This window comes from Camelus bactrianus, chromosome 7 (genome assembly GCF_048773025.1).
Source record: "Camelus bactrianus isolate YW-2024 breed Bactrian camel chromosome 7, ASM4877302v1, whole genome shotgun sequence".
Taxonomy (NCBI): domain Eukaryota; kingdom Metazoa; phylum Chordata; class Mammalia; order Artiodactyla; family Camelidae; genus Camelus; species Camelus bactrianus.
Genome location: NC_133545.1, coordinates 93,470,843 through 93,615,021, shown reverse-complemented (window position 1 = coordinate 93,615,021; position 144,179 = coordinate 93,470,843). Strand labels below are relative to the sequence as shown.

Here is a 144,179-nt window from a genome sequence, read left to right as displayed (position 1 = left end):
TTGTGTGAGAAAGTGGAAGATGCCTAGTGTCTGTGGCACTGGCAGTTGGAAATTTGCAGTAGCAGATTTGTGCAGTCTGGTGTCAGCAGTCGTCTGATGTCCCGGGGCTCTGCTTGGGCCTGGTGTCACTTTGCCAGAGGGCTTTCCTGACTTTCATTCTGAACTGTAATCTGGATATCAGTGGGTGCGGCACATGAACATTTGGAGGATGATTTTGTGTTCTGTGACAATCCTCTGGAGAGGATTTGTTTCTTGCTTTTTAAAAATTTTTTAAGAGCCAAGAAGGAGAGATTGTTCACCTTGACTTGTAGGATGCTCTGCAATGTCACTTTTTGGTTTTAATTTTCAAAATATAACAGAAGTGATTTCTAATTCAGGCTTCAAGAGACTATATATATATATATATATATATATATATATATATATATATATACATACACATTTGGTACAATGGACTAGTTAAATGAATTATTTAAAGTTTTTTTTTTTTTTAATAAATTGAAGCTATCTGGAGGGGGTTACATTGGGAATTCAGACCTGCCTTTCCTTCTCCACGTCCCTTCTTGGAGGCAACCCCTGATACTAATGTTTGTTATTTTGTGTATTACAAGTATCTTTTGTGCAAATATAGGTTTGTGTGTTTATGTGCTAAGCTCCTTTTAAAAATGCAATAAATGAATCACTATGCTATACACTGGAAACTAACAGAATTTTGTAAATCAACTAAGACAAATTTAAAAAATGCAAACTAGTTTTTTTTAAAAAACAATTCATTTATTTCATTTAAAAATAGTCACTGTTTTATTTCAGGACATTGCAGAGATGATGTACTAATATGCTGGTGCTTTAATACCTCAAAGTTCAGAAATCACTGCAGGGGGAGGCTGATGTGTCTACAGTCAGGAGGAAAAAGCCAAATCTTTCCCCTCTGTCATTGCACCCTGCCAGTGTCCCCTTTGCCCGGGGTTGAGGAGAGGCAGGAGGCCTGCAGAGCATGCTCTGTGCTCGCAGCCCCTTCATCCAGTCTCGGAACACTGCCCCCTCCTGGGTGTGAGGTGTTTAGGTGCCACTTGCTGTGTGGTACTGCCTGGCTCCTCTCTGAGGTCACGTCCTCAGAGGTCAGTGCAGGCCAAGGTCAGGGCCTGTGCCTGTGGGTCTGCTTCCTGGCCTCCCCTGTGCATCTGAAACAAGTTTCACACTACGTGCAGGCCCACAGAGAAAGTTGTTGTTCAAATTTTTCTCTGTTTCTTAATGCAGTTTTTTCCCCCTATTTATAAAAATTACATTTACTGTACAAAATTTAGGTAAAATGGAGAAATGTAAAGAAGAAAATAGAATGACCCACAAACCTGCCCAGAGGACTGTGCCACACTTTTTTGGTATAGTCTACTGAGCTCTTTTTCTTAGACAAACAACACACATTTTAAGCACAGTTGGGATACCCTCCATCTGATTTCATGTGCTAATTGTACAATGTGCTCCTGAGGTTGTATTTTGCATATTGACTTATCCCTGATGTATCTTTATGGTTAAATACTCTGTGGAAAGATATTTAGTAACTACCTGACAGCCCATCATGTGGGTGTAGCACAACTCACTTACTTGTTTTCCTACCATTGGCTGTGGTTTGTTTTAATATATTTAATCTGTGATGAAGCTGATACTCAACATGGGTTGAATTAATTTTAGAAAATGTTATATGTAATGTATTGAGTATAGAAATTGTGAATAGTTTCTGTTTGTGAGAGCTACTGTTCTTATGATTTTTTTATTTTAATAATGTGTACATATCTTTTATCTTGATCTTAAATATTTTACAATTGGCTTGGGCTCATGAGAAAGGCTACACACTCTCTCACTTCTAGAAGTTGGGCACCTCAGAAGACATAAGAGGAATTCAGTCACCTGTTCTTGCAACTTCAGTGGTAACTGTGCTTGTACATAGTGGAACTGATCCATCTGTCAGATGGATGAGGATTTGCTCCAGCCTTCTGTCTCCATGAGTGTGTGACAAGCAGCCAGTGACATCAGGGAGCTCAGAGTGCCTCCTCTACCTGGTGCAGGTGGGGACATTGTCCACTCTGCACAGCTACTCCCACCAGCATGAGCTGGACCTTCCCAGCCTGTGGCCTGCATGTTGAGTGGCACCCCAGGGGGCTGGTGAGGACCTGGGACCACACAGCAGCTCCTGGCCCTCTCCTGCTGGTGATGGCTGACAGCCTGGTCACTGGTCCGGGAGGGCAGCTGGGTGAGTGGATCCAAACTCCCCCCAGCATGGATCTCACATAGCATAGGGTTGAGGGGTACCTGCCAGACTGTTCCTTCCTACCAAGTGCAGCTCTTACTAGAGTGAGCAGATCGGTTATTGAGTCTTTAATGCATGCCTAAACCATGCTGTGTACTTGACCCGCTGTCTGTCACTGGGTCTCTTCTGTGCACCCACTCACCGCATATGATGGGTGAAGGTGCCAAGGCTGAAACATATGTGTTAACAGATGTGGCCATGGTTACTCTGCCCACAGATGTGGAACCAGGATCTGAGTCCAGGTTGTCACACTCTAAGTCCTGCATGCTAACCAGGTGGTTGACTTTTAAGTGCAAGCCAATTTGTAGTTGGTTTAAAAATTAATAGTTAAACAGCAAAAAAAAAATGTGACAATGAATATATATATGTTCATGTATAACTGAAAAATTGTGCTCTACACTGGAATTTGACAAAACATTGTAAAATGCCTATAACTCAATAAAAATGTTTATAAAATTAATAGTTAAAACTTTTTCCTTTTTGTTAGAGGAACAATAAAATGACCCATTGTTCGGACAGACAGCAGCATTTTGGAAATTAACTGCCTTCTGTGGTTTTCTCTTCACATTCCTAATGGAAAGGCCACTTTGCTTACAGAGCATCTCAGGTTCTCCTAATGGAATTGCATGCATGGTCATTTTATTCCCCCTCCCCCAGTCCTGAGCTTTGCACAGAGTGGAGATTCAGTAAATGCTTGCATTGCCAGGGCAGGTGGGGGCAGGAGTCTAACTTACAGTCCAGGGAGGGCTTTCCTCCTGGAGTTACTCACATGGTGTTTTGCCTCTCTGTCTCCCCAGGTGGAAGGTTAGGTAATTGGAAGCTGCATCAAACACATCCCTATTGCAGATAGAGATATGTATTTCATTCAACAGCTGCCAAGGGAGAGGGAGGTGGGAATCCCTCCTGAGCAACCACTGGAGACCACAAAGGCCATTAAGGTAAAAACAGATGGGAAATGGGCCAGTTTGGTGGTGAGAGAGAAATAGTGTTTGCACACTTCCCCTTGTGGCCACCACCCCTGCTCCCACTGTGCCTTCCCTCCCCTCCCCATGAATGTGGGTCTCCATCTGTTTACCACTTGAATTAAGGGGCTGAAAACTTAGCCTCTTCTCTGAACATGGATGCTTGTGGAGTTCTCCAGCTGTAAATGAGAGCAGCTTGATAACTGGTATTGAGCATCCTGCCTAGTACGATGTCATTTAATTGGAGCCTGATTAGACAGAACCTTCAATTAGCCAATGTGTCTTGCACCTCTCCCTCCAGGCTTCATTTCCCGAGTAAGGAGCAGACAGCAGCAGCAGTGACTGTGAGGAATCCTGTGCAGTCAGCCAGAATTCAAACTCATTTCCAGCTCTTGCTGTGTGTGGTTCTGTACCCTGAGAATTACCATTCAGAGTGATGCTGTTCTAGGGTGAATCATTGAACAGAGTCCACCTGTGTTTTCTAGACTCTGTTACCATGCTGGAGGAGTTACAGGAAGCTCTAAAATTAAATCAGTAAGATTCGGAGGAAAATGGCTCATTGGTCCTTATTTAAAATGCCCACTTGACTGATCCATCGGTTTGGTCTTTGTGTCACTCTGTAGGTAGCAGTTGACAGACCCCTTTCAAAGCAATTTTCTCTTCAGGTTGCAAAATCAGGACAAATTACTGTTTTGTTTTTGTTTTGTTTTAGTCAAAATGAAGAGATTCTTAGTAATACAAGGATAATTATTATATAAAGAGCAAAGATTTTGTTTTTGGAGAAAAATTTAAGCATGGAAGTGACATGTGACCTTGAACACACAGTTTCTGAGCTGCAGGGGAGTTTAAGGGAGGTTAGCCTCCTCCCTTCCCTCCCACTTTTGCACCCAGTAACAAGCTGGTTGAAGGAAAGTTAGTGCCTGGGGGATTCCCACATTTTGCATGACACTCTTGGTGGACGGAGAGGTATTTTTAGGACAGGGTGCACAGGTGCGAGTCAGAGCCCGTGTGAGTAGGGTGGCTGGGTGCCCGGGTGTGCCCAGGACTAGAGTTTCCAGGGATGGGTCACTTCACAGCTTGGGTGTGTGGTCCTGGGCAGCCCATGGGAGTCAATCCTTTCCCCCTGGAGGAAGGTTTACAGAAGTAGCATGACTTTCTTTTTATGTTAAAATATTTCCTAGAATTTCCCCTAGTCCTTTCCTTGTGTTTCTTCAAGGAAATAAATTTGGATAGTTGACCCAAGTTCCCTCACCTCCCCATTCCTGTTACCAATATGTCTCACAGCCTCTGGCTCCTGACTGTCGGGGTGGCCATGCAGGTGAGAAGGGCCCTGACTATGCTGACTGTGACAGAGGCTGCTCTCCTAGTCCTCGTGGTGGGCTTTACCTTCCTCACTGGCTCTCTGGGGTCCATCTCTGACCCTGAACCAGGTTTGGCCCATTTGGGCAGTGACAATGTATCACTCAGCCATGAAGGTAGGCAGTGGAAGAGCTCCTTGTGTTCCCTGCAGGTCAGCCACCCCATCCCTGCTGTCAGTTAGTTCTTGCCCCACTTCCCTCTGTGGGAGTGGGTCAGAGTTACCCTGTGTCTTGTTGCCCCTGTGGGCAGGAGTGGGCCTGTGGATGCGTGGATTCTGTTGGTGGGGACAGTGGTGGTCCAGGACTTGGGGCTGACACACTGCACACCATCAACACTGTGGAGGCACTTCCTGCCTTCAGTTAAGCCTCTGAGTTGCTGCGAGACATTGACCTGGTGTCTTAGGACAACTTACTGTTTCTGCCCTCAGCCTGGTAGATTTGAAGTTGTATGGGGTGACCCACTCACTCAGTTATCAGTGAGCACAGGGGTGTGTAGCAAGTCTGGCCCATCAGTCTTACAGTTGTGCAGAGTATACCAAGGATGGTATTAGGTTTCATTTCAGGGATTCTAAGAAATTTTGAACTTAGTATCATGAAAATGCCTTCAGAGGTCCTCCTGAGCACCAGCTTTGGGCCTGACAAAGTGCAGGCATTGAACAAAGCCCACCTGGCCCACAGGAAGCTGACTTTCAGAATCCGGTACCCAGGGGCCAACTGCTGTTCTTGTGAGGCTAGCTCTAAGGACAGATGATCAACCCAGAGACCCCCAGTCAGGCATCACCAGCTGAGGAAACACTTTGCACAGCACAGGCTGGGGCTGGCACTGAGCGGGTTCTCATGCCCCAATGTGTGGCAGCTCCATCCTGTCAAAGTCGGGCTTTCCTTTGGTTCATGGTCCCAGCACCTTATAAAGTGCTCTGCCATTTACTTATTTATCACTGTCACTTGTTACTCTGACTCTCAGCCAGTGTATGGGCCAGTGGGCAGGGGTCTGTGTGTGTTTTATTCACTTGTGCATCCCACGTGCCTAGGCACTCACTAACTCTCTGTCATGGAGCCACTGAGTGTGCTGTGTCAGACCGCAGAGCAGGTTAACCACCTGCCAATCGGATGTGGTGACCACAGGGCCAGATCTGCTGCCCTCAGATCTGGGTTGTTCTGCAATGCGAGTCTGCTTGTCCCAGTAGGTGGCAGCGAGTGCCTGGGCAGGTGCCACGTGGGGGCATACAAGGAGTAAGAAGAGAGGAGATGGAGACTAGGGACTTGATAGGCACCGTCAGACATCATCTCAGATAGTAGGCAGCAACATGTGACACAGTGAGGCTGGGACTAATAGCAGAGCTGGAAAGAAAGCAGAGTACGTGGCCAGAGCATAGCTGTTAGACATCGCTGAGCCCAGTAAATGTCCCTTGGAGCTGTGGCATTGGGCAGGACTGATGTCGGGGGTTTGTGGTGCTGGAGTTACTGGGTGTTTGCCGGAGGGCAGACTGGGTGGCCGCTAATGCCTGGTGACATCTCTGTGTGTGTGTCTGCAGGAGAAGTACTGTCACATTTGCCCCAATATAGTCAAGAAGTTTGCCAAGTATGACGTGGATCAGCGGAAGTGGATCAAACAGCAAATAGGGAACAATGCCATAAGCCAGAAGAAATTCATTATCGATGTTGGCTAGGAAAGTTTCCCAGGCCCTGAAATTTTCTTTCACCCAGAGGTAAGACGTTTGCTTTCTGAGTGTGCAGAGAATGACGTGTGTGGAGCAATGCTGTCACCTCGTGTGTGCAAGAGTGGCTCCCCGTTGCGCTCCCAAGTGAGGTGGCCACCTTTCAGGGAGAACCTTGGGAGTGTAGGCTGCAGCTTCAGTGGCTGCTCTGGCTCCTGCATGGTCCACGCACTTGACTGTGTGTTTCATCATGCTCCTCTTTGGGTCTGGCTATCTGTAAAACAGTTAATGGTTAGTTAAACCAATAGTGGTTAGGAAGAAGCTTTAAGAGCAATAGAAGAGAATGGATTTGAAATTCATCTCCTACTGATATGAAAACTAGTTAATCTCTAGGATTGATTGGAATTTGCCTCTGTATAAGAGTACGATAGCGTACATATAACCTTCCCATCACACATGACGATCCATCCCCAGTCCAACATTTAACCCAGTACAGCTGGTCCTGCTGTGTTCCCTGATGCAAGTTAGATAAAGCTTCTGTCTGAGGACAGCCTTGGAAAGAAGAATTAAAGATATCATCAGTTTAGCAAGTAGTCACAAAGAATTATTACTGCTTTTGTAAAAGCAGTAACTAAGAGGCAATATTTTAAGGTTTAAGTAAAATGGACTTTATTTGTATTTTGGTATATTTTTCTGCCTCATTCAGTTTACATTTAATAGGTAAATACAAACCACTGCCTGTTCTTCGATGTGTATGACTGTTCAGGGAAATGGCACACAATGTATGTCTGACAGTACCTGATATCACGGCACTCATTCGCTCGTGTTAGTCTTCAGTTAAAATAGACATAAACCAGCAAAGTCCAGTGAACAGCTGCATGGCGCCTTCTTCTTCCCTCGAGCACATTGACACTTTTCATGATTTTTAAAGCATTTTTAAGAATTTTGTAATTGAATTACTTATACTTTAGCTTATTTCACTTATGGAATTGAATGTAAGATTTTTTAGTTAATAACATGGTTATTACCATATTGATTGTTTCACCTAGAAGCCACCACCATCCCCCATTCCCAGTCTTCTAGCTCAGATTTACAGTGTGAGTCACTGACTAGGTTTTTTCTTATATCCTGGCTAACTTTTTCATGACATTAGTGTCTATACATCACATGCTCATTATCTACAATATTTTTCATTACATGCCACATACACTGAGCACTTGCTTTTTACAATCTCATATAAAGTTTGAGTCACTGTGTATCCTAACGCAGGGCTGGTCTGTCTTTGTTACTGTTTGATTTCTTTTCCCTCTCTAAACCCACACATTTCATCTCTTGAAGGGACATGTCACCATCACTCCATGCACAGAGTCACTTGGATTAATTTGACACATTCATTCCAATGTGATGGTTTAAAAGGCATAGTGAATTCTGTATTTGTTAAAGTTACATTTTAAAAAAGTTGTTGAGAGAAATGTGTATTGTTTCTTTTATATCTGTACAAAATTCTGTTCACCAACCTGGATTTTATGCAATCCATCTCAGATGTTGTTGACAAAGTAACACAGAACTGTCCCATTGATGTCCACCATCTGCTATATAAGGTATAAGCTGCTTGGGTAACATGCTTGGATTTCATTCTGAAATTAAAGGCCCAGCATTCTGAGAATAATAGACCCTTACCATCAGTCTGCAGATAGTCCTATTTGACTTCTGTTTTATAGGATTTGTTAAGGGCCTGATTCCTGGTAAAATATTTTTCTTGGAGTGAGGGTGACTTAAATGCTTGGCAATATAACTCAGTTAGCCAGAAGTATTTGATTTAAATATTCTAGTATCTCTTATTCTTATCTGCCCAGCTGTATTTTTAAATTGGACAATTTTAACCCTCCATGTTGACTGAAAGATCAAGGGGGTCCTTCCCCTCTTGCTTTCTGTGAGTTTGCTGGTCTTGCTTCATGAGTATTTAGATTAGTGCCAGATGTGTTGTTGTCAGAGAGAAGGAGGAATCTGAAATGAACAATCAGAAAATGTTCATGTAATGTTTCTCCAAAATTCTTTGAGTGCAGGGAATTTTGAAACTTGAAAGGAGAAAAAGGCAGTTCATGTAACTGTAGGATGAAGGAAGTGTTGCTGAAAGCCAGAGGGGAGGGGCAGAAAGTGGCAGTCAGCTGGCCCTGCTTCTCTGCCTGCTCACCTCTGTCTGCACATCCTGCTCTTCCCCCAAGACCACGTCTCCCCTTCACAGATGCAGGGGCCTGCACCTTAGGGGGGAGAGGACCAGGCTCAGTAGGGAGGGCTTAATACAGTTTATTTCATCTGGACAGTAGAATACTATTCAGCCTTTAAAAAGAATGAGGTAAAGCAATGTAAATTCAAATGAAAAGATGTCTACAGTATATATTGTCAAATGAAAAACAAGTTGTAAAATTTACACATAGTATTAATACATTTTATTTAAAATATACTTTATGTATATATATATATAAGAAAAGGTATTGAATGATATGTGTTAAACTCCTTAAAGGAAATAAAATATATCTGGGCAAGAGATGGATAACTCTTACTTTCTACTCTTTGTGTTTTAAAATTATTTGAAATTTTATGGTTAATAAATGTTATTTTTATTATTTGAAAACATTTTCTATATAGACAAATTTGATGGGTAAAAGCAAATAATAATTTGGTTTTTATTGGTATATAACCTTAAACACTTCTCACCTCCAGTAAGTGTGCAAGGAAGGGAAAGCAAAGGCAGATGAGAGCATTAAGTATAGTGCAGTATGTGGCTTGTTCTCCCTACTTCTTAAATCTCACATAACATCAGCTGTGTCTTCCTGCCTATGAAAGCAAGGAACAAGTGTGCACTATCTAGTCCTCATTTCATCATGGTGGAGATGGAACTTCTGCCAGCAGTAAGGATTGCTCATGCTGGGATTGAGTTTTCTCATTTGATCATTTAGTTTGCTTTCAATAGATTTACAGGATTCTTGAAGTAGAGCTGGCCTTCTAGCCTGAGTACCTTATTTAACAGATGATGACACTGAGCCCTACAGATAGGAAAAGGAGGCAAAACTGGAGGGACCTCGGTCACATGGGGCAAACTGGTCTTCGACGTTTTTCTAATTGAGGTAGGGTTGATGTACAATATTATATAAGTTCCAGGTTGCAGTTTTTAAACGTTATACTCCATTTATAGTTATTATAAGATATCAGCTATATTCCCTGTGCTGTATAACATATCCTTGTAGCTTATTTATTGTATAAGTAGTAGTTTGTACCTCTTAATTCCCTATCCCAGTCTTGCCCTCCCCTCTTCCCTGTCTCCATGGATACCCATTAGTTTGTTCTCCATACCTGTGGGTCTGTTTTTTGTTGTTGTTGTTGTTGTTGTTGTTATGTTCACTAGTTTTCTTCTTCAGAGTTCATATATAAGTGATATTCTACAGTATTTGTTTTTTCTGTCTGACTTATTTCACTCAGCATAATACTCCCCAAGTCCATCTATATTGTTGCAGATGGCAACATTTCATTCTTTTTTATGGCTCAGTAATATTCCATTTTATATATACCACAACTTCTTTATCCAGTCATCTGTTGATGGACACTTAGTTTGCTTCCATATCTTGGCAATTGTAAATAAGGTTACCATGAACATTGGGGTTCATATATATTTTTAGGTTAATGTTTTCATTTTCGTTGGATGAATACCCAGAAGTGGAATTGCTAGATCATATATTAGTTCTATTTTTAGTTTTTTGAGAAGCCACCATCCTGTTTTCCATTGTGGTTGTAATAGTTTGCATTTCTATTGTTCCTTCTTTTCCTAGTTTGGGTGTATAAATTATACTGACTAAACCCAGAGTGAACTAGTTGCTCACAGTGTCTCTCAATGTGACTACACATTGAATCAAGTGGGAAGCTTTTCAAATCAGGATGCCGGGGCCAATTATATCAGAATCTCTGGGTGGGAGTTTGTGATTTTGGGGGACTCAGCTCCTGAGGAGACTGATGCGCATGGACAGCCAGGGCTGAAAACTGGCTTCAAGCAGCACATGCTGCCTGCAATGACTTGACCTCCTGGATAAATCACAGGCCTCCAGGACTCAGCTCTCACACACTAGTCTCTGTATAAACTATACACCTACAGTGTATATGGGTTCAATTTTCTCCACATTGTTGCTGAATGTTTGTGGTTTTGTGGTCTTTTTGATGATAGCCATCCTGGTAGACACGAGGTAATATCTCACTGTGGTTTTAATTTGCATTTCTCTGATGATTAACAACACTGAATGTGTTTTCACTGCCTGTTTTCTTGGCTCAGTGGCAGGAACTATAGGTCGATTTTCTTTTGATGAAGCAAGTAGAAGGAGGCTTGCTTTAGGTCCTGCTGACAACACCTGAGATCTTCTTGGTCACTGAGTGAACACCTTACTCAGGCTCATTGACAAGAAAAAGGTGGTGGAGAATATAAAATGTGGCTTTGAAAATTCAGACATTTTAGAAAACTAAAACTTTTTTTAAGAAGTAGTCATAATCTAATTTTTATTTCAGTCTGTTCTGTAGATAAGAATGTTCACATGCTGCCTTTTTTTAATTTATTTTTTGTTCAGTTTCCAAGTGTGTTGGAGGTTGGGTCTGGGAATGGTTCTTCTTTTTCATTTTATTATAGCTCTCTATCTTTATGGGTTAAAGATTGTCAGTTATCTGTTGTAGACTTGAAGGGCTTTTTTTAAGTGGAAGTTTTCCTATGTTGGCTGCACACATTTCCATGATATTGCTGTGAGATCTGTTTTTGGTATAGTGTGGTGCCATGTCATTCTTGTGAGTGCATTGCCTGTTGTTTCTATGATTGCCAATGTGGTTTTTGTTGTGGTGAACACAATCTACTTTTGTTGTTTAACAGAACCTCATTTTGATTAGGTGTTTATCACAGATTGGAGAGTGGCTAGGGCTTCTCCTTTTATTGGAATTGAGACTTCCAAACCATTTCTGGGGTGCAGGCTGTGGTATGTGGTGTTGGAATGTTTCCAATACACACTCATAACAGTTCCTTTGCCCTTTCTATTGCCATGGGAATGTCCAAATTCTACACAGAAACACCAGTGGAAACAAATCTAAAGATGTCATGCACTAGGGCCTTCTGTAATGATCCTTCAGTCCCCCAGCTGGGTCCTCAGTGCAGTATCAGGTCAGTGCCATCCCTATTGTCACATTTTCATGTAGTAGACAAGGCTGATGGAAAGGCTTCAACTTCCCCTTCTGTGCACCCAGATCTCTGCTCTTGGCTCTCTCTTCCTTGTGGCATGGGACCATCAAGACAACAACAGAGCATATCCACACCCTCTGCCTTGGACCCAATAAAAATCACAGTTGTGCCTATGAAATATGCAGGTTCTTTGGCCATGGATTCTGATTTCAACCCGAACTTCCCCTGGGTCTCTCAGACCAAAATTATGATGATTCTGATAGAACTGTGCTTCTCTTCTATTGCAAAAATGCCAAATTGGGCCCTGGACCTGCAGAGATAGTGAATATGTCCATGAGATACCTAGATAATCCACAACATGTGCATCAGCAATGTTGCCTTTTGAATTCAGGTCCCAGGCACTTCTGTTCCATAGACACTACCAATCACAGAAAACAACACACTCCAACCCCATGAGACTCAGTCTGTGCCATCAGCCTCAGCTCTCTCCCTCAGCTTCAGCACACATTCCTAGCTCAGCATCAACAGCTCAAGTCAAGGTCTGGGGATTGATTACAGGGATATTTTGTGCTGGTTTCTTTCAGTTCTGTCAGCCAGGCATCTGCTGTGCACTCCTCTCACCCTCATTGGATCTCCTTCAATCCCAACTGATGTCTCTGTGTGTGTCCCAGTAAAAGAGTGTTTTCCCCTTTTTAGCTCCCTCACCAAAAGTCAGGTCCTGCACTGATTTCCTTTTCTACTTTTCTTTTTCCTCCTTCCCAATTTTATGAGGACCTTTTCTGTCTCTTGAAGTAAGAGACAGAAAAGTTGAAATTGATGTTCAACCAATGTCCAGCAGGTGTCCTGAGCCAAGGGGTGGGTGTACATGGATGAGAGTGAGCTAAGAATGCACTTGTAATCAAGAAAATATATCAAACACAAGAATGTTATATGGGGATTATGTTTTATAGGAGAAGAGGAATGAAATGAGTTCTGCAAGGGAAACAACTATGTAAAATTCCTGGCTTTTCTAGAACAGTTTGTTTATAATGTGTGTTTTTTTTTTTTATATGGATGACATGATAGATACAAAATCACTTTGGTATTTAATTTAGCTTCCATTGTGTACATTAAAAAGAGTGGTTTTTGTAAATCAATATTTATAATGTAAGAAGCACCATCTTTCATAATGATTTAAAGTCAAGATAAAATTTTTACATATTATCTTTTTAAATGGATGAGGAAAGGACACAGTGTTTCAAAATCCTTTAAGAGGGTAGTGGATGAAAAAACATTCAGGCACTATGTTCTAAACTGCCTGGAATCTGAGAACCTGTGCTGACCATTTAACATTTTGACCCAGTGAAATGATAAAGCCAGAGTCATTTCAGAAATGTCCAAAAGCTATTTCAAGCATCCCCTGCAATTGGCCACATCCAGAACTCTGAACACAGTAAATGTTCAGTTAACACTAGCTCATTGACAAAATATTTTGGCCATTCAACTGATATCTATTAACAGCATAAATACAATATCCCTTCTTCCTAACTCTAACCTTCAAGGAGATCTTTCAATTTTTCAAATATCAGTCAAAAGTATGTTATTGAATGAAGCCCTCTACTAGATAATAAGTACACTGAATTTGGTTGTTTTGTTCTTTTCCAGATACTGATTAACATGCCAAGTATAATGCCTGGCCCAGGAAGCTCAGGAGATGAATCAAATAACTTGACCATGAAAGAGCACTGAGGAGGAGGCAGAGATGATCTCTGGCATGGGTATTATTATAGGCATACTACAAGGCTCAGAGGCAGTGCAGAGGAAGAAATGAGGAGCTCTTGGAAGTGGTGGGCAGAGGGCAAGTGTTTGGAATGTTCTTTAAGAATAGGTACACTTGAACTGACTCTTAAAAGATGAGCAGGTGTTTGACAAGGCAATGTGAACACCACAGATAGAGGGGAGTGAAGCCACCTGGAATCCTTCCTCTCTGCACTGCAAACAGTTTGGATGGTTGGTGCATATGGCACGTGACTGTGCACATTCTGTCCATGTTGTGTGCACTGATGATTTAGAAATGACAGAAGGGCAAGTGGTGAAGCTGGAGAGTTGCAGAAGCACACAGAGGAAGACTGCCTTACATGGTTCTTCAAGGTATTTGGACATGATCCTGTGGCAAAACAAGTCATTACATGATTATTAAACTAAGCAGTATTGGTGTGGAATTTGCCTTCCACAACAATTATTTTCCTGCAGTGTGGATGACAAATTTGGGAGGTGGAAGAGGGGAAAGAATACAAACTGAACTGCTGGTTGGAAGACAATTATCAGTGGTCCTGGAAAGACTCAAGGCAATCAAGAAGCTGTGAAGGAAGGGTGCTGAAGGGAGGGACCTTAAGGATATGGCCTCTGGACAAACTGATTACTATTGTTTAAGGAGTAGTTTAGTGGGGAGCAAAGCAAAGACAAGCACAAAATGTGTTCTAAGACTTTTGGGGTTATGTAATTGGGTAAATGGTATTGATATTTGCAATATATATATATATATATATATATGGAATCAAAAAATTAGTCACAAGTTTCTGGGAGAGAAAGTATCTTCGGGACCCTAACTCCAGGTCCTCAGTTTTTCTATGAGGCAGGAAGCACAGGTGATGTTATCCCTATTTTATGTCCAAAGGGGTAAACTTTTTGCCTACTATCACATGCAGCAGGTTGGGAAGTTTACTCTCTACCAGGCTTAAGAACAGGTAAACAAGGGAGACAAGAACCATGCTTTCACAGAACTTATATTCTTGTGTTTGTGTTGGGGGGAACAGAATATGAACAAGTCAGCAAGCAATGAACCCAGGTCTGAAGGACTATGATGGTAGCAGGCAGTGGTACTTTATCTAGATATTAGGGAAAGTATCCCTGAGGTCACTCTGGAGCTGACCTTCCATTGAGAAGGAAGCAGTCATTCAGATTCTTAGGGGAAGAATTTTCTAGGCAGAGAACAGCAATTGAGAAGTCCCTGAGGTCGAAACAAGTTTGCTGCACCCTGAGGGAGGAATTCCAATTACAGAGCAATTGAAGAGCTGGGGAAATTCCTAGTTCCAATGGCATTCCTGGGAAGGTAAAAGTGAAAGGCTTGTGACACCTTAGGGTAAATACCTAGCACAAATACTCTTGGGGAGGGATGGGAACCTGCCCACCGTGCACAACACTATGCCTCTAGAAACTGCATCATGACTCACAAATGCTTTTGGAAGACAAGCCCTTGCTCAGTTGCCTATTTTGATACCTCATTTAACTAAAACTCATTTAGGTTTGCCTACAGAGATGAACTTAAAAATCTTTAGATGAATGGAATTCATCTTAAATTTATCAGCTCAGAACAAGAAACCACCTACAGTCCAATGGCAGGCAGCTCTTCCCCCGAGGATCAGTCATGCCCTAACATGTTACATGGGAACAGAGCCTCCCAGCCAACTTCCAAACCCCTAAAAGAGACCAGAGAGGCAACATTTTCCCCAAAGGATGCCCCGTTAGCTGAGCTGGACAGGACAAGGAGAAATGGTACCCCACTGCCAAGGTGCCAAGCTGGGTTCTTGTCTATGTGAACCTGGAATGCCTTGGAGAGATGGGACATTGGGGCTGCCTGCTGGCTCTGAGATGGGCCATCACAAGCACAGTCCTGCCTGCTCTCTGGAACACACTGCTCACACCTCTCATCCTGTGGTCATCCTCCACTGCTACTTTGTGGGCTACCTATTCTTCTGCCAACAGTGTTTCTTATGCCACCCCATTCAGCCAAATGGCTTCAAATTCAAATTCTCACTACAGGTAATGCAGATCAACACTCTGACCCTCTCTGAAAAGATCCTACTTTACAGCCAATTTTCTCAGATATCTCTGCTTGGTGTATCAAAAAAAAAGTATGTGAATTTAATATTTATCAATATAGCATGAATACATTATGAAATAATTAGATTATTCCTAAGTTATGTAGCCCCTTTCAGAATATAAAATTGAGAAGTTATATATCACGGGCACTTATTTTAAATACAGCCCCAAACCATGAAATGCATTCTTTGGAGTGGTGCTGGAGACTGTGGCATGTTTTGGTCCATGCCAAGGGCAGGCTCACCTTGTGTCTGAGCTCATTTCAAACCATATGCTCATAACATCTCTTTACTTCAACTGACTGGTCAATTTTTTGTTCCTAAAATCACCATTCAACCTTGGATCATAAGATGTTCACACATACTTTCACAGCACCGGTATGTCTCCTTCCTAACAACTTTAATAATGGCAATTTTTCATTTATTTTCAGTGATTGATTCACCTGTCTCCCTCAGTAACTGCGACTTCCACAGCAGCAGGGACCATGTGCATTTCTGCTTACCAATATGTCCCCAGAAACTAGCACAGCTTCTGGGACACAGTAGGGACTTAACAACTAGCCACTGGGGGAAAGATGCTATGAAATATACTCATTGGTGGAAATGTTTCTGCTTCTAAGAGTGGATCTGCCAAAAATCATTCAAATCAAGGCTAAATAAGGTTAAGGCTCAGCTATGCTGTTTTTTTCTTTAAAAAAAATACAAGAAAGACTTTGCTGCTATTTGGGTTTAAACTGATTTTGGAGACAATTATCAAAAGGTTTGACTAACAATTTAACAACACTCATTTGTATATGTATGGAGATGACCAATTTTAAAACTTTTTTTTTTAATGGAATAAGAGTTCATTTTCAAAAAGGTTCACCCAGATTAGGCCAAATTTAAAAAGATAAGAAAAACTACCACTTACTTTGTCAGGCGCTCTCTCTCTATTATTTTCATTTAATCCTCATATCTGAATCTTACCCCAGGTCACAGATGAGGAAATGGAGGGAGCAAGAGGCTGGGGTTAGACAGTGACTAAGTGGCAGAACCAGGATTCACATCTAGGTCTATTTGATTCCAAGAGCTTTGTCTTAAATCTAAGCCAAACTTTAAGCTAAAAAATTAATGCTGACATTGAATAATAATGTATTTGTTGTTCCCTCTTATGAAAAGGTACAAGACTACAGCTTAGTACCATCAACTGGGGCAAGTATTTAAAATAGAATTTGGATGCCAATGATGGGGTATCAGGGAAATGAGAAAATTCACAAAAAAGGAATAAGGAGGGATATTAACTAACATTAACCGAAAGCTTGTTTTATGCTAGATACTGTATTAGATGCTTTCATAGTAACATTTATTTTAATCCTAAGACTCCTGTGAGATGGATAATAACAGTCAAGAAAAAAGTGGTATAGAGTAACTGGTATTTGGCTACTCCAATGCTCCTTTCCCCCTTTCTTTCTAACGATGTGAACCACCCACATTTCAGCTGAGTATTGTCTGGAATAAGGACAACATTCCCCAGTCTCTATTCCAGCTTAGTGAGGTCACAATACTAAATTCTGGTCAATGAAATGTAACAGGAAGTGTATGACAGCCTCTGGGAAATTTCCTTAAGAGATCATAGATGCTTGCCTTCCTCTGTCTCCTTCCCTTCCTTCCTTCCTCCTTTCTACATTGCATGTGATGGATAAAGCTCCATCTAGGGCTATGAGATTGAGGACCTCATCTGATGTTTAGCAAACCTAAAAAGTGGAACCAGCCTAAGCCTCAGGAGATTTTTGAAATCATAATACCAGTTCTGGATTGTCTCTCTAGAAATTTTTTTAATGTGAAAGAGAAACAAACATCACTTTGTTTATGCCACTGTTCTTTGCAGTCTCTGTAACTGGCAGCTAATTTTAACTAATCCAGAAACTTATCCAAAGTGATCATGTAAGGTTCAAACCCAGGCCCACCAGTCTGCAAAGTCCACCCTCTTAGGCAGAAGCCTGAAGAACTCCTGATTATAATCTGCAAAAGATTGGTGGTGGGGGAAGAGTGTGTGTGTGTGTAAAACTGCTGACAAGAATTTGACAGAAGGAAAGAAGGAAAGTTCGAATATGCTCACAATTCTGCATACCTAAGAGACAATCAAAGGGAATATGCTACTGGACAGTAAAGAATATAGTCTCCATCAGAGGTGGACAGAGAAAGATCTGTCACCTCCATGGATCTGGAAAGAGAAAGGAAAGAGAAGCTGTGTCTCTGAAAGATGCTGCTGTATTTTATTTCCCATCTATATTTTATAAATTTCCTATATACATTTATTATTCTGTTCATAGAAAATTCTAAAAGACTCAGTCACTATTTCCACAGCCAAATTTGTCAAAGTGTAAAATTGTGTTTAGAAGTCTCATCATAATTATTAAGCACTCATTCTGTGCCCATCAGTATGCTAGATATCAAGAACAATATCAAAAAGCATCAATATTGGTTTCTGACCTCAAGCAGCTCAGAACTTAGGTGAACACATAGAAAACAACCAAGTACTACTTACATGAAGAGATGGATCAGTGCAGGTGTTAATAATCAGAAAGAGACTCATGAAAAAGAAGTAAAATTTAGAAAGACCTAAATTCTATATGTTTGCCTTATCTGCCCCAAATATTGTCTTAAAATGACCAATCCACCCTCAGGGCTCAGTCAATCTCTTTCTGGTAACCTGAGAAAATCCAGAAGAAAAAGACATAGAAATACTCTGTTTTCTACAGCATCCCATTAGTTTGGGGACATATCTAGTGGTAGGCTCCTCACATTCATATGATAAAGGAGATGACTGTGAGCAGCAATGTGGCCGTTTCCTCTGCCCAATGGCACAAGCAGAGTCACAAATAACAGAAATGAAAGGATCACTACAAATTGTGTTATTGAACTGCATGACCTACATGGAGCAATCAACTCACTCCTAGGTTTGGCAGGGCCTTTCTGAGTTGATTCCCTGAAAAACAAAACAAAACAATAAAACCCAAACCAAACCAAAAAATAAAAAAAAAAATTAAAAAAAGAGAGACTCTGAGTGTCATCATCTCTGCTCCATGTGGCTGCCTTGATAAGAGTTCAGATTTCTCTGTGTCATGAGAAAATTTTTATGATTAATGGAAGACAGAATATTATCCATTATTAACAGTTATTTTCCAATTCTGTATTATAAAATTATTCCTGATAATGGAAAATTCTCTATTTCTTTCAATTAATTAAAACATTGAAATTCTACAGTGTATAAAAGAAAGCACTGGAGTTCTGGAGAGGTGAGGCAGAATACGAAGGTAAACAGGAATCATTATTCCTTTTCTCAGAGGTATGTAATCTACAGGGGAAGCATGCAGCACCTGAAAGGGGAGGAGAGGTTGGTGGGCCACGCAGGGTTGAAGGAGGAGCATAGGAACATGGGTCTGGGAAAGTTTGGCTAGCTTTACAGTGCTCAATTGAAATACTACTTTGCAATATTTTCTCAACACCAGGGTTCAAGTTTGTTAGTCCTACTGAGACATCAAGTCAGAAGAAAAGAACAAAAGTGAGAAGGCATTCATGGCTTTGCATTCTCAGAAAGTCTTCCTGCTGGTTCAACTCTGTATGATTGAGCATATTGTTATTGATGAAGAATTTTTATTTATTTTTGATCAAATACTTCACCATGTTTTCCTGACCTTTTCAATCTCCTGGTTGCAGAGTTTTAACGTGAGCTCTCCTCGGGCCTGGGAGAAATTCTGAGAATGACCCCTGAGAATGAGCTCAGTGGTAAGAAGTCCAAGGACAGGATGAGGTCGACATTGCAAGTGTTTTTGGAATAAGGTAGGTTGACTAGAAACTGTAATTGTGCAAGGCCAGCTGTGCACTTCTGTGTGAACTGATCCCTTATCATGGTCCCAGTCTTAAATATTCACGACCAATTACTCTGTGTTCTCAGCCCACTATGCTGATTGACCCTCTGCCTTAACTATATGGCATCCCTTCCTTTTATGACAAGTGTTAGGAAGGTGATCTTCCAGGCTCTCCTTCAAGGGAAAAACACGATTTCCTGCAGCAGGATGCCCGCCATCTCCAGCTAATCTGTCTTCTTGGAAGATGTCCAAATATTTCTTTGAAAGTTTCCCATGCATCCCATTTAAAGAATATGTACTGTCATCTGGGTCCCATATTGGAATCTGCCACACAGGAGCCAGCCAGTTATTGACTATTGTCTCTTTCCCATCCATAAAATGAAGACTTCTAAGAAAATATTTGCAAGTGAAGCCAGGCTGAAAGCTTAGAATTAAAGCAGAGTTAGTGCTCCTTAGCTCCTGTGAAGTGATATATAAAAAGCCCTGATGGGTTCTGCTAGTGACTGAGACAGTGCTTGCTGGGATCCCTGTAAGAATTCAATCTGTGTTCCCTGGACCATGTTGAAATCTGGGCAAAAGTTTTCCTGATACTGTGAAAACAGCTGGTTTCTGAGGTTCCTCATAGTCAACTTTTTCATTTCTTTGATTTGAAGTAACCCAGGTCTAATACCAGCTAGGCCTTGATTCCATGCCCCTCCCATCTTTTTTCCTCAATGACTGTGTGTGTATGTATTTGTGCATATGTGTTTCTTGGCCTAATATTAGGCTATCTGTTAATTGTAATACACATTTAATACTGAACTTCAATTCTAACCTTAACTGATTCTCTAAGACTAGGACATAATATGTATGCATATGTATGTGTGTGTGTGTGTGTATGTATGTATATATACACACATATATATAGTTTGTTAAGAATTTTTAAGAATCAATATAAATTGTAAAAGAACAAGATTCAGAACATTTTAGAAATAGAGGAAAAGAGATATGAGTCAGAAAGTGTATGAGAATTGGTATCTTGGCTTCTGCTGGTGGCTCTTCTGGCAGTGAGATCTGGCGTAAGCCACTAACAGTCCAGGCAGGAGTTTCTGTTTTCTATGTGTTTAATGTAACTATCCTGGACTATATCAGAAAAGAAGATAGGAATATTTCATGTTCCAGATATCTCAGACTACGTTTCATCTTACCACTCATTTATCATCCAACAAATGTTTATTCTATGCCTACTGTGTGCAAAACACTGGACTGGTTTCTGAGGATACATTGGTCCATTTGATGGATCTGGTCTTTGCCCTCCTGGGGTCCACAAGTCTCCAAGCATTCCTCCAGGGACCGTTAGGCTGGACATGATAAATCAGTGGGGACTAACTAACCAAACCCCAGTGTGTCCCCACACCAGAGTTCTCTTTGTCTTTGTCTCCTGAATCCTATGTATCCAAATGCAGGCACACCTTCCAATTATCCACTTATTCTACTAATTTATCTCTGCTAACTTCTTTATCTCCAATTCAGTCTCTCCACCAAATTGTTTTTGGAGGATTTAAAAACAAATAAACATGTGCCCTCAAGAAACTTATAGTTTAAAAAAAAAATAGAGGCAAATATGTAGCTGGATATATGAGCAAATTCAGGGCTGAGTAAAATCTCCTAGTACAGGATATTGACATGGTTCAGAGCCTATGACTCAAATATGCTTTATAACAGCTGAATGTAACCAGGTCACCTTATGAAAAAGAGCAGTATGGTTATAAATCAGGCGTCCTTTATCTCATTACAAAATTGAAGGGCAAAAGTAGTTGGGTCTTACATTGGTAGATGAAAGAGTGGGCTAAAGTGGAGAGGACTTCCCAGATTTCCCAGAGAAATTGAGACCTAAAGGGCAAATTAAAAAAAAAAAACTTAAGGCTTAAGGAAGCCTGTTGTTTTTGTGAGCAGAATAGCTTTTTGTGTCTGGTAAAGGCCTCTGTGTAACTGGGGGAGTTACAGACAGATTGATTACAAGTAAAAATGAGGGGAGAAGCATACTAAAGGATGAAACAAATATGTAAGTGGGTGTAAATTTTATAATTTTACCTTCATCTTTGAGTGAACTTGATTATCAAATAAAATGCCTGGATTTGCTTAATTTACTTAACCAATTCAATAATCAGATACAAAATTTTGTTTTTCAGGGTCCTCAAGGACACAAACACACAAAAAATATGTGTGCATTCTGACAAAACATAATCATAATGCAAATAATTTCTATTTATAAACTATTTTATAGTTCATGCATATCACTCAAACAGTGTATTACTGTCATTTCAAAATAACATGCTCTCTCCTCTGTAGTCTGCACACCTGAGAGTGACAGCATCTCTTAGCAGTCCCCAGTCTTGCTGAGTCATTCTGTTCATCCTCCTGTAGCTCAGGCATCATTCAGAGGCCCAACAGGTTGAGAATTGACAAGTGCTTAACTATGGATCCCTAACTTACTCTGGAGGAATGCTGTAAGACTGTGGACCTCAGGAGGGTAAAGGTCACATCCATCACATAGACTAGCACATCCCCAGAACCCAGTGCATTGTTGTGCATATGGCAGGCACCCAATAAATATTTGTTAGATAATAAGTGAATGGGTGAAGTGAAGTCTGAGGCTTCTGAAATGCACATTTTCTCTATCTTGTATAGTGCAGGGTCCTCTCAAGATTTAATCCCTAGCTCTGTCTACATTAACATGTTCTTATTTGATTGAAGAATCAACACACTTAAAGACTGGGATTTGGAAGTGAGAAGGAGTACATGGAAGTGATTCAGGAAGACAAGGAAATGAGACACAAGTGGCAACATTTGTCAAAGTAAGATAAAAGAATACTTATTACAAGATAACTTATTATATTTCTCATGTCTGTGCATGTCTTCATCTTCACCTTCTGGTAACATATACATCCACGTTGAATTGAGCCATTTTCCCCAAATCGAGGATCTTGTGACTTTGAAGTACCATAATATCTTGAGATTTCTTTGATAATTTTTGACCAATGGGTTCTAGAGATGCTGGAAACCCTGACAGTATAAAATAACAAGACAGTGTAAAAACATGAGTCAGAAAATCATGACTGCCTTTAGACATAGCTACTTAAATATAGCATGGTGACTAAAAGTATGGATTCTGGAGCAAGACTACTTAGATTCAAATCCTGACTTTGCCCTTGTGAGCTGTTTGATTTTTGTTGTTAATTAATTTCTCTGTGCCTTAGGTTTGTATTTCAAAAATGAGTTGTGGTGAGGATTAAATAAACAATACTGTTAGAGCAGTTCTAGGCATATAGGAAGTGCCATATTAATCTTAGCTCTTGTCGTGATCATAGGTAAGTCACTTATCCAATCTGGGTTTAAAGTTTCCAGGTATAAAATGAGAGATTTTGACTAGATTTTCTCTAAGGCCCTCCTGAACCTACTGTTTGCAAATGCTTACAGTCCATGTGCTTTTCTACATATATGTATGTAGTTTGTGATAAGAAAGTGCATGATTAGTAAATGCTTTCCTTGATTGATGCAAGGAGATGTTATTAGGGGATTGAGACTGTCTTCTTCACTAGGCCAAATTCCTTGAGGGTAAGAGTGTATCTTTTCCTCCTCAGGATCCCAAGGCCTAATGTGGTGCCTGGGGACAGTGGGTGCTCTGTAAACTGTTAATAGATATGGAATAAATGCCTATGTCTTGTGTACCCAGATATATGGGAATGGGAAATGGTTGTAACTCCTTCCTAGGCCTTATCTCAATTAAAGCTACTTACACCGAATATTCAAAAAACATTAGTGCTCTCTACTGGAGACATTCCTAGTACAGGAATTCAAGTTTGAGTTTTTGATGGCAAATTCTGATTTGAGTTCATAAGTCCTGGATTTGAGAAGTAGGGTATAGCAGATACACATAGTTTACTGTGTTGCAAGCACAGATTTGGTGTTATGGCACTGAGGATGGCATGATCAGCATTAAAATGCCAAGTCTCATTTCTTTGCCATGTATTTATGCATTTTTTCCAGAGCAGCTTTATCTATAGATTTGTACACATGTTGTGTTTGCTCTGATTCATTTTAAGTAAAAAAAAAAAAAAGAGAGAGAGACATAGCATTAATTGAAAAAGTAATGTTAAGAAAATGAAAAGACAACCCACAAAATGGTAGAAAATATTCACAAATAATATATCTGATAAGGGACTTGTATCCAGAGTTCATAAAAACAAAACTAAGCAAAACAATAGGATTTACATTTCTCATTTATGTTATTATTTTCTCTACACCTCAAGTCTTTTTTTTTGTCATTACTGTTTTCTTTTTCATTAATTGAATATTTTCTAATATTACTTTTTAACTTCTTTAATGATTTTCTTGCTATATATTTTTAGTTATTTACTTAGTGATTGCTTTAGGCCTTACCATATATGTCTTATCAAAAACAGTTTCACAATTACACCAGCAATTTCAGAGAATTTAGAAACAGCATTCCCATATAGCTCTACTCTCTTTTCTTTCTTACTGTGGTATTCTTGTCATAGGTATTATCTCTATGCATGTTATAAGCCCGACAGTACATCATTATAATTATTATTCCTTTATGTAATTTTCTGTCTTTTAAAGAATCTGAGAGGAGAAAAGAGAGCAAGTTTATACGTATAACTTTTTTCTTTTTTTTTAATTGAGTTATAGTCAGTTTCCAGTGTTGTGTCAGTTTCCAGTGTAGAACACAATTTTTATGTTATATGTATAATTTTTCTCATATTAGCCTTCTTTCCATTTCAGGTTCTATGCATTTGTTCCTTTGGATTCAAGTGAAACATCTGGAGTCAATTCTTAACCCAATGTTGGTTTGTTGTCACCAACCTCTTTGCCCTGCTATTGGTAAATATATTACATTTCTGAATGTTATATGCCCACAAATACAATTAAATGTATACTGCTTTATGATATTTAAACAAGATAAGAAAGGATAAGAAATAGGCAATTATACTCCTTTATAATTGCATAATTACCTTTATCAGTGTTCTTTGTTTTGTGTGTGTGTGTATTCAAATTACTGTCTTGGGTCACTTGCTTTCAGCCTGAAGAACTAACTTTAGTATGTCTTGTAAGGTAGGTCTACTGGCAGCAGATTCCTTCAGATTTTGTTTTCCAAATGTCTTTTTATTTCATCTTCATTTTTAAATGATAATTTTGCTGGATATATGATTCTTGATTAAGAACTTTTAAAATTTGAGGGCTGAGAATAGGTTATCCTATTGCCTTCAGCCCTCTATTGTTTCTGATGATAAGTCAACTGTTAATCTTATAGGAGTTTCCTTAAGCAAGATGTCATTTTCCTCTTGCTGCCTTCAAGATTTTCTTTGGCATTTTTACTATGTGTCTATTCATGGGTCTTTTTGAGTTTATCCTACTTGCAGTTTGTTGAACTTCCTGGATATGTAGATTTACATTTTTTAGGAAATGGGAATTTTTTAGCCACTAATTTTTCAAATATTTTTCTGCTCCTTTCCTTCTCTGTTCTTCTGGTGCTGCTTTTACATGTCTGTTGGTATACATTAGTGTCCCACATTTCTCTGAGACTTTGCTCATTTTTTCTTCATTCTTTTTTCACTCTGTTCTTGGATTGCATAATTTCTATTGATCTATTCTTAAGTACTTTTACTTTCTGCCCGTTTAAGTGTATTATTGATTCCATCTAGTGAATTTTTAAATTTCAGTTTTTGCTCCTTTCAGTTCCAAAATTTCCATTTGGTTATTTTTAATAATTTCTGTCTCTTTATTAATGTTCTCTATGTGATGTGACACTGTCATCATGCTTTACTTCTAAAATCATGGTTTTCTTTGTTTCTTTGAACATATTTATAATGGCTTCTTTTCTCACATCTGTTCTCTCCTGCAGGTGGCTTTATTGCCTGCTATTCTTCTGGTATCTAGGCCATAATTTCCTGCTTATTTTGCATGTCTCATATTTTTTGGAAAATGAACATTTTAGATATTGCAGCAACTTTGGGTACTGGCTTCATCTCTCCCCTCTTTCAGTGCTTGTCATTGTTGTTAGCTTGTTTACTTGTTTAAAGACTAACTGGATTATTTTAGTGTTGTCCATTCCCTTCTCTTCCTCCTCTATCCCCTAAACAGACACAGGGTAAAGCCTCTGATGTTTTTCCTCAGGGATTCATCCTTGGACATGCCCAGCCACTTTGGGATAACAAGGTTTTAGCAGGACTTAGGCAGTGTTTGTCTAGTTACCTGACCACACTAACCTATGAAACTCCACTAAGTGCTGGTTAAAAGCTCTACTGTTCATAACAATGCCCTGGAGAATAAATTATTTACACCCTAATCCAGTCAAATTCAGGCTGCTATGAAGGGACAGTTCCTGATGGTCAAAGTTTGAAATTTATTCAGACTCTAGTTCTTGCAGCTGGTTTCTTATTTTTCTCCAGGAACTAGTTGGCTTATCATTTAGCCTGTATCTTCAATGAATTTATCAGTCTCCTCCCCATTGCCTCTCACCAACACTTCTACTGTTTTTGAAAGCACACTTAGATTTGAACTTCATATGCTGTTGCAAATAAAGTTGGCTCCTTTGGGGAGATAATTTGAACTCTCTGTTCTATGGTCTGCCTTTCCTCCGAGGGAAAATCTCTGAGCCACAACTCTGGTGCTGTAGTAAGGAACAATAGGTCAATTCTAAGTGACAGCCCAGTTTGAAGAAGTAAGTGCTCAGTGGATATATGGGCAAGAGCCCCAGGTGTCCTTGGCTTGTCTCCCTTGGCACAAGCCCATGTCCTATGAGCTGAGTCAATAGCAATTGGGACCTCAATGTCCTACCATGCCCAAGGTAGAATCTTTGTCTCATGAGAGGAAATGTGGTGGAAGAATGGGGCCCCCACCTGTTGGCTGCAGTAGTACAGAACTTTGCCTCAGCAACAAGTATCTAGGGGCAGTATGAGAAATGCTAATGTCATGTCTTTCCCAGGAAGACAACCCTCCAACCATGACCTGGGGGGAGTCAAAAACTTGTGTTCTTGGTTGTACAAGTCTGGGTGGAGTTCCCAGCTCAATGAGTGGAGAGGGGAAAAGTACGGATTTTCAAATACTAAAGACTCATCATTTTATGGAGCTTTAGTAAATATTCTTGAGTAAATGTGTCCTCATTTGCTGTATATCTGTAGCGGCATTTCCATTTGTGTATGCTCATAAGGCCAACTATTTTTAAATGTGTTTTAAAAATAGTTTTCATCAGTTTTTTTGAGGAGTGATTCTGAGTTGCACACCATCGTGCCAGAAGTGGAGCCAGGAAGGGGAAACTGATACAGTATAGATTAGCATTCTCTTTAACTGAGGGCTTGCTGTATCTTTGGTTGATAGTGGAAGGCCTAAGATATATTTGTAGTATTAAAAATAAAAATTAAAAAATAATTTTCTAATGTTAGTATGTTAGAAGCAAAGCCTAAGATGGCAATTCCTGTAGATGATTTGTTGCTTGAATCCTCTGAGAAGAAATCTTTAGAGAAGTGGAGACATAGGAGGATGCAAGTTCCCAGGCATTTCTCAAGGGAGATCATGTAAGCATTTCTAGAAGCCAGCACTCAAAGCATCTTGGGATGGATACTCTGCTGTAAAGAGACTAAGAGAGTTCAATATCAGCTATCAAAATCAACCTCATAAAAATAATCATATTAAAGAGTATGTAGAGTAAAGAAACTCAGTGTAGAGTTTACTAACAGCTGCTCCAAGAACCCAAATCAACCACATAAACAAAATTGTAGCAACAGTAATAAAAACAATATAACAGCCACTCTTATTGGACACTTTCTACCTTTAAGGAATTACACTTACTATCTCTAATCCTCATGATCACACAGTAAATTAGATATTATTCCTACATTTATGCAAGTGAAGAGATTAGACTTAACATCTTCTAGGTCACTTAGCTTGGTTCTAGAGCTTAGTCTCAGATGCAAGCTCTCTGACTCCAAGGCCTGTCCTCTGTCCATTACTTACACAAAACTGTCCAAAAAGGGGTGAAGAAATGAGAAAAGAAAGAAAAACAAAGGGTAAAAATAGATAAGAGAATAAAGTGGTAAGGAAAAATGTATGAAAGTATAGTCATGCATGGGAGTGCCAGGGCAGGATCAACAGGTTCCCCTGTAGCTCTTCATTAGCACAAATACCCTCCAATTTGGTCTAAGCCTTCTGAGGCGAACTTCATCAAGGCTCAGCAATGCTGAACCCACAAATCCTTTCAATGTAGCCCTATTTCTACGTTGGGTTTTTGCTGAGAAGTCTGAGGAAAAACTCCCTTAAACTTTCCAGAAGCCCAATTGTTTGAGAGCATCTATGATACATACTGTATCTCCTCAGAGAGTCTTTTTCTGATTATGTCATACTCCAAGGATGCAACTGTAATGATTCTGAGGTTTAAGGAAAAGAATCTTCAGTCATGTCCTTCATTTCATATTTGACCCCTCCATCTTTTTTCTTTTCTTTTCTGGCAACAGCCTGTATTTGTTCTTTGATTGGAAACCATTTATGAATATAATTTTAGGATCATTTACCTTCCTGGGAACTGCTGCTTTGTGTCTTCCTATTCCCCTTACCAAAATTGAGTTTATGGTCTCCATAAGATTATATATCATGCCAAAAGTATCTTACAAGTCTCCTTCAACTTTCACTGCATTTTGCAAATTTTGATGAGTTGTATTTTTATTTTTATTTCATTGAATACATTTTAAAATCCCTCTTGAGACTTATTTGACCTATGTATAAGGTAGAAGTGTGTTGTTTACTATCCAGGTATTTTAGGACTTTCCAGCTATCTTTCCATTGTTGATTTCTAGTTTAATTTCACTCTAGTCTGAGACATACATTATAACATTTCTGTTCCTTTCAATTTTTAAGGTGTGTTTAATGATACATAATGAGGTCTAGCTTGGTGAATGTTTCATGTTAGCTTGAGGAAAATATGTATTCTGATGTTTTTGGTATTCTATAAATGTTGATTACATCCTGTAGATTCCAAATAGAAAAATCAATCAATATAATATACCACATTAAGAGAGCAAAGAAAAAAAATGGTCATCCAATTGATTCACAAAAATCCTTTGATCAAATTTAATAATTTTTCTGTTAAAAAAATACTAAAAAATTAGGAATAGAAGAAAACTTCCTCAACATGATAAAAACCATGCATGAAAAATCCACAGCTACATCCTACTCAATGATGAAAGACTGAAATCTTCTCCCCTAAGATAACAAAATAGACAGTAATGCCCATTTTTCCCTCCTCTATTTAACATAGTATTAGAGGTACTAGCCAGTGTAATAAAACAAGGGAAAGAAATAAAGAGATTTAAAATTGGAAATGAAGAAATAAATTCTCTCAACACACGACAAGATATTAAATATAGAAATATCAAAGATTTCACCAAAAAATAGAAAAAATAAACGAATTCAGCAAATTTGGAGGATACAAAATCAACAATTAAAAATCAGTTGCATTTCTATACACTAACATGACAATTCAAAAAATTAAGAAAGCAATCCCATTTAAAATAGGATCATAGTGATTAATTAAAAATAAATTTAGCCTAGAAGAAGAAAGATTTGCATACTGAAAACATTGCCAAAAGACATTAAATAAGACATAAAGAAATAGACATCCATGTTCATAGGTGGGAAGTTTTAATATTGTTAAACTGTCAGTACTACTCAACAGATTCTACAGATCTCATGCAATTCTTATCAACATTCCAATATTTTTTCCAGAAAATAAAAAGTTCTAAAATTCATAGGGAATTTCAAGAGATCCCAAATAAACAAATAAAAAATCTTGAAACAGAAAAACAAAGTGGGAGATATCATACTTCCTGATTTCAAAACTTAGTACAAACTATTGTAATCCAAATAGACATATAGACGAATACAGTAAATAAATCTTCTCATATGCGTTCAAATGATTTGGTAAAGGTGTCAAGACCATTCAGTGGGAAAAGCACAATATTTTCAACAAGTGATACTGAGGAAATTCGATATTCACATGCAAAAGAATGAAGTTATACCCTTACCTTCCTCCATAAACAAAGTTTACTCAAAATAGAACAAAGATCTAAATGTAAAAGCTAAACAAAATCTCTTAGAAGAAAACGTAGGGGAAACTCTTCATTCTATTGGGTTTGGCAATGATTTCTTGGATATACACCAAAGGTGTTTGTAGATAATAAATGAAAAAATAGATAAATTGGTTTTTACAAAAATTTAAAACTTTTGTGCATATCAAAGTACAATATCAAAAGAATAAAGGGTAACTCACAGGATGGGAGAAAATGTTTACAAATCATACATTTGATAAGAAATTAATATACAGAATATATAAAGAACCCTTTAACTCAGCAACAACAAAAACAAAAACAAAGAGCTCATTTCAAAAATAGTCAAGGACTTGAAGACACCTTCCCCAAATAACAAAGATAAATGGCCAATAAGTACCTGAAAAGGTGCTCATCATCATTATTCATTAAGGAAATGAGATACATTTCACACACATTAATATGGTTGCCATTTCTTTAGAAACAGAAAACAAATTTTGGTAAGGATGTAGAGAAATTGAGAATCCTGTACATCATTGGTAGGAACAAATTGAACAGCTAATGTAGGAAACAGTATAACTATTCCTCAGAAAATTAAACATAAAATTACCATTTGATTCAACAGTTCAACTTCTAGTTATATATCTCAAAAGAACTGAAAGTAAGAACTCAAATATACAGTTGTACACCAATGTTTATAATAGCATTATTCAAAACAATACAAAAAAATGGAAACAATCTAGTTATCCACTAACATATGAATGGGTAAATAAATTGTAGTGTATTTGCTGGTCAGAATGGCTGTCATCAAAAGAACACAAGCAACAAATATTGGCAATGATGTGGAGAGAAGAAACCCTTGGTGGGCTCTTGGTGGGAAAGTAAATTCATGCAGCCACTGTGGAAAATAGTATGGAGATTTCTCCAAAAATCTCAAAATATAATTACTATATGACCCAGATTCCACCCCTGGGTATATAAAAGCAAAACCAAAACCAAAATCAAAAACACTAATTTGAAAAGATACATGCATGTCAATGTTCATAGCATCATTATCTACAATTGCCAAGGTATGGAAGCAACCTAAGTGTCCATGAACAGGTGAATGGATAAAGAAGATATGATATACACACACAGAGAGATAGATATAGATAGATATAGTATGTATAGATATTTATTGTATACTACACACACACACACACACAATGGAATACTACTCAGCCATAAAAAATGAAATTTTGCCATTAACAGCAACATGGATGGACTTGGATGGCATTATGCTAAGTGAAATAAGTCAGACAGAGAAAGACAAATACTATATGATATCACTTATATGTAGAATGTATAAAATACAACAAACTACTGAATATAACAAAAACAACAACAAAAAAGGAAGCAGGCTCACAGATATAGAGAACAAACCAGTGGTTACCAGTGGGAAGTGGGGCGGGAAATAAAGGTATGGAGGAGTGGGAGGAGTGGGAATAACACACTATTGAGTATAAGACAGGCTACAAAGATGTACTGCACAACAAAGGGAACATAGCCAGTATTTTGTAATAACTGCAATTTAAGTGGAAATGTGAAAGTTCTATAATAATTAAAAATTAAAAAAATAAAACAGAGTGTAGTACATTCTTACCATGGAATGTTATTCAGCCTTAAAAAGAAGGATATTCTAACACATGTTACAGTCTAAATAAACCTGAGGACATTATGCTAACTGAAATAAGACAGTCACAAAAAGAAAAATACTATATGATGTCATTTTTATGAGGTATCCAGGGTAGTTAAATTCATAGAAACAGAAAGTTTACTCACACTTACCAGGAGCTTGGGGAGAGGGAAATGGAGACTTGTTTATTGAATACAGAGTTTCAGCTGAGCATGATGCAATGGGTTGGAGGTAGATATTGATGATGATTGTAACATCTATGTGAATATACTTAATTCCACTATATTGTACACTTTAAATAGTTAAAATAGTAAATAGTTGTGCATATTTCATCAAAATAAAATAATTAGGTACTTTAAGTGGGAGGGAAATAGAACTTGATTGTCTGCATTGTCTATATTAGTGGACAGTCAGCAGGGGCAGAGAGAGATTGGGGCCTTAGACCAAATATATCAGGGGAGGAATTCATTACTCATGTTTTATCAGGGACTGTTTCCTGGGCTAAGAGTGAGCACCATATTCAATGCAGCCTGGGACCACTGTCCACAAAATAGTGGTCAGGAAATAAGATCACATTATCTGAAGTAAAAGGAATTCCATCCAAATAACACTGTTGAGTGGCACAACCACACTTCCATGGAAAAAGAGACACAAGGAAGAATATTCCAGAGTTGTCATATCAGTCCTAGTACAGTCATAGAAACAGAATCAACTTTAGTTTGTTTAAACACAATAAATTTGTACAGGTGATAAAGGAATAGAGATCAAAGAACACAAAATTCTTCATCAAAGCCTTTACTTTTTGGCCTATAGGTAATGAGGGATATTTATTACCCTTTGAAATAATAAACAAATGTCACACTTATTCATACATCCAACCATTAATCTATTTATTCATTGTTTCAATCACCATGCACTCTAGGTTTTACCTTACTTTAAAGTTACCATATTTGGTCCTTAGGGCTCTATAATACACAATTATATCTCCAGGCAAGATGCACTAGGTTGAAACCAAACTTAAAAAATGACTATTTGGTTGCTACTTAGATTCTTGATCACTACACATAAAATATTTACAGTCACATATTCATTACTATATGGTTTCTTCTTTAAAAGGCAAAGCCATTCATTCTTCCTTCAGAACACTTGAAGCCACGACTAGACGGAGTCATTTAAATTCTCCAGTGGAGATGAGTTAACATCCTCGCAGAGATACTGAGACTGTGGTGAATAAGGTCACATAGGGGGAAACTGTACCGAAAGAGTTTCTTCTGCTCCTCTGGTCCTTAAGTCAAATTAGAGACCTTAATCTAATATCTAAAATCCAAACAGTATTATCTCAGAGGTTTGGTGTGATCATGGAATTCTGGCAATTGAAAACAATCACACATGTGTCAGCTTTTTGTTTTTACAGAAGTTTCTTACTAAGTACCCTCTGTGCCTAAACATACACTATGAAGATGTAAAGAAAATACATATATATATATATATATATATAAAATGGTGTCTGTCTTCAGACAAACTATACTTTTATTTGAAAACAAACACTAGACCAAGTTATTTGCACCTGGGCCAAGACTGTGTTCATACCAGGATGTCATGTACCTCTAACAGGGATACTGTGATGTCTTTTCAGGATCTGAGCATCACTCCTAGCTTGGATCCTGATTCTGAGAGCCCTTGAAGTGTTTGGGTATTCTCATTTCCCAGCATATGGATCCAAGTACATTTCCAGAGGTCCCCTAGGAGAGGCACTGTGAAAATCATTATCATTTATCCTCATCCCAGAGTTGCAAGGTCCTCTCTCCTGGGATCCTGCCCTCCCCTCCAGGTGATAGTTCCATCATCTGAAATTGGTTTAGACCAAGGCTACGGATTATAACCTTTTATCAATGTAACCTCTCAGTTTCCTATAAATATCCTTGATTCCAATGGTTTCCTCCCCATTCTTTTTTTCTCTACAGACACCTTGTTTTATTTGCCATCTTCAGAATTTTCTCTGGTCAGGTCTGCTGGCTACCACTCCAACCAAATTATAGACTGAATGTTTGAATGTGTTCTCCAAAATCTATTTGAGGAAACCCCAACTACCAATGTCCCAATGTGCTTGGAAATGGGGTTTGGGAGGGATTAGATAATGAGTGTGGGGCCTTCATGAATCTAATTAGTGCCTGTATAACAAAGAATCATGAGATTCATTCTCTCTGTCTGTCTCTCTCTCTGTCTCTCTCTCTTCACCATGCTAGGACACAGTAAGAACCTTGTCATCTGTAAATCTGTAAGAGGACCCTTACCAAGAAAATAACAATGCTGGCACAGTGCTTTTGGACTTAAAGCCTCCAGGACTGGGAGAAATAAATGTTTGTTTTGTAAGCCACACAGTCTATGGTAATTTGTTATAGCAGCCTGAGCTAAGACAAACCACGATGCTCATTACTCTTATTGTATGTACTTGAATTCTGATGTTTAAATGCCAACACCTGGCCTCTGTGTGTCTGGGTTTTTCATTCCCCATTACTATCAAGGCATCCACTTCTGCAGTGGTGCATCACCCCTTCTGTACTTGTCTACAGCAGAGACGCCACCACTGAACTTAAGGATGATGGGAATTCCTCTCACCAGTGAATATTCTTAGTGTTTAGTAATTTGTTTCTAAACACTGTAAAAGTGTAATTGAAACCTATGAAGCAAAGGTTACTGTTGTTGAGATTTCAAGGGGTAACAGGAAATTTCATACCTTAATTTTGAAGCAAATATAAGGGATTAAAAACCAAGGCCAAAGCAAAAACAAGATTAGGATGCAAACGTTATTTTCTAGTATTCTGATCTTAGTCTTAGACCCCTCATTAAGCAGGCTAATGTCATTTCTGGAAGCAATGAGCAATTCCATTTATTCACATTCCATTTACTATTTTAATTATTAGTATTTTAGTTTGTTTTCTTTGTTATTCGAGAAATAACACAAGCTAACTTTGCAAAATTGAAAATATAGAGTATATAATGAAAAGCATGTGTCCTTTCCATCCCTGATGCCAAGCTGCCCTCTCCAGGAAGAACCAATGATACCAATTTCTAATGAATCTTCCAGAAATGTACTATACATACATGTGTATGAGTGCCCAAAATAATTGCCTTTTTTTTTTTTTACGGTGAACACATTATACAAACTGTTTTGTGCCTCATTTTTTCACTCTACATTCTATCTTCCAGATTGTTCTATATTTATACGAATAGAGCTCCACTATCTATTTACTAGCAACCTAGTATTCTAGTATAAATGCATGCAAAATATATATTACCAAATTACATAAATGAGCATTAAGTTGTTTCCAATCTTTTGCCATTAGAAGTGAAGCCTCAGTGAAACTCTTGTATATATGTACATACACATATATATGATTTTGCACACATATATATTTCCTAAAACTGAACACACTATATCAAAGTGTCCATGCATTTATTCTATCTAATGTGGGCCAGGCATCAGTATTCTCTAGAAATCACTTTTTATATTTAAAGCATTGCTGGATGAAAGTGAAATGCATGCACATCAGAAATAGGCCAGAGAACATACATGTATATTATATTATATATCTGATTTCTTTACAAGGAGAGCTACTTCTTTTTAAATAGTGAGCTCACTACTTTCATAACATTACAAAGAATGTTAGCTGGGGCAGTCAATAACGAAGCGATCCTTTTGCCAAGGTTGTACAAGGCTTGTGCAAGCAAGGAACTATCATCATGTTTAGTATCAACAATTCTCTCTCCCAAATCATTTATCTCTGTACTCATCTCCTCACATTTCTTTCTAAATCCTTCAGTACACAGATCTTCTTAGACCTAAAAAAAAAAAATGAGGAAGTAAGTAAAACTTTTTAAATCCCCCATTTTTTCAAGGATTACATTTTGTCAAACTTTAAAACTTTGTCAGACTATCTTTGTTTTATTCCTAAAATTGTTCTCTCTTAATCATGAAAGGAGACTCTTGTAACAAGGAATATTTCCTGGTTTGGACCTAAATATTAAGAGGAAGTGTAGTTTACAGCCTTAATAATATTCATATACCTTAGGGTTTTGCCAGGAGGCTAAGTCTGGCATGAGGACAAATGTAATATTTTCCAGTCAAAAAATGCAAATGAGAGGTAGCCTTGGTCTGACTGCACTAATTCTCAGTCCCACTCAGGATGACACTGTCACCCATATTATAAAAATCTGTTATAAACACATGGCCCCTAAATTATAGAAATCTCTTATAAATCATGTTCAGATGAACAATGAGAGAAATCCCTCCACGCCACATGATAGCTTGGGGATCTGTCCACACCTGGAGGCAATGCAGCAAGTGTAAAATCTATTATTTCTATGTGTTTTTAAATCTGGACATTTCTGGTAGTTTTATGTCAGCACAGATCTACCTCAGGGCCTTGGGCTGAGCAGGTCTCCTGGTAAAAGGTAGTAATCTTGGTAGAGCGTATTAGTTGTTGTTCATATTAAACACACATAGTTGGAATATCTGTTCAATCAAGCCCTGTGAGATCATTTTAAAATTCTCTAAATGGCTATTCAACCCTATTTATATTCTCTGAGGGCTTGGAGTAGAGGGGGGAATACTCATCCTGAACTCTCCAAAGTCTACTTACAGAGCCGAATTTAAAGGTTTTGGAAGGATTCAAGGGCTTCAGGGTTTTAATAAATCACAAGCAGTAGATGCACTTGTGATCTCTGCATGACCATGCTGTAACCTTCACCCATCCCTTCCTGGGGTACCGGGGCAAAGTTATCAAGCTCTACTACTGCCACAGCCTGATTCACCTTCAGCTGATGCTCCAATATCTTGTTTGGCTCTCTCAGCAGGTTTTCTCTTTCTCTCACCAGCTTCTCCATCATCTGGACTATGTGTTTCTGGAGACTTCTCTTCTGAGCCTCCACCTGCTGCTGCTGCTCCTGCAGTTTCTGATTCAGCAGCTCCTGTTCCTTCTCAGCTGTCTCCTTCCAGGTCCGCTCTTCTGCCCCAGGAAGGTATTAGAGAGGGGAAAAATAGGCAAGAATTGACCTCCACCCTCCTGAGCTCAGAGGCCAAACCAAATTGAAGAGAGAGGTAGGAAATCTCTGAAGTCCTCCCCCCCCACCCCATGTCCACACCATCGAGAGCGCACTTCAGAATATGAGAGAAAAGGCTCTGCCTGTCTGGCATCCAATCACAGTTTCCTTTGCTGTTTCCAAATGCAGCAGGGTTGCTCCACAGTAAGGAAGGAAGCTCCGATATTGGGAAGGTTTTGCTCTCACACCTGTCAGAGGGCACTGCAAGAACATACGTATCCCACTGTGAGCCCAGCCCTACCCCGTACCTGCTATGGCCTTCTCCCCATCAGTGAGGGCTTTATCTGCCTGCAGGATTTCTCTAGTGCCACCTGGGACTGCAGAAACCTCTGGAGGAACTCATTTGCCTGAGGAACCAAGGAGGAGCACAGAAATTAGATTTCCAATAGGGAAATTAGTGCTGCAAAGACAACTAAGTCCATGTAAATTTTGCTTCAAGTTTAAAGTTCCACAGTGGTTCCTTACAATGAGTCCAAGCTCCTTAGAATGACCTGTCTCTCTCCAGTCTCTTGCCAAGTGCTACTTTCTTCTCCCCATTCTAGAATCCAGCCAGTCAGAATCATGTTCAGTTCTACAAACCCCAAATCTCTGGTGCTTTTACATATCTGCTTTACCAGTGTGAAATAGTGCCTCTAAATTGTGCTGCTGTTCTCCTCTGCCACTAGCTGGTTATAACTTTAGACAACTTATTTTAACCTGCCTATGCTTCTCAGTTGAGATCTTTAAAATGTTGATAATGTAGATGCTTCTTAATGCTATTTGAAAGATTAAGTTAAAGAGTCTAGGGAAAGAACTTAACACTTTGGCTATAGGAAACAACAGTTCAATATATATTAGTTGCATTATTACTGATTATTATTATTATTATTATTATTATTATTATTATTATTATTATTATTATTATTATTATATTTGTTTCTAACACCTAAGTAGCTCTTTCCTGAGTGTTATAGCTTGCCTATGTAGTTGACTTCCTGTCTCACTTGTGATCATCCTTGTGTACAAAGACTGACTTGTAAATTATCAGTGCTCAACACGTCCAATATGTTGTTGAGTAAAAAAAAAATGAATAATTTCTGTTCTGTCTCTTGTGGATTTAAGAAATCTGTACTCATGTTTGGGAGTTGACATTTGTACTCTCTTCAGGAATAAATAGCATGCAGTGAACCTTAAAAGCCACAGCTGTTTGAATGGCCCCATACACTCTCTTTATGCATGCATGGAGTTGCACTCTCAGATTTTCAGGAGACCCCTTTGAGTACTCTGTAGGTTCCCCATGTTTCCCTTATTCCTCACCTTCACTCCTTTCATGGTCACTTGGTAATATTCCTTTTCAATAATTTCCTTTGCTTTCCTGTAGAGTTCATGACCTCCAGGAACAGAGAAAGTTCCTGCTGAGATACTTTTTATTAGTGCCTTTGAAAGCTGATCAAGTTTAGTCTGGCAATATTTGATTGATGTCTCTTCATTCTGCATCAAGAAATCATCTTTCTTATTCTTTATGATTTCCTAGAGGGAAGAAAGATAGAGGGCTGTCACCAGAAGCAAGGAACAGAGGAAGTAAATTTCCAAAGGATCTGGTAGAAGAATTGGTCTAACTGTGTTCCTCATGAGAAAAGTATTCTGTTGGAGGACATGTAATAAAACAGCAGTCACAAGATTTGATTTATTCACAGCTCTGAAAACTCTGGAAGACCATGGGGAAGTTCCCTAACCTCCTTTGGGTATTTCATCTGAGCTGTTGGAGTTGCATTACCTAATCTCTCTGGTTCCTTGAAGCTGCCACATTCAGTGATTCTGTCTTCAATGATAGATACAACAAGGAGCAACCTAAGCTGAAAGTGGCCTGAGATGTGGATCTGAAAAGAGAAATTTTGGTTCCCAGCCATAGGAGTGTGTTCACAGAAAAGAAGACAGCTAAAGAATGTCTTGGGTGTTCTGGACAGGCTTGGAATCCACAGAAGTATTTAATTCAAGAGGATATCTATACTGATTTTTCATTGAAGGTCAAAGGGAGTTCCAGATAAACTGCCTGAGTTCTGGCAGTCAAAAAAGAAGGAAATGTAGTCCTTTGAAACTCTGTCCCTCATGAGAACATGGACTACTTTATCCTTGAGTGAGAGATGAGCCATGGGACCGGTAACAACACTTCTAGGCTTCATTCTTCAAGGGGAGGCGACATAAAGTAAATACTAAGACAGATTACCACAAGGTTCCTCTGGAACTCCTGCTTGTCTTCCTTGAAGGAGTGCTCCATGAAGACTGAAGGGGCTTCCCTCTCACAGGCAGCATGCGCCTCCAGCAGCTCCTGCAGCATGTCTGTGGGGAAGCTCACTCACTGGGCTATCTGCTCGCTGTAGTGGTTGTCTGCCTTCTGAATGGCAGCTGAGTTCTCCAGCTGGGCCAGAGTTGTCACTGCGTTCTCCAAGCGAGGTACTGCTCCACTATTGATAGTATCCAGGTAGGTCACAACCAGAGTCCTCAGCCCTGAAGAAGCCAGGAAATTTAGGGGCTAAATATCAAGTTATCAGTCAATGGCTCCAGGATTCTGAGACTATGCTTCTAGGGTCATATACACATGCACACACACAAACACACACACGCAACCCTACCTCCTTCTACTATTATCACCTTCATTTTCCTACTGACTCTTCATTTTTATGGTTTTCCAGGCCACAGGACTAAAAAAGTTAATATCTACTTCTATCTAACATACTAGGGGCTACCTGGAAAATACAGTTTCTCATTTTAAAAATTGAAAGCAATACAGATTACATAGATAGACAGATGAGGCAAAGTGTACCATGTTTAATTTATTCCTAATTCTGAGGCTTTGAATGGATTTTCAGAGATTTATGGGCTAATATTTATTTTTGGACCACTCTAAATTCTCAAAATATCTTTTGAATTCTCCTTGTGAAGAACACTTATTGTATAGGACTTTCTTTGAAAACATGCAGTATTCTGTTTTTACACCAAGAGAGTGATTATATTCTAAGTGGAGGTTGTTTTCAGATAAGTGGGAGTCACCGATATCATTGATAAAAGTTGCAATTTGGGGAAGGAATTTGTAAATCCCCCAAAGTGAGATAATTATAAAGTATACAGATTTCTTCATGGAGTATAAAAGTCTGTAAAATCAGAATCCTTTATAGAATCAAACAAAAATACTAGAAAGCACATTATATAAAATATTCAACACATAGCAGTCCCCATGGAAATGGGAAAAAGAGACTCACCTTTCCCAGTGACCATGATTCCTTCTGTGAGGGTCTTGGTCCTTGCATCAGTGAAGATGTAAGAACAGAAATTTTTTGTTTGCTCCTGGAATTTAGGATCCAGTTGGTCTTCAGATACCATCCCAATATTGGATAGAATTTTTTTTTCCTATGTTGGCCAGTCAAAGACAAAACACTTCCATCTTGGAAATAAATGCCTGATGCAGTCTCTGGGTAGATTGGATGTTTGGGCTTTGGGATTCTTCCCTGAGGGACAGAAAAACAGGGATTTGAGTGTGTAGAGTCTTGAGGCGAGGGGGTTACAGATGTTCATGGCAGGGATTTGTGTGTCTTTGCCATTTCTACACATAGAACTGTTTTAACATAGACATTCAATACTTCTTTGCACATCAGACTTATACCAATGATATAACTGCAGAGAAATTTAGGGAGACATCTGATCCAGTAAAGGAAACCTATGGCTTGTCTCTCCAGACATGCACATAGTAGAGTGGTTGTCTATGATGTGTTTGCTTAACTAGCAGCTAAAAGGATGAAAGGTCACATGAAACTTTCTGCTCAACTCAACTTCATGTAGGAATTGAGCTGTGGAACCAAAAAGGAGAGCTACAAACAAGGGATCATGGACAGTAATTGGAATATTAGGAATGACATCCTCATTATTTAAGAAAAACTGTTTTGATGCTAAAAATAATTGATGCAGTGTTATGTATTTATTAGTAAAAACCTCTGAAGTATAAATGTACCTGAAATATAATTTTAAGTTATCACCACTAATCTATAAACTCTTTGAGGTAAATGTTTATATCTGGTCCTCTGCTGCCAGCCAATTTCTTAATAGCTGTTTTGAGAAATCATAAATAGAAACGTGAAAGGAAGAATGACTAAATTGGGTTTGATATTTCTCTCAAGGTTTCAATAGACACACATTCTTGGAAATGTAACCCATGAAAATAATTTTTTACCTTGTAATTAATTCATGGGTAAACATGTGGGAATTAGGAGAAAGCTATGATGTGGAAGGTAAAATGAATATTCTAATAATTGTCAGTATTATTGAAAAGGCATAGATTGTAAAGACAGTCACTTCTTCAGGTTTATTTAGAACATACAGTCATTTTGTAGATGATATAATTATACAGGATTAGAAGTTTTCTAGCCCTCTTTGAAAAGAATAATATGTGAAATCTATATTTTGTTCATTAGATAAGCTTTTCACTGCAGTTTCATGTCTAACAATTAGCTGATTAGTTGTTTTCTTCAACAGAGAAAAATTGATGGAAAAGGAAACACAGTGTCCAGTCTTTAGAATGTTTCATCACCCATGTAAATCTGGATGCTAAATTTAAAGATGTATAAAAAACAAATTGGTTTTGAGTAATTTCACTTTACACTTTACTTTTCTTGAGTAAACTTCAACTGTAGCCCCTAGATCTTTGCAACCCACTTTCCAGCCACCATTTCCACAGACTTTGATTTAGTCTCAAATACAAATGCAATCACAGAGATGAGGGATATTGTTTAGTAGATCCCACACTCTATTGGACCGTACACTGCCCAGGCCATACTCTGATACCTGGAATCAGCTTCAGGGCATTCTCCAAGTACTCATCTTCTGTGATAGGCTGACCACATAACTGCAGCTCCAGGGTGAAATCCCATACAGTCCAGATAAAGTCTGGAAAGAAATTCACAAATTCTGTGGAATCTTCTACTCTATCAGGTGTTTGAGAGGACTTTGCCCTGATGTTTTCAAGCTCTGTCGCATAACTAACATTTGGTTAGGGAAAAGAAACTCACTACCAACAATTCCCACATTTCTCTAGTATAAAAATATTATAAACACACTCTTTTGCCATGGGTCCCCTCTGTTCCACCCAAGAAACTAAATGACAGGAAGGGAGAGACTGACTCTATCCTCATCCCCATGAATTCAGTGAAACATGGTGGTTCAGGACCTGGAAGGATACTGCAGATGCTCCAGGGCCTGGTGGTTGATGGTGCTCATGCTGTTCTAGACAAAGCTACTGCAGAGAACCACGGCCAGGGCAAAGATCCATGAATCCTTCTTAGACTCATCCTAGAAAGCACATTAGAACAAGAGAGTTAGAAGTTTACCCCTACATTAGAAATTCATCTGTACACTTCTTCAATCATGATTTCATTTATTATTTCAGCTAACATACTCACCACGCAAAGAAATTGCTTGAAGACAGATGTAAATGCAGATATCAACTTTGACAATTACAGAGACATTTCTTGTGTTTGCAAATTTTTCATATATAAAAGGATTCTAGTGTTCACAGTGCTTTCTTTTTCCTCAATTGGATAAAGTAAAATAACATATACAGAAAAACTAATACAGTACCTGTTGTGTAATTAGGAATTCAGTGATGAGTGTGGGCACTTATTCATTCTGCATGCATTTATTAATCAGAGTCCATATAAAATATACCATAGTTGGCATAACTGGGTATTTAAATTATATGCAATCAATAAATACTTGCAGGAAGCTACTAAATATCCCCCACTGTTCTTAGATTTTAAAAAAGCAATGCTAAAAATAAAAATTTTCTTTCAACATGATTATTTCAAAGCAGTGGACAAACATCCATAACAGTAAGTGCAAAAAATATAGAAGTATCTGTAAAAGGCTTACTCTCAGTAATGTATATAAGCAGTGAAACCTATAGCTATAACACTAAACTAAAATTTAGAAGTCTATCAAGGAAGAACAGAGCTATGAAATTTGGAGAAAGAATATGTGATCTGAAAGCTTCCTCAATGTCTTGAGCTGAATATTGAAGAACTGGTAAATGTGGAACTGAAGAAATGAAGGTGATCCCATAGACAGGAAAACCCAGAGAAACAAAATTAGAGATGGGAGAAGACAGGGGTCTTGTAGTTAGAACAGAGTCATTTGAGGGCAGAGGGCAAGTGGAGAAGTTAAGGTGAGTTTCATGCAGCCTAATCAAGGGCCCTAAAGCCCAGGCTAAGTTGTATAAATCATAGCATTGTCTAAATGATGGCATAAACTGGAAATAGTTTTTTTTTTTATTATAAATGGCATGTAAAGTTGCTCCCAGTGTAAATGCAAAAACTGTGGTTTATGTTGAGAAGATTCTAAATGGGAGTTTGGGGGGATAAGAGTCTATTCATTACTTTCTTTCCCCAAAACCCAGTTTTTAAAAATAATCAATTAGGATAAGAAGAAGTAGCAGTTATGACAAACAATTATTTCAGCAGCAAGATTATATCATTGTTTGATATATGGCTTTAAAAATAAGCAGACTTTCTAACTCCTGTTGAGAAAAAAGACAGAGCTATAAAAATGTAGGTACTATTTCCAAATAAATCTCAAAACGGGGAAAAGAGGGATAGTTCATTTCACCCATTAGCAGAAAGCTAAAACACCAAAAATCCATTTTAAAATGTTTCTTGTAGGACAAAAACTTTCTTTTATAGAACTTGCACATTCAGCGGTGTCTCACAGATTTCCAGAACACTCTGTGAGTAGTTGATGAACTTCATCATAGAAAATGTAAACCCGTCTCTTAAATCCAACCCTCAAATACACTCTTCACCTTGTAGCTAAGAAGGTGAATCAGAAATTTTTCCTCACTCACAGATTGATACTTCTCTTTCTTAGTTATGCTTAACTGTAAGTTCTCAAAACCAGTCAGGTGCTGCCTGGATTGCCTTTCAAAACTGAAGGACTTATTCCCCCAGCTGTTGGGAGTGCTGGTGGAAGACAGTCTTCAGGTGTCAGCCCTCTTAATTAGAAAGGCTTCTGGAGAAGCTCTTCAAAAATGTATCAGCACCCCTGTCCCAAACTCAGGCTAACTCAAAAAAGCCAATCCAGCCATGGAGCTCCCATGAAATTCCCAGAAATTGGGGATTGCAATGCAATGTAATTTCTTCTTCTCTCCAGCCTGCTTCTTTCCCAATTACATGGTATTAAATCTGACTGCAGATAATGTCTTGTCAATTGAACTAAAGACTCTTTTAGCGCAGGACATTTACTTTGGTCACTGATATCTACAATGCTACGTCCAAAGGCTTGGAACTCAGCCGTTCAATAATGACTTATTAAATGTAATCAAGTCTTCCACACAGTGCCAAGAAATAAAAGAATTTATCTAAGATACCATGATAACTTACCTAGAAGTGAGATTCAAACAAATCATAGTTTGTCTTATTTACTATAATTGATTTCTAGATTTTACAGATTAAAGAAGTAAAATTTCTAGGACCATGGAGAGATAAGGGGAAAATCCAGAATAAAAAGGATTTAACTGTGAAATTCTGCTTTACCATTCGCACATCCCCCAGGATCTAATTGTGCAGAAGGACCACCAGAGTACGATTGGGCTTGCGTGGGTGAGGCACACACCACATCCAGATGCCCTTATTTTCAGACTGCACTGTAGAGCCTAGAGGAAAGCCTGTGAGGAGAGGGGAGAAAGCAGCATTCAGTTAGAGCAGATAATCTAAACAACCAAGGGGCTACAGAGTCAGATCTATTGGAATGTCAGTATCCCAGCATACGAGTTGGTGCTTTCTCCATTTCCTCATGAATGTCCTACTTTGTGTGTCATCTGTTTCAAGGAGGAAGGAACATTAATTGTGATAAAGATACCAAGCAAGGGCTCAACATAGAGGCAAAGGGGAATCCATGATTCAGACAAAATGGAAGTCACTGATAACCATAACAAGAGTATCTTGAAAGAACGGTGAGGTTCAAAGCCAGAGAGAAATGGACTGAAGACAGACATGGGAAGAGAAAAAGGTGGGAAAAAAATCAAGATTATATTTTTTGTCAGACAAATTTTTCAAAAGTGGGGAGAGGTGTTAGCCACAGTAGTATATGACATACAGGAAATATTTTTAAGATTATAGACATTTGAACACATTTATATGTTGATGAGTATAGTCCATAAAAAAGCAAAATGTGTTTCAAGAGCGAGTAGACACAATTGCAAGAGTCCAGTGCTTAAGCATGTAAAATAAGGTAGGATTGTGAGAATTGGTAGGAGAAATTTTGCTTTACAGGAATAAAACATACAATATGATAATGAATTACAGTAAGACAGTGGTTTAGCAGTGAGAAATAGGAGTGGAAAGTTGATTTGTTAAGAGAAGTTTGGTTCTCCCTACACAAGATCAGGACAAAAATTAAGAAGCTGAGGTATTTGCTAGAATCAAGCAATTGGTCCTTGACCCAGTACAACACTCACCATGATTCTGACCTGCAAGATGGTTCATCAAGTAGGATTTGCCTGTATGATACGGCCCTACAATGGCCACCACCAGCACTGGCAAAGAAATCTCACCAAGAATCTGCAGAGATTTTTGGTTCACTGAAAGCACCTTGACACTTTCCAGCAGACAAATGGGGTCCATCATTTTGGGTCTGGATGCCATGGCAACCTGCCAACCTAGAAGAGCTTCTTAGTGGAAATCAGATTATAAAGTCATTCTCTAACTCAGACTTATACAAAGCATCTATCAATTTAGGATAAGGTAAGTAAGAGTTCTGTGCTTTCCATGAGACAAAATGTAACCTAGAATTAGCATACTGCAGCGGTTTTCCCCCATCATTCCCTCAAGTCTCTCATGATATTGGTAGTGAAATAATATAATATCACTCTCCAAAGAGTTATTTCAAAATAATAATATAATTAAAGTTATTGTTATGATGCACTGAAGGCCTACAATATACCAAGCCCTTTGATAATAACTTACATATCCAGCTAAACTGATATTCACAAGAGACTGAAAGTTAGAAATTAACATAACTACTTTGGAAATGAGGTAAATGGTTCTCACAAAGGCTGAGTGAATGTCATTGAGAAAGGATTGAAAATCTACATACTTGAGCAAAATGACAGACTAGCAAACTCTAAGCTCTTGTTTCCCCAAGGAGATATAAACAACAACCAAAATACTAGCTAGAATAACCTTACAGTAGTTCCATAAAACAGTCAAAGGTCCAAAGGAACCAACCAAATACCAAATGAAGAAACAGCCTCATTCAAAATGGTAGGAAATTCTGTGGTTTTTCTGTTGCCCTCGGTCCCCATTGTGGTAAGGTCTTTAAGGAAGTGGCAAATCATTTCCCAATTCCCTCCCCTGATTCAGAGAGAGGGAATTTTATAATGTTCTAACCTGTCAGGGCTGCCTCTTCAGGTCTCTGTTTCACTTCACATGAAACTCAGGGAAGGGTGGCAGAGGGCTAGGTGGTGGTAAAACTTGGATATCAGGTGGAAAGAAGCAGCAGGTATTTCTCAAGGAAAAATGTGGAGAGACAGCTCCACAGATGCCTAGAGCAAGAGGTTACCAGTGAATATATAAAATAGACTAAGGCATCAATTGAGTTTCCAATTCCCTTTTTCAAAATTAACAGAGCAGAGCAGACTGCATTTACAATGTTCTGACATCTCATGGGCTGCCTGAAGGACTGTTAACTTTTCCCTTATTTGGATCTTAGGCCGGGAGAAGCAGTGGGCATTGCTTGGGAAAGCTGCAGGGAGAATGACCTGCAGACACCTATGACAAGATATTATGGGTGTGTGATATTGAGATGTATAATAAGAAACACAAATTTGATCATTGTCCTTATTCCTGGTATATAGCTCTTAAAACCCTATGTGATGACAGAGATGAAATTATTTTTCTTGTAACTTTTGGTCTTTTGTCCTCAATTCCTAAAATAGCTCCAGACTGATAAAGATGAAAGGAGAGTCTTTTGTTATTTATAACAAGCACCTTTCAACAACAACTGAGTTTATGTTAATGAGGTGATTTTGTAAAGCCCCTAGATCACTACAATGGAGTTGTTTGCTAGAGGAATCAATGTTATTAGAAAGTTGCAACATTTAGCCTGATGCTCCAACCACTGGGGAGCAGAGAAGAGATGAAAGTTGAGTTAATCACCAATGACCAATAGTTTACTCAACCATATCTATCTAAGAAGTCCTCCATTAAAAAATAAATAAAACCTAACTGAAATGGTTCAGAGAGTTTCTGGGTTGATGAATATGTGGATGTTGTTAGAAGGTGGCACATCCAAAGGGGTCATGGAAGCTCCACATGCTTTTCTTGATATCTTTCCCTTTGCATCTCCTATTTTGCTGTTTATAGGCTGTATCCTTTTTTAAAATAAACCAGTAATCTAGTAAGCAAACTATCCTTCCTGAGTTCTTAAGCCATCCTAGCAAATCATTGAACCTGGGGAAGAGATGGGTAACTCCAATGTACAGCCAGTTAGTCAGAAGCACAGGTGACAACCTGGATTTGTAATTGCATCTGAACTGAGGAGAAGTCTTGTGGGACTGAGCCCTTAATCTGTAGGGTATAAAATAACTCTTGGAAGTTAGGGTCAGAATTGCTTATTGTGAAAAAATGCTCACGTATGTGGTGACCAGAAATAAGTATAGAGAATAGAAAGTTGAGAAGAGAAACTGAATTTTTCTTTTTCTTTTCAGGGTGGAGACACACAATAGACAATCAAAAGTTCAAAGGAGGCATCCTTTGGGAAATTAATATACTTAAAAGGAGCACATATATGGGAAGACTGAAAAAGCAAAACACAGGCCCAGGGAAGATGCATGCTCAAAAAAGCCTAAAAAGACTTTAGAACTTCTCTTAAGTTTAATCCCAAGTTTCAAAATCAAGAGCCAGCTTAGGAAAATACTTCCTTGTCAAAAGGCCAGTATGCAAAGAATGGGAAAGGTGACTGCTTTCATAAATGCTCAGTTTTCAGGGGGTGGGAGGGTAATAACTCAGTAGTAAAGCATGTACTTAGCATGTCCAAAATCCTGGGTTAAGTACTGAGTACCTTCATTTAAAATAAATAAATAGATAAATAAATATCCAATTTTTCAACAACAACAAAAATCACAAGGCATACAAAATAAATGAAAATATGGCCCTTCCAAAGGAAGAATATAAAGTGGTAAAAAAAAAAAAAAAAAAAAAAAAAAAACAACCCTGAGGAAATTTGTGCATTAGATATTTTGGCAAAGACTTTAAAAGAACTTTTTAAAAATATGCTTAAAAAGCTAAAGGAAAACTCAGAAAAATAACTAAAGAAAATCAGAAAAACAATATATGAACAAAATTAGAAAATGAACAAGGAGATAAAAATAATTTAAAAAGGAACCAAACTGAAATTCTGAGGCTGGAAAATACAATGAATGAATTTACACTTCTTCTACAGGGAATTAGCCTTGGTGGTAAAGCTCAGGGGAAGAGCATTTGAATACATATAAAGGGGATTAGACTTGCACAGGCAAAAAGACTCAGCAAACTTGAAGACAGGGCATTTGAAATTATCAAATCTCAGGAGCAGAAGGAAGAAATAATTTTTTTAAAGTGAATACAACCTAACAAACTTATGGAATACTTTCATATAGACAGGTATATACATTATGAAAGTCCCTAAAGCAGAAGGGAGAGGCAGGGCAGAGAGATTATTTGAGGAAATAATGGCTAAAAATTCACAATGCAATGAAATATACAAATCTACAAATGCAAGATATTCAACAAACTCCAGTAGGATAAATCATCAGAGACCAATGCTGAGGCATATTATAATCAAACTGTCAAAAGACAAAGAGAGAATCTTGAAAGCGACAAAAAGCAGTAACTCATCACATCCAATAAGATTGTCAGTCAAGTTATCAACAAAATATTTGTAGGCCAGAAGGTAGTGGAATGATATGTTTAAATTGCTAAAAACTGAGTGATGGGGTAGGGGGGAACCTACCAATCAAGAATAGTGTTTCCAGAGGATGGGGGACAAGATGAGGGATAATAACTTCTCACAGAAAAGTGACTGAAAACTGGCAGAACTCCTATACAAACAAGATTTCAAGAGATAATTCCACATAATTAGGGAGGAGTAAAAACTTCAGGTTGGGACCTGTGCACCTAGGGAAGGACTAAGAGGAAAAGGAAGACTGTGCAAATAGACCCTAACCCTGAGGAGTGAGTAGGTCAATCCACAGACTTGGCATCCCAGTCCTGGGGTCCTGCACAGAGGAGACAAATCCCCTTGGCTACTTGGAGAAAGACTGAAACAGATAGAAAGGCTGGAGAAGCCTAGACTAGAAGGAGTGAATGGGTGCTGGTTTGCCACCAGACAGGTTGGAGACAGGTCAGCCTGAGCAACTACCTCCTTACTGTACATCCCAGGAAGATTTTCTATTCAAATAACAACAAAAAGAGTACTGTTGTGGTTATATGTATATGAGATAAAAAAGTTATTTCAAGCACTGTTAAAAGAGACAAAGAAGGATATTATGTTAAAAGAGTCAAGTTTATCTAGAAGATAAACAATTCTAAATATGTATACCTGAACCTCAGAGTTCCAAAATATGTGAAATAAACATTGACAATATTGAGCAACAGATCACTTAACAATAATACAATAGTTTAATACCTTACTTGCAATAATAGGTAGGAAAAACAGAGTACTTCAATAACACTATAAATTAATTGAACCTAACAGACATATACAGAACACTCTCATCCAACAACAAGAGAAAACACGTTTTCCCAGATGGGCATGGAATATTTCCAAGGATAGACCATATTTTAGGCCACAAGTCAACAAATTTTAAAAGGTTAAACTCATACAAAGTATCTTTTCTGAACCCAATGAAATGAAACTGGAAATTAATAGATGGAATAAAACTGCAAAGTCTACAAATATGTGAAAACTAAACAAAATACAATTAAGAATAAAAATAAACTACCTGAAAATAATGAAGTCTATGTATGGAAAAACTCACAGGTAACATCATCCTCATAGGTAAACTACTGAAGACTTTTCCCACCCTCCTGCCTCCCCTTTTTGAGAAGGAGACTGCACACTTTAGGTCAATGTTCCCACACACTTGCTCCTTCTCCCGCTTGCCACTCTTCTTCTGTTTCAGGAGGATGTCCTGAATCTTGAGAGATTTAGGCCAAGGTACTTAGCTGAGAAGGGTCAGGATTTTTGCAACTTAATCCCATAAATGAAAATAAGAATGAAAATGCAAATATTGTTTTATATTATATTGAGAGACATATACATATATTTAGAGAGAGGAAGCAAATCTAGGAAAATGCCACCAGTGGGTAAATCTAGGTGAAAAGGATATGAGATTCCCTTGTAATTGTTTTCCAAGGCAAATTTGATTTTAAAAATTAAGTACTAAAAACACAATTATACCATGGTTCTTCTGGCATATTTCTGATTGGCATTATAATAAAAGTTCCCTATAATATCTATGCATATTTCATAATCAGACTATAAAAACATGATATTATATTCAAATGTCTCAACTATTCAGTTCCATATTTATAGGTCAAGTATTCAAGATGCCTCAAATACTATCAAAAATATTTTTTAAAAATACCAGCTTTATCAGTTACTACTTGTGTGGCCTTAATCAAGAAGCCTCACCTAGCTAAACCTAAGTTTTTAAGAATAATTATAGGGGTAATATGAAAAAAATGGTAAGTCCAGTCTGGAGGATGTTTTGATAATAAAATCAGATAAGTAAAAGCTTATATATGAGCATAGAATGCAGCACAAAATGGGATTTCAATGCATGCTTACTGAATTAGATGGAGATTTATCCACAATAATTGCACTAAACAAATTGGGTTACATATTTGAACACAATCTGCAAACTTCAGATTACTAAGAAACAAGGTCTATAATTTTTTTTTTCAGAGCAAAGCAGCAAGAAAATTCAAACACTGCTCCTGTACCAACTCCTTTTTTCTAATTCTTCATTGTGGGAGAAAAGAATACAAAGGTAAAACAGGATCCTCTAACAGCTACATTATAATGACCAGAGTTGTCCAGTCCCCCTCTTTAAATGGAAAACTTAAAGGAAGCTGCAGGAAAATGTGAGAAAAACAACTTTATAGAAACCAGGTCTGCGGAATAGAATAGAAAGCCCATAAATGAACTCACAAGCTTTTGGTCAACTAAACTTCTACAAAGGAGGCAAGAATATACAATGGAATAAAGATAGTCTATTCAGCAAATGATTTTGGGAAAACTGGACAGCAGCATGTAAATCAATGAAGCTAGAACATTCCCTACACCATACACAAAAATAAACTCAAAATGGATCAAATGTTTAAACATAACACAAGATACAATAAACCTCCTAGAAGAAAACATAGGTAAAACGTTATCTGACATACAGCTCAAGAATGTTCTCCTAGGGCAGTCTACACAAGCAGTATAAATAAAAGCAAGAATAAACAAATAGGACCTAACTAAGCTTACAAGCTTCTGCACAGCAAAGGAAACCATAAGTAAAACAAAACAAAAATATAAGGAATGGGAAAAAATTTTTGCAAATGATGAAACCAACAAAGGCTTGATCTCCAGAATATATAAGTAGCTCATACTACATAATAAGAAAAAACCAACAGCCCAACTCAAAAATGGGCAGAAGATCTAAACAAGCAATTCTCCAAGGAAGACATACAAATGATCAATAGGAACAAGAAAAAATGCTCAAGATCACTAATTATCAGAGAAATGCAAATCAAAACTACAGTGAGGTATCACCTCACAACAGCCAGAATGTCCATCATTCAAATGTCCACAAATGACAAATGATGGAGAGGCTGTGGAGGAAAGGGAACCCTCTTACACTGCTGGTGGGAATGCAGTTAGGTGCAGCCACAGAGGAAAACAGTATGGAGATTCCTCAAAAGACTAGGAATAGACATAACATATGACCCAGTGATCCCACTCCTGGGCATATATCAAGAAGGAACTCTACTTCAAAAAGACATCTGCACCCCAATGTTCATAGCAGCACTATTTACAATAGCCAAGAGATGTCAACAGCCTAAATGTCCATCAACAGATGACTTGATGAAGAAGAAGTGGTATATTTGTACAATGGAATACTATTCAGCCATAAAAACTGACAACATAACGCCATTTGCAGCAATATGGATGCTCCTGGAGAATGTCATTCTAAGTGAAGTAAGCCAGAAAGAGAAAGAAAAATACCATATGAGATCTCTCATATGTGGAATCTCAAAAATTTTTAAAATGAATATAAATACAAAACAGAAACTGACTCATAGACATAGAATACAAACTTGTGGTTGCCAAGGGGGCAGGGCGGGGGGAGGGACAGACTGGGAATTCAAAACTTGTAGATACTGACTGGCATATGCAGAATAGATAAACAAGATTATACTGTATAGCACAGGGAAATATATACAAGATCTTGTGTTACCTCACAGTGAAATGTGTGACAATGAATGTATGTATGTATGTTCATATATAATTGAAAAATTGTGCTTTACAGTGGAATTTGACACAACATTGTAAAATGACTATAACTCAATAAAAAATGTTTTAAAGAAACAGACCTGTGATTTCTTACCTGTGAATAAGTAACATAATTTTTAACATCAAATTAACAAACTGCAGCTATTCAATCCTGTTCCAGGTTGGTTTTCAAAATGTGATCTACAGAAAAAAATCACCCAGAGGGATTGTTAAACCTAGGTTGTGTATGTATAAAACATGCTACAAATGATTCCAATGTTCTTACGAAAAACAAACCCACAAATGCGGGGGCGGGGGTTGGGGGACAGGGGAAGAGAGAGAATAAGAGGGAGGAAGAGGGAGCCAGAGAGACAGAAAGAGAAAGATAGTTTTGATGTGATCGTAATGTTTAAGTAATAAAGATCAGGGGTGAGGGGACTAAATTTATCTCTACATAGAGATTTACAGAGCTCTCACTGTGAGCTTTCTTAAATTGACTAATAGAAACATTAAAAAGAAACAATCTCTATAGATGACAGTTCCCTATAACCTCCTTGCCAGGGACTGTCTTATTCTCTGAATTCTAACGCCAGCCCATAGAGCTTGACAGAGCAAGACAGGCAGGACCCCAGGAGGACTCTCTCAAGGAGAAGAACATCGAGGAGGACACAGTGTGTCTGGCTGTCACTTTGCAGCTGCTACTGGTCCATACAGAGAAGCTGAGCTTCCTTTGAACTAAAGCCAGCCACAGACCCCTGCATGCCAGGCAGCAGGCCACTTGCACTTCCTCAGGTGTCACTTTGAATCTGAAATCAATCTTGCTAACTACTACATACAGAATAGATAAGCAACAAAGTCCTATTGAACTATATTCAGCATCTTGTAATAACCTATAATGAGAAAGAATATATATAGATCAATCACTGTGTTGTACACAAGAAACTAACACAGCATTGTAAATCGACTCTATTTCAATAAAAACAGAAAAGACATCAATTTTGCACTGCATGTAAAAGACAAGGACAAACCTGCTCCACACTCTGGGGATAAAAGAACGGTTCTCAGTGCCTCTCACACCTTGCTCACTAGCTCCTCCTACCAGTCTGACTCTCCTTCATGAAAGCTAAAAAAGAGCGAGGAGGTTCATCTTTTCTTGGTCCATCTAGTATGATGGTAATAAAACTGAAGCTGAAAGCAAAAGTAATTCATGCTGTTTTTCAGTTAGCAGAGTCATGCTAGATCCACTGATTACATTTCGAATATGGGTGTGTAGTTCATGGTGAGAGGAGATTAGAAAAAGCTATTTAATAGTCACATCTTAACACATGCCACCGCTTTCTGTGGGCTGCCCTTTACTGGAAGGCCTTCATAGCCCCCCTTCTTGATACATGTCTCCCCCCGTGTAAAGTTGCCAAAGGCGGCTTAAGTTTCCTTAGCAAACAAGAAAAATAGAAAATCCATGGCACAAATGTAAGCAAGGCTGTATACAACAAGTATATTTCAAGCATTTTCCTCTTGGCGGGGATTCCTGGGTATTTTTGTTAGTAAAGGGCTTTTAACATTTTACATCTGTTCCTTAATATATATGTTTAGTTAAATGAAAATCTTTTATCATAATTAGAAAATAAAGATTAAAGATGGAAATGAACAACCCTTCATTGTATTATCTGGAGATGCTCACTATTGGCATTTTGCTCAGCATGCCTTTACTTCCCTAACACATGGACCCTCTCCTAACATAGATACCCTCTTTCCACAGGAATTTAGCCAATTGGACCAGTTCCAAAGGGATGTATTTGGTCAGATAAGAAAGTGACTGGGGGCACACATTTGTGAGAAAGAAAATGGAGCAGCGTATAAGGGAAAGATGAGAAGTGCAGCAGGGAGATGTCCAAGGAAGCCAGACTGTGAGGATATAGGGAGTACTTCTCCTTCCTCCTCTTCTCCACCTTCCTCAGCATTCTCCGTGTCTATGGTTACTTCTTCATAAAAGGCCAGATAGTAAATATTTTAGGCTTTTTGAGATATAGGGTCTCTGTCACAACTATTCAGTGAAAGCATCCATGCAATAAGTAAACAAATGGGCATAACTATGTTCCAGTAAGACATTGTTTACAAAGGTGGACAATGGGAAGTCATCCTGGTTTAAGTAAATGTGGTGCTACGATATACCATGGGTTGTCATCAGCTCATATATGTATCATTGTCTTACAAGCCAAGTAAAATGGTCCAAGTCCAGAATCTCAGGCTGAGTGTCTGCTTCTAGTGCCATTTGGGTTAAACAGTGTCTAACTATCCTCATTGTCTTGGAGCAGAGATGCAGAAAAGGAATCTGTGTACTGTCCATGTGTCTATGCATCATCCACATGGGTTCCTGCCTGGTCCCCAAGCCATGCATCCACACATCTATGCCAGTAACTGTCTCACCCCCAATAACATAGCACTGCCAGTAACTCCTAGATCAGCCAAAGAGAAACAAAACATGATGGAATACATTCAGTGGTAGTGAGGAAGAGGCTGGTTTGGTGTGTGATATCTGCCCAGGTCTGCAGGCCTCTGTGAGTGTGGGAGGAAGCCTGACATCTGGATAAGTGTCAAGGTGACTGTAAACTCAATTTTGGAATGGGGAGTAGGAAGACACCAAGCAGCTATCTGGGTATTTTTCAAATTCATTTGAGTTGGTAAAATATCCTCTCTGTTTTCAATTAGTCTTTTCCACATGTGGTAGTTGCTTTTAGGGTCCCTACATTTCCAAAAATCCCCAGAAGGGAAAAAGAAGCCTAAAGCTGAGTGATTATAGAGAGTTTAAGGCTAGAGTGGGAAGGGGAAATTCTGATAAGGGTGGATTGAGGGTTGAAGTATATAGTTATGGGAACATTTATATAGACCTCAGGATAGAGTTCTATGAGATTTGAAGGGGAACATGTTAGCATCTCCAGTCTTGGAATAGCCAGTATCCTTTCCATTTGGCTTTTAAACAGCCAGAATGAAAGTGTTGCATGGGATACAAGTAGGAATCAGGAGTACCTTATCTAATAATTCTTGAACTATTAGCACCCATCAAGTTTCTCTTGTGTTATATTATATTGGGGGACCTTGGTGGGGGTGGGCATGGACAGAACTACTTCTACTTAACATAGCATTCTATTATGGGGTTCTCCACCTCATACATGCCCAATTTCAGTTAAATTCCTTTTCTAGAAAGAAGAGAACTCCTGTCCACTAATTGACTTAAGTCCACAGTAAGATTGGTACTAGGTTGAAGAGGACAGAGAAGCTTAAGGAAGTCAGGTAAAGCCATTAGAGGTAACAAAAGTGAAAGAAATGAATAGGAGACCTGTGAAAGGAGTCCTGCATTATCACAATGAAGTATAATACCCCAATTCATAAAGTTATTGGAGTAGTTGGTCTAAGAGGAAAATTGGGTTGACACAGAAGGGATCTTATAGATATACTAAGGGACTGGGAGGCAAACTATGAGGGAAATTATCAAAACCCACCACTGGCAGTTTGGTGACTTTGAAGAAGGTGCCAGAAAAGGAAGCAGTGTTAAAAGTGAAATATGTCACTCCAAAATTAAAGAGAAATGTGTTAGGGTGCCCTTCAACTCATAAAGGTAACCTCACCCTGTGAATTTAGTGGGAACTGTGGTCAAAGAATGCTTGCTTCCTCAGAGCTAAGTTAGTATTCCTCCTGTGTGTTTTGGGGGCTTTTCTTTGTATTTGGAGTCTAGACTGTCCAAAATCCAGTGAAATTTTCTTTGTAATGCCAGCAAGTATTCTGTTCAATGGAAGCCCTTATTTTGGGGTCCTGTCTTTGTTCAGAGTTTTGTAATTGTTTTAATTGTAAAGCCATGTGATTTGATAGTGAATTTTCTATTTTTTAGAAATGTTACCCTCACAATGCTGAGCTGATGTCTGAAATTCAGGCATCTCAGCATTTTAACAGTAGATTTTTTCTGTCATAAAGCTCAAGTCTTATATCATTCAGAAAGCTGCGGCTAGAGCAAAGGCTACTTTTGTAATTCAGTTCAAGCCTTGACTGATCTTTCCAAATAGTTTCTAATTGCTGGTGTTAATTTGCCACATTTCATCCTTCAGTTGTTTACAATTTTGAACACAGGACCAAACGATTTTAACAAGATAAAACTCGGAATGGCTTCTAACCCTTTTTCTCTAACTCTTACTTTCTGACTGAACTCAGCAGTAATTTGAGACCCCTCCAGGTCTTCCAAGATAGTGGTCCATTTAGCTTTCTGAAACCAAAGAAAAGTATCACCACAAAAAAGTTTATAAGTTGATATAAGTTTGGGGAATCTCAGAGAGTAAGCAGCCAAGGCTTCTTGACTTTTTGCATAGTTTCCCTCTTTCCTTTTGGGACTTGGGGAAATCACTCGCCATGCAATTTAATTGAAGACAAAGGTTTAAATGCTACTTTCTCAGTTTGTTTATGGTTGGGAGTAGGTGGCATGAGTGGTTTGAGCATTGTCTCCAGAAGTTGGAGATCCAACAGATTTATTCTCCACAGTAAGCTGAAAAGCAGGAGATCATTTTGAGGGGGGAACTAAAAGAGAGGGTGAAGAGGGAAGAATGGAGGCCCTGGAGGATAGGGCATATGGGATTGTGTTTGAGCAAGCAAACTCCTCTGCTGCCCTCTTGTGGATATCTGTGGCTGAGCAGCCAATCATCAGGCTCCCACTAAAGAGCAACTGGTAGGTTGCTTTCCTCCTTGGCAGTAACCAGGATGCTGAATCAGTCATAGCCACACTTTAAAAAGATTAACCAGGGAGGCCGAGGGTGGGAAGGGATAGACTGGGATTTCAAAATTGTACAATAGATAAACAAGATTATACTGTATAGCACAGGGTAATATACACAAAATGTTATGGTAGCTCACAGAGAAAAAAAAGTGACAATGAGTGTGTGTATGTCCATGTATGACTGAAAAATTGTGCTGAACACTGGAATTTGACACAACATTGTAAAATGATTATAAATCAATAAAAAATGTTAAAAAGTTAATTAATTGCTTTGTTTGTTTGTTTGTTTGTTTGTTTAAGCTCAGCTAGTCTTCTGTTGTTGGTAGCTTATGAGAAGTTTCCCCTATTTTCTGTCCTAGTCCCAAGGTTTAGAGTCAAGGAAGAAAGCAAAGCATTTCACAAATGTATGAAGCTGTTCCCTGCAAAGAGCTCCTGGATTGTGACTAGGTGGGATCAGAATGGTCCTTCTCAAGTGTCCAGATTGAACTTCATTCAGGGTGCCAGGGAGTTTCTGAGCTATTTCTGCTGTTTTTTTTTTTTTTCCCTCCAGGAGGGTGCTAAGCATTTAAAATATCTATATTTATATCTATATAAAAGTCACATGTTCATTTGTACTTTGGGAAAAACAGATAGTGAGAGAAAGAGAAAGGTCTCCTGTGATGTCAACACAGTGACAAGCTGTTGGTGGTTTGCATTGTATCATCCTGTGTGTACATGTATCTTTGAAGAGTTGTATCCTATTAGAGAAGATGTTCTAGACCCCTCTTCTCACACAGCACCATAATTGCAAACATGTTCCTCAGCCATGCTCATCTTTTTCACCTGTGTAGCCGTCCTCATGCTCACATCCGTGCCTTTACACTCTGCTATCACTTGTGAGGATGGGAAGATTTAAGAGGTGTCCCCCGTGGCAGCTCCTTGTTGTCACTCAAGCCTCAGCTCCAATACTGCCACCCCAATGTAACCTTCCCTCTCCCTCAATCTAGGGAAACTCCTCTGTCATTTATTATTTCCTTCATGCCATGCACCAGTCCTATCGGTAATGAATTTGTTCATTTATTTGTTGGCTTGTTTTTGGCTCTCCCCTGAGAGCAGAAGCCTTCTCTATTTTCTTTATTACTCTGTCCTCAGGGCTTAGGGTAGTATTGATGCCAAGAACTTGCCTGGGTGGTAACTGTTCACTGATTGGCTGAATTCATTCTGTGGCTGGACCATCTGTACTAAATGTGTTTAAGTGATTTATTTTTGCAGTGCATTTAGATTGTACCCTGAGTTATAATATTTTTAACAGCATTGCAAGAATGCCTTTCTACACTTGGACAGTTCTTTTCTCTCTCCAAACATTAAATTGATACATTTTAAACATACAGAAAAGTGGAAAAGATAGTGCAATGAACACCCATATACCTTCCATTAAGATTTAAAATTTGTTAATATTTTGTCACGTTTACTTTCTCTCTCTACATACTTTTTTCGATGAACCATTTAAAACTTGTTTCATGACAATTCACAATACCCCTAAGTATTTCAGCATGCATCTCCCAAGAATAAGTATCTTTTCCTAAATAAACATTTGTTATTAGTGTAACTGGGAAAGAATGGTAATTTATAATTCTCTAATATAACCTGATAGCCAATATTTGAATTTCCCCAATTGTGTCTAACATACCTTTTTAGCTGTATCATTTATTTATATCTTTGAATCAGGGTCAAACCAAGTATCATGTCCTATATTTATTTGTTATATCTGTTTATATAAACCTAGAAGTATCATTTTGTGTTTTTAATGTGTTATTCATTTTAAAAACAGCATTGAATTTTAAAAGAAACTAGTTTTCATATAGAATATCCCACCTATTTATTTTCTCATGGTGTCTTTTATATTGTTTTTCTTTCCCTATGTTTCCTATTACTGAAGTTATATCTGGATACCGGCTAAGGGTATGTGAATATAATCACTTATAGTCATGGGTCTTTTGATATTAAAATTATCCCAATCTTGCCCATGATATGTCCATTTGGCATATTTGATATGACCTATTTGATATGACCTCATTAATCTTTGAGTGTACTTTTGTTTTCTGGCACCAAACTATATCATAGCCACATGTTGTGTTTTTCCCCTACACCTGCAATCAATCTGTGATTTCTCTAAGGAACATTGTTTGCTACATTTTTTTAAGTGAACAAAAATTTGAAAACAAAAATCTGGGTGTTGCATTTATTCATTATTTCTGCAGTACTGTTGCTTCAAAAACATTTTAGTGGGCCAAACTGCTATATATATATATTATATATATTTATATATATATAATATGTATACACATACACACACACTTTTTAATTTAATTTTTATTAAAGTTTAGTCAGTTTACAATGTTGCATCCATTTCTGATACACAGAATAATGTTTCAGTCATAAACACATACATATATTCATTTTCATCTTTTTCTTTATATGTTACTACAAGATACTGAATATAGTTTCCTGTGTTATACAGTATAAACTTGTTTATCTATTTTATATATCTTAACAAGTTTTTAAGTGTGTAGTGCAGTATTGTTAACTGTAGGCATAGTACCATACTGCAGCTCTCTGGAACATACACATCTTGTGCAACTGACAACCTAATGAGCAACCAATCTCCCTTTCATCCTCTTCATAGCTCCTGGCAACCAGCATTTTATTCACTACATCTATGACTTTGACAATATTTAGGCACCTCATGTAAGTAGAATCATGCAGTATTTGTCCTCTGTGACCAACTTAATTCGCTTATATAACGTCTTCCGGTTTCATTCATGTTGTGTTAAATGGTGGGAATTCCTTACCTTTTTAAAGCCGAGTAATATTCCATTGTATGATTAGACCACATTTTCTTAATCTACTCATTTGTTGCTGGACATTAACTGTTTATAGCTTTGTCTATCTTATAGTTCTTTGTTCCTCTTTTCCTTTCTTGCTGTCTTCCTTTGTGTTTTGTTGATTTTTGTTACTTTTTGATTGTTTTCTCTTTTTCTTCTGTCTTCTCTGTTGGTATTTTCATGTCATGTGGTTACCATGAGGCTTGCATAAAATATCTTAGAGTTATGTCTCTTTTTAAACTGACAATAACTTGACTTCAATCACATACAAATATTCTACTCTTTTACTTCTCCAACTTTATATTTGTTGTCACATTTTACATATTTTTATATTGTGCATCCCTTCATAACTCTTTATACTTATGTTTATTTTTAACACTTTTGTGTTTTAACTCTTATACCAAAATAAGCTGTGATTTACACACTACTATCACAGTGTACAATATTCCATATTTGTTTATATATTTATATTTATCAGTGAGTTTTATACTTTGGTATACTTTCCTGGTGCTCTTTAGTGTCTTTTCTTTTCAACTTGAATAACTCCCTTTAATATTTCTTGGTGATGAACTCCTTCAGCTTTTGTTTGTCTGAGAATGTCTTTATCTCTCCTTCACTTTTGAATACCAATTTTGTGGGATATAGTAGTCTTATTTTACAGTTTTTCTTCTATCAGCATTTTGAGTATATCATTTTACTCCTTTCTAGCCTATAAGATTTATCTTGAGAAATTCTCTCATTTCTGGGCTCACTATCCTGTTCCATTGGTCCATATGTCTGTTTTTGTACCAATACAATGCTGTCTTGATGACTGTAGCTCTGTAGTATTGTCTGAAGTCTGGGAGACTTATTTCTCCAGCCTCTTTCTTTCTCTTCAGTAATGCTTTGGTAATTCTAGGTCTTTGATGGTTCCATATAATTTTATAATGATTTGTTCTAGTTCTCTGAAATATGTCCTGTATAATTTGATAGGGATTGCATGAAATCTGTACACTGCCTTGGGTAGTGTGACCATTTTAACAATATTGATTCTTCCAATCCAAGAACATGGGATATCTTTCCATTTTATAAAGTCTTCTTTAATTTCCTTCAGCAGTGTTTTATAGTTTTCTGTATAATTCTTTCACCTCCTTGGTTAGATTTATTCCTAGGTATTTTATTATTTTGGGTGCTATTTTAAAGGGGATTGTTTCTTTACTTTCTTTTTCTGTTGATTCATCATTAGTGTAAAGGAATGCAACTGATTTTTGAACATTAACCTTGTGACCTGCTACCTTGCTGAATTCTTTAAACAGATCTAGTAGTTTTTGTGTGGACCTTTTAGGGTCTTCTATATATAGTAACACGTCGTTGGCATATAGTGACACTTTTACCTCTTCTCTTCCAATTTGGATCCCTTTTCTCTCTCTTGCTTGATTGCTGTGTCTAGGACTTCCAAGACAATGTTGAATATGAGTGGTGATATTGGGCATCCTTGTCTTCTCCCAGATTTTAGTGGGAAGCTGCTGAGTTTTTCACCATTGAGTACTATGCTGGCTGTAGGTTTGTCATATATAGCTTTTATTATGTTGAGATATGTTCCATCTATATCCACTTTGGTAAGAATTTTTATCACAAATGGTGTTGAATTTTATCAAATGCTTTTTCCACATCTATTAAGATGAGCATGTGGTTTTTGTCCTTTCTCTTGTTGATGTGATGTATTACATTGATTGATTTGCATATGTTGAACCATCCTTGTGTCCCTGGGATGAATGCCACTTGGTCATGATGTAAAATCCTTTTTATGTGTTGTTGGATTCTATTTGCTAATATTTTGGTGAGGACTTTGGCATGTATGTTCATCAGTGATACTGGCATATAATTTTCTTTTTTGGTAGTGTCTTTGCCTGGTTTTGGTATCAGGATGATGATGGCTTCATAGAATGAGTTTGGGAGTATTCCCTCCTGTTCAGTCTTCTGGAAGAGTTTGAGAATGACTGGTATGAGTGAACCCACAAACTTTTGGTCAACTCATCTTCAACAAAGGAGGCAAGAGTATACAATGGAATAAAGACAGTCTCTTCAGCAAATGGTATGGAGGAAACTGGACAGAACATGTAAAGCAATGAAGCTAGAACACTCCCTTACACCATACACAAAAATAAACTCAAAATGGATCAAAGACTTAAACATAAGACAAGATACAATAAACCTCCTGGAAGAAATTATAGGCAAAATATTATCTGACATACATCTCAAGAATGTTCTCCTAGAATAGTCTACTCAAGCAATAGAAGTAAAAGCAAGAATAAATAAATGGGACCTAATGAAACTTACAAGCTTCTGCACAGCAGAGGAAACCATAAGTAAAACAAAAAGACAACCTATGGAATGGGAGAAAATGTTTGTAAATGAAACCAACAAAGGCTTGATCTCCAGAATATATAAGCAGCTCATATGACTTAATAAAAGAAAAAACCCAATCCAAAAATGGGCAGAAGAGCTAAACAACAATTCTCCAAGGAAGACATACAAATGATCAATAGGCAGATGAAAAAATGCTCAATATCACTAATTATCAGAGAAATGCAAATCAAAACTACAATGAGGTTTCACCTCACATCAGTCAGAATGGCCATAACTTAAAAATCCACAAATGACAAGTGCTGGAGAGGCTGTCGAGAAAAGGGAACCCTCCTTCACTGCTGGTGGGAATGCAGTTTGGTGCAGCCACTGTGGAAAACAGTATGGAGATTTCTCAAAAGACTAGGAACAGACTTAATATATGACCCAGGAACCCCACTCCTGGGCATATATAGAGAAGGAGCCCTACTTCAGGATGACACCTTCACCCCAATGTTCATAGCAGCACTATTTACAATAGCCAAGACATGGAAACAGCCTAAATGTCCATCAACAGATGACTGGATAAAGAAGAAGTGGTATAGTTATACAATGGAATACTATTCAGCCATAAAAACCAACAACATAATGCCATTTGCAGCAACATGGATGTTCCTGGAGAATGTCATTCTAAGTGAAGTAAGCTAGAAAGAGAAAGAAAAATACCATATGAGTTCGCTCATATGTGGAATCTAAAAATAAAAACAAAACAAAAAAAAGCATAAATACAAAACAGAAATAGACTTATTGACATAGTATACAAGCTTGTGGTTGCCAAGGGGGTGGAGGGTGGGAAGGGATAGACTGGGATTTCAAAATTGTAGAACTGATAAACAAGATTATACTGTATAGCATGGAGAAATATATACAAGATCTTATGGTAGCTCACAGAAAAATATATGTGACAATGAATTTATATATGTTCATGTATAACTGAAAAATTATGCTCTACACTAGAATTTGACACAACATTGTAAAGTGATTATAAATTAATAAAAACGTTAAAAAAAGGAAATTCTCTCATAGTTATGGGTTCTCTTGTATGTGACAATTTATTTTTTTAATGACTCTTTGTAAAGTCTGTCTTCATCTTTTATTTGACAATTGCTTATAATGTGTCTCAGTGTCGACTTTGAATCCATTCCCTTTGGATTATGCTGTATGAATATGGATATTTATTTCCCTCCATAAATTTGGGAAGATTTCAACCATTATTTCTTTCTAATAAACTTTCTGTCCCTTCTCTCTCTCTCCTCCTCCACTCATACTGTTCTAGTATTTCCTTCCTTCTACTCACTTTGGGCTTTCTTTGTTTATTTGTTTGTTTGCTTTAGTTTGTTTTGGTGTAAGGTTAGATTGTTTATTTGCTTTCTTGTTTCCCAAGATAGGCCTTTATAACTATACATTTTTGTCTTAGAATGATTTTTGCAGTGTCCTACAGATTTTGGAATGCTCTATTTCTATTTTAATTTGTTTCAAGGTATTTTTTAATTTCCTCTTTGATTTCTTTGTTGACTCATTTACTTTTTTAGAACCTTGATCTTTAGCCTTCATGTGTTTGTGGCTTTTTTTTTTTTTCCAGTTTTCTTATTATAATTGATTTCTAATTTTATACCGTTTTGGTCAGAAAAGATGCTTAATATAATTTCACTCTTCTTAAATTTATTGAGTTTTGTTTTGTGGCCTCACATGTGATCTATCTTGTATAATGCTTTATGTGCATTCGAAAGGAATATGTATCTGCTGCTTCTGGGTGGAATGTTCTGTGTTTATCTATTATGTTCATCTGGTCTAAAGTACTGTTTTAGGTCATTGTTTCCTTTCTGCTTTTCTGTGATCTAGCCATTGATGTAAGTGAGGTGTTAAAGTCCTCAAATATTATTGTATTTTTGTCATTACTATTATTATCTTACTGTCTCCCTTTGTGTCTGTTAATATTTGCTTTGTGTATTTCGGTACTCCTATGTTGGATGCATAGATTTTACAAGTCTTGTGTACTCTTTTAAAAAATATTTTATTTATTACTGTATGATTTAATTATTTAATCTTGGGGGCAAGGTAATTGGGTTTGTCTATTTTTAGAGGAGCTACTGGGGATTGAACCCAGGACCTCATGCATGCTAAGCAAGAACTCTACCAATTGAACTATACCTTGCCCCCATACAATTGTTATATCCTCTTGTTAAATTGATCCCTTTATTATTATGTAATGCTCTTCTTTGTCTCTTTTTACAGTCTCTGTTTTAAATCTATTTTGTCTGATGTAAGTATTGCTACCCCAGCTTTCTTTTTGTCTCCCTTTGTATAGGATATATTTTGCCATTCCTTCACTTTCAGTCAGTGTGTATCTTGATCCAAAGTGAGGCTTTTGTAGGCAACATATATATCGATCTTGTTTTTCATATGTTCAGTCACTCTATGTCTTCTGTTTGGAGACTTTAGTCCATCTACATTTAGAGTAATTATTGATAGGTATTCAATTATTGCCATTTTGTTAATTTCTTTCTGGTTGTTGATATTTCTTTAAAACTTCTTCTGCATTAATCTCAATTTGGTTCTGGAACACCCATTTCATATAGTTAAGATTTTCTTGCCTTATCCTCTAAGATGCCTCACTTCTCTTCCATATCTTCTTCTCCTTCTCCTCCTACTTCCTCTTCTGTATTGCACTCAGGATATTGTACTCTGATTTGTCTCCCAGAACAGCAGTTCTCTTGTCAGATGTCTCTAATCTGCTTTTAATAATATATTTTGGGTTTTTAATTTCAGCTATTCCATTTTTCATTTAAAGACTTTTCCATTCCTTTTGAAATTTGCTGTCACTATATAATTTTCTATTACTTACAAATATTTTAAAGTTTGTCTTTTATTTGTTTAAACAGAGAAAGCTTATGAGTTTGTAATCTGTATTCAATAATTTTCAACATTTAAATTTTTTTAGTCACTTTATTCTTTTTTTTTTTTTTTTTTGGAGGGGTGTTTGCTCATTGTTTCCATTTGAGCTTGGCAATTTTTAAATTGTTATTGTTATTTAATTTCTTTTAAAATTTCTTGTTGGAATTGTAAGATGAATAGGGTAAAATTATCTTCCATTGTGAAGGATTCATATTTGATTTTTTAAGGTGCCTGTGGATATTGCCAGTCCAGAGTCATCCTAAACCAAAATTTTGGCTTGAGTTCCTGGACCATCCAAGAGATGCAACCCTGTAGTAACTATATTTACTAGCTTCTGTATTTAATGGTTTGGCATCTTGGGACTTTGCAGTCCCTGAAGAGACTGATCAATCTGGGGTTAGCCTATTCTTAGAAATAGTAAAGGACTCCCTTGCAAGTGTGCCTTTTGTAAAAAACCAACCAATCAATAGGCTATATTCCAGCCACCTCCTCTATCAGCCTTCACACTCTGGGCCACTATCCAACTGCTCTAATCACCTGAGGATCAGATATCAGTCAACTATGGACACCCCCATACAATACAGCCTGCTGAAATTATTCAAACTAACCAATCTTAACCTGACTACTTTGCTTCACCTCTTCCCTTTCCCCTTCCAGCAGCAGCCACAATAAAGCTCTTGCCCAGGTTTCACCTTGCTCACTCTGCTCCTTACTGACACTGGTACTTTCTTGTGTTGCCCCACATTGTCATGGCATGCCCTCTCCTCTTGGGAGCTGTGAATAACAAACCATCTTTTCCATGACAATCATCTCCTTATCTGTTGGCCTCACCATATTTGAATAATAACAAAACATACACTTAAAAACAAACCCCTGGCTGCAAATAAATATGATAGCCATGAATCTTTTTTTGCTACTCTTCTCTCTCCTTTCCATACTGTATCAAATCAACATTGAATATAATGCATTGGGAGTGAGGGAAGGCAGATTCCCTTCAAGTTCACACTTTCTTTGTAGGTGTACTCCAGTTGTTTTCATCCTTGGCTTGCAATTAAAATCACTTGGGGAGGAGGCCTTAAAAAAACACTCATGCTTAGCTCCAAGTCCAGCTCTGTTAAATCAGACACTCTGGTGATGGTCCAAAGGTCAAGTGTGAGCATTTTTAAGAGCATCCCTGTTGATGTTTATGTACAGAAAATGTTAAGAATAACTAGTTTATTCTTTCAATATCTAAAGGAGGTCTCCCACTAGACCGTGTCTTTTATCTTAACACCTTCTACTGACAAAGCTGAACTTTGCCATTTTGCCAAGGAAAAATACTTGAGGAGTTAAGCTCTATTTTTTTCAGAATAGAGAATAAAGAGTAGACTTGGAGTTGGGAAGTCAATGAATTGACAAATAGCACAATCACATTGAGAATCATACAAGGTGTATAGTTATCACATTTATTTTATTAACATTGAGCAAGTTTAGCACTGTTCCAGGAATACAATAAGTGATTAATATATATTTTACTGTTATTATATTTTCTAATATAACATATAGTTTTATGTATAATAAAACCCATTCTAGTTTTATTATCAAATAATGCTGGAATTCTAATTAACGACTCTAGGAGGTGTGAAATAATGGATAATTTTCAGGAGAGATGAGATAGCATCTATTCCTTTTAAGCTGAAAAAAAAACAAACAATGCACAGTTATTCATTTGCCTCATATAGTTTAGGGAGTATTCTGATCTGAAGTTATTTTTTGAAGTGAAAGTTTAAGCCCCTCAAACTGCAGCAAGAATTCTTTAGTAGGGCTCTACTATGGGAATTTCAAGCTTGGAATTTTTAATGTTCAAGCAAAACATATTTCTTCATTAATAAAGACACTTTGCCATTGAAGCTTCATCACATTTTGTGTTGAATGGAACTGTGTTGTCATTGCATTAATCTTCAGTGTTCTTGAGAGGCAAGAATATAGAATTATACATCCCATTTTATATTGCTTTTATTTCTCATAATTGGTTAATATCATGTTATTAAAACCTAAGTCCTTTACCTTTATTTTTCTTCTTTTCTCCTTTGATATTTTAGTTCATGCATTTTTACATTATTTTTAAATTGAGATATAACTGGCATATAATATTATATTACTTTCAGGTACACAAAATCATGGATTTGAAATAGATATATTATATATATATATATCATATTTATGTATTTGATACAAATGATCACAATAAGTCTAGTTAACATCCATTGCCACAAATAGCTATATATATTTTTTCCTATGATGAGAATGTTTAATATCTACTCTCTTAGCAACTTTCAAATATATGATACAGTATTATTAACTATGGTCATCAAGTACAATGCATCCCCATAGACTCTTTGGGTGAGCTCTGGCTTTGAACTCTGTCCCCTTATCTCACACCTTCAAAATTGATGGCACATTCCTTTGTTTGACAACAGCTTCCATGCTCCACTTACCTCACTGAGTTCCCACTTTCCCTTGAAATTTGGCCTAATGATGTCATTCAGTACTAGTTTAACATTTTTATTGCTTTTGAAAAGATACATTTCCTTAATCCAGAAGCTTAAATTATTTTCAGTACAAGGCTTTGTCTGAAAGTATTATTCAGATTTCGTCACTCTATTTTGCAATTCCTAGGATTCAGTTATTTCCAATTCTCATTGCTCATCCTCTTGCCTCTGTTCTCAAACGTACTGTAGCAGAGCATTCCTGGTACCAGTAAGCTTACGTCTATGTCCTGCCTCGAGTGCCTTTCATCTATTCTGTCTCAGGATTTTCTTTAAACTGAAAGGCAGCTCATTTTGCACAAGCACAGCCTGAAAGTTTAGGGGTGTTAAAGACATCTACAAAAACTCTCAATCAATGGGAAATGTGAGTTGTTGGATAAATCTCCACATTGCCCTTCAAAGGGATACTTCTGAAGTGCATTCTATGTAGTTCTTCAGAATATCCATTTTGGGATTGACCTCATTTCCCAGAAGTGGAACCAGTCCCATAACTCGCCTTTCTTGACTTTTCCATTTTCCCTGTCTTACTGTCCCTTTTTGCCATCTACACCTCTCTGGATTCCTGTCATCACTTCCCAAATAAGCCACATGCATCCAAATATCTTTTGCTGTGAAATTGTCTCTCTATAGGAGCTTAAGATCTTACTACTTCTCTCTTCATTTCAATTAACCTTTAAAGAAACTACATTATAGCTGTTTATGTTAGGAAACATATGATGGCAAAATTATTATTGCATGCATGGGATATATTTGTATATGTGGATTTCTACTTCACTATAATTGAATTTCTATAAAATCTACATTGAATTTATATTGAATTCTGTAAAGCACTTTTCTCAGGAAAATTCACACATTACTGGATGGATGATGGTTTTGAGTTACCACACGATGGCAGGGTCAGTAAGCCATTACACCTTAGGTTTGGCCTTGTGCAGCACCCGTGGGAACTGTGTTGTTCTCTAATCTGTGCTGGGGATGAACAGACCATGTTGCACAAGTGTAGGCAGAAGTACCCCTGAAAAGTCTGTTATAACCTTCACCAATGCCCCACACTCTCAGCCCAGCTGAGGTCACCTTGACATGTACCCAGATATCAGGCTTCCTCGCTCACTCACAGAGGCCTGCAAACCTAGGAAGATGCCACATGTCCAAACCAGCCTCTCCCAAACCACTACCACTGACTATATCCCATCACTTTCTGTTTCTCTTTGTCTGGTGTAGGAGCTACTGGCAGTGCTATGTTGTTGGGAGTGAGACAGTTACTTGCATAGACATGTGGATGCATGGCTTGGGGACCCAGGCAGGAACTCACATGGATGATGCTTAGACAGAATGGCAGTACATCTGCACCTCTGATGCAAGACAATAAGGATGTTTAGATACTGTTTAACCTTGATGGCTACTTGTATACTCCTCCCACAGTAACTCTTAATAGCAAGTGGATTTCTACAAGGGCAATTATCATCACAACTTTAGATGACCTTGGTCTGGATAAGTATTGGCCTCTATATCAACGTTTGATATCTGTCTTATCCACTTTTCTGCCATGGTATTGATATGGTTGCTTTGAAAATATTGGACTTTCCAATAAATTTTTTAATGATAAAAAGTCCTCATAGTTGGCACTTTGCACCAGATACTGTAGTCCGCTTTCCCCAAAGCAGGGACACTCTCCTGAAGAACCACCATATAATGTGCAAATGAGGAAGTGATATGCTTTCCACATTATTATTTATTCCGTATGATCACTTCAACTTTCACCAGTAGGTCTAACTGCTTGTTTTCTTTTTTTTTCTTTTTCTAAAATTGTTACTGAGATTCTCTCCTTTTTACAACCTTGATGGATTTAAAGCATACACGATAATCACTTCATCTGGGAGAACTTTTCTTTATGGCTTTTTTCACTAGGGGTCTTTTTAGTGTGTATTACTATCATGCATTGTATCAGTACTACATTCCTGATTATTTTGATTGTGATTAAAAATACATAATATGACACTTAAATCATTTTAAATCATAACATTTAAATCATTTTAAGTACACACTTTTGTGGTATTAGCTGTCTATAGATAATTGTATAAACAAACTTAGCAACATGAGTACCACCTTTAAGCATGGGAGATACCAAGAAAATTGAGTAATTCCCTGAAATGGCCCAAGACATCACTTGAAATACCATCTTCACCTAAAACCAAAAGAAACGAAGGGTATGTTCATTGTAAAGATTTAAATCTTAGCCTTCTCCATTAATAACAGTGTTTTGTTGTTGTTGTTGTTGTTGTTGTTGTTGTTGTTGTTGTTGTTGTTGTTTGAGATTTAGTCATTTTTCTATTCCTGGTACAGAGGGGGACACAACCTTTCAAACGGAGATTTCCATTATAAATATAAAATTGCCTCAAAAAGGCAAAATTGACTTGGGTTTCAGAGAACCTCATGGTTCTTTTTTAAGAAATCTGTCCATTGTAATCTTCAAGCTAAAGAGATCTATGTTAGAGTGTAATTTGCCATCCTTCACATGGATTCATTCATGGAAGGATATCCTCATATTTTAAAGATTTTAGGCATTATGAGTAGAGTTGTGCGTAATTGCAGGCTAGGTTTTGTTTGGACACTTTCAAAGCAGTTGTCTAAATACTAAAGACACACTGTTGGGTCCCCAGGTGAACTTTGACTAGCTTTGGAAAAAACTGCCAAACTGTCTTTCAAAGTAGCAACACATGGATTCCTCCAGCAGTGAGGGAGAGTTCCTGTTTTTCTTCATTCTCTATCAATCACAGGTAATGTCATTTCTTTGGAGTTTAGTTGTTCTAATAAGTGTGCATTTCTATATCATCATTTTAGTTTGTAATTCCTTAATGGTATATGATTTTCTTTGGAAAGGTGTTTGTTAAGATCTTTGCCAGTTTTTATTTGGGTTGTTTGTTATAAAATTTTTGATGTAATTTTGTCCAAATCCTTAATCAGTTATGTGTTGTGTAGATTTATTTTTCTCAGTGTGTGGTTTGTCTTTATGTTTTCTGAATAAGATCATAAACAATGTTTAAATTTTTATTTTTTTAAAATTCCATGATACAAATTTTACTTTTGTGGATAGATTTGGGGATTTTTTTAAAAAAGTTCATCACTTAGACAAGGTTATGTAGATTTTCTTACATGTTTTCCTTTAGAATATTTATAGATGTGCATTTTTATAATTGTATGGACAATTTAGAGTACACTTGGTAAACACTGAGTGGTTGCACCTGCAGTTCCCAGCTGGTCAGAAGGTGGCTCCATGCCCACTCTCTGACCCTTGAGGTGCACGTTTCTCACTGAGGGGCTTGGCTCCTTGTGGAGCTAGTGGAGGCTGGGCCTCTTCAGGACCCGTTGTGGTTTGAACTTCAGGACAATGCTAAGGTAAGTACATACAGGCAGGAACCAGACTTCTTCAGGAACCAACAGGAGGCAACATCATGAGAGTAAAAGATGTGGAAAAAGTGGGCAGAAGCTTTCTCCAAGTGGTTACAGCCAAGGGTTTCCATTTTCAGAGAATCCAGCAGAGAAGGGGCTTTATATGGGAACTTGTGGAGTTTACTCTTAATTTTGTGTGTGATGTTGACAGTGTCTCGTGTCATTTTGGGGGGATATGGTTTCCGGTGTTCTTGGCACCATTTATTGAGGATAATGTTTTTCCCCATTATGTGTCCTTAGCTCTTTTGTTGTGAATTAACTGACAACATAAACTGGGTTTATTCCTGTGCTCTCTATTCTATCACTCTGGTTCATGTGTCTGTTTTTGTGCCAGTACCACACTGCTTAGGTGACTGTAGCTTCATCATGTTCTGTGAAGTCAGTGAGAAAGATGCCTCTAGCTGTTTTCTCCTTTCTTAGGATCATTTAGGTTATTCCAGGTTCTTTGTTCTACACAAATGCTAGGATTTCTTGGTTTTTGTGTCCATGAAAAAAAAGCTATTTGAATTTGATAGAGTTTGCAATTAATGTGTACACTGCTTTGGCTTGATGAATATTATACCAATGTTCTTCTAATGTATGAGCACAAATTTTGTGGATGTGTGTTCTGTATCAATTTCTTTATCACTGTTTTATAAGTTTCCATGTGCAGGCCTTTCACATCCTTTATAATTTATTTCTAGGCATTTTGGTTATTTTTTGGTACAATTGTGAAATAAGTTTGTTTTAGTAATTTATCTTTCTGGAACTTATTAGCATATAGAAAGTCAACTCATTTTTCTTTTTTTAACATTTTTTATTGCTTTATAATCATTTTACAATGTGTCAAATTCCAGTGAAGAGCACAATTTTTCAGTTACACATGTACATATATATATATATATACTCATTGTCAAATTTTTCTCTCTGTGAGCTACCATAAGATCTTGTATTTATTTCCCTGTGCTATACAGTATAATCTTGTTTATCTATTCTACAATTTTGAAATCCCAGTCTATCCCTTCCCACCGTCTGCCCCCTTGGCAACCACAAGATTGTATTCTATGTCTATGTGTCTATTTCTGATTTGTATTTATGCTGTTTGTTTGTTTGTTTGTTTGTTTTAGGTTCCACATATAAGTGATCTCATATGGTATTTTTCTTTCTTCTTCTGGCTTACTCCACTTAGAATGACATTCTCCAGGAGCATCCATGTTGTGCAAATGACGTTATGTTGTCGATTTATATGGCTGAATAGTATTCAATTGTATAATTATACCACTTCTTATTTATCCAGTCATCTGTTGATGGACATTTAGGCTGTTTCCATGTCTTGGCTACTGTAAATATTGCTGCTATAAACATTGGGACACAAGTGTCTTTTTGAAGTAGGGTTCCTTCTGGACAGAGGCCCAGGAGTGGGATTCCTGGGTCATATGTTAAGTCTATTCCTAGTCTTTTGAGTAATCTCCATACTGTTTTCCACAGTGGCTGCACCAAGCTGCATTCCCACCAACAGTGTAGGAGAGTTCCATTTCTCCACAGCCTCTCCAGCATTTGTCATTTGTGGATTTTTGTATGATGGCCATTCTGACAGGTGTGAGGTGATACCTCATTGTAGTTTTGGTTTGCATTTCTCTGATAATTAGTGATATTGTGTATATTTTAAGAATTGATTTTTCTGTATTGATATTTTATCATACAACTTTTCTAAACACATTTATTTTTTCAGTTTTTTTTTTTTTTGGTGGTTTGTCTCTGTAACAGCATCTTCAGTATACCCGCAAAAGGAGCAGTCATAATCATAATGATTAGATATAAAAATGTCAGGTCTAAGTGTAAACTATTGGATGGCAAGTCAAGGGAAAACTTGAGTACAAAATAATATATACAAAATTGTTAAGAAATACCAAAGGAGAACATAGTTGTAAATTAAGAAGTGTGACAAATACAATCAGGACATGAAGCAGGCACACTCATGCCATCACTCTACTCTAACAGTGATAACTTTTTATAGCCCATTAGCAAGTACAAGTAATTAACGAGGAGGTGATTCATGACAATGTGAGCACACCAGAGAGTGTGCTTTGATGCATTAAAGTGTAGTTGAAAGAAAAGCACCTGGTTTACACCCTGTAGATTCCATACTTCATGAAAAATTTGAACTAAAGCCAGCCCCAGCTTCCTACCATATTCAACTATCATAAGTAAATTAGAGATTTGTTTAACAGTTAATATATTGAAGATAGAAAATTAAATCTAGTAGTATAAAGTACCATTAGAGAAAGATGAAATAAGTTAAATACCTTGAAACCAGATGATGTATTTATGAACAGTTTACTGGAACAAATTCATCTATATGGTATAATAGAAGATTTATGAGTAGAGGTAATAAGCCCAACAAGTCTGATGATAACAGGTTGTTCAGAAAATAATTTTAGTTCAATTTTAATTATTAATTAAAAACAAAACTGTTAATACAATTTAATATACTTTTAAAAGGTACAGGTTTTATGTAGATGCAGGATATAAGTTTCTCTAGAGAATAAGCATAAACAATGCTGTAGTTTGCTTAAAAGCAGCCACCAATTAAGAAAGTATTCAAGGTTAAGAACACATTCATCTCAATATCAATAGCAAAATAATAAACCTCATAATTTAATACTGGACTAATCTATTAGTTAGTAAAAGCAATACTATTCATATTGGTAGCAAGAAATATTTATCCTTGTATAAGCTTATATCAGGATGAATCACTTACTGATGGTTAACAGCAAAATAAACCCTAACCAATATTTAATTATTTTTAAAAAACTGTTAGTCCAACACAGGTTTGCATTTAAGGAATGACTTTGTAAAAGGAAAAGGAACTTTGTAATCACATGTCCTGCATGTTTACCAGGAAGGTTACCTCTAGCACTTCTAATCGTAGAGGCACTGCCTAACAAAGGACATATTTAATGACCATGGTTTCCTGACACTGAAAATGTAGAATAATCACTTGTTTTCTAAATAAGCAGCTGGGAGAATGGCACAAGGTTTTTACTATCTCTTTTCATCAGTGAAATTGACCTTCCCAATAAGAGGTGGGAGCCATATAAAATGAGATGATCCTTTGGTGCTTTATGTGTTTAATCTATAAAATAAATTACTGAATCTTAACAGATAGCATAGCTTTTAATGGGTTAATAATTTTGGTTGTGGTGGCCCCAATGAATATAACAAGCTCCAAGTGATTAAAATTTAGACCAGCTTTTCAAAATGCTGTAGCATGTATTGATCCAATACATTGATTAACAGAAAAAAGTACTCTAAGAATAATAGCTCAATTCAAAAGTAGAATTCATTTCAGCAATAGATTTTATACCCTCAGAATTGGATCAGAAGATCCCAGTGTTGTAACTGCTGAAAATGCTTCATTTAATGATTAAAGTTCTGTGAGATATGAGTTCAGACTGGATTGATCCCAATAAGTTTGTATGTATTACACACTTGTCCCAGTATGAGAGGACAAGAGAATTAAGGGTCACTTTATAAAAGCACCATCAAATTAATTGGTGATACAGTAAAATTTTAATAATTTATACATACCCTAGTGTAGAACATGGTTTGCTACAGTAGCAGAACACAACAATTGCATCAAACATAAATCTTTATTTCCTCAAGGTTAAGTCCTCTTCCTAAGAACAGGTTTATAATCTACATTCTTTTACTAAGTATTACAGGTTTGCTCACTGTATCACTTTTCACATTAATTAAAGGGAATTCCTAGGTTCTGGAAATTTAGAGAGACACAAATATCATCAATTTATGTATATTATTGCACCAATGCTGGCCTTAACCATGGCTTTCACATTAGCAGTTCCTCTTAACATAACTTATCCACTATCCACTGATGTAAACTTAGGCACACTTCTCATACTGGCTGTATGAAGCCTAGCTTCTTATTCCATGCTCTGATCTGGATGAGTATAATATTAAAAATACACACTAATCAGAGCTTTATGGGCAAGAGTACAATCTCAAATAATGTAAACTAGCAATTATTGGTTTATCATTCCTGCTGATAAATGGATCATTTATACTCTCAGTTATTAAACAAGAATACATATGATTAATTTTCCCCTCCCAAACCCTAGCTAGATTTTTTTTATATTTACCTCTACTGTAGCAGAAATCAACAGAGCCCCATTTTGATTTAACAGGAGAATCAAAACTTGTATATACCTTCCATGTAGAATATGTAGCAGGTCTATTTTCTCTGATTTTTATAGCTGAATATGTCAGTATCACTATAATAAATGGTTTCAAAATTATTCTATTTTTAAGGGCATTTCAAAATCCCTAGATAACAGAATTATATACAGCCAAATTACATACAGCCAATGTTATTATTCAAACATGCCTCCTAACAATATCCTTTCTATGAATTTGAATATCCTACACACAATTTTGAGATGATCATCTTATACATCTCTTATTTTTTAACATTTTTATTGAGTTATAGTCATTTTACAATGTTGTGTCAAATTCCAGTGTAGAGCATAATTTTTCAGACATACATGAACATATATATGTATTCATTGTTACATTATTTTCCCTGTGAACTACCACAAGATCTTGTATATATTTCCCTGTGCTATACAGTACAATCTTGTTTATCTATTCTGCATATGCCTGTCAGTATCTACAAATTTTGAACTCCCAGTTTATCCCTTCGCATCCCTCTCTCCCTTGGTAACCACAAGTTTGTATTCTATGTCTATGAATCTATTTCTGTTTTGGATTTATGATCTCTTTTTAGATTTCTTTTTTATACATCCATTATTTATGAAAAAAATTAACACAAAGACTAGCTCTATGTATATGTTTCAGTACCTGTCAGTGCATCAGGCATCCCACTACAAACATAAGAATTATGTCTGACCAAAGAGTTTTTGTTTGTTTGTTTTGCTCTGCTTTTAGGGGGGAAGTAAGTAGGTTTATTTATGCATGTTTAAATTTATTATTATTATTATAATCATTTAAAATATTTAATATATTATTATTATTATTATCATCATCATCTAAGCATACAATCTACCACTGATCTATACCCTCCCCCAAAATAGTTCTTTTAAAATAGTAAATAAAAGAGGTCTAATCAGTTCCTAGAATCATAGGAATTGATCCTACCCCTAAGAATTTTAAAATGTTCATGCTACCACATTATACCACATTCTATGGTGAATATAGTCTGTTAAATAAACTATCAGGCACATACCCTAAGAGTATTGTTTTACATGTTTAGTATACTAGTAAACCCTATTTTTACTGTCATTCTACTGAACATTATCTCAGGAATCATTATTTTAATAAAAAGCTCACATGGTTCTAGTATTTCCTATCTAAAAGAAAATTAAATGCACAAGTTATAGAAGCAACCAATAAGTATTTTCTAACAAAAAACACCACATCAATACTATTTATATTGGATATTATTATTAATCTAGTATACTCCAGTCAATGAACAAGTACAAAATTCTTTAATGTAAGAGCATCCACCATTTTAACAATAGCCCTAGACATAAAATTGAACTTCCCCCATTTCTTTTCTGAGTGATTGAATTTATACAGGGCATACATCATACAATAGAGCCAATCTTATTAATGTGACAAATGTACACCCCTATGTGTTACACCAAATCTCACTGCCCACTAAACATACTATTCATCAAAGCTGTATTATGAAGTATCATCAGCAGCTGAGGCAGACTAACAAAACCCACTACAAAATGTATAGCCTGCTCATCAACTGTCCATATAAGATGAATAAAAGCTATTACAATGTGTAATCCAATCATGACAACCCTAAATGCACTAATTTGTATCAAAAACACTGTCAACTTACTATTTATGCCCTGTGCATGGACTGCAACAGTATCATTATCACACACATAAAATAAAACTCTTCTGATCACAATTTTTATCCCCATCATCATATTGTCTTAGGTGGTCTGCCACCAGTATAAGGGTTTTTCCTCAAATGAGTAATAACTCAAGATATAAAAAAATTCATTAACATCAACCTACAAACATTAATATTCCTTGCAGCATTATTCAACATATATTTGTACTTCTGGCTAAAATCCTCCAAGGCACTACCTATATTTTTATCAATAAATTATAAAAAAAAGAGATTTTAAACATAGAAAACAACACTCTGATTATTACTAATCCTAACAGTCATAGGATTACTGCCTTAATATCAACGGTATCAGTGCTTAAGTATGGATTCAGGTTGTACACACCAACAGTCTTCAAATGTTTAAGGAAGTACAATTTCTTTTCTGAAAATACAGATTACAAGAGTTTGCACTACATCAATTGAAGCCAATCAAACACTTTAATTAAGGAAAATACTTAGTAGATTGGTGGGCTTCCACTACAGGAAGTTTCAGTCAGCAGATAAATCTTCTAGTAAACTGGCTTCAGTCTATTTCTCTCTAGATCACTTTGGGCACTCCTTCCATGTTTAGTTTTGTTATCAACATGGGATGTCTTCTTTTTTTAAGGTTTTATTTTATTTCTTTTGGTAATGTCTTTTCCATTTCAATTTACTAGTCTTACACGTTGATAAAATTGATTCTTAAGTATTCTAGTAATATTGATATTATGTAAAATATAATTCTGTTAAATTATTCTTGACATTATTCATTGTTACTGTGTACAAGAAAGAAATTCTGATACATTGACAATTTGTATTGTCTACTTGCTGAAGTATTTGAGTTGCTTACAGCTTAAAAGTTGAGCTACTTAATGAATTGTTCAAGATTTCAAGATTTATATATATATATATATGATGATGTCATCTGATTGGTGAATAGATTTGTTTTTAGTGTAACAATTTTATTTGTTGATACTTTTACTGTCTTTCACCCTGGCTTTTTGTGGAAGTTCCAGGAAAATAGTGAATAAAAGTGTTGAAAGGAAACCTCTGGGCTTTATTCCAGATTTTTATTTACCGTTTCTTATAATGCTGTGTATCATACTAAGATAATTTGTTTCTACCCCTATTTTCAAGAGTGTTTATTCCATGAAGTAAGAGTGGAGTTTTTTTAACGTTTCTTGTGATCAATTGAATCATATTATGTGATTTCTCCTGCTGTAATATTGTTGTTTATTATACCATTTAGTTTTATGTTAAAATTTAAGACATTGTTTGGTTTAAAATGTTAAAAAATTATAAAATCTTCTGTGGAGACATTTGCTTAAGGTGCATAATCTTTTTATTGTGTGGTTAAATTAAGGTAAGTAGTACTTTAGGTAAGTGGAGGAATCGAATTTAATAGGCAAATTGATTGTTTTTGTGATGTTTCTGTGGGATTTTATTCCATCAAGATAGACTTAGTTTATTCCAAGAAAATAGGATTAAGGGATGAGGGGTAGAGAGAGGGTGAAAGTAAAATAGTCAGTGGTAAGGGTTAGGCAAAGTGTGTTAGGGGTCAGTGCTAGGGAACAGGGGTCTGGGGAAGTATTGGATGTTTATGTCATGAGTATGGGCTGTGGTTGGGTCTATGGGCAAGAGCTGGGTTAGGCATTATGGGTCAGGGCAAAGGTCAAGGTCTGGGTCATGGTCTAGGTCAGGGTCTAGGGTTTAGGGTCTAAGGTCAGAGTCAGGGTCTGGGTCTGGGTAAGGGTCAGGGTCAGGGTTTTAGGGTTCAGGTTAGGGTGTGAGGGTTCGGGTTCGGGTTCAGGCTTGGGTTGGGGTTTGATTCGGGGTCGGGGTTGGTGTTGTAATCAGGTTAGGGTTAAGGTTAGGGTCAGGGTTCAGGCTTATGGTCAGCATTCAGGCTTAGGGTCAGGGTTCAGGTTCAGGGTCAGTGTTTTGGTTCAGGGTCAGGGTTAGGGCTAGGGCTCTGTCTATGTCTAGGGTTATGGTAAAGGCTTGGTTTCAGGTTAGGGTTTAGGGTTAGGGTTAGGGTAGGGTTAAGGTAGGATTAGGGTTAGTGTTAAGGGTAGGGTTAGGGTAAGGTCCAGTTCAGCATCTGGGTCTGGGTCAGGGTCTGGGTCAGGGTCTGGGTCAGGGTCAAGTTCAGGGGTCAGCATTAGGGTCTGGATAGGAGGCAGTGGTCAGTGTTAAGGTCAGTGTTTTTGGTGTGGGGACAAGTTTCAGGGACAGGTCCAGGGTCAATGTTGGTCAGAGTCATGTTCAGGTACAGGGTTTATGGTCATGGTCAGCAGATGGGGTCAGGGCTTCTGGGTCAGGGCTTGGATAGGGCTAGTGTTAGGACCAGGGCTAGGACTAAAACCACGTCCAGGATTAGGGTTTGGGCCAAAGTCAGGGCTAGGGTCAGGGTCAGGGTCAAGTTCAGGGCTAGAGCTGGGATAGGGCTAGGGCTCAGGGTACAAGTTTAGGGCATGGGTATGTAGGATGCTGGCTCAGGTGATGGTTAGGGTACATGTTCGTTTTTAGTATGAGGTTGAGGGAGAGGGTGAGTTTGAGGGAGAAGATAAGGGTGAGGGTCAGGATGAGAGTGAGGTTCGGGGTCAGGTTAGGGGACAGGGACAAGTTTGTGGTTGGGGTTGTGTTTGTGTTTGTGTTTGGGGTTGGGGTTAGGGTTAGGATTGAGTTTAGGGTTAGGGTTTGTGTTGGGGTTAGGTTTGGGATTGTGGTTGGGGTTGGGGCTGGGGCAAGGTTAGGGTTGGAGCTGGGGCTGGGGCAGGTTCAGGGTCAGGGTTTAGGGATAGGAGAAGTGTTCATGGTTAGGGTCAGAGTTCAAGGTTAGGGTCTGGATCCCAGAATGGAACATGTGGAGAAGCATACGTTCAGCTAGCCTAAAGGGCAAGGGTAAATATAGAATCACTCTCCGTGAGTTCTCACCATGTTTCCCAGAGCCGGTTTCAAGGTAAAGGCAGTTTGCGAAGGAAAATCGAGTTGGAGAGAGTGCCTCCCCATATATACATATAGGTATGACTGTGTCCAAATCAATGAAACTCAGTGTTCGCAAAAAGGTAGGTGATGGATGGCTTCCACACACATTCAGTTCCGAGATTTATTTTTTAACATTTTTTATTGATTTATAGTCATTATACAATGTTGTGTCAATTTCCTATTTAGAGCACAATTTTTCAGTTATACATGAACATATATTTCACATTTTTCTCTCTGTGAGCTACCATAAGATCTTGTATATATTTCCCTGTGCTATACAGTATAATCTTGTTTAACTATTCTACAATTTTGAAATCCCAATCTATCTCTTCTCACCCCCCTCCTCCTTGGCAGCCACAAGTTTTTATTCTGTGTCTCTGAGTCTATTTCAGTATTGTATTTATGCTTTTTTTTTTTTTTGATTCCACATATGAGTGATCTCTTATGGCATTTTTCTTTCTCTTTCTGTCTTACTTCACTTAGAATGACATTCTCCAGGAACATCCATGTTGCTGCAAATGGCGTTATGTTGTCGGGTTTTATGGCTGAATATTATTCCATTGTATAAATATACCACTTCTTCTTTATCCAGTCATCTGTTGGACATTTAGGCTGTTGCCATGTCTTGGCTATTGTAAAGCTGCTATGAACATTGGGGTGCATGTGTCATCCTGAAGTAGGGGTCTTTCTGGATATATGCCCAGGAGTGGGATTCCTGGGTCATACGGTAAGTCTATTCCTAGTCTTTTGAGGAATCTCCATACTGTTTTCCACAGTGGCTGCACCAAACTGCATTCCTTCTAGCAGTGTAGGAGAGTTCCCTTTTCTCCACAGCCTCTCCAGCATTTGTCATTTGTGGACTTTTGAATGATGGCCATTCTGACTGGTGTGAAGTGATACCTCATTGTAGTTTTGATTTGCATTTTTCTGATAATTAGTGATATTGAACATTTTTTCATGTGTCTATTGATCATTTGTATGTCTTCCTTGGAGAATTGCTTCTTTAGATCTTCTGCCCATTTTTGGATTGTGTCATTTATTTTTTTCTTTTTGAGTCATATGAGCTGCTTATATATTCTGGAGATCAAGTCTTTATCGAATTCATTTGCAAAATTTTCTCCCATTCCGTAGGTTGTCTTTTTATTTTACTTATGGTTTCCTTTGCTGTGCAGAATCTTGTAAATTTCATTAGATCCCATTTATTTATTCTTGCTTTTACTTCTACTAGGAGAAAAATTTTGATATGTATGTCAGATAATGTTTTGCCTATGTTTCCCTCTTATTGTATCTTGTCTTATATTTAAGTCTTTGATACATTTTGAGTTTATTTTTGTGTATGTTGTTAAGGGAGTGTTCTAGCTTCATTGTTTTACATGCTGCTGTCCAGTTTTCCCAATACCATTTGCTGAAGAGTCAGTCTTTATTCCATTGTATATTCTTGCTTCCTTCATCAAAGATTAGTTGACCAAAAGCTTGTGGGTTCGTTTCTGGGTTCTCTTTTCTGTTCCATTGGTCTATATGTCTGTTTTTGTACCAATACCATGCTGTCTTAATAACTGTAGTTCTATAGTATTGTCTGAAGTGTTGGAGAATGATTCCTCCAGCCTCTTTCTTTCTCTTAAGTAATGCTTTGGTAATTCTAGGTCTTTGATGGTTCCATATAAATTTTATTATGATTTATTCTAGTTCTGCGAAATATGTCCTGGGTAATTTGATAGGGATTGCATTAAATATGTCAATTGTCTTGTGCATTGTGACCATTTTAACAATATTGATTCTTCCAATCCAAGAGCATGGGATACCTTTCCAATTTTTAAAGTCTTCTTTAATTTCCTTCATCAATGTTTTTTTAAAATTTTTTATTGATTTATAATCATTTTACAATGTTGTGTCAATTTCCAGTGTAGAGCACAATTTTTTCAGTTATACATGAACATATATATATTGATTGTCACATTTTTTTCTCTGTGAGCTACCATAAGATCTTGTATATATTTCCTTGTGCTGTACAGTGTATCTTGTTTATCTATTCTAAAACTCTGAAATCCTGGTCTATCTCTTCCCACCCCCCTGCCCCCTTGACAACCACAAGTTTTTATTCTATGTCTATGAGTCTACTTCTGTTTGTATTTATGATTTGTTTTTTTTTTGTTTGTTTGTTTTTTGGGTTTTTTGTTTGTTGGTTTTGTTTTGTTTTGTTTTTTTAGATTCCACAGATGAGCAATCTCATATGGTATTTTTCTTTCTCTTTCTGGCTTCCTTCACTTTAATGACATTCTCCACGAACATCCATGTTGCTGCAAATGGCATTATGTTGTCAGCTTTTATTGCTGAGTAGTATTCCATTGTTTATATGTACCACTTCTTCTTTATCCAGTTATTTGTTAATGGACATTTAGGCTGTAGGTGACACCTGCACCCCAATGTTCATAGCAGCATTACCTACAATAGTCAAGACATGGAAACATCCTTCATCATTGGTTCATAGTTTTCTGTGTATAATTCGTTAACCTCCTTGGTTAGATTTGTTCCTTGTTATTTTATTACTTTGGGTGCTATTTTAAAGGGGATTGTTTCCTTACTTTCTATTTCTGTTGATTCATAATCAGTGTAAAGAAATGCAACAGATATTTGAACGTTAATCTTGTAACCTGATACCTTGCTGAATTCTTTGATCAGCTCTAGTAGTTTTTGTGTGGACCTTTTAGGGTTTTGTATATATAGTAACTTGTTGTCGGCATATAGTGACGCTTTTATCACTTCTTTTCCAACTTGGATCCTTTTATTTCTCTCTCTTGTCTGATTGCTGTGGCTAGGACTTCCAACACTGTGTTGAATAGGAGTGGTGATAGTGGGCATCCTTGTCCCAGATTTTAGTGGGAAGCTTTTGAGTTTTTCACCATTTTGTTCTATTGTGGCTGTAGGTTTGTCATATATAGCTTTTATATGTAGATATGTTCCTTCTATACATACTTTGGTTACAGTTTTTATCATAAATTGGTGTTGAATTTTATCAAATGATTTTCTGCATCTATTGAGATGATCATGTGGTTTTTGTCTTTTCTCTTGTTGATGTGATGTATTACATTGATTAATTTGCATATGTTGAAACACCCTTGTGTCCCTGGGATGAACACCACTTGGTCATGTAGTATAATCTTTTTTATGTGTTGTTGGATTCTATTTGCTAATATTTTGATGAAGATTTTGGCATCTATGTTCATCAGTGATATTGGCCTATAATTTTATTTTTTGGTAGTGTCTTTGCCTGGTTGTGGTATCAGGGTGATGGTGGCTTTATAGAATCAGTTTGGGAGCATTCCCTACTTTTCAATCTTCTGGAAGAGTTTGAGAAGGACTGGTATCAGTTCTTCTTTGCATGCTTTGTACAATTCCCCGGTGAAGCCATCAGGTCCTGGATTTTTATTTATAGGGAAGTTTCTTATTGCAAATTAGATTTCATTTCTAGTTATCAGTTTGTTCAAGTGGTCAGTATTTATTGATTCAGTCTTGGTGGACAGAATGTTTCCAGAAACTTGTCCATCTCCTGTAGGTTAACCAGTTTTGTTACATATAGTTTTTCATAATATTCTCAAATGGTAGTCTGTATTTCTATTTTGTTTGTTGCAATTTCTCCATTTCCTTTCTTTTTTTGGCTAATTTGTGCTCTCTATTTTTTCTTCTTTGTGAGTTTGGCCAGAGTTTTGTCGATTTTATTTACGTTTTCAAACAACCAGATTTTGGTTTGGTTGATTTTACCTATGGTCTTGTTAATCTCTATTTTCTTTATTTCCTCCCTAATCTTTATAATTTCCTTCCTTCTGCTGCCTTTTGGGGTTTTTTGGTCTTCTTTTTCTAGTTCATTCAGCTGGTGGGTTAAATTGTTTATTTGAGGTTTTTCTTCTTTTTAGAGGAAAGGCTGTATTGCTATAAAATTCCCTCTTAGCACTGCCTTTGCTGTGTCCCATAAATTTTGTCTGGTTATGCTTTCATTGTCATTTGTCTCAAGGTATTTTTTAATTTCAGCTTTCACTTCCTCATTGACTCATTGTTTTTTTTTTTAATAACAATTTGTTTAATCTCCAAGCTTTCCTTTTCTTCTTCTTTGTTTCTCTGTTGTTGATTTCTAGTTTCATGGCATTGTTGTCAGTATAGATGCTTGAGATAATTTCTATCTTCTTAAAATTGTTGAGGTTTCTTTTTTGCCCAAGTACATGTTCTACTGAGAACAAGAAATTTAAAAAAGAAAAAAATTCTATATTTTCCTCCCTCCCTCTCCCACTCTCAATGATTTATATGCCTTCTTTTATAATTTTGTGTTTATTTTATTTGTAATTCATGAGTTATCACCTTTCCAGTTGTGAGTTTCTCATTTATGTAGCATCCTGCTGCTTTTCTATTTAGAATACACCTTTCAATATTTCTTTTAGCATGGGTTTAGTGTTGCTAAACTCTTGTAGTTTATTCTTGTCTGTGAAATTCTTTGTCTCTCCTTCTATCCTAAAGGATAGCCTTGCTGGATAAAGTATACTAGGCTGCATCTTTTTTTCATTCAGGGCTTTGAATATATTTTGCCACTCCCTTCTGGCCTGTAGTGTTTGTGTAGAGAAATCAGCTGAAAGTCTTATGGCGGTTCCCTTGTAACTCCCTCTTTGCTTTTCTCTTGCTGACTTTAGGATCATTTCTTTATCCTTGACTCTGGCCATCATGATTATGATATGTGTTGGTGTGGGTCTATTTGGGTTCTTCCGGTTTGGGACCCTCTGAGCTTCCTATACTTGGATATCTGATTCCTTCTTTATGTTTGAGAAGTTTTCAGTGATGATTTCTTCAAAAACCTTTTCAATCCCCTTTGATCTTTCTCCCCCTTCTGTGACCCCTATTATGGGAAGATTGGGATGCTTTATATTATCCCATAGGTCCCTTATGTCATTTTCATTTATTTTAATTTGTTTATCTTGTAGCTCTTCTCATTGGGTGCTTTCTATTGTCCTGTCTTCTAGGTCACTAATTCGTTCCTCTGCATTTTCTAGTCTGGTTTGCTCAGCCATTAGATCATTCCTCATCTAAGTCAATGAGTTTATCAATTCTACTTGGCTCTTCTTTATAGCTTCAATTTCATTTTTGGCATATTTTATTTCTCTAAACACTATCTCTTTTAGTTCCCTCAATACTTTGATCACTCCTTTTTTGAAATGTTGATCTAGTAGGCTATCAATGTCTATTTCATTGATTTTCTTTCAGGGTATTTCTCTTGGTCTTTTAATTGGGGATGCTTTCTCTGCTTCTTCATCATGCTCATGCCTCTCTGGCACTGTGGTTTATGGAGTATCAGTTATCTATTGTTCTCCTTAAGGAATTTATCTATCTAATGCCTATGTTGGAATAAGACTTAGAAAAAAAAGAGAGAAAGAATTTTAAAAGAATGGAGAAAAAAAGGTTTGAAAAGAGTGTATAATGAATGATAGAAGAGCAAGTTGAAGCAGAACAGCAATCTGGTTGAGATGTCATTTAAAAACCTTTAAAAAAGGAGAAAAGTGGAAAAGATGTATCTGAAACTTGTGTGTAATCAATAACAGGACATCAAAGCCAAGAGAAATAAAAATGAATTAAGAAGTAAAAATTAAAAGGGTGATAGAAAATATAACAGGTAAAAACAGTTTTAAAAAAATAAAAAAGTAGGGGCTCAGTGTTCTCCTGTAGACTGTGTGCTTTTGATGTGAGATCTATCTGTGTTTATCCTGTTTTGGAAGCTCAGCTTGCTGTTTCCAGAGGCCGTCCATTGGCACCCTTGTCTGTGCTGCTCCCAGTGCCTGTCAGCAAGCAGATTGTGCCTCCTCCCTAAACTGAGTCAGGTGCAGCTCTCCTTTGCTATGGGCGGGCATGTCACTTCCCCTCCCGATGCCACAGTCAGATTTTGCAGACTGGCCAGGTAGAAGGGTGCGTCACTCCCCCTCCCAGCACTGTGGTCAGGGGCTGCATTCCTGCCCAAAAGTCTGGGGCCACCCTCCTTCTTCTGGTGCCAGTCGCTTTGCTGCTTTGTGCTGCTGTGCTCTCTGCCTGGGTCCGTGCTCCACAGGTGGTCTCAGGGAAGACTGAGGAACATCCCTGTCCCTGCCGAGGGCCAAAACCCATCTCCTTGTTTGTCTTGGCAGAGTAAGTTTTCTGAGGGACCAGGACGGAAAGATCCTATCTGCCTCAGGCTGTTGTCAAGTCTCTTCCTGGCCCTTGAGGCTAAGTCCTTAGGTGCGGATGCAGGTTTTGCCCCTAACCCCACTTGGGTGCTAAGCACCAGAGGATATGGTGGCTGTGCCTGAGGCCAGCCTCTCTTCACCTGAAAACTTTCCATGGGTTTTCATATATGAGGGTATGCATCCTTCCCCCAGGGCATGTCAACCATGTTGTTTTATGGAGGGCCCAGTTTTTTCTGCCCTGTGCACCCACACCCATGTTGCACAGCCCTCTGCAGCCCCCTGGGGCTGCCTCAGTGCAGCTGCCCCCATCCTCCACCTGCCTTGGGCAGTCTGGTCCTGGCCCTGGCTGCTGGCCCGTGTCTCAGGCTGGGTGTTGCAGGGAACCCCTGTGCCTGTTTAACTTAGTTCTGTTGGTCAAGGGCTGCTCTGTACAGATCCGAGCCTCAGAGGCTCCCCCTCTCTCCTGCTAGTCTCTCAGTTGGAGAGGGGAGACCCACCAAACTAGCACCAGTCCTTCTTTTCTGCTCCCTCCCCCAGGACCCGTCCCACTCTTCTTTGCCTTTTCTTCTTTCTTTTTTCATTTTCTCCTACTAGATTTTTGGAGTCTCTATCTTTTGAAGAGGACAATATCCTGTTGGAGTTCCACAGGTGCTCTGGTTGGCTGAGTGGGACTGTGGATGTGATTCTTGGTGCATTTGTGGGAGAGGGTGAGCTATGAGTATCCTTCTACTCCACCATCTTGGTTTCCTCAGTTCCAAGATTTTAATATGTGAAGAGGCATACATTCAACTAGCCTAAAGGGCAAAGGTACATCTACAAACAGTTACTCTCATTTCTAACCATGTTTCTTGGGGCCTATTTCAAGGTAAAGGAAGTTTGCAATAGAAAACGGAGTTGGAGCAAGTGCCACCCCTTATATATATAGGTAAGCCTGTCTCCATAAAACAGAATCTCTCTGCACACAAGGTAGGTGAAGGAAGGTTTCCACACACATTCAAATCCCAGAATAGAACATGTTGAGAAACATTCCTTGAGCTAGCCTAAAGTACAAGGGTACATGTAGAAACACTGACCCAGATTTTTCGCCATGTTTCTAGGTCCGGTTTCAATTAAAGGTAGCTTGCATTGGAAAACCGAGTTGGAGCTAGTGCTTCCCCTTATATATATGGGTAGGCCTGTCTCCCTAACACAGAATCTGTGTTCCCTACAAGTTAGATGAAGGATGGAGTGCACACACATTGGATCCCAGAATGGATATGTGGAGAAGAATTCATTCAGGTAGCCTAAAGGGCAAGTGTTTCTAACACTTACCCATATTTCTCAGCTTTTTTTCCTATAGCCACACACATTCGGATCCCTATATGGAGCATGTGGAGAGGCAATCTTTCATCTAGCATAAAAGGCATAGGTACATCTAGAAACACTTATCTGATAACTCAGCATGTTTCCTAGAGCCAATTTTAAGAGAAAGGCAGTTCACACTGAAAAACAGATATGGAGTGAGTGCCTCCAGATAGGTCACTTGCATAGTTCCTCTAACACAGAACACCTGTGTTCCCAACAAGCTATTTGAAGGAAGTCTTCCAGACACATTCAGATCCCAGAATGGAGCACGTAGAGAGGCATTCTTTCACCTAACATAAAGGGCATGGGTACATCTAGAAACACTTACTCTGTTTTCTCAGCATGTTTCCTAGAGGCGGTTTCAAGGCACAGGCAGTTTGTGCTGGAAAACCGAGCTGGAGACAGGGCTTCCCCAAAGATATGTAAGTAGCATTGTTCTGCTAACCCAAAAACCCCGTGTTACCCACTAGCTAGGGGAAGGATGTCTTATATGAACACTTACTCTGCTTTCTCAGCATGTTTCCTAGAGTTGGTTTCAAGGGAAATTCACTTTGTACTGGAAATCCAATTTGGAGCAATTGCTTCCCGAAAGATAGGTAAGTTGCATAGTTCCCCTAACACAGAATTCCTGTGTTCCATACAAGCTAGTTTAAGGCCGACTTCCACACACATTCAGATCCCACAATGAAGCATGTGGAGAGGAGTTCTTTCATTTAGCATAAAGAGTATGGGTACATCTAGCAATAAATTCTCTGATTTCTCAGCATGTTTCCTACAGCCGGTTTCAAAGGAAAGGCAGTTTGCTCCAGAAAACTGATTAGAAGCAAGCGCCTCCTGATGGATATGTAAATAGCATAGTTCTCATCAAACAGAAGCCCTGTGTCCAAAGCAAGCTAGATGAAGGACAGCTTGCATATACATTAGGATCCCAAATGGACAATGTGGGGAGGTGTTCTTTCATGGAGCATAAAGGGCATGGGTACATCTAGAAAAACTTTCTGTGATTTCTCAGCATGTTTCCTAGAGCCAGTTTCAAGGGAATGGCACTTTGCCCTGGAAAATTTTGTTAGAGTGATTGCATCCCCATAGATATATAACTAGAATAATTCCCCTAATACAGAAACCCAGTGTTCCCAAAACTCTGAGGGATGGCTTCCACACACATTCGGATCCCAGAATGGAGCATGGGGACAGGTGTTCTTTCAGCTTGCATAAAGGGAATGAGTACATCTAGAAATAATTCTTCTGATTTCTCAGCATGTTTACTACAGCCAGTTTCAAGGGAAAGGCAGTTTGCACTGGAAAACCGAGTAGGAACAAGTGCCTCCCCATGGATATGTAAGTAGTGTAGTTCTCATGCCACAGAAACCATGTGTTCAAAGCAAGCTAGATGAAGGATCGCTTTCACACACATTAGGATCCCAGAATGGAGCATGTGGAGATTCGTTCTTTCTTCTAGCATAAAGGGCATAGGTATCTAAAGATACAGTTAGTCTTAATTCTCCACATGTTTCCTAGAAGCAGTTTCAAGGGAAAGAAGATAGCACTGGAAAACCGAGTTGGACTGAGTGCCTCCATATGGATTTGTAAATAGAGTATTCCCCTAACACAGAAACTCTGTGTTCCCAACAAACTAGTTGAAGAATAGCTTACATACACATTTGGATCTCAGAATGAAACATGTAGAGAGGCATTAAGTTCATCTAGCATTTAGAGGATTGGTACATTTAGAAACAATGACTCTGAATTCTTAGCATGTTTCATAGGGCCTGTTTCAAGACAAAGGTAGTTTGTGCAGGAAAACTATTTTGGAGCGAGTGCCTCCCATCAATCTTTAGGTAGCGAGTTCCTCCAACACAGAAACAATGTGTTTCCATCAAGCTTGGTTAAAGAAGTCTTCCACACATATTCAGATACCAGAATGGAACATGTGGAGAAGAGTTCTTTCTTCTAGCTCAAAGGGCATGGGTACAGCTAGAAACAATTACTCTGATTTCTCAGCGTGTTTCCCAGAGCCGGGTTAAAAGGAAAGGCAGTTTACTCTGGAAAACCAAGGTGGAATGTGTGATTTCCCCATACGTTTGTAAGTTGCGAAGCTCCACTAACACAGGAAATATGTGTTCCCAACAAGCTAAGTGAAGGACAGCTTCCACACACACTCGGATCCCAGATAGGAACATGTGGAGAGGCGTTCATTCATGTAGCATAAAGGGCATGATTAGAATTAAGAACCATTACTCTGATTTCCCAGCATGTTTCCTTGAGCCGGTTTCAAGGGAAAGGAATTTTGACCTAGAAAAATATGTAGGAGTGATTGCCTCCCAATTGGTCTCTAAGTAACATTGTTCCCTTAATACAGTAACTATGGTTTTCCAACAAGCTAGATTAAGGAAGTCTTCCCAACATTCGGTTCCCAGAATGGAACATGTGGAGAAGCGTTCATTCATCTAGCTGAAAGGCATATGTACATTTAGAAACACTCTGAATTCTCAGCATGTTTCCTGGAGCCGGTTTCAAGGGAAAGGCAGTTTTTCCTGGAAAACCGAGTTGGAACTATTGCCTCCCCATAAGTATGTAACTTGTGTAGTTCCCCTAACTCAGAATCTCTGTGTTACCAACCAGATAGTTGACGGACAGCTTCCACAGACATTCGTATTCCAGAATGGAACATGTGGTGAGGCGTTAATTCATCTAGCAGAAAGGGAATGTATACATCTAGAAACACTTTGATTTCTCAGCATGTTTCCTAGAGCAGGTTTCGAGGGAAAGGCAGTTTGCCTGGAAAACAGAGTTGGAGCAAGTGCCTCCACATAGGTTTGTGAGTAGTTCCCACAACACAGGAACTATGTGTTCATAACAAGCTAGGTGAAGGAGGCCTTACACCCACATTTGGATCCCAGAATAGAACTTGTGGAGAAGTGTTCATTCATCTTGCACAAAGGGCTTGGGTACATCTAACACAAACACTCAGATTTCTCAGCAAGTTTCCTAGAGCCGGGTTCAATGGAACAGCAGTTTGTGCTGGAAAACATAGTTGGAGCTCCTGCATCCCCATATGTATTAATGTAATGTAGTTACTTTAACACAGAAACTATGTGTTCTGAACAAGCTATGTGAAGGACGGCTTGCGCACATATTCCAAACCAAATAAGGAACTTGTGGACTGGCATTCTTTCATCTAGCACAAAGGACATCTGTACAGCTATATACACTCTGAATTCTCAGCCTGTTTCCTAGAACCAGTTTTAAAGGAAAGGCAGTTTGCACTTCAAAACCGAGTTGGAGTGATTGCCACGCCATACATATGTAAGTAGCGTAGTTCGGCAAACTTCAAAACACTGTGTTCCCAACAAACTATTTGAAGGAAGGCTTCCACACTTATTCATATCCCAGAATGGAGATGTGGAGAAGCATTCTTTCATCTAGCATAAAAGACATGGGTATATCTACAAACACTTACTCTGATTTCTCAGCATGTTTCTCACAGCCGGTCTCAAGGGAAAGGCAGTTTGCAATTCAAAACCGAGTTGGAGCGAGTGTCTCCCAATAGATATGTAAGTAGCTTAGTTCCCCTAACACAGAACACCTGTGTTTCCAACAAGCTAGTTGAAGGGTGGCTTCCACACACATTCGGATCCCAGTATGGAGCAAATTGAGAGGCTTTCTTTCATCTAGCATAAAGGGCATGGTTACATCTAGAAATACTTACACTTATTTCTCAGCATCTTTCCTACAGTTGGTTCCACGGGAAAGGCAGTTTGCCTGGAAAACCGTCTTGGAGCAATTGCCTCCTCATAGATAGGTAAGTAGCGTAGTTCCCATAAAACAAAACACATGTATTCCAAACAAACTAATTTAGCAGGACATCCATGCAGATTCAGATCGCAGAATGGAGAATGTGGAGAGGCATTATTTCATCTACTATAAAGCGCTTGGGTATATCTAGAAACAAATTCTCTGATATTTCATCATGTTTCCTAGAGTTAGTTTCAACAGAAAGGCAGTTAGCAATTGAAAACAGTATTGGAGCTAGTGCCTCCCCGTAGATAATTAAGTAGAATACTTCCCCTAACATAAAAACCTGGTATTCCCAAAAAGCTGGATGAAGGACGACTTCCACACACATTAGGATTCCAGAATGGAGCATGGGGATAGCCATTCTCTCATCTAGCATAAAAAGCATGGGTATATCTAGAAACACGTACTCTGATTTCTCAGCATGTTTCCTAGGGCTGTTTTCAAGGGAAAGGAAGCTTGTGCAGGAAAAACTAGTTGGAGCAAGTCCCTCCCCATAAATAAGTAAGTAGCATAGTTCCTTTAACACAGAACACCTGTGTGACCAACAATCTTTTGAGAGCAGCTTCCACACACATTCAGATCGCAAATGGAGCATGTGGAGAGGCACTATTTCATCTAGCATAAAGAGCATGGTTACATCTAGAAAAACTTACTGTGATTTCTCAGCATGTTTCCTAGAGCCTTTTTAAAGGGAATAGCTGTTTGCTCTGGATATATGAGTTGAAGTAAATGCCTCCCCATAGATATTTAAGTTGTGCAGTTCCCAGAACACAGAACAACTCTGTTCCCAACAAGCTATATGAAGGAAGGCTTCCACACTCATTTGGATCCCAGAATGGAGCATGTGGAATGCCGTTCTTTCATCTAGAATAAAAGGCATGGGTATACTAGAAACACTTAGTCTGATTTCTCAGCATATTTCCTACAGCTGTTTCAAGGCATAGGCCGTTTGCATTAGAAAACCTAGTTGGAGCGAGTGCCTCCCAATAGATAGGTAAGTAGCGTAATTCCCCTAACTCAGAACACCTATGTTCCCAACAAAGTAGTTGAAGGACGGCTTCCACACATATTCAGATGCCAAAATGGAGCATGTGGAGAGTCGTTCTTTCTTCTATCATAAAGGGCATGTGTACATCTAGTAATAGTTACTCTGATCCCTCAACATGTTTCCTAGAGTTGGTTTGCAGGGAAAGGCAGTTTGTGCTGGAAAACTGAGTACCAGCAAGTGCCTACTCACAGATATTTATGTAGCATAGTTCAGTTAACCCAGGAACACTGTGTTAAAAATAAACAACCTGAAGGACAGCTTCCACACACATTGAGATCTCAGATATGAGCATGTGGAGAGTGGCATATTCATCCAGCATAAAGGACCTGGCTACAAGTAGAAACAATGACACTGATTTAATAAAGTGTTTCCTTCAGCTGGTTTCCAAGTAAAGTCAGTGTGCACTGGAAAGCTGAGCTGGAGTGCCTCCCTATAGATATGTAAGTAGCATAGTTCCCTCTCATCAAAAATTCGGTATTACAAACAAGGTAGGTGAAGGATGGCTTCCACACACATTCAGATCTGAGAATGGAACAAGAACAGAGGCATTGCTGCACCTAGCATCAAGGGCTGGGCATCATCTATAAAGACTGACTGTGATTTTTCAGATGTTTCTTAGAGTCACTTTGCAAGGAAAGGCAGTTCGTGCTGGGAAAACGATTAGGAGGAGCTTCTTCCTGTAGAAATGTAAGTTGCTTTGTTCCCCTCAAGCAGAAACTATGTGTTCCCAACAAGGTAGGATAAGGACGATTTCCACACATATTCAGATCTGAGAATGGAACAAGAAGAGAGGCATTGCTGCATGTAGTATCAATGGCTGGGGAATATCTGTACACACATACTGTGATTTCTCAGCATGTTTCCTAGAGCTGGATTGTAAGCAAAGGCAGTTTGCACTGGAAAACCGAGTTGGAGTGAGGGCCCCCCCCCATGGATATGTAAGTAGCGTAGTTCCCCTCAAGCAGAAACTCTGTGTTCCCAAGAAGGTAGGTGAAGGACTGCTTCAACACACATTCTGATCTGATAATTAAACAAGGAGCGAGATGTTGCTCCATCCAGCATCAAGGGATGTGGGACATCTGGAAACACTCACTGTGATTTCTCATCATGTTTACTAGAGCTGGTTTGGAAGGAAAGGCAGTTTGTGCTAAAAAACTAAGTTGGAGCCAGGGCCTCCCCATAGATATGTAAACCATGTTCTTCCACTCAAACAGAAACTCTGTGTTCCCAACAAGTTAGATGAAGGATGGCTTCCTCACACACTCAAATCTTAGAATGGAACAGGAGAGAGGCTTTGCTGCATTTAGCTCCAAGGGCTGGAGGTCATCTAGAAACAGTGACTGTGATCTATCAGCATGTTTCCTTGAGCCTGTTTCCAAGAAAAGGCAGTTTGTGCAAGAAAACTAAGTTGGAGCTAGAACATCCCTATAAACATGTAAGTAGCATACTTCCCATCAGGTAGAAACTCTGTTCCAAACAAGGTAGGTGAAGGACGGTTTCCACACACAATCAGATCTGATAATGGAACAAGGAGAGAGACGTTGTTACATCTAACATCAGGGATGGGGGATATCTAGAAATAATGACTGTGATTTCTCAGCATGTATCCTTGAGCTGGATTGCAAGGAAAGGCATTTTGTGCTGGAAAAAAGAGTAGACGTGAATCCATTTGAGTAGATATGTAAGTAGAATAGTTCCACGCAAGCCAAAACACAATGTTCCCTACAAGGAAGGTGAAGGACGACTTCCACACACACAGATCTGAGAATGGAACATTGAAAGAGGCGTTGCTCCATCTAGCATCAAGTGCGAGCAGATATTCAGAATCACTGACTGTGATTTCTAAATATGTTTCCTAATGCCGGTTCCCAAGGAAAGGAAGTATATTCCAGAACAACGAGTTTGAGCAAGTGCCTGCCCATACATATGTAAGTAGCATAGATCCCCTCAAGCAGAAGCTCAGTGTTCGAAACAAGGTAAGGGAAGGACGTCTTCCACACAAATTCAGGTCTGAGAATCTAATAAGGAGAGTGGTGTTGCTGCATCTATCATCAAGGTCTTAGGGGCATCTAGAAACACTGTCTGATATATCACCATGTTTCCTAGAGCCGGTTTGCAAGGAAAGGCAGTTTGCAGTGAAAAATCGTGTTGCAGCAAGGGCTTCCCCATAGATATGTAAGTCACGTAGTTCCCCTCAAACAGAACCTCTGTGTTCCCAACAAAGTATGGAAAGGCCAGCTTCCACACACATTCCGATCTGAGAATGATAAAAGAAAAGATCTGTTGCTGCGTCAAGCATCAAGGGCTGGCAGATAGCTAGAAACAGTGGCTGTGATCTCTGCATATTTCCTTGAGCTGGTTTGTAAAGAAAGGCAGTTTGCAATGACAACTAAGTTGGAGTGAGTGTCTTCCCATATATATGCAAGAATTCTAGTGCCCCTAAAGCAGAAAATTTTGTTCCCAACAAGGTAGGTGAAGGACGGCTTCCACACACATTGAGATCTGAGAATGGAACAAGGAGGGAGGTGTTACTGCATCTAGCATCAGGTGCTAGGGGACATCTGGAACTCTGATTGTGATATCTCTACATGTTTCCTTGAGCCAGTTAGCAAGGAAAGGCAGTTTGCACTTGAAATCTAACTTGGAGAGAGTGCTTCACCATTGATATGTAAGTAGCATTGCTCCACTCAAGCAAGCACTCAGTGATCCCAACAAGGTAGTTGATCGATGGCTTTCACATATATTTATCTCTAACAATGGAAAAAGGAGGGAGGCGTTGCTGTATCTTGCTTCAAGGGCTAGGGGACATCTAGAAACACTGACTGTAATTTCTCTGCATGTTTTCTAGAGACGGTTTTCAAAGAAAGGCAGTTTGCATTGGAAAAACGAGCTGGAGTGAGTGACTCCCCATAGATATGTAGTTAGCATACTTCCCCTCATGCAGAAACTCTGTGTTCCAAAGAAGGTAGGTGAAGGATGGCTTCCACACACACTCTGATCTGAGAATGGAACAAGGAGAGAGGTGTTGCTGCATCTAGCATCAAGGGCTTGGGGACATCTAGAAACACTGACTGTGATATCTCAGCATGTTTCCTAGAGCCGGCTTGCAAGGAAAAGCAGTTTGCTTGAAAATGGTGTTGGAGAGAGTGCCTCCCCTTTGATATATAAGTAGCATAGATTACCTCAATCAGAAACTCTGTGTTCCCAACAAGGTAGGGGAAGCACGACTTCCACACACATTCTGATCAGAAAATAGAACAAGGAGAGAGGCAAGGCTGCATGTAGCATTAAGTGCTGGGTGACACCAAGAAACAATGACTGTGAATGCTCAGCAATTTTCCTAGAGCCTGTTTGCAAGGAAAGGCAGTTTGCAATGGAAAGCAGAGTTGGAGCGAGTGTCTTCCAATAGATTTGTAAGTAGAATAGTACCCCTCAGGCAGAATCTCGCTGTTCCCAACAAGGTAGATGAAGGAAGGACTCCAATCACATTCAGAGCTGAAAATGGAACAAGGAGAGAGGCATTGCTGCATCTAGAATCAAGGACTGGGAGACATCTAGAAACACTGACTGTGATTTCTCAGCATGTTCCTAACACCTGGTTTTCAAGAAAAGGCAGTTTGCAATGGAAAACTGAGTTGGAGAAGTGCTCCCCATAGATATTAAAGTAGTGTAGTTCACCTCAAAAAGAAAGTTGATATTCCCAACAAGGTAGGTGAAGGACGGCTTCCACACACATTCAAATCTCAGAATTGAACAAGGAGAGAGGAGTTGCTCCATCTAGCATCAAGGGCGAGTGGATATCCAGAATCACTGATTGTGATTTCTCAATTTGTTTCCTAATGTCAGTTGCCAAGTAAAGGCAGTATACACTAGAACAGCGAGTTTGAGCAAGTGCCTCCCCATACATATGTAAGTAGCATAGTTCCCCTCAAACAGAAACTCAGTGTTCACAAAAGGTAAGGGAAGGACGGCTTCCACACACATTCAGATCTGAGAATGGAACAAGGAGAGAGGCAATGCTGCATCTAGCATCAAGGGCTGAAAGACATCTAGAAACACTGATTGTGATCTTTCTGCATGTTTCCTAGAGCCTGTTTCCAAGAAAGGCATTTTGCACAAGAAAACAAAGTTGCAGCCAGAACCTCACAACAAATATTTAAGTGGAGTACTTCCCCTCTTGCAGAAACTCTGTGTTCCAAAAAAGGTAGGTGAAGGACAGTTTCCGCACACATTCAGATCTGAGAATGGAACAAGGAGGGAGGCGTTGCAGCATCTAGCATCAAGGGCTGAGGGACATGTAGAAACACTGACTGTGATCTCTCAGCATGTTTCCTAGAGTCGTTTTTCAAGGAAAGGCAGTTTCCACTGGAAAAGAGAGTTGGAACGAGGGCCCCCCCAGATATGTAAGTCACATTGTTCCCCTCAAGCAGAAACTCTGTGTTCCCGACAAGTTAGATGAAGAAGGCTTCCACTTACATTCAAATCTGAGACCCGAACAAGGAGACAGGCATTACTGCATCTAGCATCATGTGGTGGGGGAAATATAGAAACAGTGACTGTGATTTCTCAGCATGTTTCCTGGAGCCGGGTTGCAAGAAAAAGTAATTTCCACTGGAAAGCCAGTTGGAGCAAGTCTTTCTCAATCAATATGGTAGTAGTGTCAAGCAGAAACTTTGTGTTCCCAACAAGGAAGGTCAAGGATGGCTTCCTCACACATTAAGATCTGAGAATGGAACAATGAGAGAGGAGTTGCTGCATCTAGCATCGAGGGCTGCGGAACATCTAGAAACACTGACTCTGATATATCAGCATGTTTCTTAGAGCCAGTTTGCAAGGAAAGGTAGTTTGGACTGAAAATCGATTTCCAGTGATGGCTTCCCCATAGATATTTAAGTCGCATATTTTCCCTCAAGCAGAAACTTTTGTTCCCTACAAGGTAGCTGAAGGAAGGCTTCCTCACACACTCAAACCTGAGAATGGAACAAGGAGAGAGGTGTTTCTGCATTTAACATCAAGGGCTGGAGGACAGCAAGAAATACTGACTTTGACTCTCAGCATGTATCCTGGATCTGGATTGCAAGGAAAGTATTTTGCGCTGGAAAACCAGGTAGGAGTGAGTCCCTTTGAATAGTTATGTAAGTCACATAGTTTCTTGCAAACCGAAAATCTGTGTTCCCAACAAGGAAGGTGAAGGAAGGCTTCCAACACATTCAGATCTGAGAATGGAACAAGGAGAGAGGCGTTGCTGCATCTAGATCAAGGATTGGGGGACATCTAGAAACATTGACTCAGATATATCAGCATGTTTCCTAGAGCCGGTTTGCAAGGAAAGGCAGTTTGCTGGAAAACTGTGTTGGATAAATTGCCTCCCCATAGCTATGTAAGTAGTGTAGTTCCTCTCAAGCAGAAACTGTTTCCAACAAGTATGTGAAAGATGACCTCCACACACATTCAGATCTGAGAATGGAACAAGGAGAGAGATGTTGCTGCATCTAGCATCAAGGGACTGGGAATATCTAGAAACACTGACTGTGATCTTCTAGCATTTTTCCTAGATCTGCTTTACAAGGAAAGGCCACTTGCACGGGAAAGCTGAGTATGAGCGAGTGCCTATCAAGAGATATGTAAGTTGCATAGTTCCCCTTAAGCAGAAACTCTGTGTTCCCAACAAGGTAAGTGAAGGACGGCTTCCATACACATTCAGATCTGAGAATGGAACAAGGAGAGAGGCATTGCTGCATCAAGCATCAAGGGCTGTGGGACATGTAGGAAGAATGACTGTCATTTCTCAGTATGTTTCCTAGTGCCAGTTTACAAGGAAAGACAGTTTTCACTGGAAAACCGAGTTGGAGAGAGTGCCTCCCCATATATATGTACATAGTGTAGTTCACCTCAAGCAGAAAGTCTATATTCCCAATAAGATAGGTGAAGGACGGCTTCCACACACATTCAGATCTGAGAATGGAACAAGGAGAGAGGCTTTGCTGCATCTAGCATCAAGGGTTGGGGAACATCTAGAAACACTGTATGTGATCTACCAGCATGTATCCTAGAGCTGGTTTGTAAGGAAAGGAAGTTTCTACTGGAAACATGAGTTGGAGCGAGGGCCTCCCCATAGATATATAAGTAGCATAGCTCACCTCAAGCAGAATGTCTATGTTCCCAAAAAGGTAGGTGAAGGGCTTCATCCATACACATTCAGATTTGAGAATGGTACAAGGACAGAGGCGTTGTTGCATCTAGCATTAAGGGCTGAGTGACACCAAGTAAGAATGACTGTGATCTCTCAATATTTTTCCTGGAACATTTTGCCAAAAAAAGGGTTTGCAATGGAAAGCCGAGTTGGAATGAATGCCTCCCAATAGATATGTAATTAGCATGTTTCCTCTCAAACAGTAACTCTGTGTTCCCAACAAGCTAGCTGAAGGACAGCTGCAACACACATTCATATCTGAGAATGGAACAGGGAGAGTGGCATTGCTGCATCTAGCATTAAGGGCTGGGGACATCTAGAAACACTGACTGTGATCTTTCAGCATATTTCCTAGAGCCGGTTCACAAGTAAAGGCAGTTTCTGCTGGAAAACCAATTAGAGCATGTATCTCCCAATACACATGGAAGTAGTGTACTTCCCCGCAAACAGAAACTCTGTGTTCCCAACAAGGAAGGTCAAGGACGGCTTCCTCACACATTCAGATCTGAGAATGGAACAAGGGTAGAGGCTTTGCTGCATCTAGCATCAGGGGCTGGGTACATCTCACAACACTTACTTTGATTTCTCCACATGTTACCAAGAGCCAGTTTGCAAGGAAATGCATTTTGCACTAGAAAACCGAGTTGGAGTGAGTGCCTCCCAATAGATATGGAAGTAGTGTTATATCCCTGAAGGAGAAACTCTGTTCCCAACAAGTATTTGAAGAAAGGCTTCCACACACATTCAGATCTGAGAATGGAAGAAGTAGAGAGGCTTTGCTGCATCTATATGCATCTGTAAGCTAGATGAAACAATGCCTCTCCACATGCTTCATTTTAGGATCTGCATGTTTGTGGAAGCCATTCTTCTCTTAGCTTGTTGGCAACATGGAGATTCCGGTTATGAAAACTATGCTACTTATATATCTATAGGCATGCACTGACCCATCTCAGTTTTACAGCCAAAGTGCCTTTCCCTAATAACATTTTCTAGAAAACATACTGAAAATTCATTGTAAGTGATTCTACATGTACCCATGCTGTTTATGCTAGATGATTCAATGGCTATCCCCATGCTCCATTCTGGGATGTGTATGAATGTGGAAGACCTTCTTCACCTAGCTTGTTGGGAACACAGAGTTTCTGTGTTAGGAGAACTAAGCTACATTCCTATCAATGATGAGGCACTGACACCAAGTCTGTTTTCCAGTATAAAATTCCTTTCTTGGAAATCGGGCCTAGGAAACATGTAGAGAAATCAGAGTAATTGTTTCTAGAAATACTCGTGCCCTGTATGCTAGATGTAAGAACGCATTTCCACATGCTCCGTAATGGGACCCGAACGTGTTTGGAAGCCATAGTTCACCTAGCTTTTTGAGAACAAAGATTTTCTGTGTTACGGGAAAAATGCCACATAAATATCTATGGGGAAGCACTTGCTCGAACTCAGTTTTCCAGGGCAAACTGCCTGTCCTTTAAGAAAGGCACTAGGAAACATGCAGAGAAATCAGTGTATATGTTTCTAGATATACCCAAGAAATGTATGCTTAATGAGTGAATGCCTCTCCGCATGTTTCTTTCTGCAATCCGATTGTGTGTAGAAGCCATTCTTCACCTGTCTTGTAGGGAACAGAGAGTTTCTGTGTTAGGGGACTGAAATACTTCCATATATATGGGGAGGCACTCACTCCAACTCTGTATTCCTGCACAAATTTCCTTAAACTTGAAAAAGGCTCTAGGAAACATGCTGAGAAATCAGAGTATGTGTTTTAGAGATAACCATTTCCTGTAGGATAGATTAATGAACGCCTCTCCACATGCTCCATTCTTTGATCCAAAAGTGTGTTGATGCCATCTTTCACCTAGCTTGTTGGGAACACAGAGTTACTGGGCTAGGGCATCTATGCTACTTACACACCTATGGGCATGCACTCACTCCAGCTTGGTTTTCCAATGGAAATTGCCTTTTCCTTGAAACTGGCTCCAGGAAACATGCTGAGAAATCAGAGTAAGGGTTTCTGGATGTGCCTATGCCCTGTATGCTAGATGTAAGAACACATCTCCACATGCTCCATTGTGGGATCTGAATGTGTGTGGATGCTGTCCTCCACCTAGATTGTTGGTAACACAGAGTTTCTGGGCTAGAGGATCTACACTACTTGCATACCTATGGGTATTCACTCACTCCAACTTGGTGTTCCAGCACAAAATGCTTTTCCCTTAAAACCGACACTAGGGAACATGCTGAGAAGTCATAGTAAGTGTTTCTAGATGTACACATTCCCTATACACTGGATGAATGAACACCTCTCCACATGCTCCATTATGGTATCCGAGTATTTGAAGAAGCCATCCTTCACCTAGCTTTTTGGGAAAACATAGATTCTGGGTTAGGGGAACTACGCTACTTACATACCATTGTGTAGGCACCCCCCCAACTCTTTTTCCCAGAGAAAACTGACTTTCTCTTAACCCAGCACAAGGAAACATGCTGAGATTTCAAGGCAATTCTTCCTACTTGTACCCATGCCCTGTATCCTAGATGAATGAAGGTCTCTCCACATGCTCTTTTCTGGGATTTGAATGTGTGTGGAAGCCATTCTTCACCTAACGTGTTGGTAACGCAGAGTTTCTGTGATAGGGGTACTACGCTACTTACATACCTATAGAGAGGCAGTTGCTTCAACTCGGTTTTCCAGCACAAAGTGTCTTTCCCTTCAAACCAGCTCTAGGACAGATGCATAGAAATCAGAGTAAGTGTTTCTATATATAACCATGCCATGTATGCTATTTGAATGAATGCCTCCCCACATCCTCTAGTCTTAGATTGCAATATGTTTGGAAACAATCCTTCACCTAACTTGTTGGGAACACAGAGTTTCTGTGTTAGGGTAACAACGCCACTTACATATCTGTGGGCAGGAACTCGTTCAAACTCAGTTTTCCAGGGCAAACGGCCTTTCCTTTGAAATCGGCTCTAAGAAGCATCTTGAATTATCAGAGTATGTGTTTCTATATATAACAATTAAATGTATGATAGATGAATGAATGCCTCTCTACATGCTCCATTCTGGGATCCGAATGTGTGTGGCAGCTGTTCTTCATCTAAATTATAGAGAACTCTAAGTTCCTGTGTTAGGGGATCTACTCTGCTTACATATCAATGGGGAGATAATTACTCCAACTCGCTTTTCCAGGGCAAACTTCCTTTCCCTTGAAACCGGCTCTTGGAAACATGCTGAGAAATCAGTATTTCTAGATGTACCCACGCCCTGTATACTACATGAATGAACGCTTCTCCACATGCTCCATTTTGGGATCCGAATGTGTGTGAAGCTGTCCTTCACCTAGCTTGTTGCAAACACATACATTCTGTCTTATGGGAAATAGGTTACTTGTATACCTATGGGCATGCACTTGATCCAACCAGGTTTTCCAATGCAAACAGCCTTTCCCTTGAAACTTGTTTTAGAAAACATGATGAACGGTCAGAGTAAGTATTCCTACATGTCCCCATGACCTGTATGCTAGATGAATGAATTGATCTTGCCGTGCTCCATTCTCGGATCTGTATGGCTGTGGAAGACTTCCTTCACTGAGCTTGTTGGGAACACAGAATTTCTGTGTTAGGAGAACTCAGCTATATTCATACCTATGGGGAGGCACTGGCTCCACATCAGTTTTCCAGTGCAAAATGCCTTTCCTTTAAAATCGGGTTCAGGAATCATGCTGGTAAATCAGAGTAAGTGTTTCTAGATATATTCATACTTTGAATGCTACATAAATGAATGCCTTTCCACATGCTCCATTCTGGGATCTGAACGTGTGTGGAAGCCATCCTTCACCTAGCTTGATTGCAATACAGAGTTTCTATCTTAGGGGAACTCCACTACTTACATACCTATGGAGAGGCACTCCCTACACTCAGTTTTCCATCGCAAACTGCTTTTCCCTTGAAAACGGCTCTATGAAGGATGCTGAGAAATGAGAGTAAGTGTTTCTAGATATACCCATGTGATCTATGCTAGTTGAATAAACACCTCCCCACATACTTAATTCTTAGATCCCTATGTATTTGGAAGCTGTCCTTCACCTAGCTTGTTGGTAACACAGAGATTCTGTATTAGGGGAACTGTGCTACTTACATACCTATGTGGAGGCACCCACTACAACTCAGTTTTCCAGTGCAAACTACAATTCCCCTGAACCCAGCTCTAGGGAACATGCTGAGTGTTTCTAGATGTACCCATGCCCTGTATGCTAGATGAATGAACGCCTCTCCACATACTACATTCTGGGATCAGAATGTGTGTGGAAGCCATCCTTCACCTAGATTGCTGGGATCACAGTTTCTGTTCTAGGGGAAGTAATCTACCTACATATCTATGGGAAGGAACTGGCTCCAACTGTGTTTTCCAGCACAAAATACATTTCGCTTGAAACTGGCTGTATGAAACTTGCAGAGATATCAGAGTAAGTGTTTCTAGACATATTCATGCCCTGTATGCTAGATGAAGGAGTGTCTCTCCACATACTCCACTCTGGGATCCGAATGTACATGGAAGCCATCCTTCACCTAGCTTGTTGGGGACATGGAGTTTCTATCTTAGGGGAATTACACTACTTATATATTTATGGGTAGGCACACGCTGCAACTCGTTTTTTCAGCGCAATCTGTCTTTCCATTAATACCGGCTTTAGGATAAACGCTGAGAATTCAGAGAGTGTTTCTACATGGACTCATGCCCTGTATGCTAGATGAATGAAGGCATCTCCACATGGTTCATTCTGGGATCTGAATGTTTGTGGAAGACGTCCTTCATCTGGATTGTTGGGAACACAGATTTCTGTGTTCAGGGATTTACACTTCTTACAAATCTATATAAAGGCACTCACTCCAACTCGGTTTTCCAGTGCAAATTGCCTTTCCCTTGAAAACAGTTCTAGGAAAGATGCTGAGAAATCAGATAAGTGTTTCTAGATATACCCATGCCATGTATGCTAGTTGAATTAACTCATACCCACATACTCCAATGTTAGTTCCCAACATGTTTGGAAGCAATCCTTCAACAAGCCTGTTGGGGACCCAGAGTTTCTGGGTAAGGAGAGCAACGCCATTTACATATCTGTGGGCAGGCACTGGACCGAATTCAGTTTTCCAGCACAAATGGACATTCCTTTGATATCGGCTCTATGAAACATATTGAGAAATCAGAGTATGTGTTTCTAGATATAACCATTACCTGTACGATAGATGAATGAACGCATCTCCACATGCTCCACTCTGGAATCTGAATGTGTGTGAATGCCATCTATGTCTTGCTTGTTGGGAACACTGAGTTTCTGCGTTAGGGGAACTACACTACTTACATACCTGTTTGGAGTCACTCATTCCTTCTCTGTTTTCCAGCACAAACTGCCTTTCCCTTGGAAACATCACTAGGCAACATGCTGAGAAATCATAGTAAGTGTTTCTAGATATACCTATGCTCTGTATGCTAGACAAATGAACACCTCTTCACATGATCCATTCTAGGATCCGAATGTGTTTGGAAGCCATCCTTCACATAGCTTGTTGGGAACACAGACTGTCTGTGGTTGGGGAAAAACTCTACTTACATACCTATGAGCATGCACTCTCTCCAACTCGGTTTTCCAGCACAAATTGCCTTTCTCTTGAAACCTGCTCCAGGAAACATGCTGAGCAATCAGGATAAGGGTTTCTAGATGTACACCTGCCCCTTGTGCTAGATGAATGAACGCTTCTTCACATGTTCCATTTTGAGTTTCTAATCTGTGTGGAAGCAGTCCTTCACCTACCTTGTTGTTAACATGGAGTTTCTGGGATAGGGGCACTGGCCAAATTGTATATATAAGGGAAGGCTCTCGATCCAACTCGACTTACCAGCACAAACTGCCTTTATATTGAAACCGGCTCAATGAACCATTCTGAGAAGCAGGGTATGTATTTCAATATATATCTTTCCATTTTGAGCTAGGTTAGAGAGTGCTTCTCGTCATGTTCCATTCTGGGATCCGAATGTGTGCGTAAGCCAACCTTCACAAACCTTGTTGTGAACACAGAGTTACTGGGTTAGAGTCACTGGCCTACCTATATATATTAGGGGATAGCCTCACTCCAAGTCATTTATTAGCACAAACTGCCTTTACCTTGAAACTGACTATAGGAAACATGCTGAGAAATCAGGGTAATTGTTTCTAGATGTACACTTGCTCTCTGTGCTAGATAAATGAATATTTCTCCACATTTTCCATTCTGATATTCGAATGTGTGTGCAAGCCCTCCTCACATACCTTGTTCAGAACACAGAGTTTCTGTATTAAGGGCACTAGGCTACTTATATATATAAGAGGAGGCACTCACTTCAACTCAATTTTCCAGCGCAAACAGCCTCTACCTTGAAACTGGCTCGATGAAATATGCTGAGAAACCAGGCAAAGTATTTCCACGTGTAACCTTGCCCACTCAGCTAGAATGAAAGAATGCTTCTGTGATCCTAATGTGTGCAGAAACTGTGATTCACATACCTTGATCCGAACACAGAGTTTCTGGTTTAGGGGCACTGGCCTTCCTATATATATTAGGGGAGGCACATGCTCCAACTCAGTTTTCCAGTGCAAACTGCCTTTACCTTGAAACCTACTCGAGGCAACATCCTTAGAAATGAGGGTAAGTGTTTCCAGATATACACTTGCCCTTTGTACTAGATGAGTGAATGCTTCTCCACATGTTCCATTCTGGGAACTGAATGTGTGTGGAAGCTGTCCTTTACCTAGCTTGTTGGGAACACAGAGGTTCTCAGATAGGGGCAGTGGCCAACCTATGTATATTATGGGAGGTACTCACTCCAACTCATTTTTCCATTGCAAACTGCCTGTACCTTGAAACTGACTGTAGAAAGCATGCTGAGAAATCAGGGTAACTCTTTCTAGATGTACCATTTCCCTTTGTGCTAGATGAATGAACGATTCACCTAATGTTCCATTTTGGGATCCAAATGTGTGTGGAAGTCATTCTTCAACTGTGTTGTTTGTAGCACAGAGTTTTTCGGTTAGTGACACTGGCCTACCTATATATGTAAGGGGAGACAATTGCTCCAACAAGATTTTCCAGTGCAAAAGCCTTTACCTTGAAACCTGCTCTAGGAAATATGCTGAGAAATCATGGTTAGTATTTTCAGAAGTACTCTTGCCCTTTGTGCTAGCTCAATGAACGCTTCTCCACCTGTCACATTCTGGGATCCAAATGTATGTGTAAGCCACCCTTCACCTACCTTGTTGGGAAAAAAGGGTTTCTGGGTTAGGGGTAATGGTCTACCTGTAATAAAAGTGGAGTGAATCACTTCAACTCGGTTTTCCAGCACTAACTGTGTTTACCTTGAAACCATCCCTAGAAATCATGCTGAAAAATCAGGGTAGGTGTTTCTTGAGGTACTCTTGCACTTTCTGCTTGATGAATGAACACTTCTGCACATCTTTAGTTCTGGGATCAGACTGTGTTTGGAAGCAGCCTTTCACCTACTTTATTCTGAATGCAGTGTTTTTCGGTTAGTTGCATTGGCCTACCTATTTATAGAAGGGGAGGCACTCACTCTAACTTGGTTTTCCAGAGCAAACTGCCTTTACCTTGAAACCCACTCTAGGAAGCATGCTGAGAAGTCAAGGTACTTGTTTCTAGATGTACATTTGCCCTTTGTGCTAGCTGAAAGAAAGCTTCTCCACATGTTCCATTCTAGCATCCGAATGTGTGTGTGTAAGGCAACCTTCACCTACCTTGTTCAGAACACAGAGTTTCTGGTTTAGAGGCACTGGCCTACCTCTGTATGTAAAAAGGGGAGTGACTCTCTCCAACTTAGTTTTCCAGCAAAATTGCGTTTACTTTGAAACCCTCTCTAGGAACCATGTTGAGAATTCAGGGTGTTTCTAGATATGTCCACGCCCTTTCTGCTGCAAGAATGAATGCTTCTCCACTTGTTCCATTCTGGGATCTGAAAGTGTGTAGAAGCAGTCTTTCACCTACACTTTTGTGAAAATAGTTTCTGGGTTAGTGGAACTAGCCAAACTTTATATATAAGTGAAGAACACACTCCAACTCGGTATTCCAGCACAAACTGCCTTTACCGTGAAACCAGCTCAAGGAACATGATGAGAAAGGGTAAGTGTTTCTAGATGTAATCTTGCCTTTTGTGCTCGGTGAATGAACGCTTCCCTACATGATTCATTCTGGTATCCAAATGTGTGTCGAATCCTTCATTCACATACGTTGTTCTGAGCACAGAATTTCTCGGTTAGTGGCACTGGCCTGCCTATATATAAAAGGGGAGTCACTTGCTCCAACTCGGCTTTAGAGAGCAAACTGGCTTTACTTTGAAACCAGCTTCAGGAAACATGCTGAGAAATGAGGGTAATTGCTTCTAGATGTACCCTTTTCTTTTGTGCTACGTGAATGAACGCTTCTTCACATGTAACATTCTGAGATTCATCTGTGTGTGGAAGCCTTCCTTCAACTACATTTTTATGAACACAAAGTTTCTCGGTTAGTGGCACTGGCCCACCTGTACATATAAGAGAGGCACTCTCTCCAACTGTTATCCAAAGCAAACAGCCTTTACTTTGAAATCGGCTGGAGGAAACATGCAGAGAAACCAGGGTATGTGTTTCTAGATGAACCCTTGTCCTTTGTGCTAGATAAATGAACACATCTCAACATGTTGCATTCCGACATCCCAATGTGTGTGGATGCTGTCATGTAACTACCATGTTGGGAAAACAGAGTTTCTGGGTTAGGGGGTCTGTCCTACCTTTATATATAATGGGAGGCACATGCTCCAACTTAGTTTTCCAGAGCAATCTGCCTTTACCTTGAAACGGCTTGAGGAAACATGATGAGAATTCAGGGTAAGTGTTTGTAGATGTACCCTTGTCCTTTGTGCTAGATGAATGAACGTTTCCACATGTTCCATTCTGGTATCCAAATGTGTGTGGAAGCCATCCTTCAACAACCTTGTTGGGAACACAGTGTTTCTGGGTTAGGGGCACTTGCCTGCCTATATATATATAAGCAGATTCACTTGCTCCAACATGGTTTTTGAGCACAAACTGCCTTTACATTGAAACCATCACTAGGAAACATGCTGAGAAATCAGGATAAGTGTTTCTAGATATATCCTTGCCCTTTGTGCTAGATGAATAAACTCTTCAGCATATGTTCCATTCTGGGATCTGAATGTGTTTAGAAACCGTCCTTCAACTACCTTGTTTGGAACACACTGTTCCTAGGTTGTGGACACAAGCCTATATATATATATATATGGCAGGACATATTCCAGCTCTGTTTTCCAGGGCATACTGCCTTTTCCTTGAAACCTGCTCTAGGAAACATGCTGAGAAATCAAGGCAAGTGTTCTCAATGTACTTTTGCCCTTTCTGCTAGATTACAGAATGCTCCTGCATATGTTCCATTATGGGATCCTAATGTGTGTGGAAGCTGTCCTTCACCTACCTTGTTAAGAACACAGAGTTTCTGGGTTAGGTGCACTGGCCTACCTGTATATAAAAGTGGAGTCACTCGCTCCAACACGGTTTTCAAGCACAAACTGCCATTACCTTGAAACTGTCTTTAGGAAACATGCTGAGAAATCATGGTAAGTGTTTCTAGATGTACCCTTGTCCTTTGTGCTAGATGAATGATCGGTTCTACACATGTTCCATTCTGGGATCTGATTGTCTGTGGAAGCCGTCCTTCAACTACCCTGTTGGTAACACCTAGTTTATGGGTTAGTGACACTGGCCTACCTATATATATAAGGGGAGACACTCACTCCATCTTGGTTTTTCAGCACAAACTTCCTCTCCCTTGAAACCAGCTCTTGGAAACTTGCTGAGAATTCACATTGTTTATACTTGTACCCTTCACTTTCAGTCTAGCTGAATGAAGGCTTTCCCACATGTTCCATTTTTTGATCCAAATGTGTGTGCAAGCTGTTATTCACCTACCATGTTGGGAACAAAAATTTGTTGTGTTATGTTGACAGGCCTTCCTAAATACATAATGAGAGGCACTCTCTGCAACTCGGTTTTCCAGCTCAAACCTCCTTTAGCTTCAAACCATCTCTACAGAACTTGATTTTTATTTCAGGGTAATTGTTTCTAGATATACCATGCCTATTCTGGCTAGCTGAATGAACGCTTCTCCACATGTTCCAATCTGGGATCTGAATGTGTTGGAAGCTGTCCTTCAACTACCTTGTTGGAAACAGACTTTCTTTGTTAGGATGACAGGCTTACCTATGTACATAAGGGGAGCAATCACTCCAAATCGATTTTCCAGCACAAACTGCCTTAATTTGAAACTTTCTCTAGGAAACATGCTGAGAAATCAGAGTATGTGTTTCTAGATATATTTATGTTTTACATGAAGTTCTATGATTCATTTTGAGTTATTTTTATGTAAGGTGTAACACTTAGGTCAAGGTTCATTTTTTTTCTATGCATATCCATTTGTCCCAGTACCTTTGGTTGAAAAGACTTTTCAAAAGTTGCTTTTTGTATCTTTGTCAAAAATCAGTTTCCTGTTCTTGGGTGGGGGCTATTTCTGGGTTTTCTATTCTGTTCCATTGACTTATGTGTCTATTGACTAATATAAATTTTATGTAATGGTTCTAAATATTTCCTACTATACAATCTAGTCGCCTGTCTACTGTAGTCTCTTGTTCATTGCTGTCCTCAACCAGGGACTCTTATCATTATGTTCCTGGTGTAAGTTTTTTGTTTTGGGGTTTTTCTTTTTATTTTTGGTCTATAAAGAAGATATAGAGAATCTTGAAAATTATTCTATTTAATGGTATTTTGTGAATTTCCTTGTGAAGAATTTAGTCTCTTTATTAAGCTTTCTTAGAGGGAAAGCCCTCAGCCTCACCATTGAGTATATTAGCTGTGGGCTTTTCTTATGTATCATTTATTATGTTGAGGTAGTTATCTTTTATTTCTAGTTTGTTAAGGGTTTACATAATTAAAAGGTGTTAAATTTTGTCAAATGCTCTTTCTGCATAAATTGAGATGATCATGGGTTCCCTTCACCTTTATTCTGCTACTGTGGTATATTGATTAATATTTGTATGTTGAACCATTCTTGCATTCCAGGAATAAATTCCACTTGATCACAGTGTATAATACTTACAAATGTGCTGTTAAATTGTCTGCTGATATTTTCTTGAGAATTTTCATCAGGGATATTGGTCTGCAATTTTTATAGTGTCCTTGTCAGTATTTGGTATCAGTGTAATGCTGACACCATAAAATGAGTCTGGAAATGCTCCCTCCTCTTCAAATTTTTGGAAGAGTTTGGGGGACAATTAGTGTTAATTCTTCTGTAAATGTTTGGTAGACTTCACAAGTGAAGTCTTCTGGCCCTGAGCTTTTATTTGTTGGAAGTTTTTTGATGATTGATTCAATCTCATAACTAGTTTTGGATGTTTAGATTTTCTATTTCTTTATGGTTCAGTCTTGGTAGGTTTTGTCATTCTAGGAATTTGTCCATTTCATCTGAGATATCCAAATTTTTGGTGTACAATTTTTCATAATGCTTTTATAATACTTTTTATTCCTGTAAAATTTATTGTAATATCCCTTCTTTCATTTATGATTTTAGTTATTTGAGTCTGTTTCCTTTTTCCATAGTCAACCTAGCAAAAAGTTTGTCAATTTTGTTTATGTTTTCAATAAAGCAACTCTTGGTTTTATTGATTTTTCTCTGTAGCTTTTCTATTCTCATTTTGAGTATCTCTGCTTGAATCTTTATTATTAAATTTCTGCCACTAGTTTTGCATTTAGTTTGTTCTTTTTTAGTTTTTAAGTTGTAAATTGTTGATTTGGGAATTGTTCTTTTTTTAATATAAGCATTTTCAAGTATAAATTTCCTTCTTAGTATTACTTTTGCAGAAACCCTAAGTTCTGAATGCTAGGTTTTCATTTTCATTTGACTCAGTTTTCCTAAATTTTCTTATGGTTCCTTCTCTGACCCATGGGTTGTTTAAGGGTGTTAATTCCTCACATTAGTGGATCTTCCCAGTTTTTTTCTGCTACTGATATCTAGTTTCATTCCATTTTGATTTAAAAGATTATTTGTACGATTTCAATCTTTTTAAATTTATTGAGACATTTTTGTGGCCTGACATATAGTGTAACCTGGAGAATATTCCATATGTACTAGAGAACAATGTGTTTTGCTGTTTTGTGAAGTGAAGTTTTCTATATATATATCTCTTAGGTTCAACTGATCTATAATGTTGTTCAAGCCGCCTATTTCCTTATTGACCTTCTGTCTTGTTGTTCTACCTATTATTGAAAATGTGTTATTGATATCTCCTACTATTATTGTAGAGCTGTCTACTTCTCCCTGCAATTTTGTCAAAGTTTGCTTCATATATTTAGGAGCATTTATGTTTGTTACATATATCATTATAAATTATATTTGTATAACAACTCAATTGAAAAATAAGCAGGAGACCTGAATAGACATTTTGCCAAATAAGACATACAGATGGCCAAAAAGCACATGAAAAGATGCTCACCACCACTAATAATAAGAGAAATGCAAATCAAACCCACAATGAGGCATCACCTTACACCTGTCATAATGGTCATCTAAAAGAACCCAAATAACAAATGTTGGCAGGGATATGGAGAAAAGTAATCCCTCATATGCTGTCAGTGAGAATGTAAATTGGTGTAGCCATTGTAGAAAACAGTATGGAGTTTCCTCAAAAAGCTAAAAATGGAACTACCATTTGATCCTTGGTGTATATATATTGATACATATATACACACACACATACATACAATGGAATACTAATCAGCCATAAAAAATGAAAATTTGCAATTTACAACAACATGGATGGACTTGCAGGGTATTATGCTTGTTGAAATGAGGCAGACAGAGAAAGACAAATACTGTTTGATATCACTTATATGTGGAATCTAAAAAATACAACAAATTATAAACTAGTGAATATAACAAAAAAGAAACAGACTTATAGAGAACAAACTAGTGGTTACCAGGTTACATTGTTTGTCTTTGTGTTGCTTTGTTAAGTGACTGTGCTAGTTTGTCATCATTCAGGATCATCAGGGTGTGCTTAAATAACACATTACTCATAATAATTGAATCATCTTACTTTTTGGAACTCTTAAGAGTTTCTTCATTTCTAACATATGAGAGTTTTCCCCTGCACAGTGAAAAAAAAGTGACAATGAATATGTGTACGTTCATGTATAACTGAAAAATTGTGTTCTATACTGGAATTTGACACAACACTGTAAAATGACTATTACTCAATAAAAAAATTTAAAAAGAGAAAAAGAAGAAAAAAGAAACTTTTTAAACACAAATTAAAGCACTAAAATATAAAATAGAGGAAAAAAAAGAGTTTTCACCTGGATCCATCTCCCTGTACTCACTTGAAACTCTCATTTTAAAATGTTGCTTTATGGTTTGGTTTGAAGTTTCTAACCCTAGTCTGTATTAACTTTTATATCTTTTCCTTTTTAAAGTTTATCTGAAAAGAAAACTAGAAAAAAAACCCTCTGGCAACTGTATTATCAAACAGAATTATATTACAATAAAAGTCTTACAAAAGATGAAATGCATTTTTAAACACCTGTAAGCAGAACTTACCTGCATGAGGTATGGTTATTAAGCCTAATGTATGGATTTTCCTTGCTTCTGCTTTGAAGTCCATGATGCTGAACTAGCAGAGGGTGTTGTTGTTTTGTCCCTCCATGGTGTCATGCAGGTGGTCCCCCTATGGTGGTACAGAGAATGACCAGTAATACACCAGACAGGAGATTGTGTCTGGTGTGAAAGCGATGATCATGGCCTATGCTGGGAAGAAAACAGTAAAGGGAGCATTAATTTAGAGCCTTTTTAGTTATGGTCAACAGACAAGCCAGAATTTCATTTTCAGCAGTAGATATTTTTTTTTAAGATTCAGAAAACTTAATTCTTTCCTGTAAACTGAATATAGATAGTGAATGCCTTAAAATCTTTGAGCAACTGTTTTAAATTAGAATAGTTACTTTGCTTTTGGTCTTTAACTTAAGGGAATATCCAGAAGTCCAGTGGCATTTCAAAAGCAAGGGCTTGATCCTTGCCTATTACATTTTTTAAGTACAGTAAGAATAACTGTAGACTAGGGTACTGTGGATAACTCAAGAGCTACTTGGATATGTTATATGAAAGTTATATTATCAAAAATTAGAAACATCAAGAAAATCAATCAACCTTGGAGATCAATTTGGTATAATTTATTCTTTAATAATGTAGATTTAGATAGCCCTTTTGTATATGTAACACTTATGAAGATAAGTTGGCTTTATATAACTCCTTTGTAGATAAATGATTAAAAATTTGGTTTTTTTATCATTTGCTTCTTAAAAATAGAATATTAATTGCATAAAATATATTTTCCTTCAAATTCATAATTTTTCCCTATACTATCTTCACTTGTTTAGATAATTGAACCCACAATCTGATTTATTTTAAACACTCAGTATTGCTTCTGTCTGTTGCTTTATTAGATAGCAAGAATTCTTTATTATTTTTAATAAAATACACTAGCAGGAAACTATAATGGGATTCTTCCATTCACAGAGTCAAGCAATGATACCTGTTTTGTTAGATCAAGTGTCTAAGCCTCTCAACTTCCAAAAGATTACATGGATAAAGTTAAAAACGTCATAAGTGATCAACTAACAAAATTTAACATGCTCCTTGATTAAAAGTATAAATATGGGTCAATCTTAAATTCGGATGTAAAGCTTTTATGAATTACATGAGTTTTCTCCAAAATTCTTTAATTTGGGCTTTAAACCCTCCAGTAAAAAACTGGTTTGAAGGAAGAAGAAAGTCAAGAATAGATTCAATCCAAATTCTATGGGAATAAACAAAGCTAAATGTTTCAGTCATTTTTTGAAGCAGAACAGATATGTTTTCTGCACCATATGATTTTAATATTATTCATCTTAACATACGGTTTAGACACCATGAGACCACAAGCCAACAAACAAGATCTCAGGCAAATCAAGAAAAACAACTAAGGGGATTTTCTATTGCAAAATTACCCCCAACTAGAACTGTAATAGAGGAGAACGAATCTGACGCCATATTGGATCTATTCCTTTACTTTGAAGCACTGTGCCCTGTTTTCCAGGCTTAATCTTGCTGGCTCAGCATCTTTTGTAAAACAACATTGCCTTTAGCCTAAAACATACAGGAAAGCCTATTCTCGGGGCTCTGACCTTTAAGGATGTTAGCACTTCTGCACTTATGCAGAGATGGCAAGTTGCAAAATAGAGAATAACCGTTGTTTTGTTGGAGGTTTACAGGGACACCATAGAATGACCCACGTGGATGGCTACAAGAACAAAGAATGCCTGCAGCAAGAAGTTTGCACAATCAACCACACCCCTCTCCTTTTTAGTTTAAAAGGAGACTGAATTCTGACTTGGGCAAGATGGTTCTCCAGGACATTAGTCCCCCATCTTCTTGGTCTGCCAGATTTCTGAATAAAGTTACTATTCCTTGCCCCAAAACCTCATCTCCTGATTTATTTATTTATCACTGTTGTGCAGTGAGCAGAACAAGTTTGGCCTCGGTAACAGAACCAGCTTTGTCATTTCCTCTGATGTGAAATCTCTCTGGGTGTACACGTGCTTGCCTGGTGGTGGTGGTGGTGGTGGTGATGGTGTTGGTGGTGGTGGTAAGCAAAAATATTTCACTTCTCCTAGATTTCAATAGGCTAAAATTTCCTGTTATTTAATTCAACTCTAGACTTTTACATAATCACCTGCAGATGTGCTTCTGGAAGCTACAAAATTTCCAACAAGGAAAACAATTCTATTGTCTCCTGACAAGATACTTTTCCTCAAAATTGAGCAGCTCTGAGACACACTGCAGGAGTACGGATAGATGCAGTGTGCTTCATTTCCCATGCTGTTCCAACACAATTTTCCACTTATATCAAAGTAAATTAAAATTGGCCTTCAATAGCAGATGCTCTGGCATGATACAACAATGTCAATTCCACTTATTTATTGAGCCAGAGCAGCTTTAGAATAAATTATTTGATACCAAATTCCTGCTTGATGCCCTGTCTTCTCCCTGGTGGCTAATTTCTTCTTCTTACTTCCTTAAAGTTCTCCTGTTATGGGAAGTTAGCCTTTACTATGCACATTTGATTGGGAAGGCACAAATTAAATATGTGAGGGGATGACATACATATTTAATTATTACTTATACATATATACAATCACACAGGACCTGTGTCTTGGAAGATGTCATTTCCTAATGTGGGCAAGAGGATAGTCTATAGTACAATCAATGATCTAAAAGCAGTTTTCTAGGGTATAATAAAGCAATGCCTGAGTTATAAGGCAGAACAACTACTGGATATGGATCAGTGGCACCAATCAGTGGGTGCATGTGTGTACACAAACACGCCCATGCACACGGAGCAGCCTTGGAGACACTCCATCTGTGTTGATGGAGCAAAGCCATGCTAGGGTGATGAGGAAAGAGTGCCCAATACAATCCAACCAGGACACCTGAGTAATGGGTAATAGGAGTCAATTGAATTTTCTGGTTAGCTGAAGGCCAAACAAAAACACTTTTAATTTTAAAAGTCGTTGCTAAAAATTTTCTTAAAGCACAGGAGCCTGCTTTCCTGCCTTGCTTAGTGTCATATGACATATTAAACATGACAGATTCATACTTCTCTGACTGTGGAACGGGAAAGGCCTTGCTCTCATATTTCTGAAAATTAGTCTATGTTTTGCAGAACAGTGGATGCTGAAAATGGGGAAATTTGAGTGAATGGAAATGGACATAATCTAGCAGTCATTGTCTGTGTGTGATTTGCCAACTTTCTCCAAAAAGTAGGGGTAGCAAGCAAATCAGATTAACTGAGTGTTCTTGGGGTGGGGAGTCAGGTGGGCTGACAGCTAAGTGGTTCCAGGAATCTTGTTTTACTGTGTAAAATTGTGACTATGATGCAGACAGTGACACATTGTCAAATTCTTGTGCCTGTAGCTTTGATACCTGGCCATGTCTGTGCAGCCAATTTTATCGATGGTGCATAATGAAGATAACTAACATTCCCTGAGGACCAGGTTGTGTGACTTCCATGCATTGACTCACTGAATTCCCTAAGCACTCTTTGTGGTACATAACAGTCTTAAAATATGTGGCAGGGAATTATTCAATTTACAGATGATAAAATGAAGCTGTGAAATGTTGAAACTGGGCCTGAAATCATGCAGATGGGAATCTGCCATGCTGGGAGCTGAGCTCAGGCCAGACTCTGAAATCTGAAGTTCCCAGCAAGTCCCCTAACCCAGGAACCTGGCCCACAGCCACTGCCAGGCCCTGTTCTGTTTCTATGAATGCTCACGGGAAAATGCCAGGGACTCAGGGCCAGTGTGACTTGATTAAGAAATTCAAACTGGGACAGCCTTTTGTTGGGGAATGTAATCTGGGAGTGAAATTGGCAGTGTAGTAAGGGAGGAAACAGCCCTGGTTGTAAGGGTATTTCTAGGGAAGGAGGTTCCCTGATGGGCTGGCATGGGAATCATTGTGGTTGTGATCCCCCTGTTTCCCTGTGGGAGTGGAGGCAGGGAAGGAGAGAGACTCTTCAGACTGGTCATAGTCAATATAGTTTGTAAACAGCTGAGTTCTGTTCCCTCACAGCTCAGACATATTCAGGGCATGAGGATGCTTAGCTAATGAACAACAGTGTGTAGTAAAGGCCAAGAGTGTGGTGGGGAGGAGAGATGGGACCACCCCCTGGAAGAACTTCTGCCCCAGGGGACCAAGAAGGTAATGAATATTTGGGGATTCACAAAATGTTTATATGGCCTCATCAGGTAGTTCCCACTTTAAACTGATAGTCTGGAATATATGGTCAAATACGGTGGAATGACTGCTCTTATTTTAGGTTCTACAAACTCTTAGATGGATAGATTTCTATCTCTGTTATACAAGCACTGCTGGGTGACTTTTATAGTCATGTGAGGATCAAAAGAGTGAGTACTTATTAATATTATTATCATGCTTCTACTTAATTAACACTTCAGCAACAGTATAATGGTCACACTTCTTAAAAACTGCCTCTGTAAGAGGTCTTGTAAGTCACAAATAATAATCATAAAGAAAATATATTAAAAATAATAATTACAGTTACAACAACTATGTTGTTTTTAACGATGATAGTGTTAGCATCTCCCTCTCATATTAAACAATACCCAACACTGGATTCCTTAGGAAGCACGGCTAATGCATTTTTGGACTTTTCAAGGTCTTCACTGTGTGAAGCCTTTTTACTCATATTGGTCCACCACAGCCAGAATTGCTGTTCCTTGCATGATGGGCAGCCATGATCCGATGTCCTGGGCTTTTTCTGGCACCATGCATCTCTACTGGGTAGTCAAGTTTCCACGTGTCCACTCTGATTTCCAATATATTTTTCCCCAGAGCCAACAGAGGGGCCAGTGGAAAAGAGGCCACAAATAAGGTGGTGAATCCAAGTTGAATAACTGTTGAAGGAATGGACACACATCATGGAGTGTTGGATGGATGGAAGGACAACATATATTCCTTTACTCCTGTAAAGAGAGGGAGGCAAATGGTGAACAAAATCCCAAATAGAAAAGACAGTCATGGTAATAATAATGTTCAATAGTGAAAGAATCCAAACAAAAGACAAATATAAAATCTCTGTGAAGAAGACTAATTACAACCTGTTTCTTTCACATATATACCCTTAATAGGAATAACATACTTAAAAATCTTTAACCAACTATAGTTATTTGCTGATAGTAAACTTGGGAATCTTGAAGCATATTATTCATTCTCAGTGTTGAAATAATACAATCTTGGAAGATGATTTGTAATTGAGGATTAAAAAAAGAATATTGTGGAAGTATCTAACAATTTAAATAGAAATAAGAAATGTACCTTTGGGAAAGCTAGGCATAGAGAATGTTGGAGGAAATATGCTGCAAATAGGCAAGTGAGCAAGCTCCCTTGAGTCTGGGAAGGTGAGTGCAGCACATCCAGAGAGTCTATGAAGTTGTTACAAGTCACAGAAAGGTATGCAATTAAAGTGTCTTAATAAGCAAAATATCCTTCTTCAGGAATTTTTATATTGATATTTCTATGGTCTGTGTGGTCACAGGAAGTGATAATTATGGTGGTGGCTTGGAAGTTCTTTTCTCTTTGTCTGTAATTTACACGGCGTTGTTACAGATGGGGCAGCAAAGACCTGTGGTAAGTTGTTCCATGGGGTGAGGGAGCAGTTAGAAATGATAAGGCCAGAGATCTAAAAGAATTTTAGACCCTCCCTTCCTAACTGGCAGACCTTTAAAGTAAACTAGCACAGGTATGTAACTAAGACAGTGGATGAGAGGCAAATTTATGGTCCCTTTAGGGTTACTGCTCAGTCAAGGGATAGGGACCTCTCTGGCCAGGAACCGCAAGACCGTGGATGGGGTGGATGGGTAGGGGGAGCTGATATTTGCTTCTGACCTGAGAGGCAGAGATGTGTTGCAGAAAAGCAGACAGTGTTGGAAAGATGCAGCAGCTCCACAGCCCAGAAGGAGCTGTCATATTCAGGGAGGTCAGAGAGGCAAGAACCAGAGTTAGTGATGCCACAAAGTCAGCAGCGTGGCAGCAGTGATGTCAGTATCTGTGTCCATAACCCACCTAACCCTACATGAACTCATCTGCCTACAGGGGCCAGGTAAGTAACAGAAATGTGTGCAGTGGGTGCAGTTACTGGCAAATTGGCAAGTGGATATCCTAATGAAATGCACTGCTCACAATCACCATATTGGAAAGAGGGCCCCACACTGTCAGATCTCTTTCTCATTCAAGAGAAGCCAGAAATTAAGACTTTATTAGAAATCAACCCAGTTCAAATCCCAGAAATCTTTTATAATGAAAACAAAGGCACAGACTATTTAGAAATAAATTAGTGAAAAAAGTTAAGATGGTTCTGATAAATGAGTTAAAAAAAGAAAGAAAAAAAAGATGATTGAATGAACAGTAGAATACACCATACTCTTCATTGGGCAGACTCAAATTTGGGGGACATAGCACAGTTTTTCTCCAAAATAAATTTAGAATCTGAATGCAAATTTAGTTAATAATCCCAAATGGATTTAAGAAAGAAAGCTGAAAGGTGATCCTAAATTTCTTCCAGAAATATACACAAATATACAAGTAAAATAATGAGGAGGGATGGTTGAATTGATAATATTAGGGACCTTCTGGAAAAAGATAAAGTAGGACCAACTCTAGGAGGTATTAATCTATGGTCATGGAAACAGTTTAGAAATAGTGCACTGAGATTATGAATGAAATATGATACATTTCAAGAACAGATGTGGATATTTATGAGATTTTAGTAATATTATAAAACTGACACTTCAAATCAGTGGATTCAACTACTGGAGTAATTAGCTAAATCATTGGAAGTCCTGGTACAGTGTCCTCACTTTTGACATTAAAATAAATTCCAGATAACTTTTTTTAATTAAAAAATAATACACCAAAAAAAAAAAACCCAACATGATTTAATCTGTTCAGATATTCAAGTGAGAAGAACTTTCTAAAAAGCTTTTGGAACAAAGACCAACAACAACAAAGGCCTAGCAACTCAGCAAGGCCAGAAAAGCCCACTGTAAAACAAAATTAACCCTCACCTGACCCTCTATCACAGCCCTGTATTGCTCTCTGATACTTTATACACTTTCTTCTTCCCTTTAAAGTCCAGTTTCTTGGAGAAGTACCTGCGCTGATAACTCCTCCATTGCTCAGAGCCCTGCATCCCTCATTGCCCTCACCGCGGCACTGAGAAGGGGTTGCACTGTCGGTGGCTGTGAGTTCCAAACCAGTGGGCATTTTCAGTCCCTGTTTATTTGATTACCAGGTAGCTTTTGATGTGGACATTTTCCTCTCTGTGGAATGTTCTTTCCCCTTGATTTTTGTTTTACTAAAATAAGATTAAAAAGCCCAGGCAGATATACACAGATCAGTTTTTTAAAGGCTACCTAAGTATAGTTCTCTTCCTCCATTTCCCCAGTCTTGGCAATTAAAGGTGGGCTTAACTCTTGCTTTCTTGCCCCACACACCCACCTTTTTCACTATGCTTCTTTTAGTCAGTGTTCAAATCCCTCTTAAGCCAGGTTACAGTCTTCCCTATGTTGCTTCAACTAGTTTTCTCCCAAGTGCTCTGCTATTCTTCTTTCTCTTGGTGGATTTCTCTTCTCCCATTTGCCATGTACTTGGCCCTTTTCCCCAGGGCCTCATCTTCAATCCTCTGCTTGTAAGAACTGAATCACCCCCATGGCCTCACCCACAGCTCCTGAGCTCCTGACTGGTGAATCCAGCTTAACAATGGACATCACCCCTCAGATGTCCCATAGACACTTCACACTCAAAATGCCACACACAGAACCACCTCCTCAAAACAAGCTTCTCCCCTTATACTCCCCCTGCAGGCCCACTCCCTGGATGGGTCACTGGAAGGTCATCTCAGCAGCTCTGTTACCCCCTGCCCGGCCCTGTAATCACCTCTGCAGCAGTTACCACTTCTGCCACCCATGTTTCTATCCCTCTGCCCAGGGCCTCTCTGCAGGCGTGTGCCATTTGTTGTCTGGTTTACCTGGGGTGGCCCCCTGAAGTATCATTTCCCCCAAATATGGGCCTCCCCCCAAAAATATTATCTTCCATTCTGCTGCCAGAATAACCAGATCTTCTTCAACATAAATATTATGCAATTCTCTTGGTTACAAATATTCCAATATATCCCTGTTTCTTTAAGGATACATTCAAGTCTAAGCACACAGGACCCATCATGACAGAGGCCTTATGTACCTGATATTCCCACCTATGGATACTTTGTTCTAGCCCTTCTTGTCGTTCTTCAGTCTGGCCAAGCTGCTTCATGCCGTGTACTCTTATATGTCTCTACCTCTCTGCATGAAGTGCCCACTCCATCTACCACACATTAGAGAGCTAACTTCCATTCCCCTTTCAAAATTCAGTTCAAATATCTCCAGCTCTAGGAAGTCCAATTTGCGTTTACCTGCTTAGCAATCCATCAACTACTCATCATGCCTCGCCTGGCCTGGGGAGTGCAGACACAAAGTCTTACCTGTCTTGGTCTCCCTAGCAGTTGATACAGTGTTTGGCATAGCAGGTGCTCAATGTTTGTTGGATGGATAAATGAATGAATAAGTAAAGAGATGAGAGGTCTACAATCCCCCCCGAGTTACTCAGCTGCCATTTTGGAAAGTTAATTCTGCAGAGACAAGGAAATGTCAGTGCAGGTGTTGGGCAGACAGAGCAGAGGTGAGGGCATGGTGGAGTCAGGCCTGGTCCTGGAGAGTGTAGGAGAGCCGTGGGTGGGATAGCACTGGAGAGAGAGGGAATGAAGGGGGTGGGTGCTAGGAGATGTTGAAGAACAACTGATATTAACTGCAGCAAATTAAATGGAGAAAATAATATATGAAGGGAAGATCAAGTTAACCCAGCAAGGGTGGAAAAGGCAGGACCAGACAAAGAGCTCTCACTTCATCACTCACAGCATTTCACTTATGGTACCTGCCCTCTGGGAAGGCATTGCAAAATTCTTGGGAGACTGGTGTTTATGCTGTGTGTGCTCTAAGTACAAAATGGTATCTTATGGCTTTCAGATTTTAAGATAGATTATTTCTCTTATGTCCAATGTCTGAGTTCTCAGATGGCAGGATCATTCGCTGGTGTGGGGAGAGCTATTTTGGTTAACAACTCAGGGTTACTCTAATAATCTCAAATGACAGTGGGGAATTCACTAAAACAAATAAAAGAGAAATTTCACTCAGAAAAAAACATGCCATATAGAAACTTGTGAGGGCCGTGGGGACAATGTTACTGCAAACTCATCTAACAGTTGTATGTGAGTGTGTTGAAACCCCAAGCTCAAGTCACTTAAACATGTATGAGAACCAGAGTCCAGGCTGTGGTGCTCCAGACATGGAAGTGAAGATGCAAAGCGTGACTACTGCCTCCAAAATGAGCACAATGGACACAGACACGATCACACACCATCAAGACAAGAATCAAGTGCAACTGATGCATAGAGAGAAGAGCAGAAAATCTGTAACAAGTGGAGGGGTTCCTGCCAAGGCTTGGCAAGAATCCTACCAGGCAGAAAAGCAGAGAAAGTTACTTCAGGCAAAGGAGACTAGGGTTGGTGGCTGGGTGTGAGGCCTAACTAAGCATGGGTGGAGGGCTCCAGGATCATCTGTCAGAAGCTGTTCCCCTTCAGCAGCTAAGAGGCATAATTAAAAAAGCAGGTGGGGTGTCATTAATGACCATGGGGAAAACTGGGAGGAGGAAACTGAGGTCAGGAAATCACCACCAAAGGCACTTTATTTTAGAGGAACAAAAATAATTCAAAAAGCAATTGGAAATTCTATCTCCCATGAACCAAAATAACAAAAAATAGGTTTCACTCCAGCATTGAATACAGAATAACAGACTACCTACTTTCAGAAATGGATTGATTTTTCTAATTCATTAGGGACAATTTAGATAATAGGAAAACCAATAAATCTGAAAAATCTCTCTAGAATACCTGTTCTCCATCCTTTCTTGCAGGGTAGGGGTGTCTGAATTATTTAACTGGTGTTTTAATGAGACTATAAAGTTCTAAAAGTCCTATCAATTTCTCCCCAAAGTGTATAACTTTTCCTTTCAATGCCCTTTATTTGACTTAACTATAACAATAACTTTTTTCCAAGGCTTTTTTTTTGTGTGTGTTAAAATAACAAATGATATGCTGCCCCCAGAATGTTGTTATTATTAATGCTGATAATAGCCCCAATAAGAAATATTTACAATTATGACTCATTTTAGAATAACAGGTCATTGGCTTATAGTCCTTTTGAAAATAAGCAGAATAAATGAACATAACTTCTACTCCAGGGACGGCAGCTGCACCCTTAATGGAACCTGGTCACAAAACACAACAAAAGCAAAAATGAAACTCAAATCAGACACCAGGCCACAAAGCATCACTGACTGAAGACGCCACAATATGACCTTTCACTCACCAAAGGAATCAGATGCATTTCCATGTATAATGTATATTTTTTAAAGCAATTATTTTATATATAGAATGTGACTTAGGAAAAAAAAATCTCCCTCTATCTGTAGGCTTATAAACAAGAAGCACAAAGGGATGTCTTTGCAAACATGAACCCCCATGCATAAATGCAAAGCCTATTGACCAAAATCCTTTCCTTTATCCTAAGCTTAAAAAAAAAAAACTAATTCAAGGCAGTGGTGAGCTGAAAGTGCTCAGATACAAAACGTGCACATCATTAGCCTTCTAGTAGATAAAAGTGTACCATGCATAATAGAAAAGATGATGTTTCCTATGGAAATCTATTTTAAGATGCAACCATTTAAAGGCAACCAAGAGCTCAAAACCAAGTTCAACCAAAGAGACACAGAGCCCAAGCAAATGTACAGAAATGAACAAAGACATTGGAGAAGGAGGGGATCTGTGCTTAACCGATATTTGAGATCAGCAAATTCATCCTGAATTCAAGCCAATGATGTGCCATGAGGTCACTCAAGGAACCAGACAAAAACCATCAGCCAGAGGAAATAGGAACAATGTCAAAGACAGGTGTAAGATGTGCAAGGGGTGACCCTGTGAACCTTGCTGCCATGAGGCAGGATGCTCTTGCGGGATTTCTGCACAGGCTGGCTGGCTCACATGACTGTGTTTAGAAGGATATCAGCCAACAGCTGTGCCACACAGACTACAGCCCGAGCTGAGTCACATCTAGTAACGGTTCTGAGTTCATTCTTAGACGGCATGACCAGAAGGTTCTGAGAATTAATGGTGGAGGCGTACCTGAATGAATATTTCATTTCATTCCTTGGCAGTAAATCTTCAGCTTTGTACAACATAAATATTGACAAAGATACACACAGGCACCCTATTTGAAAGCCTGACTGCATGATTGTATCTAATGGAGAAAAGCAGGCTTTGTTTTTGTATGCTAGGTCATTGTTTGGCTTGGTAACCAATGCTTCTGAGACCCAAAACATACTCTAGTATAACCGACAGCACCGAAATCTCCACTGATGACTTACTCATTTCAAGGTATTCATAAAATAACCCCAGTTTGCCCATGGGCTGCAGATGGTAGTCCCATTCCCATTGTGGGGTGGTCTGTTCTGCTCCCGAAACTGTGGCACTGTTAGATTCATGACCCAGCTGCCAAAGAGATCAAATTATAAGGCAGGATATCATCAGACCAAGGTCATAAAAGTATTACTGACATTTCAAGCTGAACACATCATCTTCCCAAGAACTTAATTTCTTGTCTTCAGGATAAATTTCTTTTTATTGCTGCTTCCCTACTCCCAAATATTGTGAAAACTAGTCCTGACTACGTACCTGGGTTTACCAAAATTGTAATGACTGCTACTTTATCTCCTACCTCCTTTTCAGGTGGGCATTTTAGCTTTTAAAAGATACCTTCCCTCATTTGTCTTTTTTCCCCCCATTTCTCTGTTATTATCCACCATGGCTTTTCCAGTCTGAAAATCGTCAGAGAAAATAAGTAAAAGAAAGAAAGACAGGGACAGCGAGCTGGTGATAAGTGCTGTGGGGGAAAATAAAGGAGGGCAAGGAATGTGTGGTAGGGAGGAGTGGGGCTGGGGCAGTGAACTTTGAATAAGGGGCAGAGGGAACGGTGATCACAGGCCTGGAGGTTCCTCATGCTGGACAGAGAGCATGGAGGCTGGTGTGGGCCAGAGCAAACAGGAAATCAGTGGTGGTTGTGGGGGTGGAGCCTAAGAGACCACAGTGAGGAAGTGGGCATTTTTCCCTCTGAAGGAAGTGGGGAGCCATGGAGGGTCACAGAGCAGAAAAGTGATACTCTAACATTGGATCAAACAGGTCCAAGACCCTAATTTAAGCTGAACAATTCAAGGGCCAAAGAAGTGACATGCCGCCTCAAAGTCAGTGCAGAGCTTGGAAGAAACACAGCCTCGACTCGCAGCCCAGTGCTCTGCCCCTTCCTGGATGCTGTCCCACAGAGCTATCTCTAAGGTTATCTTCTTTCCTCACTCAGAGGCTTGTGGGCCAACTGAATGCTTCCCCCTTTTTCAAATGGCAATTTGTTCTGAAAGGAAATCAGAGTTGGCAGTGAAACCAGGCGTGCACCTGTAGCCTACAGAGCTGTTGTCCCTGAAAGCAAGAGCTGGCACATGGTTTACTCGTGGATTTCAGCAGAGAGACAGAGCAACAACAGACAACAGCATCTAGCTGAGCTTCGGCTGACTGCACTGCACGTTTGGATGGATTTCAAATTTAGACAATGAGGAGGCTTCACACAAAACGCTGGTGTATACACTGTACATGCATACATGTGCGTATGCACACACACACGGACACACAGTGTATACGATGTGACTTGTAAAGAGCTGCCCCTGTTAGGTTTCCCACTGCTTCTGATCTCAGCGTTAACTGTTCACTGACCATGCTCCAAGGTTTGCTACGAGATTTCTTTGCAGTGGAACATACCTTTCACTTCACAAACTTTCCCCACTTCTTTCAATGACATAAGGGGAAGAGCAGGGAGCTCTGGGAAGTGGTGGGGATATGGACTCGAGATACCCCTGAATCTGAATCCACACTTCATGGCTTATTTGTTATTTAACTTTATTTACATTCAAAATGCAATTATTGCAGATCTCAGAAGATGATTTACACTCACTGCTATGGCAGAATATTGCAGTTAGTAGACCCACTCCTGGATCGTCTTATTCAACACGTTCTTCCAATAATTCAGATGTTACTGTATCACAAGTGTCCATTTCTATATTTTGATCTGCTTTTCAGTATAATTATCTTCCTTCTTTATTCTCTAAATCTTATGATTTTAGAACATTTTTCTGAGAAGGGGTCCAAAGGCTCTTTATTTATGATAAATTGATAAAGAGATCCTGGAGACCAAAACCACATTTAAATCCTGAGATAAACTCAACTCTGTCATATACATGGCTAGATTTAGTTTGCAAATACTTTGTTTAGAACTTTTTTCTTCAAACAACAAGGTCCTACTGTATAGCACAGGGAACTACATTCAATACCTTGTAATAGCCTATAGTGAAAAAGAATATGAAAAACAATATATATGTGTGTGTGTGTGTGTATATATATATATTTCTGAATCACTATGCTGTACACCAAGAATTAACACAATATTTTAAACCAACTATACTTTCAATCAAAAAGTTGAAATAAAATGGGGAGATGAAACTTACACTGCCCAGGCTGTGGTCAGGATTAAACGATTGAAAGCAGGCGAGGTATTAGCAAACCCCCTAACACATCAAAACCCCATGTGGGATCTTCCTTTTGAGCAGCACAGGCTAACCGGCTGTGGCCACCTGTAAATAGGACTGAAGTCACTTAGACCCTTGGCTTGGGGACACCGTGTCCACAGGGGTTGGCATCACTGCAGCACCTATGAGAATGACGGGGACAGCCTGCTGCTGAAGCCACTCCCCAGGCCACAGCCCAGAGCACTGCAATCAGGTCTGAGGTTTGGCCAGGAGTGCACAGCTCCACAGCAACTCCAGGGCCCTGCAGTATGGGTGGTGCTGGGACCACACTGGTCCATCACCCTTCCTGGCACCCAGACTAGGGAGTCTCCTGGGGTAATTTTTCTCTGCCTCATACTTCCTGTCTCAGCCTCTTGTGGAATCTGGTCAATGCCCCAGGGAAGCAGGGCTTTTACGCTCTGGGACCCAAGTCCATCACAGTTTGGATCCAGGATGGAACTTCCATGCCAACTCATCTGGCGCTCCCTTCTTGTGCTGAACTGCCCTCTCCCGTTGATGGCATTAGGTAGTATTAGAAGTCCCGACTGGCTTGTCCTTCTTAGCTAAGACTCTGAGCCTCTTGTGCAGTCTTCCTGAGTGGAACCACTCATCTGTGGCAGAAAATCTTGGGCTGTCATCTACCCATTATTGTCCTCGGTCTTTTGGGTTTTCTGTTGGGTTATGGTTCTCATGCAGGGATATCAATTTGCACATGAGAAGCACCTGTAGACATTTTAAAAAATACAGACACTGGATCCTCCCCCCTCTCTGGCCAAGGCTGGAAGCTTTCTCCCTCTTGCAGGGGTTACAAAATCATTTGCTTAGGAATTGACCACACATATTAGCATAATCATAGTAAATTGCCCTTTACTCAGTACTTGCCATGTGGCACTTTCTACCTCATGCTGTCTTTGTACCTTCATTATCACATTTAATCTCTGCACTATAGATAATCACCATTTCTGTTGAAGACACTCCCACTTGCTAATCTTGAATACAAGTGTCTTTGATTCTCTGAATCTATTTCATTCCTGAGTTTCCTTTTCCTGAATTTAATGAGTGAATGATGGACACCTGTATTTAAGAGTCTCTTATTATATGTCTTTGACTAATCCTCTAACTAAATCATATCTGGAGAAGAGAGATTTTCTCTCTTAAACATTTGTTTTTTCTTATTATATAGTAGTGCATACACACAGTGGAAAATGTAGAAAACTTATATAGTAAGAAAATTACAGCCATACATGATCTGAACACCAAAGGCAATGCTATGTCATTTTGGGCAATTAACTATTTTTATTAATATTTTGTCATAAAATTTCTCCAGGGCAAGTTCTTAACCCTGGAATTGTACTAGTCTTTTGTCAAGTACAGAATAAATTTCCCAGAAATGACCCCAATACCAAAATAAAATGTGAGGCTGGGAAGGCCACAGGGCTCTCAGCTTATTCTCTGAGTCCTAAAAACAATGCTGTTAATTCACTGATGTTACACTTTCAATGCCTGTGAGTCACTCACTCACTCAGCTGGCTCGGACTGAGACCTACTATATACCAGGTGCTGATCCAAGTGCTGGGGAGACCTCAGAGGGAGCCTGGATAACGGCATCACTGTCCTTCTTCATTTGCTCCCAGAATTCTACTCAAGAACCCCACATGGAATTGGGGGCTGGAGGCAGGTGAGTTATAGTGAAATCCATTTCATTATGTCCCTTTGGATGTATTTAAATAGCTTGAAAATAGTCGCTAACTTTGCTAAGTTTTCTTTTCCCTTCCTATGTATATTTGAGGATGGGAATAGTTTTGGCATAGAAAGAGTAACTGATAGATCTTTGGTATGTTAGGATTTTATATGAAAAAGTAAGAAGGAAACTGGCACCTTATACAAAGAGAAGAGTCAGTGAGGAAAACACAAGCCACCCTCGAACTTGGCTACCATTCAGCATTCCTGGGTTTCAAACAAGGAAAATATAATTCAAAACATATTCCCTAAATATTTTAGCCCATAGTAGAAATACATGGAGGCAAAGTTCAGCTCACTGGAACCTATAACAATGTGCTTACTTAAGCGAAGATATAAACAGACCACAGATACTATAATGCATCCTTTACTTTAAACTAGTCCATATGAGCAAGTTTCACTTCACATGAATTTCTCAGTACTAATTTAGGAAATATATCCTCCTTGGTTGGTTAAAATAACTCACTGACATCCAGATTCATCCAAATTGAGTGTTAAATAATTAACCTATTTCCTTCTGGAAATGCTTTTGAGTAATCTGAGTTAAGTATTTCCTCTATCTTATCTATTTCTTTTCACACAGAAAAGTAGTATTATTTGCACATGACCTACTTTTTCTCCTCTGGAAAAATCTGACTGTGAGCTCAGGGTAAGAGTTGTCTACTATCCAGTAGTGAAAAAAAAAAAGTTTGACTTCACAGCGAAAATCAGAATCTTTTTTTGAGGGGCATGGTGAGCTGGGGGACAAGGGAAGTGCCTTTTTTAGAAATAGACCCGGGTAATTCATACTGAAGCTGAAAGATGAAGCCCTTGTGAAGAAATGTGGAAGGACACAATGACCCCCAAAGGTGTTCACTCTGCAAAAACAGAGAGATAGTTAGATAGAAAGAAAGAAAGAAAGAAAGAAAGAAAGAAAGAAAGAAAGAAAGAAAGAAAGAAAGAAAGAAAGAAAGAAAGAAAGAAAGAAAGAAAAAAGAATTTAACTGCCCTATAAAGAGAAAGGACAGAAACTTGGTAATAAGGGAGAGGGAAGGAATGTTAGGGAAGCGAGGAGAAACAATGAAAGGGAAGTTGGATGTGGTGGGCAGAATAGCATGTTTCTGGAGCCTAAAATGAAGGATGATAAAGAAAATTAATTAAAGTTTTAAAAAAGTAAGAAAGTTTAAAATAGTTTAAAAATTAAAAAACAAAGTTAAGGAAATTAATTGTTTTTTTATAGTGACATAGAAGATTTTAAAGTGATGGAGGTTTTTCATTTCAAAATTCAAGTTGTTTGAGTTTCTCCTCCATGCTCCAAACCTCAGTAAGTCCTGCTTGTGTAAGTGGTTTTGGGGGACACCACAGAGAGGGGTGAGCTCTGCAGTTATGTTGGCCAGAAGCAGAATGCTGGTGTAGAAGGCAAGACAGAAGAGATATCAACAGTTTCATGAGAACAGAAACTCAAAGCCAGAAATTATCTTAAAAAGTTTAGTGTGGTAGGCAGAAAAATAGTCCCCCCCAAAGATGTCCATGTACTAATCTCCAGAACATATGAAGAGGTCAGGGTCCCTGGCAAAGGGGGACTATGGTTGCAGATGTGGTTAAGGTTGCTAACCAGCTGACTCTAACAGAGAGGTGGGCCCAATGCAATCACGAGGTTCATTAAAGGAGGAAGAGTGAGGCAGAAGAGGGGAGAGAGGAGAGAAGATGTGACCACAGAATCAGAGTCAGAGGCACACAACCATGCTGACCTTGAGAGAGAGAAAAGAGGTCACAGGCCAAGAGATGCAGGTGGCCTCTGGAAGCCAGAAAAGGCAAAGATACAGGTTCCCCTGGGGCCTTCAGAAACAGTCCTGCCTACACCTTTACTTCAGCAGACTTCTGCGTTCAAGAACCCTAGGAGGTTTAATTTGTGTTGTTTAGTGGAGACTTTTTCTTTTTCCTTCCTACTACCATGACGTTTGGGGATACTTGTTACAGCAGCAACAGAAAGCAAATACAGTAAGCTCCTTGAAATGTGCAGAAATTGCAGATAACACTGGACTGTCCACTTTGACATGGGATTGGGCTTATGTGAAAATCAAAAGGACAGTGTGACCTTAGCTAACATCTGCTTTTCTCATTTTTAGGAAGAGAACAGTAAGTCAAAACCTCTGTAGTTATTATTTTAGACAAATGTCTCTTAAAACATTATGTAACCCTGTGCCTTAGGACCCCAAGAGAGCCTCTGTTCTTAGAAGAACATGGATTCAGAGAGATAGGGTCTTACATCTGAGACCCATAGTAGTCTCTTATTGGCAATGAGAGCTTGGGCAAATCATTTACCCTCTTTAACCCATAGAATCTTCATTTGGAAAAGGAAGATAAGAATAAGGATTGTTTGGGTGATTAAATTGCACACACACACACACACACACACATACATGTACATCACTTAATACAGTGACTAGCACATACTAGGCACTCAGCAAATTCCTTTTATGGTATTTTAAATGCATGTATAAAAGGAGGAGAAAGTTGTGGGAAGTTGTGGGAAAACTTAGTTCACGGCCCCAAAAATGGCCATCTCTCAAAGGGCTCTGATCTGTCAGTCCCCAGTGATGGGCTGATAAGCAGAAACTATAGCACTTGGGGATTTAAGTTAAACATTAAAAGGAAGGTATTTAAGCATAATTATTAAACAGCAGGTACGTTTACACTGTTGGCTGGATCATCTTATCTGGAGGTCTTTCATAAGCAGAGAGTCTCCCCTGTTTTATAGTTGAGCATGCAGGAAAATGACTTGGATGGGTGGGCCATTCTAACCCCAAGATCACATGAATAGTACACACGGAAGTAACACCTCTTGTATGTTATTCCAAATTGACTGTGCTCCCATGATTATTGTCAGCTGTGTCATCAATTCAAGGAGACAGCCACCTGGGTCACACTGGACTATTAGAAAGAAAATCTCATTTAAATATTAGATAGCTCTAACATGAAATAAAGTCATTATTTTATGGCTAAAAATATCTAAGGAACATACAGTAAAGACACCCTTCATTGGGCAACTAAGTGAAAACATTAAACAGGTTAGACTGTCAGAACACAAAGCTGTATTCAAACCTCTTCATTTCCGTATTCTCACAGCCAATACACTGGATCTCCTGGATAAGTCACAAATCTGCCCTTAAAGAATGCGATGTAGAAACACGAAGAGTAGTAGTTGACAAACTGGAACAAGAACACCTTCCTGTTTAGGCTGTTCTCATAGTCAGTCCAGTCCTTGGGAGCCCTGCAGCTAGAATAAAGAAAAGTTAAGTCTGTAAAACTGTGAACGGCTTTGAGACTAGTCAAAGCCATGAATACATGAGTTAACATGATAAATATTTATATATATATACACAATTCACACTGTTTTCACTTAAGCTGTTTTGAATTCCTTAACGTAGCTACTATGTTATTTCCAATTGTACACACTGTTGTAAGAGTTTCTCCCACTATGAACACAATATCCCACAAGGTAAAAAAATAGTCAACTGTTCCTTAAAATTTACAAGCACAACAGTATCCAATGGTCAAGAACTGTCCTCTGTCAGGTGTAAGTGTACAGAAAACTACTCTTGAACATCCTGCTAAATGATATTCTCTTGTCTCCTTGAATGGCAGTAAGGTAGGACTATTGAAGAAAACAAACAAAACAGGGGGTGACTTGCTAGAAGCATTTGGGGAACACAAAATGGATCATCCTCCTAGTTTAGAATTTGAATTGGTCTTAGTGTTTTCAGAAGATGACTACTGAGCAGACCACTGGGAGAACGACCCAGCCACATGCAGCCTGTGGGAAGCACTTAACTTTGTCCACTAAGCCGCTGGCTGGGATACAAGCCAGAGAAAAGAAACATTTATTATAGAAGCCATAGATGATGCAAATGGAGCTACACTAACAGGAACAGCATGGGGGGAAGACAGATAACATTTTGATTACTTGTCCCCTCTGTAACACACGAGCAAATCTGCCACTGGAACCATGACCCTCTTCCACTTATTTGCAATAAAAAGACTATTTACGTTCAACCATAGGGTACATGATCTAATGTAATTGAAAATATTATTCATCACTGAACTGTTTACACAGAGTTTGGACATTCTAATTCTTGCTTTGTCCCTTTTACTAATGCAAAGCTGGAGCTAATTCACTTCTCATATAGGCTAGAGAAAATACGTTTACACTTGACGTTTTCTAAAGACTGTAATGTACTGGAATTGAAGTTCCTAAAAGATAGCCTCTGTTTTCACCTGGTTCTAAAACTGGTGTAGAAATGACCTCACCTGCAGGAGGAGCTTACCAGAGGCGGTCGTCATGACTGCCACCTTCTCATATATGGTGTTCAAGGTCATGATGATGATAAAACTGATGAGGGATGCAGTGATGGGCGTGGTCCATCTGCACAGTCAGTTACTTCTGGATTGGGTCTCTTCCATTTGGGTTCTTGGGAAGTTTTGCAGAAAATACAATGAACACTGAGAGTCCATAGACAATGATCCCAATAACAGAAGCAATGGTCAACAGGACCTGACAACCCAAAAACCCAGCTGCATGAGACTCACTAATGATCATATTTTTACACAGAAAACCTGCCCCCAACCCACGCTTAAACAGACAACATGCATGTGCTGTAAACCTCACATAAACGTGAGAAGAGATGTAAATCACACATAAATGCCACAAGAGACATGAATATCAGGCATGTTAAGCTTTAAGGGAGGAGGAATGAAGGATGTCAAAAAGAATGAGTGCATCCACTAATGTAACATGCTGACAGCAGGAGCAGCTGTGTGCAGGGCATAGGGAATATATGGGAACTCCACTTTCTGTGAATTTTTCTGTAAACCTAAAACTGCACTAAAGAAGGAAGTCTGTTTAAGTATATCTTTAAATGGGTGAAAATGGAGTAACTGGTGGCATGCTGTTTTGGAGACAAGTCTGTGATAGCAGAACCAATGAAAATATCCCTTCTACATCTATAGAATTACTTAGGTTATGATCTAGTTGTAACTCATGAAGGGGATATGCTTCCTTTCAAGGGAGAACCTATCACTGATTCAGGGGTCAGCAGGTGCTAGCTGTCGTCTTCATTCTGAATAGGACCAGTGACGCTGCAGACATGCCCTGAGGGAAACACTGGAAATGACAGCAGGTCTCTGCTGATGGAAGATTCACATGCTTTTCATACTCCTTGAGATCTTAAAGTGGCAGGTATTCCTACTCCCTGCATTTGCACAAGATTCATGTCCCTGATCCATTGTAGTTCTGACTGTGGGGACCCAAGGGCAACGGGGGTGTCTGAAGTATAATTTGCACGTGCCTGATAGGGTTTCAGTTCCTCACTAGGCAGGTTTTCTTCTGGCCACTGAAGAATGCACATTAAAGCTCCCATTTTTAAACTGTTTTCCTTCCATCTACCTTCTTGGTAATAGTCCAGAAGCATGTACTCAGTGTCCATGGCTGCTCCTGATGGCTTCCCCAGAGAGAAAGCTACAAAGAATGTGAATTTCAAAACTAAGTGAACCACATAATTATTTACAATAATAGAGGGAGGCTGGCTTGCACCTGCAGGGGAGAGCAGAGGGAGTGTTTACAAGCCCCTCCTGGAGCCACACTCCTGCATCTGGATCCCAGCTCTGATGCTATCTGTGGGACCTTGTACAAATTACTTAACCTCTAGGGGCTTCAATCTCCTCACCCATATAATGGGGGGATAATAATAGCAATTTATAGGATTATTGTGATGAGTCAATGATTTACTACAGGTGAAAACAATTAGAACATTAACCACAGGCATGTGAAAAATTCTAAGTATTAGCTAAGAATATGGTGACCAACGTCTTAAAAAGGTGTTTTTCTTAGTTTTTAAGCCATCACTTTGTAAAGAAAGCATTTTATTTCATCCTCTACCCTCTTTCATTATCCTTTTCTTCACAGTTAATTCTTCACTCTTGTGAAAGGAATAACTTTTGGTGTGTGTGTGATTACATGTGAAAATTATTTAAGTAAGAGAAAAATGTATTATAGAAGATGTATTGAGCCTTCCTCTCTTGTACAGCACATATAGGCCATTTAAATAGTATGCATTTTTAAAAAGTCTGAATAATAATTTTCAAATTATGTATTAAGTAATCATAATATTTAAGGTTCTTTAAATGCTTACTATTGCTTCAGCACACATGTATTTTTCTAAATCCTCACAATCGCCCTGTGGGGAAGGTAATGTTATATCTCTTTTACAGATGAGGAAATAGAGCCATGTGGAGATGATGCAATTTGCCCCAAATGAAGCAACTATTAAGTGAAAGAACTGAAATACTCAGAGCCAAAAAACACACTAACTCTGTATAGTACTGCCTCCTACATGGTGTGTGAAATCAATTCTAATTCATTTCAGAACTTTTACAAATTGGGCACATTTCCATTTTTCTTCCAAGCACTTAATGGGTTCAATATTTCTTAGGAAATGGGAAAGCTTTCCATTCTGCTTCCTCAAGTTTCTTCTTACATATCATCTTTTCTGATCATAACTTTAATATTTGCTCATTAAAGAAAATTTGAAAGTACTCAGTAGTGGACAGAACTGCTGTCCTGGATCTGTCCCCAGTCTTAGAAGAAGACCCAGACTTTGCTTTAGGAGAAATAACCTCCCTTCTGTTTTCAGTCCTGTGATTTAAGCTTGATTGACCCACTCTTTCTGAAGCACCAGAGGTAGATCTCAGTTGGTTTAAGACAAATAATACCCCTCATTCTATTGGTCTCACACATGATTTGAGAATTGGCAAATAACCCAGTAAGAGCCACTATTATGTGAGGAGATATATGCTGATGCCCATGTGAATGATGAGCTTCCACTATCAAGAGAGGAAGCTGCCAAAAGAGACCTCTCTTGGCTTGGATGGATGTGTGATCTGGGATGCTGAGTGCCTAGAAGCAGCATGCTCAGACACCCTTGGACACAGAATGAAGACAGGACAAAAGCAGCCCTTGACATCATCTGGGTTACAGTATCTCTCCTTGACTGAAGCCAGACCTCAGACCTGAGGTTTTCATTTACAGGAACCAATAAATCCCATCCATCCCCATTTTTTGGTTGATTTTTAAATCCATTGGAGATTGATTTTGTTACCTACAATCAAAAGACTCCAACTCTGAAAATGAATAAATAATAAAATAAGAAAAGTGCTTCTACCTATAGAGATAATTCCTTCAGAACTGTGCATTGTTTGTATATTAAAAATCATTTTATATATTAATTTTATTCTCAAGCCTATCATAAGCATAACTCTTTGATATGTCATAAAATATTTTCATGGACACACTTTTTCATGGCTGCATAATATTCTACTATGTGAAGGGTTGGAAGAATATTTTGGCTGAGATATATATATATATATATATATATATATATATATATATATATATATATATATATATGTATTTCTGTGACTTACATCCATACTGATTTTTCCCTGCCATTTTGAAATACTTCCTGATTAAAAGTTTTTCAAAGCTGAATTAGTGGATTAAAGAATATGAATATTTTTGACTCGATATGAAATGCCAGACTGTTTTCTAGGAAGGCTGGAGTAATACACCAGAAACTGACACAGCATTGTAAATAAACCATAATCAAAAAATTTATCCAATAGCCTAGGCATGGGATTGGTGATCACTGGCACTTCATCCTCATAAACAGAGCTGTGTCACTTGAGAAGTGGAAAACTATTTCATTTTGATGTGCACTGACTGAATTACCATTGGAGCCTGACATCTATTTTTTTCCTTTGTGAATGTGTGTTCATCTTCTCTCCCTTCTATGCTCCTGAGATTTTTTGGTGTTATCTTTGAAGTGATCTGAGCTCTCTATATATTCAAGGGATTAGCCCATTGTCAGATTTGTAAATAAATAACATCCTCTGGTGTTTTGTTTAAACTTAGGATGCTTCTGAGGCATGGAAATCTTTATATATTTTCCTCTGAAACTTATTTCACATCTAGAGGTTGTATATTCATCCATATTTGTTTCTAGTTTTTTTCTAATTGTGTTGCTTTTTTAAATGTTTCTGGAATTTATCACAATATATGGTTCACTCTGATTTTAATCTTTACATTTCCCACCAAATAGCTAACAAGTGTTCCATTTATTGAATAACCTTTTTTATCTCCATGATTTGTAATGCCTTCTATCTCGTATATTAAATTATTATTGATATCAGAGCCCATATCTGGACTTCCTGTCCTATTCTCTAATCTGGCTATTCTTGAGCTAGTAAAACTCTCATTATCTTATTATTATATTACTAATATGATTTTATTCACAATAAATCCCAAATCAATTTTATAAGTTCTGGTATTTTGGAGATATTTTCTTTTAATGTAGAATCATGTGTTTAAAGCTTCTTTTATGTCTTTCAGTAGTTTTTAATTTTTTTTTGATTGTTCCTATTATCCTTTTGTTAGGCTATTCTTAGATATTTTACCTTGGTTGTTCCTATTGGAAAATTTTAGAATTCCTAATGCCTCCATCTGGTCTCTTAATCAGACCCTGGAGAATCCTAAACCACTGATCTGATTTGAACAAATGAGGTGAAAATAATTGGGGGAAGCACTGTGAGCAGAAGACACTGTGGAACCTCCAGAGTGGCTCCCTGCATTGGCTCAGATGTTCTCTGGAAACAGTTTTCTCTATGAGACTACATAGTTCCCAGCTTGACTTTCAGTTTTCTCAGCATTTCATATTAGATTTTAAAAAGTCTGTGACAGGTTCTTACCCAGAAAAAGAACACTTGCATAAAGGGTTATATTTATACACTTTCCCCAGGTGGTAAAGGAAACACACTCTTCTTCTTAATTAAAAAAAGAAAAAAAAAACAATTTTAATCAATCAAGGGATTACACCAATGAAATGATTTTTCTCCTAACTGGTTACTAAATCCCAAGCATAATTAAAAGAAATAATAATAATTTTCAGACATAGCTTCCTTATTCATAACTGTATGGGTTTATTTATTTTTTTTCTGTTAATGATGTCAAACACACAACAAAATACATAGTGTTCATTTTAATACTATTTTTTGAAAATACACATGTGAACAGTAAACTATTTCCCTGCCATGGTCTTAGCTTAGGGGTCTGGGTACCTGACGAGGCCAAGCTGTAAAGCTCTATTCCTGAGCTTGTCTTAGATTTCAGAAGTGAGTGTATTGACAGCTTAGAGTCTGTGCAGGCCAGAAAGTTTCACAGGTGTCTGCAGCTAACTGGTCTCCACTGTGTGTTTCTCGGTTGAGCTTTATGTATTAATTAGCTACTACTATGAAGTTTAAGAGTTTCCATTTTAGAGTTTATAGTTAGATATTTTTTAAGAGATGAAATCAGTAAGACTCAAGATTTACCTGGATTATAAAAGCAGATATAGTATAATAATAGCTGTAAATAAGTACATGGCTCTTCCTCTGTGCCAGGCAGCCTTCCAAGTAGAATATGTATATTAATTCAACCCGCCCTTACCACAGTCATGGGGAAGCAACTCTCTTATTATTTTATAGGAAACTATGGCACAGAGAATTTAAGATGTCCAAGATCACTCAAGAAGCAAGTTGCTGTGTTCAAATATGAATTTAGGCAACTTCATTCTCAAGGTCTCACTACCACAATATTGGCCTCTCTAAACAATGGAGCATGCATTCACAATTAAAGTAAAATGCTTCAATTAAAACATTAAAAAAATTAAACAATTTTTTAAATAAAGAAGAATGATAAAGAGAAATGAGTCATAATCATCAATTTCTCAACAAGAATGTAGCAATGAAAATTTAAACTTATTATTTGACAATTTTAAATTTAAAACTGGCAGTTTAAATGACCAAAATGACTTTTCTTCAGTATTTTTTGTATGCTGCCAATGTGGTAAGTTTTTGTTTTTCAGAACTCAAAAACATGAACATCTAATTTTGTCTCTGTTTCAGCTTTCATCTCTGAATGTACAGTTTTTCACCAACATATACTTTGACCCCCACCTTCAGGTAAACAATGGGAACTATTCGTAATGGAGATTATTAGAAGTTTATTACATTGTAAAAGACATATGTCACCTTCTATTGTTAGCAGAACCTCATTTTTTTCCATTTATAAAAAGAGGAGTTTGACTTGCTCCCTCCAGACATTTTCAGTGCCAACATTCTGTAAATCTGTGATTCAATTTATAAAATCTATATTTGTAGACATTTTCAGATGCTCCTGGTAAAAGCATTTTCTTTCCAAGAGTTATTCATGCTCACAACCTACTGTCCTGCTGCTGCTGACTGCAAGTACCATCAGCACTAATTTATCTCAGCTGATGGAAAGAAGCAATAATACAGATGACTCAAAAATCATCTTTTCATAGTTCTGGAATGTTTATACAAAGATACGTAGTTTTTTTTTTTTAATTTTGCAGCAGGAGTGGCAGCAATAAATTTACATTTACAATTATATAAAATGACTAGCTCAGTGCCCAAACACTGATGGCACCTCAACAAAGGTTTCACTGCTTCCTCTACCCTTTCTCTGACTTTAGGGTGAGAGCCACGCTGCTTTGTGCACATCCCAACCGGAAGAGGGAGCAGTGACTGGGACTTAGTTCAAGATAAAGGGGCACCTAGTCTACGATGAAAAGGAGGCTGCAATAATGAATGCACATGTGAAAAAATGGGAATCAACTATAAAAACCAATGTGCCTTTCCTTCTACATCTATGCCATAGAGGCTAATTTTTTATTCCATTTTTTTTATTGGTCTTATGAAAGGACACAATCAATGCCTCTTTTCTTATACATTTATACCAGTCTTTTTTCTTTTTTTTTCCCCATTTTTACTGTTATTATGAAGAAAAGACCACACTTCTCTTCTGTGTCCACCATTCCAGGCAGTGTTCCTTCACCTTGGCTTCACATTAGAATAACCAGAGGAGCTTTAAAAACTTCCCTATGCCAGAACACACCCCAGGCCACTAAGTACCATCAGAGTATGCAGTGATGGAATGCAGGCACCAACATTTTTTAAGGTCCCCTGGTGATTCCAACATGCAGCCAAGGCTGACAAGTCCAGAAGTAAACAGAATAAAGCACATCTAAACAGTGCCCGCTTTTCCTGGGTAATCTCATCTATCTCCACATAGGGACACCACACCTCCTATTCTGGCCGGGCTTGTTCTTCCTGCTAAACTGTGTCCCTTTAGTACTCAAGTTCTGCCTGGCGCCACTTCCAGAACTCCAGAAGCAAGGTGACTAACAGAGAAAGAGAACAGCAGAATGTGGATCTTCAGTGATGGCTGATGCTTCAGAAATCTTTACTTAATATTTAGTACCCTTAACACTTCGGTAAATGGTTCATAAAATCACATTTTATTTATAGGCAATACTAAAGAGAAACATGAATTAATGCCTTTTTTAAGAAAAAAGAAAATGTAGATAATTTATTGAACTCCTGAAAACAGACTATCTAGTTATCTAGCTCAGGTGAAAGGTAGTAATGCTATGGTCAGAGGCAGGTGACTGTGTCTGATGCTAAAGTACCTGCTACCAGCACATTATGCCCACTAAAAACACAAACATCGGGGGGAAGGGTGGGTATAGCTCAGTGGTAGAACATGTGCTTAGCATGTACAAGGTCCTGGGATCAAGCCCCATTACCTCCATTAAAAAAAATTAAAAAAAAGCACAAGTAACTGTCATAATTTAAGAGCAGTGCACAGTCCACCCTCCAAGTCTTCTCACATCCCTCTGTCTCTTCTGTCCAAAGGACCTGAGTGTGGGGGGAGGGGATGAGAACGCTTTAGTAGCCCCTGCATTTCTATTTTCCACCACCCCAGCCACCTGAAATTAAAATAATATTCTTAAATGTGGAAAAATGCCATTTTTCTCAATCTTCGCTAAAGTAACTTTAAAAAATTGTTATTCTGTTTTAAGACTCGTAAATTCAAATAGTAGACAAAAACAACATGAAATGTTAATTGAAAATGTGGTTTCAGAGTAAATCCCCTAAGCCCTTCTTCCAACCAGACTGTTACCCCTAGGCCCCACCAATAGAGAAATTCCAGAATAACCATTGTTCCCTCCAGCATTATACCTGAGTCTCTATCATGCTCTGAGAATAAAGAGAAAAAAGACACGGTCCCTGCTTCCAGGAGCTCCTAGATGCGCAGGAGTCATTGTGAAATGATGGCTGAGGAAACGTGTTAAGAGGGCTTGGATAACAGTCAGCAGAGGGTGCTGGGGGCAGAGAGCCGGAACTGTAGCCAAGGCTCTCCCAGAGGAGGGAACCACTGTGGTGAGTTCTGAGATGCCCTAGAAGTGATCAGGTGAAGGTATAATGTTAAGGCCATTTCTCCCTGGGGAGCTGCATATGCAAAGGAGAGAGGCCAAAGAGAGCCAGGTCCCTTCCACAAACCTTAAGTAGTCTAGAAGTGAGCACAGGGTGTGGGAGGCAGGTGAGGTAGCCAGGTAGAGAGATCACAGGTGCACACCACAAAGGACTCTGTGTGCCTTCAAGGTGTAGGAGATATGTAAGGTGGTCTAGAAAGAGACTAGGTAGAGGTAGGGAGACCTCCTGACAGGTACATGGCAAGGCCTTCTGAGGCCCGGCCAGGAGGAGAGAGAAGAAAGCATTTCAGCAGGTTGACAGATTGGCCACAGGTGTGATGGAAGGGCAGCAAGAGGTCAAAAATGAGAGCCAGCTTTCCAGCTTTGGTGCCATTCCCTGAAGTAAGAAGGGCAGGAAGAGTGGCAAGTCATGAGAGGACACAACTGATCCGGTTCTGACTGGGTGCCTGTGGGCTCCAGGAAAGATGTCCAGTAGGCAAATCAAAGTCTAGTAATCAGGAGAAAGTTCTAGGCTGAGCCAAGTAGTTTTCCTGTTTCAAGAGGATAATGGGTGTGAGTGGACAAGCTCAAGAGAAGAGGTGTGGAGGGGTAGCTCTCACCCTCCTGCACATGGGAAGCATCTGGGAGTTTTTATAAAACAGTGTGCCCCAGCCTGGAGTGGGGCCTTTGTGCTGTTTTTTGTTTTTAAAATCTTTCTTTTTTGTTGTTGGAGGGATAAAGGTACTGGGAATTGAACCCAGGACCTCATGCATGCTAAGCACGTGCTCTACCAATGAACTATACCCTCACCAACTTTTTTTTTTTGTTTTTAGACATTAGCTCTACTGAGCAGTCAGGGTTGAGAATCAACGTGTAAAGAGTAGACAGCCTTGGAGTAGAGAGCAAGGAGAAGCTGCCCAGAGTCCTGCAGGCCCAACTAGGGGCAGCCAGAGACACAGGGAGTCTCGGGCGGGCTGTGAGGAATGTGAATTCAACACTCCCCAATGGCAAAGACGACAAACATGTTTCAAGCACCCATTTCCCAGCAGTGTTTGTTCTGACTTTATTAGTTTTCCAGTAATACTGAGTGAGAATAGAAATAACCTGGACACAGGGATCAAATTCAAATGCTGGTTCTGACCATTCTTAGCTGTGTGATTGCTGATTAAAAGGTTACCTGTCTGCCACATGTAAAATGGGGGACCTAGAACCGTGCTCATGGGCTGCTATGAGCACAAAGAAATGACATCTATAAAGGCCCTCCTGACTCTCAGAGGTAATTGCTACTATTATCCCCATTTGGGATACCAAGAAACAGAGACACAGAAAGCTTCAAATATTTGCCCAAGATGAGGGTTCAGGTCAGGAATCAACCCAATGCCTTCTTGGCTCCAGAGCCCAGGATCTTCTTATGAACAACATGGCACTGCTGAAGCTCCCTGCTCTGAAACTTGCCTCCTTTGGCTCAGTTCTATGGTGCTTGCTCTGCACAGATGTATTCACTGCCTGCCTGCCCACCCAGTGTCTGACCCTGGCACTCCTCCCTCCATCCACACATCGCTTCCTTGGGCACACCAACCCTCAAGAGGCCATTGCTGTGGCTACTCAGATGTTTACACAGAACTGCAGGTGGCAGCCCAGCTTTTTGCTATAGATGCTGCTGTCAGTGTAGGCAAAGAGCTCACAGTTGGTGGGGGAGGCCACTTCTGGTCTCCTCTTTGGCTGGAGAGCTGGATGAAATCTAGTTTCCCTCTGCAACTTTGACATACAGCATGAGAGTTATGTAAGGCCATCTGGCCTCTCAACATAGAACTGATGCCCCCGCAGTCGTACTTAACATTGTAATCTCCTGGCTCCACCAGGGAGCGGAGGCCATGGCCTGTTGTCCACCAAGTTCTGTCTCCTTGCACGACAGCTACAATGGGGTGAGTTAACACTGGGCTGGGAAATCTACAATTGCATATTATTTCCTGACACTTGCAGGTCACCCAAATAGCCCAGATCCTCCAAGTAAACAACTTATAAGAGAAACTGACCTAGTTCACCTGTCAGACTCCTGATGGCAGGAATGATTTGGCCTCTCCTGCTCTCAGGATGATCCTTTCTCCTTCTGTGTGCACTTCCCCAACTGAAAGGAACTATTCTTTGTTTATAGGTAAGGGAGTATTTGTGGCTTTCTGACCAGAACCTTCAAAAGTAGAGCTCTTGGTGAAAATGAAAGCATGGCACCCACATCTCATGAGCTCAGCTGCCAAACATCCTCATCTAGCCAAGACTGTGGCCAAAGCCAGTGGTCCATGCTGTTGAGTGTTGGGTCTGGAGATCAATGTCTCCACCACTGAGAAGCTGCCCCACCACTTGTGCCCTTGCCCCCACCCAGGGGGAGGTGATTCATCCATGGGATAAAAGCCTTGAGGGCACTAGGTGACTGTGAATGGCTGGTCCTTCTCCCCATGTGACCCATGTTAGCCTCATGTGCAGAAAATCCCCAGAGACCCCTGCTTGAGGGAATGAGTCACCTATAAGCCAACTGTCCTTGGGCCGCCTAAGAAACAACACAGTATACACAGTGAGCCAACCACTCACTGAAGTCCCCTAGGCTCACAGCTCCCTACTGTGACACCAAGTACCCCCAACAAACAGAAGACCCTTACTTTGTAATTGACTTGAGAATTCTACTGCCAACACTGCCTTCCACCTTCCACCTTCCACTCATGAAGTTCTTTCCACTCTGTCCCCTGTTCTGAAATTGTGCAAACAGTCCAGAGCTCCTTCATGAGACAGGAGGGAAGGGGGCCGGGCACAGCCATTAAAAGAATGGCACAGCCATTAGCACCAAGATGGTGGAAGAGTCAACTCCCACTAGATCTTGAGCTTCAATACACACTCACTGAAGTACAGCAGGATGCTAAATGGCACTCCCACAGGTGCCAGGACAGGTTCAAGGCTGACCATAAAACATCAAAGGGTGAGTGGTGGCCCAATTCCTGGGAATCCCAGCACCTTCCCCAAAGCCGTTGGAATATTCCTCCCACTTGTTAGCATATGAAGATACTGAGGGTATAAAAACTAACAACCCCACACCTCATGGCTGCTCTCCCATCTGAGGAAGACAGCCCACACTCTGTCTGTGGAGTGTGTATCTACTTTTACTTTAAACTGGAGCACCCAACCCCCACGCCTCATGGTCTGTCTCTTGCCTTCTGAAACAGCCCACTCTGTCTATGGAGTATATATCTCTCTGAGTAAATCTACCTTTACTGAGCTGTGGCTTGCTCCTGAATTCTTTCCTGTGAAAAGCCAAGGACCCACACTTGGTGAGGTGTGTCCCAGTGACCCAACCAAGACCTGGGATATGGCCATCCTCTCCCCCACATTTTCCTTTATCATACATTCCTTCCCAAAGTACCTCACCTTGTGCACTCCAAACTAGACAGCACTCATGTGTCCTGTCCTGGATCTGCTTCTGCATGTGTCATTTCTCATGTCCACTAGAACATCACCTTCATGAGGACAGGGATTTGGTTCTGTTCACAGCAGAAGCACCAGCACATTGCAGGTGCTGGAGGAGTATTAGTTGAGTGAATGAGCTGTGGGAAGTCCTGGGAATTCCACATGGGACTTCTAGCCACTTGGGTCCCAGCTGACACCAGCTGCTCCCTGCTATTCATGACTGACCTCTAGCCACCACTCTCTGCTCTGCCATCACCTGAGCTGGGGTGAGCTGAGATGAGCACACACCCTGGAGACTGTGGTGGCTGGTTCATGAGGTTTCAACACCCTTCCCCCTTGACTGCTGGGGGTTACTCAGGACGGATAGACTGAAGGCAGTACCATGTGCACCACCCTACCCCACAACTCACTTGAAGCACCAGCACCACACACAGGGGAGATGCTGGCCCTTTCCAACCTAAGGAGAGGGACAATGGGTGAGAAGAATGTCTCCATCAATTAACAGTCTCTTTACAAGCCCAGCCTAGGAAAAGCTCTTTATAGACACTTTGGGTATCTTCCTTGTGTTTCTGTAATCCCTCTAGATTTTGTCATTTTAATCTATGCATTAGTAATACAGATTCTCTTGAAATCTGTATTGATTTTCAATGAAGAATATCCTCAGTTTCCTTCTCTGCCAAGAAAATTACTTCACTTTATATTAAAAAAAGCAGCTTCCTTTCATGAGTTTCTATCTTCAAACACCTAATTTCAGAAGAATCTGTGATGCAGGACATGAAAATCGTGCTGTGCTTTAGCACATACAGGTGGACAGGGATGAAATGAATGAGGACTGATCTCATGAGGTGGGAAGGCTGGGGCTGTCTTATTCCTGCTACAGACGGAAGGGTCCATATCTGTGAGGGTGAGGAAGGACCAAGGATGAGAAACCAACATTTTCTAACCCATTTCTAATTTTCAGAGTCCCAGACAAAACAGTGCAACTGTATCAACAAAAACAAGTATGTCTGCACCCTTCTAAAAGCACACTACAACTTTACTACTACACATGGCACTCTGTCACTGACCTAAAAGCTGATGACAGCAGAGAAATTTGCAGGGCTCTGATTCTGTGCTCATCCCTTTTTGTCTTAGGAGACTCAGGCAATTTCCCTCCTCTCCGTGAGTGTCAATTTCCTCATCCTTCAAATGGGAGTGTAACA

At 38.9% G+C, this 144,179-nt stretch overlaps 1 pseudogene; it reads right to left on the bottom strand.

Annotated features, from left to right (window-relative positions):
- Nucleotides 1–37,311: 37,311 nt before the first annotated feature.
- LOC141578088 (guanylate-binding protein 6-like) lies at nt 37,312–131,536 on the bottom strand (annotated as a pseudogene).
- Nucleotides 131,537–144,179: the final 12,643 nt, after the last annotated feature.